Genomic DNA, 143,548 nt, shown 5'->3' on the forward strand with positions numbered 1-143,548 from the left:
AACTCTTAAAAAAAAAAAAAAAAACTTCCTCTGATAAATGGACCCCTTTCTTGTTTTTTTTATTCACTTATTTAATATACAGTATATCCATATTATCTCCTAGGTGTTTGGACAAACACAGTGTATGATGCAGAGTAAATCAAAAGAAATCATGTATGGCCTGTGTGTGACACTCCCAACATTTACAGATCAAAGCTGATTGTACAAAATAACAATGAAAATAAAAACATAAAATCATTTTTCACAGTGGGCACTGACACATTTATGGTGCATCTGCGCTAACCATGTTGGAATTTCAGCAGATGCCAAAAAGAAAAAGTGTAATTTTTTTACATTTTTATTTATTTATTTCCTGTGATACAGCCTTATATTTGTGGAGCAGAAATGATTTTGTAATGTATAGACACTTCCAACTAAGACCCAGTCATTCATTTTAGTCCCCTGTAGGTGACCTGCGTCTCTGGTCTTAACCCTTGTGCTGTCTTAAGGGTCAAAAATGACCCGGCACTATGTTTAACAGCAGAGAAAACCCCCTAAATTATATTTTTTCGACTTGAAATTTGATGATTTGTGACGAGTGACAGGTTGTTTCTTCATGCAAAAATTTAGCTGCTTTATTTTAGGGGTTTCGTGAAGCAAGGTAATTTTCTACCCTTAGGTAAGACTACACAAGAGTTAATCTCCAGACCAATGCATTCTAGTATGCTGAAGCTTACTCTACAAGGGACATTTGATAATAATACAAGAAATAATGATTACCTGCACACTGCTTATCAATAACAAAACATTTCGACAAATAGGTCTTCGTCAGGTATCAATAAACATAAAGTAAGTCCTATTTTTTTTTAAATATTTGTAATATATGTCATCCAAGACATTTTTTTAAATGCTTAAAAAAAAAGAAAAAATGCTTAAATGTTTTTTTATGCTCCATTTTGGCTCCAGTCCTTTCACACATTGGTGAGGAATGGGCAGGAATGAGAGGAATTTCTCCTGTTTATCTCTTCATCACTCTCTCCAAATACCCAATGTAAACTGTGAGCAGCCCACCCCCTACCAGCACACACTCACGTACACACACACACACACACACACACACACACACTGCAAACTCTGTATTTATATGGCAGTGTTGACGTCATCCAAAGACATCATCTGGCTTACAATAACTCATATTTTGTTATAGAGACATGGTGCATTTGTTTAGAAATGCCCAAATCCACTGATCGGTGACCATTTGTTACAGGAAGTTAGAAGGCTAAACATGAATTGAGGCTACACACTCTGAGGCTAAACATTAATTTTTGTTTTTTGTTTTTTTGGTGGAGGGGGGGTCTCTCAGCTCATGGTGAGAAGGCAAAATGCTGAACACCCACCCCTGCAGTGTGTCTGATGAGAACCTGCTACAGGTTGTGGTTCATTCTATAAGCACATAAAAAAGGTTAACAAGCACTAATGATCTCATTAGGCTTTGTGTACATGTTCCAAGAAATATACAGTAGTTCCTACATTGCAAAAAGTAAAATTAAAGAAATGTAAAATTTCAGTATATACAGTGAGAGCAATAATTATTTGATCCCTTGCTGATTTTGTAGGTTTGCCCACTTAAAAAGAATGGAACTGTGTAGAATTTTAATCATAGGTACATTTTAACATTGAGAGACAGAATATCACAAAATAATCCATAATAACAACATCATATAAATTTTATAAATGTATTATTGTATTTTTGCATGAAATAAGTATTTGATCCATAGAACAATAGGACTTAATACTTGGTGGAGAAACCTTTGTTGGCAAGCACAGAGGTCAGACGTTTGTTGTAGTTTTTCACCAGGTTTGCACAGATCTTGGGAGGGATTTTGGTCCACTCCTCTTTGCAGATCCTCTCCAAATCCTTAAGGTTCCGAGGCTGTCGCTTGGCAACTCGAAGCTTCAGCTCCCTCCAGAGATTTTCGATGGGATTTAGGCCTGGAGACTGGCTAGGCCACTCCAGGACCTTAATATGCTTCTTTTTGAGCCACTCCTTTGTTGCCTTGGCCGTATGTTTTGGGTCATTGTCATGTTGGAAGACCCATCCAGGACCCATTTTCAGTGCTCTCACAGAGGGAAAGAGGTTGTCGCTCAACATCCCCTCTGGCTCACAGTGGGGATGGTGTTCTTGGGGTTGTACTCAGCATTTCTCTTCCTCCAAACCCGGCAAGTCGAGTTTATGCCAAATAGCTCTATTTTGGTCTCATCTGACCACATCACCTTCTCCCAAGCCTCTTCTGGATCATCCAGGTGTTCTTTGGCAAACTTCAGATGGGCCAGTACATGTGCCTTCTTCAGCAGAGGAACCTTGCGCGTACAGCAGGATTTTAATTCTTTACAGTGTAGTGTGTTACTGATGGTTCTCTTTGTGACTGTGGTCCCAACTTCAGGTCATTAACAAGCTCCTCCTGTGTAGTACTGGGCTGATCCCTGACCTTTCTCATGATCAGTGATATCCCACGAGGCGAGATCTTGCGTGGAGCCCCAGACTGAGGGAGATTGGCGGTGACTTTGTGTTTCTCCCATTTTCTAATAATTGCTCCAACAGTTGTTAACTTCTCACCAAGCTGCTTGCTTATTTTCTTGTAGCCCATCCCAGCTTTGTGCAGGTCTACAATTTTGTCCCTGATGTCCTTAGACAGCTCTTTTGTCTTGCCCATGGTGGAAACGTTGGAATCTGATTGATTGTGTGGACAGGTGTCTTTTATACAGCTACATTACGATGTAACGAGTTGACACAGGTGTTTTGGGTAATGAGTTGAGATTAGGAATGCTTCTTAATGGAAAACTAACTGGTCTGTGGGAGCCAGAATTATTGCTGATTGGTAGGGGATCAAATACTTATTTCATGCAAAAATACAATAATACATTTATAAAATTTATATGATGTTGTTATTGTGGATTATTTTGTGATATTCTGTCTCTCAATGTTAAAATTCTATACAGTTCCATTCTTTGTAAGTGGGCAAACCTACAAAATCAGCAAGGGACCAAATAATTATTGCTCCCACTGTAGAACACAGATATTGGCCAAGATCAGGGGTGGCCAATCATGTTGGCCGAAAGTATGTAGGTTTTTATTCCAGCCTATCACTACAACTAGAATCCTGTTTGTGGATTTCAGCTCTGCCTTCAACACAATAATGCCAACTATGCTACAGGACAAGCTCTCCCAGCTGAACGTGCCTGATTCGACCTGCAGGTGGATCACAGACTTTCTGTCTGACAGGAGGCAGCACGTGAAGCTGGGAAAACATGTCTCTGACTCCCGGACCATTAGCACTGGTTCCCCTCTGCTCTTTTCCCTGTACACCAACAGCTGCACTTCCAGTCACCAGTCTGTCAAGCTCCTGAAGTTTGCGAACGACGCCACCCTTATTGGACTCATCTCTGGTGGGGATGAGTCTGCCTACAGGTGGGAGATTGACCATCTGGTGACCTGGTGCAGTCAGAACAACTTGGAGCTCAACGCTGTGAAGACAGTGGAGATGGTCGTAGACTTCAGAAAGAACCCAGCCCCACCCGCCCCCATCACCTTGAGAGACTCCCCTGTCAACATTGTGGAGTCATGCCGCTTTCTGGGAACCATCATCTCCCAGGACCTCAAGTGGGAGCATCAGCTCCCTCACCAAAAAAGCCCAGCAGAGCTGGGCTGCAGCAGTTGAAGAAGTTCAACCTGCCAAAGACAATGATGGTGCACTTCTACACCGCCATAATTGAGTCCATCCTCAGTGCAGGAAGGATTGTGGCCGACCCCTCTCACCCCGGACACAGACTGTTAGAAACACTTCCCTCTGGCAGGAGGCTGCGGTCCATCAGGACCAAAACCTCTCGCCACAGAAACAGTTTCTACCCATCTGCAGCTGGCCTCATCAACAAGGCCCGGGGGACCCCACACTGTCACAGAACTGTTACAACCGTTACAGACACGTTACATCAACGCACTGTCTCCCTGTGATTAATGTCAACTATCCCTCCATTGTCAGACTCTTATCCCGCCCCCATAGACTTTATATTTTATATTTTGCACTTTAATAATACTTCACATACCCCGCTTCAGCATCATGTTGTATTGTAAATATTTATTTTTATTTTTATTTTTTATTTATGTTCTACATTACATTCCACCTCATTTTATATCTATGTTTCTATTTTTGGTATTATTCTTTATGTTGTCTGCATGCACCCACATACCACAGCAAATTCCTTACGTAAAAACTACATGGCGAATAAAGTGATTTTGATTCTGATTCTGATTCTGATTCTGATTTCACTAATTAACACGCCTTCAACCAAAGAAGAGGGAACTAATTCGTGAAATCAGCCGGTGTAGTGATTGGTTGGAATGAAAACCGGCATACTCTCAGCCCTCCATGGCACATAACAGTCCTGGTCTGGAGATCTGGATATTTGGAACTCAGCCAGTACGTTTGATGCGCTAATATAAAACCTGTTTGCTAAATGGGGATTTTACTCTATTAGCCAATAAGAATCCAGTATTTGTCCAAGCCATGATACCAACCCATAAATGAGCATTTGCTAGGCGCACAAGTACAGTCAGAGTGTCAGCCAATAGGAATCAGAGCCTGGGCCAGAGAGATGAAGGACAAACAGTTGCATATGGAGAAACGTCTGCTCCAAAGGGGATTCAAATATTGAGCATTTCATCTTTGATTTCTAGTCCACTGAAATGTGGAATAGTGGCTTGTTAGCAGCTAAGAAGTTAGCTTAGCTTGGCCGTTCTCGCGGAATGCATGATTCCCACTACATTTCTGCTCTCTTTGCCAAAAGGTCTCCTGCCCTTTAGTTTGAGAAGTTTAACCCTTTAAGGTGCGAGATTGCCAAAAAATGAAATAATGATGACTGTATGTTTGGAACAGCACTTCATGTGTATTTTACTAGTTATGGATGTGATGCTTTAACTTGTAGAAGAACCTATGCACTTGTAAGTCGCTTTGGATTAAAAGTGTCTGCCAAATGACTAAAATGTAAAATGTAAAATGTGATTAGAATGTTCTGAATGGAACTTTCTATTGCTGATGTAACAATCACTGCCGGTGATGGAAAGGAATGGAGTTCTATAACTCCATTAAAATTTAAAAAATAAATGAACCCTCCTCTTCAATGGGTTAATAATGGGAACTAGCTGCTCTAGTTGGCAGGTCCAGGTTGTGGGTAAAGAGCGGCTCGCTGAGTGGAAGCACAAACAGAATCCCAGCCGGCTGTTTGGTCTGCAGGTTGTGGTTTGTGCCGTAGCTCTGGTTCTGTGCAGCTTTGGATGGGTTTAATGTGTACCCACTGTTCCCACTTCAACAGAGGGATTTTCCTGAAAGCTCAGCTAATATTTTTTTAACAACAAAATTTTATATTTCTATATATTTTAGATTAGAATATACCAACACCATGTCCTAGTGATAATATCAATACAAACAGGAGGATTTCTTTGAAAACTTTTAAATAAATTTAGTTCTCTTTGCTTTGTTGTAGCAGTGACAGCAGCAAACTAGAGGCACCTAGTGGCAGTTGTGGAACTACAGTTTCTCTGCATCACCATCCCCCCATCGAAGTTGCCCAACATGAAATACAGAAGTGAACTAGACATATCCAATGGAGAAATAAAGGAGGTCGCAGTATAAGACTTCCAGTGCATTCACAATGGCTGGAAGGAGTGAGGAAGGGATGTGAGGGAAAAGAGAGGGGAGGAAAGAGGAGAGAGGAAGAGGAAAGGAAAAGAGTGACAGTAAGAGGACTGATGAGAGAACGGGTGCAGGATGAAAAATGGGGGAAGGGAGGAGGGAAAATTGGAGGGAGGAATTGAGAGAAGTAACCTGAGAGCGGGAGAACAGCCTAAATTGCACGTTTGGAATGTAAAATGTCCAACTGCAATGCCAATGTCTTTACAGATTGATTGCACAACCTTACTGTATGTTGCTGATGCAAGTAATTTTTTATGACATGACAGATCAGATCAGAGAAACAGACAGAGGCACAGGTACAGACTTAGACAGACAGAGACACGGACAGAGACAGAGACACAGACTGAGACAGAGACAGAGACAGAGACAGAGACAGAGGCAGAGACAGACAGAGACAGAGACAGAGACAGAGACAGAGGCACAGACTTAGACAGATACAGATACAGAGACAGAGACAGAGACAGAGACACAGACTTAAACAGAGACAGACTGAGGCAGACAGAGACAGAGACAGAGGCACAGACTTAAACAGAGACAGACAGAGACAGAGACAGAGGCACAGACTTAAACAGAGACAGAATGAGGCAGAGACAGAGATAGAGGCAGAGACAGAGACAGACAGAGACAGAGACAGAGACACAGACAGAGACAGAGACAGAGACAGAGACAGAGACAGAGACAGAGACACAGACAGAGACAGACAGAGACAGACAGAGACAGACAGAGACAGAGACAGAGACAGAGACAGAGACACAGACAGAGACAGACAGAGACAGAGACAGAGACAGACAGAGACAGAGACAGAGACAGAGACAGAGACAGAGACACAGACACAGACACAGACAGAGACACAGACAGAGACAGACAGAGACAGACAGAGACAGAGACAGAGACACAGACAGAGACAGAGACAGAGACACAGACACAGACACAGACAGAGACAGAGACAGAGACACAGACAGAGACAGACAGAGGCAGAGACAGAGACAGAGGCAGAGGCAGAGACAGACAGAGACAGAGACAGAGGCAGAGACAGAGAGACAGAGACAGACAGAGACAGAGACAGAGACAGAGACAGAGACAGAGGCAGATAGATGGGGGACTGTGCATTGACCCTGTATCCTTTGAGTGTTTGCGGACAGTGAACAACAAGACGTTACCGGGTGCGAGTTGATTATTAGCAAGAGCAGTATGGTTAAACTTTGTGAAGCTTTTGGCTGTAGCAATAGGGTGCAGTACTTAGTACTTTGCTTGCCGGCTAGAAAACTCCTAGCCCAGTGATGGAGTCAGGATGTCTGTAAATTATATGCATCGTATGAACCAAATAAATTGCTAGCCTTGTTTGCCTCTACAAAATCACTACAGAGCTGTTGCATGTCAGACTCATTGTCCCTGCTGCTGACATGACCAAACCCTCTTTAATCTCCCCTAACCTAAAATCCTAGCTACACCTCTGCCTTTAAAGTTAGGGTGCATGTCAGGTAAGCAGGGTGGAAACTGACATTGTGCTAACATTGTGTTTCTTACCAAAAAAACATATCCGGCCATTCATAAACATGACGGCGTTATTTTGAACAAAGTCAAGTGTGACGTTCGGATTGAGAATACTGCCAAACAAGCCCGGTCCAGTTAGTTTGCAATCCATTTGAGCATGGCATTCACAAAACTCAAGGAAAATAGGTATAAAACACAATATTAAAAAGAAGAATTTGAACAAAAACAGGTATGATGGTAATTTCTGCAAGCTGTATGATACAAACTCCTTTATTAATTCGAAGACATACACTTTGACATAGAGAGAGAGAGCTCAATATAATTGTACTGTACACAGAAGTGAAAATAAAATCAGTTCACATGTACAAACACGTACAGAGGTGCCACTAATAGGGAAAACAACATTTCCGAAGGCCAGTCGGTGTAAATGTACAGTACATGAGCATGCGTGACAGTGTATTTCAGCAAATCTGTCTGAATTTGTCACCAACTTAGTCACTCCGTTTATTAGCTTGTGAGTCTGGCTTTGTAAGAATCTGATGGTTTTATTGGGAATTTCTTAAGGTGTGTTTGGACGTGTGTAGGTTCATGATGATCTTGGTGTATCGTGCATGTCTCTGTACCTACTGATTTTATTGAGCAATTTTTCAGTGTGTGAAAGTAAAAGTGTTAGTGTACATTTGTATCTTACTGTGCACTTCTCTGAGTGTGTGTGTGTGTGTGTGTGTGTGTGTGTGTGCCCGTATTTGTATCTCAGTGAGCACTTCTCTGAGTGCGTGCGTGCGTATGTTTGCATCTAAGGGCCCTAGTGTGTCATTGGGTCAGGGTTAGTGGGCATGACTCGGAGCATCCCGGATCAGGTTAAGAGGAAGGATAGACCATGTACCCAGAGAAGACGTTGACAATGTCCCGCTTCTCTCTGCAGATCTTGCGGCCCGGCAGGAGCTGCACGTAGACCAGGTCTCCGCGGCTGAGCTCCAGCAGGACGTTCTGGGTGGCGCTGTCCATGGCGTCGTCGCGGTTGTCCTCCCACACCGACACCACCGGCTCGCCGTTCTTAATCAGCTGCACGTGGTAGTACATGCGCTGGTTCTTCTCCACTTGGGAGGACGTAGTGAAGGTGAAGGAGTAGACACCAGCGAACGGCGTCATGAAGACTCCTGTCCCAGCAAGGAGAAGGAGAGAAAAATAATAATAATAATAATAATAATAATAATAATAATAATAATGAAAACTGTCTGTGCTCTTATTGCAGCCCTGAAAGGCCCGTACGCATTGACAATCTGTTCCCGGTTTTAGTACCTAAAACTCCCACAGAACATTTGCCATGAGCAGTGATGTAGGTTTTTTTTTTTTAAGTCCCAAACACCTCTCTCTTCTGCCTCCTGTGGTCAGATCTCTGACTTAACAGGTAGCAACGTCATTTGATAGTTATGCAAAAACATACGTTATGTCACGTGGGAAATTGTTTTCCAAAACAGCTCAGAAACGGTAAAATATGCAGATTTCCACCATAATTGCAATCGTTTTACTTGAATCGGTATGGAACACATATTGAAAACAAAACTCCAGGATAATATACAGAGCTGAAAAACAGGACAAATGTGCATGTGGGCCTTTAATGGGTTAAAAGCTATGCTGTATGATGTGTGGTGTATGGTCCGGGATTGAACCCTGACCCGGTTTGGGCCGCTGACTTGCCGAGGTGATGCCTGACTGCCAGTAGCGCCACCCAGGGCGAAGGAGGGTACAATGTGCTCGGATCCGCTTTTCATTTCACAGAACAGATATTTTTATTTCAGTCCACGTACCAGATTTGGGCAGGGCTGGATAACTAGCTAACTCAGTAATGCTACTCTGTGGAACTGGCCCCTGGTCACAATCCATATGTTTTGTCAGTGAATGCCTATTGTTGTCAGTGATGTCAGTGAATGCCGGTCTATTGTTGTTGTTTTACTAAATGAAGAGACTCTGGGAGGGTACCAGGATGGTACTGCTGCACCCCGTTGCTCAAATACTTTTTTTGTGTTTGACATTTCACCCATGTGATATTCTTTCATCTAAAAAGCTTTTCACAGCTGATCACTAATTGTATAACTAACTAGATGAGTGGAGCAATCCAATGCCCACAGTGGCCCCATGGGTAATTTAGATATCAATGCAAGTGGTATTAATTTGGGCCACAGATGAACTGGTGTCCAAATTTATGCAGTGCAGCTGGAGTACCATAGCTTGACAAAATAAATATTTTTAGGGAAATTCATGGCAACCACACCCAGTTTCTGAAATATCAGAAATAATAAAAGACTAAAAAATGTATTTCTGGAAAGACAGTGTCTTAAATGTTGTATGTGACAGGCTCATTCAGTGCCGCCTGATTTTGCACTTGGCCTTATCATCTGAAAATATACAGTCACTGAGCACTTTGCTAGGTATATATAACATTTATTTTACTTCTACTGCTGTAGCCTATCCACTTAGAGTTATGATGTGTTGTGTGTTGAGTAATGTGTGGTTATTTGCGTTACTGTCATCTTCCTGTGAGCTTTGACCTGTCTGGCCATTCTCCTCTGACCTCTCATTAACAAGGCGTCTGCAGAATTGCTGCTCACAGGATTTTTTTGGTTTTTTTGCCCCATTCTTTGTATACTCTAGAGGCTAGTGTGTGTGAAAATCCCAGGAGATCAGCCGTTTCTGAGCTACTCAAACCACGCTGTCTGCCACTAACAATCATTCCATGGTCAAAGTCACTTAGACCACATTCTTTCACCATTCAGATGGAACATTAACATGACCGGTATCTAGATGATTTCATGCATTGTACTGCTGCTACACAATTGGCTGATTAGATAATCGCATGAATAAGTAGGTGTAATAAACTAAAAATGTTCCTAATAAAGTGATGTATAATGTGTGATATGTTGAAATATACAGTATGCATGTAAATTGAGAACATATCCTAATTTCAACTGGGTAACATTTGTCTCTGACAGCTGCATTATTCATTTGCTTTCCTAGCGAAATGTTTGCTTTTCACCTGATCATTTAGATAATGTCAATCATTTGGTGGCTCAGGATTCAGTGACTGACTGTCGTCATGGTGACTGACATGTTTGAGTGACATACCCAGGCCTTTGTTGAACCCATTTCCCTCGTTGAGGAGGACAATATTGTAGGGGATGGGCATGCTGCTGGTGTGGGGGCCGTAGCAACCTTCCACGGTGAAATTTGCTGTGAACGCCACCTTCTGTCCTTCTGAGGAAGAACGTCAGGGAAAAATATTCAGACAAAACTCATGAAGAATGATCCACACTGAATGCTGCAAATAATGATGTTCTTGAAACTACAAAACTAGTACAGTCCCCCCCTCCCCCAACACACGACACACACGCACGCACACGCACACATGCATGCATCACACGCTCAGTACCTGTGAGTCGCTCAATCTCGCCCTCCAGTTGGGCCACATCATTCCAGAGATTGACTACTCTGTTGACGGTATTGTCAACCATCTGGGAGTAGTCATTTTGTGCACAGCAGCAGCTCCGCTCGTTCCTGAAAGCACACTCGCAATCCCAGTCCCCGCACGACTGGTAACCTGCCGGACAGGAGGCAAGAGTCACGGATTATCCACAACACGTATTTCACACAACAATTAACCATTCACAAACAAACGCAGGCTTCTCTAACTGAGTTCTCATATGATGCACGTTTAAGCAATGGGGGGAGTCACGACCATAACCGTACTGTGGGTCATTTTTCAATGCTTTCCCACATAAATTTAGTACATTAAGCACATTACCATACAGAAACACGGAAATGAGGTGTCAACAAATCAACGTTCCTCAATGCACTGCGCCGAGAGAGAGAGAGAGAGAGAGAGAGAGAGAGGGAGAGAGATAGAGAGGGAGAGAGGGAGAGGGAGAGAGAGATGTGAGGCCTTTTAATGAATAATTATGACACAATACAAGTGTTTTGGATGCAGGTGGCTTGTTGTGCAGGCTTCAGCATAGTAGATACATGATTCTTGAGATTAAAACCGATGACTTCAGTTGGGTCCCAGGAGGTTATATCACACTTTTTTAATGGTGAAGAACGATGTTCCCTTTCACCACCATGTCAGGTCCCTGTACCCACATCATTTCTGCCTACAAACTCCCTATTGCTCAATCCTAGTGAGGAAGTTCTCTCTCCATGGAGGTGGCAGGCTCCTGGCTACAGTTCAGATTCTCAGATGTCTGTGCTTGATTCAATGGGCTTTTTGGCAGTCACACCTGAGGACCGTCGAGGGTGTATGCGCCACCATTGGGTCATTGTCATTGTCTTTTTTTCCCCGTTTTTTTTTTTTTTTTTGGGGGGGGGGGGGTGTCTTTGATGCATTTTGGCAAACACAACTGAGTTTCGGGAGCTGCGTTAACTGTTTTGTAAACAGTTGAACAGAAATGTACTCAAGCCATCAAGAAAAACTGGTAACTTGTTTTGGCATTCATTGGGGGTGGGATTATTTTCATTTGCATTGTCTGCACAGTTACACTTGTTTCAGGTTTTACTATAGACAGAGCGGGTGGGAGTTTTTTTGTCATCAATAAAATACAAAGGTTCAGGAGAAATATACAGAAAAACAGAAAGTATGACCTTCTTCTGCCAAATGATTACTGGCCTCCACCCATCCAGAGGTGTACAGCAGCCCCAAGAGGCACAAAGACACTGCAACCGCATTCATCGTCTCTCCACCAGAGTCTCCACACCTAAGATACAGTCAAAGGACAGACGATTGATGGGTCTTTTCTCTCTCCTTCCAATAAAACAAATCGATTACCGAACAAACAATTGTTGAGTTTCGTTGAATGAATTTATCAAAAGAGTGTAAAAGCGGGCCTAAAATGTATGCCTCATTCATTTGTATCCAACTTTATTGAAGGACAAGGACAAGAGGTTTATTTACTTTTCTCAATTCCAAACAGCTCCAACTTTTATGTAACATTGCTTTGCTGTCAGTAAAAACATGCATACGTTGCATATACAAGCTGTACCAAATGCACCAATTGTTTGGATTTATTTTAGGAGTTATTACCAAAGTGTTCAGTTTTCTGTTACTGTTTTCATAGTCATTTTAGAGTATGTTATGTTATGTTAGGAATATCATGTAAGCTAGCCATTGAAAGCAAACATGGTCTTTGCTATCCCTATAAATTTAAGTTTTGATCTACATGAAAAAGAACATAGTAAGTATGAATCAGTATGCGTTATTTCCTGCCCAACACAATGGTTTAAACGCCAGTGATGGAGACCAAGGAGAAATAGACAGTCAATAGAAAAGCAGCAAGTTGTATAGCTTCACACATATTTAATCATTTGAACACTAAATATAATTTCTCAGTTCTTTACTATTTGCCTTTAAAAGCAATTTGGTAAGGGTCTCCATAAAAATGCACCCTTTTCTTTCTGAGTCTTGCATTAATAGTTTTTTAAATACAAGCTTATCCTAACTAACAATGACAGCACAAACAGTCCTATAGACGTGCCCCTTTGAAATGGCTATGGGTGCATTGCACATACATAAGAGTAAACGGAACAAGCCAATCAGCACATTAGCCCACATAGCCTCAGCATTGAGCTAATTGGTTAACATAGAAGCACGATTTTAGGAACACTTGTTCCCTATCATAATATAATATATTTACTATTAATTGTATGTTTCATGATGCAGCTATGTCTCAGACTTTACACAAGGAAAACTGCATGGTGAGAAATGCATTGTTTATTATTATTGTTATTATACTCACTGTTACACTGGCCGATGCCCACTTCTTCTTATTCCAGTCACAGAAATGTACAGTCGGATGGTGTGGAAAGAGCAGGCACTGTGAGCGCGTCTGTCCGTGGCACTGGGCTGATATCACATTTGACAGAATCCAATTTACAACAGGAGGTCCCACCCCCTACTTTTGGCCACAATCGGAGGGGCGTTGAGCTGTGTACACGTGTCACCTATGCCATCAAGGCAACTTGGACTCCCTCCCCCAACCCGTAACCAGAGTTGGGAAATTCAATATGGTCCCATGCGCGGATATCTGGCCTGGGTGTAAATTTGGTTTTCGCTTCTGCTAAAATCCAGTGTCTCAATTGTTGTTGTTCTCACCCGCTCTGACGCACAATACATTTTAATAGGCCACTGGTATCAAATTCTCAAAAATGACCCATCCTCTATTGTCTGTCGAATTCAATATGATTGTAACAATTTGCGGAATCATTATTATGTTTTGTGTGTTCCACACCCCGTGATATTACATTTCAGCGCGAGCACAGTCGTCAGGTGATATCATTGAATCAAAAGGAGGCCTAGTTTTTATGGTGTATCTGATCTCTTGATGTCTTTGTTGTGTTCTCAGACCAGGGCGTGTGTTGAGAGGTCAACCATGTCCAGCATCAGTACTTTTTCAGAGGCAATCTGTGTCACAGGATTTTTTGTTTTTGTTGTCCCAGAGGAAGTATCCAATTCTGTATTCTGTTCGATATTATCAATTGCTTTGTCTGTGTTTTTGAGGTGTGGGATAGAGGCACAATGGAGAGGAGTGTGTTCACGTGTGCATGTGTGTGTGGAAAAGGAGGAAAAGGGCTGGAGACGGTTGTAAAAATATTTAAGTTTATGAACATCCTACCAAACCGGACATCTGGCAGGGATGAGCTGTTGTCAGAGAAGTGAACACTGACTGAGCTCAAAAGAAGGGCACAAATATTATTTTCATCTCAGTATTTCTTGGCACTGTGAAGCCAAGGACATTGCTGGTACAGTTCTTCTCGATTGCTAACACACTAAAACTGCTTCTTTTAGCAAATACTCCCAAATGATTACTTCAGCTCTCAGAGGACCAACAAATATCTCAAAACTAAAAACACTTTTCACTTGTTTTAACACATGCTGCAAATTGTCAAACCTTTTCTGCAAATCTCTACAAACTCACTGGTTACACAGCATGCTCATGCAACAAATACAAGCAGCCAAAGCAGTTAACTCAAGTCATGACAACCAGCAGTTTCTGAGATACTCAAACCTTCCTGTCTGCCACCCACAATCATTCCATGGTCAAAGTCACTTAGATCACATTTTTTCCCTATTCTGATTTGTTGATGTGAGCAGTATCTACATGATTGTATGCATTGCTGCCACACAATTGGCTGATTAGATCATTGCAAGAATAAGTAGCTGTAATAAAGTAAAAGTATTCCTAATAAAGTGTGACATGGCTCAGGCAGTAAGAGCAGTCATCTCATTGACTCAGGCAGTAAGAGCAGTCGTCTGGCAGTCAGAGGGTTGCCGGTTCGATCCCCTGCCCGGGCTGTGTCAAAGTGTCCCTGAGCAAGACACCTAATCCCCAAATGCTCCTGACGAGCTGGTCAGCGCCTTGCATGGCAACCAATCACCATCGCTGTGTGAGTGTGTGTATGAATGAGTGAATGAGAAGCATCAATTGTACAGCACTTTGGATAAAGGCGCTATATAAATGCCAACCATTTAAAGTGCTCAGTGAGTGTACCTAAAATTGTGTATCATATTGGGCTTACCTGCACATAGTGAAACAGTCAGTTCTTCTCCCTGATTGCGTTTCTTTAGGTACTCTGTAAACATGGTTCACCCTCAGCGTATTACAGTGAAGTATGTGTTGTATGGTTGACATGGCAATATGATCAATCACTACAAATAAAACCCTGATCAATGGCCCTATTTGTTGATCTTGAGATTGTGACTGGTGACCTGCTTACTTCCCTCCACTGGCTGCCTGTCATGGCTCGCATCAAATTCAAAACATTGGTGCTAGCCTTCCAAGCAGTTAAAGGGTCTTCCCCAGCTTATCTACAAAAAATCATCAGACCCTACACCCCTGCCAGACCTCTTCGTTCAGCCTCCACAGGCCGCTTGGCACCTCCCCCTCTCAGAACCTCCACCTCACGCTCACGACTACTGTCTGTTCTGGCTCCACGGTGGTGGAACGAACTCCCCGTTGAGGTCAGAACTATAGAATCTCTCCCCACCTTCAAGCGCAAGCTGAAGACGCACCTCTTCAAGCAGCACCTCTCCCCATCCCTCCCTACCTCCCTGTGAACCTTAATTGTTGTCTCTGTGACTTGCTTTGTGTATCGGTATTTTTAGTTGGCTAGGTAAGCAGTGTTTGGATAGTTAACTTTGGTGACTTTTGCTCTGTTTGTTTGTGGTTTGTTCAAAAAAAAAAAAAAAGAAAAAAAAAAAGGCCCTTGTCCTTATCTTTGTTGTACAGGTAGCAGTTGAAATTGTACTTACCTCTAGGGTCTTTCAGCGAACTTATCCCTGGTTATGGGTAGGCACTTTGTTGTACGTTGCTCTGGATAAGAGCGTCTGCCAAATGCCAATAATGTAATGTAAATGTAATGTGTGTTAACAAGTGTTTGCACATGGAGAATGGTGTGTTACCTGAATTTTAGTTAAGTTAGCTGTTTTGACTGCTAGTGTTGTATGAGTAACCAATGATTCATGAGGACATTTGTTTGTAGAGATTTTCAGAATAGTTTTGACAATTTGCAGCATGTGTTAAAACAAGTGAAAAGTGTTTTTAGTTTTGAGGGATGTGTTGGAGTTGAAGTATTCATTTGGGAGTATTTGCTAAAAGAATTAGCAATCAAGAGAAACTGTACCAGCAATGTCCTTGGCTTCACACAGTGCCAAGAAATACTCATATGAAAATTATATACAGTGGTGTGAAAAAGTGTTTGCCCCCTTCCTGATTTCTTATTTTTTTTGCATGTTTGTCACACTTAAATGTTTCAGATCAAACAAATTTAAATATTCGTCAAAGACAACACAAAATGCAGTTTTTAAATGAAGGTTTTTATTATTAAGGGAGAAAAAAAATCCAAACCTGTGGCCCTGTGTGAAAAAGTGATTGCCCCCTAAACCTAATAACTGGTTGGGCCACCCTGCAACAACTGCAATCAAGCATTTGTGATAACTTACTCTTACAGTGCTGTGGAGGAATTTTGGCCCACTCATCTTTGCAGAATTGTTGTAATTCAGCCACATTGGAGGGTTTTCGAGCATGAACCGTCTTCCAGGTCCTGAAGCAGCAAAACAGCCCCAGACCATCACACTACCACCACCATATTTTACTGTTGGTATGATGTTCTTTTTCTGAAATGCGGTGTTACTTTTACGCCAGATGTAATGGGACACACACCTTCCAAAAAGTTCAACTTCTGTCTCGTCAGACCACAGAGTATTTTCCCAAAAGTCTTGGGGATCATCAAGATGTTTTCTGGCAAAATTGAGACGAGCCTTAATGTTCTTTTTGCTCAGCAGTGGTTTTCATCTTGGAACTCTGCCATGCAGGCCATTTTTGCCCAGTCTCTTTCTTATGGTGGAGTCATGAACACTGACCTTAACTGAGGCAAGTGAGGCCTGCAGTTCTTGGGATGTTGTTGTGGGGTCTTTTGTGACCTCTTGGATGAGTCGTCGCTGCGTTCTTGGGGTAATTCTGGTCGGATGGCCACTCCTGGGAAGGTTCACCACTGTTCCATGTTTTCGCTATTTGTGGATAACGGCTTTCACTATGGTTCGCTGGAGTCCCAAAGCTTTAGAAATGGCTTTATAACCTTTTCCAGACTGATATAAAGTAATTGAGATCTTTCTCATTTGTTCCTGAATTTCTTTAGATCTCGGCATGATGTTTAGCTTTTGAGGATCATTTGGTCTACTTCACTTTGTCAGGCAGGTCCTATTTAAGTGATTTCTTGATTGAGAATAGGTGTGGCAGTAATCAGGCCTGGGTGTGGCTAGATAAATTTAACTCAGGTTTGATAAACCACAGTTAAGTTATGTTTTAACAGGGGGGGGGCAATCACTTTTTCACACAGGGCCATGTAGGTTTGGATTTTTTTTCTCCCTTAATAATAAAAACTTCATTTAAAAAACTGCATTTTGTGTTTACTTGTGTTGTCTTTGACTAATATAAAAATTTGTTTGATGATCTGAAACATTTAAGTGTGACAAACATGCAAAAAAATAAGAAATCAGGAAGGGGGCAAACACTTTTTCACACCACTGTATGTGCCCTTCTTTTTAAAGTGCTGCTAGTAATTGAGCCCAGTCAGTGTTCACTTCTCTGACAACAACAGTTACGATGTTCAGTTTTATAAAGTTATTTTAAGAAAAGGCTAAACTCGGCTCTGACGAAAATTCAAAGCCAATATCTTTGTAACCTACTCAGCTATTCTGTCACATATTAGGCCAAACATACTCTGGCCAAATCACTTATCCCAGATAGCTGTGTTCTTACCCCATCCCATCCCCACCCTTACTCCCACAGGTGGGTGTATGTCTGTTTGTGAATGAGGCAGTTTTGGCAAATTCAAGGTTATCAACTTGTGCTGTATTCGTACTTGTGCCTTGTGCCTGCGTGACCTGTGTGCAGGGTCAGCTGTAAGCTGATTGGTCAGTAATGAGACATGCAGCCATTCGTTCGCTTCACAAAGGCAAATTTATTGATTGGTTAAAAAGAAAAAAAAAAACAGTGGATACAGAGACACAGACAAAGATACTTTTCATTCTGTGATCAAATGACTAAATTATTTTTACTTAAGGTCTGTCTTTACCATCTGCAAAACACATATACAGTATAGCCCCTCCTATAGAATTTAGATTCCTGTAATTTACCTAGGAAATTGACACCGAGGCTTGAAGTTTGTACACAGGGAAAAATTCAGTAATTATAAAAAATTCTGTGAGTCTGTGAGTCCAGTAGCAAACCCTTTGGCATGGCCTTCCTGCATCCGAGCTTCACAAAGATCAATGTGCCTGTGCACTTGGGTGACATACAAGAAGTGTGCAGAGCACAAACAAAGGGACAAGCCAGATCACATCACTGGTATTTATTTTCCATCTGCAGGTTGTACAGGGGGTTTACAGCGGAGACAGGACTGTGTGCAGGGTAATAAAAGAATTGCAGCGCAGTGGATCTGCGGACTGGACAGTTGGGGAGCGGTTAGCGGGAGATTAGGAGGGGACGATCGTGGACGCGGGAGAGGGAAGGAGACACTCAGTGGTGGTGCTGGAGGGTACCGTTTGGCCCCGGCTCCAGCTATCCCAGCATGCACAGAGAGATAATTAATCTGCTGTGATGGTCATCTGGAGTTTGAGATGGTCAGCTACGGGTGTGGCGACCCTTCAGGCCCAGGGCTGAGTGAACCCTAAATTACACCAAGGGTGGGGGGGGGGGGGGGGTGCAGGGGATAGAGGTCAGGGGGAGGGAGGCTCAGTTGGTGGGGTAGAGCAGGAAGCCACTGAAGGTGTTGTAGTGGTTCCCATTGTCACAGAGCTCGCAATTAACAGGCACTTTTACGAACACTCTGTTTCCGGTGGCCAGTTGGCGGGTCATCACCACAGTCGCGCTGTCCTCGTGGTCGTCGTTGTTTTGATCTCTGAGTGCTGCTACTATTTCATCGTCAACCCACAGCTCTGCGCAGGCCTTCAGTTGGCTATTCTGTGCCCCGCTATCACTGTACACAGTAAGCGCCAGGCTGTAGACACCCGCACGCTGGACGGTGAACACACCGTTGTGGTAGGCCGCACCCAGGTTGAGGAAGACTGTCTCATACACAACTAGAGTAACCACATTGTTCGATCCCGCACATTTCTTCTTGTCCGACAGAGCCACTGAGAAGGCAGTTCGGCTAGCTGCACATAGTGAGAGGGAAAGAGGGAGGACAGAGAGAAATGTAGAGATCAAAAGAGAGGGAGACAGAGAGAGTGCAACTAGTTTAGTACAGCACCGAGCAAACAAACATGCGAAGACATGCACACCCACACCCACAAGCAGACACGCGCACTCACACACGCACACGCACGCGCGCACACAAGCAGACACGCACACACAAACACACGCACTCACACACACATACACACACATGCACACACAAGCAGACACACACTCACGCACGCACTCACAGCGGAAGTTGTTGAGTGCTGCGTGCATCGTGTCCATTCTGTCGTTGAGCTTGTAAATGGCCTGGTCGAAGTACGTTTTTGTTTGTTCCACCTGCTTCTTCATGAGACAGCAGCCGCAGGTCGACGGGTCGCTGCACTTTTCTGCGGGAGGGAGGTGGTCAGATCGCAAACTCGGAGAACATACCCTCCCCTCTGCCCCCAGACGCCAGCCCGCCCCCACACCCGCACTCACCCACGTTCGGCGAGGGGGTGTTCTCCTCCTCACCCCCCCAGTTGTATGCAGGGTCCCCCAGCGCAGTCCCAATCAGGCAAAGAAACAGGAGTCCTGGGAGGGCATTGCACATGGCAAACAGTTAATGCACACACACACACACACACACACACACACACACACAAACACACAAGGACACAAACATTGTAAACACACACACAGTACAGGGAACATAATTACCCAAACAACAAATGCTCAGTCATGACATACTGGCATACTGCATTACTAGAGTGTAATACCAACACATTTTGCCACCATATGCAAACTTGCGTGCACGCTCTAATTCTGTTAATGCCTCTATAAGCCCTCTCTCTCTCACTCTCTCTCTCTCTCACATATTACTGCACATGTTGAACCCTGACAATCACCCTGCAACAAACAAGCTGACAAATTAACTTACACTTCAAAAAACACACCAAGACCACAATACAAGTCTCTTGCAATTTCATATTTTGCACACATGACAATAGAATCAAAAACACACTGTAGTCACATACCATTGCAGGATATCATTTGGAATGAGAATTCTGTCTTTGATATGAATGGGACAGAAAGGTAAAAATATGAAGGTGCGCATCGTTTGCACTGCCTGCACATAAGCGACACTGTCTCAAACCAAACTACCCCGGCACGACACCCAATGACACACAGTAGCAAATGGCAACAGTCTGGTTTTCTCACCTCTCATTTTGAAGAGCAAAGATGTCTCAGACAGCAGGATAGACTGGCTCGTGGCTCCAGGAGTTGCTATAAAGACTGTGGGGACCCCACCTACCACTGTGAGTGTGCAGGAAGGGGAGGGTGCTGGCTTTGTCGGAGCTGGGCTAAGTGGGACAGGTATTATATTCCTGTTATAAGGAACCCAAGATAATGACACTTTGTGTCATTCATCTGTTGTTCCCACATCATCTGTGTGTGTGTGTGTGTGTGTGTGTGTGTGTGTGTGTGTGTGTGTGTGTATGTGTGTGTGTGTTATTGTGTGCATGCGTGCATGTGTATGTTTGAAGAGGTCATTCAGGTTACGGTTTGGAGGGAATATCATTTATTGATAGCTCAATGGGTAGCAACAATATGAATTCACTTGTTGGCAGTTATGTAATGCAGGACCTCAAAAGGTGCTCATTGTGAGAAAAGGGCACACCAACCAAGACAAATTATTTTATGACACCCAGCAACTGTACAGAATATACACACAGGTAGACCTGTAAGCTGTACCAGCTTGTTAATCAGTGCTCCAGACAAACTTTATTCACCATCATCCCAAAATCATCCTGAAGTGAATATGAATCGTCTCAAATTTAAAACGTAGACTATCACCACAAAGTAAAGTCATTCATAGTGATTGTTGCACACATTAAACACTATTCAAAGAATACTTGTGGAGTATATTTATGTTAGCACAGGCGAGAGAGAGAGAGAGAGAGAGAACAGATCTCCCTACTAGAAGAGCACAGGGGCCAGAATGTCAGGGGTTATTCTTGCATTGGCATTAAACCTGGCATTAGTAGTGCTGCTGTGTGGCTCATTCTGTTAATGCCTCTGTTAATTATCTCTCTCTCTCTCTCCCTCTCTCTCTCTCTCTCTCTCCCTCTCTCTCTCTCTCACACACACTTTGGAGGACAACCCATGCCTGTCTGTGCTCTATTATACGCAAGTACCTCCATCCCGTTGTTTTCCATTGTCCCTCAAAATGTGCTGATTTTCAATGCCATACGAGACACTGTACCAGTTTTTGTCCCTTTTTTCTTTCTTTATTTATTTTATTTGCAAACGGAAAGTGGGAATTGCCCGTATTTAGGCCCAAATTTGTGCATTAGCGATAATAGTAAAGATAAGCGTAGCAATTTCATAGCACTTGCATATGCAACTTTGGTTTTTTTTTTCCTTGTTTGGTTGCCTGGTCAGTCCACAGTCACTGTGCCTGCTATACTTCAAATACATGTGCCTGAATAGCCAAGGATCAGAACCTTCCCCCAGATGCACCTTCATGACAAGGTGTTATAAACAACCCTTATATTTGCAGTTACAATTTAATAGACGTGCTTCTATATTTCAGGAGTGCATGGGGAATTGTCCTGTTCTCAAATGGGAGGTGTGTGAAACAAAATACCTTTCAAATCTCTTACATGCACTTGGGTCAGGCATATCATCTCATTTTTCGATAAAGATTGATAAATATGAGGAACAAGCGCAATTTCACATGCAGGCTGGATTACTGTAATGCTTTTATGTCTGGTCTCACAAAAGATTTTAGGTCAGTAACAATGAATTCATAATTCAACGTCTCGAATACTGACCCGAACTAGAAGGAGAGCTCATATCGTACCAATGTTAAAATCATTGTATTGGCAGCCTGTTGGTATTAGGGTTGATTTTAAGATCCTTTTATTGGTTTATAAATCTCTTTTAACAGCCTTGCACCCAGCAATTTGTCAGATTTGTTTGGTATGAACCAACTAGATCCCTCAGGTCCTCTGGGAGGGCCCTCTTAACTATTCCAAAAACTAGAACTAAAACACACGGTGAGGCTGCATTTCAACACGATGGTCCGAGCCCCTGGAATGGCCTCCCGGAGGATGGTAGCTGAGAATGTTGTTATTTTTAAACGCAAACTTAAAAACACACCCTTTTAGCCTGGCTTTTAACAACAGTGTTTTTCGTCTTTTTAACAATTTTTTCTTTGTCTATTTGATTCCAGTATCGCTTAGTTCTTCACTGCAATCTTTTTTATTCAAACATTCAATATTATTTTATTTGACTTTTATCTTTGTGTCTGTGCTTTTTCTGGCTGTGTTCGTGTTGTGCGTTGGTCTCTCTGAGTTTCCTAGTTGTCTTTGTGCCTGTGCTGTTTCTGGTTGTGTCTGTGCTGTTTCTGGCTATATTTGTGCTGTGCATTGGTCCTCATTGTCCTTGTTTTTGATTTCACTGTTTGATTTGTTTGTTTTGCTTGATTGGTTTGATTATTTTATATGAGTGCTACATAAATAAAGTTAGGCGGCACAGATGGTGCAGTGGGTAGCACTGCCGCCTCACAGCAAGGAGGTCCTGGGTTCGAATCCCCGTCGGCTGGGGCCTCTCTGTGTGGAGTTTGAATGTTCTGTGTGGGTTTCCTCCGGGTACTCCGGTTTCCTCCCACAGTCCAAAGACATGCAGGTTAGGCTGATTGGAGAGTCTAAATTTGCCCGTAGGTATGAGTGTGTGAGTGAATGGTGTGTGTGCCCTGCGATGGACTGGCGACCTGTCCAGGGTGTATTCCTGCCTTTTGCCCAATATATGGTGGGATAGGCTCCAGCGACCCTGTTCAGGATAAGTGGGTTAGGATAATAAATGAATAAATAAAGTTTTGATTGATTGATTGATTGATTGATTGATATTCCTATATTGGTATCTACCTCTCCTTAAGCCACTACAGTCATTCCACGTATTCTCTTAAATTACATCACTTGATCAGCAACACTTGATTCAGATTAATGAGGTATTGATTAGCTGAGCCAGGTGTGCAGCCTGTGCTGGTGGTTTTTCAGATATAAAATCAAAGCAAGGCAATTCTCATCAATAATAATATGGTGAGCAATAGCTTTCCAAAGCAGATTTTCAAGATTTAGGCTCAAAGATATCAGAAACAAATTTTCGAAAATTCTGAGCATGTCCAGAAAAGTGAATCGCTTCTGGACAGTACTGTACTTGTAGTGCTAGTGTAGTAGTGTAGTACGTCTGCTGTGTTGTGAAGTCTGCACAAGCAGACTAAATGAAACCATGGTTAATTTTTTTATTTTTATATAAACTTGCTTTAACAGATCATAATTGAGTTAACAAAAGTGCAGTATAAAATGTGTTTGAACATCAGCGCACAACACTTACAGTAACTAACTGCACGATCTCTGCTGCTCAGGCAACCCGGTAGTGAAAATGCCCTCTATTGTGTTGTCAACGGTGTTTTCACTGTCTTCCTCAGAAATATTCCCTTTGAAACATCTTGCTTCTTCTTTAAATCATTTTAATTGCAATTTTTTAATTTTACAAATATATGTTTCTGTATACATACTGTACTTCTACTGTATACGTATATTTGCAGGGGCCCTGTGTCATATCTTTTCTTGGGGTCCAAGATTCTTGGCAACAACGCTGGAGGTAAAAACAAAACTTTTATTTTCTGTTGGTTAAATCTACTAACATTACAGCCATGTTCATCACCACCAAACTGGTTAGTACAGCTTATATACAGTGGCTTTAGAAAGTAAAGAGACCCCATCACATTCTGCACACTTCATTGAGTAGTAAAAAAAAAGAAGCCATTTTGCCCATAAATCTACACTGAGTAACACATACAATGACAGTGAAAACATGTTTTTAGAAGTCTGTGCAAATGTATTAAAAATCAACAGCTCAATGGTTTTGGTTTGACCATTGTTATGTATCACTGCCTGATATATTTTCCAATAAAGTGATTTTAGCTCAATAGGACGCCTCTTCTTGCAGTGCAGACAGGCACAATACCTGTGCACTCCCCCCATTGAGCAGTGAACAGGTGAGGCAGAAACATGAACACCACCATTGTTTCCTCTTCAGGTACTTCCTGATTGTGGCTTCTGTCAAAAGTGTGTGCAAAGCCTTTCCACTTACACCACACCCCTCTGCTTTGTAGTTGCTGAATTAATGTAAGTGCTATTCAATGTATACAAATTCATTCAGATACATCTCCTAAAATGGTCGGCTTCCCTCAGATGATCTCTAACGCCATATTGGAGGGTTTCGACCTACTTCCATCGCACAGTAGCTTCATAACATGAAGAAATATGAATCGGTTGGCCTCCTTTTCGTCTGTGGTGTGGCCTGACAACCTCGTCCCCAGACGTTCATACAGACAACAGGGTTTGAAGATTCCTTGCGCTTTTGGGCGTTTGTGCCAATATTTTCCTTCCGAACGCATCGGTGTGACTTTCACGCGCCTTCACGCGCAACGTTGTTTTGGATCCAGAAATGGAACAACACAGAACAAAAAGAATGAGCTCATGTGAAGCATTGACAATGGAAACAGCATGAATGAAAGTCTGGTCAACTTTGTGGGAACATAAGACCTCAAGTTGCCAGTTTGGGGAAATTAAAATGAGATGAAAGGAGCTCACACTATGACAAAACAGAAGATTAAAAACATTCTTTCTCATGCGTAAGTGATTGCATAAGGACTGCAGAATTGAGGCAAGCTCAACAAACTCATGTGGTTCATATGTAGTTTGCAAACTCTCCGGGTACATTTTCATAGTAACTTCAAGGAAATGCAAGATTTTGTCAGGTATAATGAATCATTTGGAGGCAGCCAGTTGGGAATATGTGCAGAATAACTCAATCATACAAAGACCACAAAAACCTTATCACACTTAATTCAGATAGAAATTATATTGCCAATGTTAGGGAAAATGCCCTTTTTACATATCACAGGTGAGCCTCATCTGATGAAACAGATCCACAGTGAAACAACAATATACTTGAATTTAACTTTCTTATTGATTTGCAAATAAATAACAGAAAGTGAGAGAGCTGAGTGGCTCTCTGATTTGAATCAGACATAGTAAGACTTATATCGGCTTATAATTGCATCATTAATCTCACAGTCTGTCTGTTTCTTAGAGCATATTTAAAGCACTTAATTCAACATACATGGTCTAATTACTGACTTTTTTTTTTTTGATCATTGTTAATATCATATGCAGGAGTAGGGACCTCTTTATGAAAGTGTGGGTGAGGGGTGTATGGTTCTGGATAGCGCATGTAAGATATTTACTGTGTGACAGCCATATAGTCATGTTTTTGTCCACATATTTGAATTACAAATTACATTTGAGTGTTTTTTTATAATGACCATTTTGTGATTGAGATTTGTAGGTAAGGTTTGACATAAGATTTCAATCTGGATTTCAAGGAATTACACACAAATGTAGAAACTATATTATGTCATGTCTTACATCACTGGCAGAGTGCAATGTCTTTTGTTTGTTATTGGAAAATACCATGGATGACCTTCAATGAGATTTCACTTGATTTCTTTCTGACATAAAATGGATGGCAGACATCATTGTTTTATCTTTTTTGCATCATAATAATAGTAATAACATTGGTGGTGGCTGAGCAGAGTTTCCCCTTCACTGCAAAGTGTTTTAAGTGTGAGAAAACGCTTCATACATAACAATGGCAGGCCGTTCAAGGGCAGAATGGCCCATTCCCGTCATTATACATCCTTATGTTCTCAGTTACCAAGGTATTAGACTCTGGCGAGGGTGCCTCAGTGTGCATGCGTCTCACAATGATGACATCACTCCCCAGGCACCGGGGCAGTATGATGATGATGTGCTGAGCTTGAGGCAGCAGGCCTTCCTGTTGGAGGAGAATTTTGTGATGCCGAAGTTTAAGTGCAGGACTTCTTCGGAAGAGTTCCAAGGAATCTCTAGTCTGAGGGAATATTGCTGAGGAAGACAGTGAAAACACTGTTGACAACACAATACAGGGCATTTTCACTGATGTGACCCCATTTTTATATCAGTGAGCATCTAGATATTATATAACAAAATATTTTATTATTATTCAGTATGCTTATAAATAAGGAGCCAGCCTGCTTTTGAATAATAAATATTATGTGAAATTATGAAATGTGTTTGACTTGTTGATGGGGGTTGGGTATTTGACAAAAACTTCAACACAATATGGTATTATTGTATTTATTTTTTATGATCTTATCAACCTGTCTGAGGATAGCTGCAAGGAGAGGGAGTTTGGGACAGAGAGGTAGGGGAGGATCACAGGGGAGGGGAAGTGCAAACTCTTTTTTTCAGGATAAAAAGTGTTGTATAGTTTAGTAAGCAAAAGTAGTTTCCATGTGTCCTTTTGGAGTCTCCAAATGTCCTTTTTGAAAACTGATAATAGGTCCAAAATCACTTGGAGATCAATTCCTGCAGTTTTCTTAGAAATGATATGGTTTCTCTGTTTCTACCAAAGCAGTTGTTAAAAACCTTGGTGCAACAATTGATTCAGGACCGTCTTCCCAGGCCCATATTAATAACATCACCAGAGTGGCCTTCTCCCCCCTGAGGAACATTTCCAAATTAAGGAAGATGTTGCCCCTCCAGGATGCTGAACAAATTCATTACACATTACATTACATTAATGGCATTTGGCAGACGCTCTTATCCAGAGCGACTTACAACAAAGTGCATACCCATAACCAGGGCTAAGTGTGCTGAAAGACCCTAGAGGGAAGTACAATTTCAACTGATACCTGCACAACAAAAGATAAGGACCAGGGCCTATTTGATTTTATTTTTAAATGTAAAAATTTTTTTTTTTTTACAAACAACGCAAAAGTATGACCAAACCCCTTAACTAGCCAAACACTGCTTACCTAACCAAACTAAAATTACTGATACACAAAAAAGTAAATCACAGAAAGACAACAATTAAGGTTCACAGGGAGGGATGGGGAGAGGTGCTGATCGAAGAGGTGCGTCTTCAGTTTGCGCCTGAAAAGGGGATAATACACTCCATTATCTTTAAATGCAGGATTGTCTTTAGACAATCAATGGTTTCGGGCAAGGTTGGCAGGTCAGGCAACTAGTACCGTGCATGGGAACATTTTACTCTGTCCTGATACATTTTCTGGTGCCTATCAAGTACCTCAAATTTGACAAAACCTTAAGTTTTGAAAACACTCTGGCGCCCTCTAGCTGCCCTAGTGTGCGTCCCACTGCTGGGAGTAAGTGTCTCTCCTGCTCCATTGAGTTGTTCAGCTCTGTCAAACTGACACTCTGACCTTCTCATTGGTTTTTGGTACAACAACCACGCCCACACACCAATCAATCGGTCGGCTGTACCCCTTTGGAAATCCACGCTAGCTCTTGCTTCTCTTTGCTCATGAGTGGCAAGGAGATACGAATACAATATACACTTTATTGCAGGATCTATCAATTAATCACACTAGTTGTATGTAAAAATTGTATGCTACATACCAACCTGTGGGCAAGCTATGTTGAAAGAGTGATACAAGATATGCGGTCCTAAAGAGGACACATTGGACATGTTGGAAATAAAGCATGCTTTAGAAAAGTGCAAAATAAGTATATTGCCTCTTTTGTTCATATGCAAAATTGCCAATACACTTTACAGTGCACTACCCTAAGATTATGAATTCTTTGAGAGAATCTCCCCAGTGGGGATCACATGTTGGTTGATGTAGAGTTGACATTGTACATCACTGTAGCATGTTGTCAGATCTGCGCTGATAACTTGATGGTGAGCAGGCTGAGGGTCGCATTTGGGCTGATCAACTTAATTTCCTGTCTTTTGAGGCTTTCAGTAAAAGCAAACATGGTAAATGGTAAATGGTTGGCATTTATATAGCGCCTTTATCCAAAGCGCTGTACAATTGATGCTTCTCATTCACCCATTCATACACACACTCACTCACAAACATCTCACTTAAAATACATTTTGTGATTAATTTCTGCAGTTAATGCTTTTATTTTTATTTTATAACCAAAAACAAACAAAATTTACAATTAAAAAAAGTTTAATCTTGGTAATGTCATTGATGAACATGTGCAGTCTGAATACCTGATGGAAAAAACTTAGGGGGGTTAATGGGAAAGATGTACAAAAACAAGATCAAAACAGAATGTCTTTGGAAAAAGTGGATAGGACACGTCACCCAGTTTTACCCAGGATTACTGGTAATTCCATTTGAGATGTGCATCAGACCGAACCGTCAGTGGCTAATCTAGCTGGCACAGCGTAACGCTGGAGCCCACCCCGCTCCAGAACCTGAACCCTGGGTAGAGAGGCCCGGAGAAGTCCGCCCGGACCCGGTGGAGCAGCTCCGCCTGGCTGCGGGACACCCTGTAGAAGGCCAGGACCCCGGCCTGCTGGTCCAGGTACACCCCGACCCGCCGGGCCTTGGGCCCCGCCAGCGGCGTCTCCCGCCCGCCGTGCCACAGCGAGAAGGCGGCGCCGGACCAGTACAGGCCCCAGGACCGCTCGTTGTGGCCCAGCCGGGAGCCGCCGTCGTTGCCCTTCCTGCCCATGCTCCCGTGGGCCACGCCCAGGGTGACCTTGGTGCCGGTCCACTCCACCTCCCAGTAGTACGGGCTCCCGCCCAGCGCCTCGCGGCACAGGACCTGGCGCCAGAACAGGAAGCGGCCCGCGTGCTCCGGGTAGGGCTGGGCCTCGGCCCGCAGCGTGGCCTTGCGGTCCCCGTCGGAGAGGCGGAGGTGCCGGTGCGCCGTGTCGGGGTCCAGCGTTGGCTCGAAGCGGACTAGGAGGCAGAGAGATGACCGTGCGTTTTTAAGCCTCTGTTCAGCCACTTTTATGTTCGAGCGCTACGGTCCCGTTGACAATTATGGGTTTTGTCGCAGGGCTGCTGTGAAAATGTGTCTACTGAGACGATTTAGCCAGAGCCCATGGACTCATTCTGATCCCCTCCTTACAACACCCCTGTCAGTACCAGTATGCATTCCAATGTTTGATCTCTCAGAGAAATTGTACAGACACCTCCCATCCCATATAAGCTACACACCCGCACCCACACACTAGATGCATTAATATTAAAGAGGGCATTACTGTAAACACAAGCAGGCTGTGTAATAACTTTAAAATAGCCATTATTTTGACTTGCTGCAGTGAACTGGTTTTAATGTGTAGTTTCTCTAAGCCCCCCTCACCGCCTGCCCCGTTCATATTCTATATATGCATTGGTTTGATGCAGCGGGTGCTAAGGGCAAGATTCCATACTCACATTTTAAAAGTTCATCTCGAGTTTTGGGCTCCGGGTATTGAGTAGGTGGGCTCTGATTGGCTGTTCCATTGGTTGGATTCTGATTGGACGTTCCACTGGCTGGATTCTGATTGGACGTTCCACCGGCTGGATTCAAATGGGCCGTATTGCCGGCTGCCATTACATTGACTGAAAGAGAAAAGCATTCAGACTTTATTCTGTAGGACCACGGTACAGCGGAGCATTTCAATGTGCCACTTTGTCATGCAAATGTATTACTCCAGCAAAACAAATTGGAGAAAAGGCATTTTAACAGCTCAATCTCCAGTAGAATATCTGGGCTGTAGCATCTTGGATTCATGGTCGTCCAAATTTTAAGGAGTTGCCAGTTACCTGCGTGTTTAGGGTTCGATTCGTCCCCGAGCTTACAAGGTAGAGGAAGAGGAGGAGCTTCAGTTGTCGCTGTTTGAGCCATAGCAGATGCATCATTCACTGGACAAAACACAAAAACACAAAACACAAATGGATAATGAACCAAGCAGAATCTCAAATGCTTGGCTTAATCTAACAAAATAACTTCCTTAATAAAACTAATACTACCGAAGGGATAAAAGTACAAAAGAATTTTGCTCATGAAGAGGTTCCCCCTACATTTCCTATTGACACTCCTCAGACATGAACTTTCACACGCACATACAGGAACACACACATACACCTGCAAACGCACAGGAACACACACACACACACCTGCAAACACATAGGCACACACCCACATGCACACACAGGAACACCCACGCCTACAAACGCATAGGCATAGGCACCCACACCCACACCCACACCCACACCCACCCACACCCACACCCACACACACACCTGTGCGGAAGATCCGGGCCAGGCTGGCCTTGCTCAGCTCGTGGTGTTGGTCCCTGAGCTCCCTCAGCGCCGTCCGCACCCCAAACCTCACTGCCTCAGCATCGGCCCACGCCACCTCTCCCTCTCCACCCGGGACAGGGGTGTCCAGGGTCAGGAAGTTCTGCAGGAGGCAGGGGATGGTGTACAGAACGATGATTTCAATTAGTGAGCGGCTGTTAAACACAGACCTGTAACATTTTTATTCACAGACCACTTTAAGCAGAAGCCATATCAAGCAGTAATTTATATCATATAATAATTCATAGTCACCAATTTAATTGTAAGGAAATACAGATTGACCTGTGGAGAAAGGCTTGAGATGTTTGCTTTTACTGAAAGCCTCAAACAACAGGAAATTAAGATTTGATCAACCCAAATGCGACCATCAGCCTGCTCTCCATCAAGGTACCAGCACAGATCTCTGACAACATTCTACAGCGGTGTACAATGTCGACTCTACATCAACCAACATGTGCTCACCACGGGGCAGATTGTTTAACACTCAAACCTCTCAAATAATTCATAATCTTAGGGTAGTGCACTGTAAAGTGTATTGGCAACTTTGGATCCAGGCTGTACGTGAAACAGTGATTCAAGGTGTGAGCACCAGAAAACTCGCTTAATCTTTAAAACAAAGGGTGGCCGCTAGGAATCTGCCGGGACATATTGTAGAACAGCGCAATCGCACAACGCAGCCCGACGGCGAACCGGCGACGGCCTCAGCCAATCACGTGCCTTCAGGAAGCAGCAGTGGTCGTGCATTTGCGCCAGTCTGCGCAGCTCCTCGGCCCTCCCGCGCAGCTGCCCCAGGTCCTGCTCCAGCCTGTGGATCTGCCCCTCGGTCCGGCTGCCCTCCGCCATCTCATGAGCACCCAGCAGCTCCTGCACCTGGCTCCCCGCCAGCTCCACGCTGCGCGCCAGCTCAGCGAACAGCTCCCCGGCCTCACGCTGCAAGGCCTGCACTGCCCCCTGGTGGAGAGGAGGGGACAATGCGGAAAGCAAGGGAAAATTAGATCTTTGGCCAATGTCCTGGTACTGTAGGTGGTCATGTGTACAGTACATAAACCCCCATCGCCCCCCTTCTCCACCCTGACTCCAGTTACCCTTGTCCAAATCATCTCTATTACGTTATCCAAAAACACAAATAAATGATCTCTTCCTTCCCATTCACAGGTTAATTCTAGTGGCAAAGATTCAACTGCACTTGAGATGTGGATGAAAATAACATTACATTACTCTGTTATCCCAAAGTACAAAGTGCATACCCATAACCAGGAACAAGTTCGCTGAAAGGCCCTAGAGGGAGGTACAGTTTCAAGTGCTAAGAGTACAACAAAGATAAGGACTAGGGCCTATTTGATAAATGAAAATCTAGGCCTTTTCTCATTCACACTACATGTAAGACTATCTGGATAAGAAAATATTGAAAATGTTTTCTGCACATAAACAGGCTTCTTGCTGTTACCAGGATTACCAATAAATACAGCCAAATGGTGAAATGGTGACTGGGCTCGTTCAAATGGCCCATCTTCCGACCAGCCAGATACAGATGTGCTGCAAATGTGTTGGTTTGAGCACTACATGGGTATCTAGATATCTGGATATTGCAGTATTCCTGTACAGACTTATGTTGTGTACAGACTCTTTAAAAAGTTATCGTGCACCTTTTCTGCGCTGCAAATTAAGGTCAAATTAAAACCCATTTAAATTGGATTGCTCTGCTCCCCTGAAAGTAATTATAATGTCAAAATGAAAACTTATTTGTGCGCCTCAAAAAAACATACATACACGTACACAGTTATATGGTATTCACCCCATTTGTATTATCAACCAAAATTGGTCCATAGTGCATTCTGTTCAATTGTCTTCAGATTACACAAAAAAAGATCCACTTATGTTGATTTTGAAACCAGCTGTGTGCATCAGTATGATTGCAGAATAAATATCACTGGCTTTGTCAGGACTCAAATCAGATCAGAGTCAAAACTAATAATAAAAACATGGCTCAGCCCAGACACTACCAAGATCAGGTTGTCCTAATGAACTCAGCAACTGTTAGAGAAGAGCAATCAGAGCGGACTAAGAGACCAGCTACAACACTGACAACTGACAACAACACTGTTGCAAAGCTGATTGGCTGAAATGGGGACAAACTGTCCAAAGATCAAGTCTCTTCAGCACTTCAGATTTGGCCTCATTGGCCTTGTATGTGCCTAACAAGGTTTATCTAGGCCTGTGCAGAGAAATGTTTACATAATCAACCACAATCACAACTTCTCCTTCTTCCCGTCTGATATCCCCGGCGAAGAGAAACTGTGTGTGTAAGGGTGTCACATGGGATGGGTGATGGGCCAATGGCAGCAGCTGTGTGTGTAATGATGTCACATGGGACAGGTGATGGGCCAATGGGAGGCTCCTGACCTTGTGGGTGCGGGCACTCTGTAGAAGTAGCTGCAGGCTCTGTTCCCTCTCCTGGATCCTTCTTTGTGTGTCCACCTGCATCAGATCCAGATCCCCCTGCACACGTACATACATGGGTGTTATGTTCCTGTGTTAGTTTATCATTGTTCATTATCATTATTCTTGTAATTTATTATTTTTCATATGCATGTCTGGTGTTCTGTTTATATTCATTAGTCTTTGCACTAGTCTTCCCCTGTGATGTCTGAGTCTGAATGTTTACTAGCCCAGTCACTCCCCTGTCTGCGTGCCCCACAATTCGGGTGTTTACGGTAGTTCCGGGGTACAACCTTCCTTCCAATCTTGCATTCCTTACTTCCTGCTTTCTCTCCATTTCATGTTTGTAAATAGCACTAATATAGTAATCCCAACTAACATCGTATAATTAGTACTGTACAAATTCTAACACACTAATATGTTCGTCAAACTAACAAACTAACATTCACTAGTTTTGGGTATTAAATCATTTAACTAACTTACTAACACATCTTCAATTCTGTTCTGTAACTCCGCCTCCCTATTCTATCACTGATTACTTGCTTAGTTTTAGCGAAGTATTCGCACCTGTCTCTCCGTATCTCTGCATCTCCTGATTTTGTGCAATTGTCTACTCCCTAGCCCGGGCCATTTGTATTACATGTGTGTCCTTGTGAATCCAGTCCGGGTTTTTATTTCCCCCTCGTTATTGTGCTATTACCCTTTCATGTGTCTCACCTGATGTTAAGTTGTTCGACCGCCCTCACTACCTTCCTCCGCCTAGTTTGTCTCATCCCCCTGTGTATTTATACCTGTCCTTTTCAGTTGCACCTTGCTAGTTCCCAAGCCCTTTATTCCTTGCCCCTGTTCTAGTCCCCTTATTCCCGAGCCTTGTTTTCCCAAGCCTTGTTTATCTGGATTCCTGTTTATGACCCCTGCCTGCTTTTTGGACACTTCTGTTGGATCAACTTCTGTACTTCTGCCTTGTTGGACTGACCCCCTGGTTTTTGATCTAGGCCTGTTTTTTGACTCCGCTCTGCCTCTGCTTTTGCAATTAAACCTGCCATTTTTCTGCACCCGTCTGCACTCTGTCTGTCCCCCGCCCCCCCCCGGCCGTGACAATAGGTACACACACACACACACACACACACACAGATATATACACAGGTACACGTGTACACACACCCACCCAGGTATACACGAGTACACACATGCGCATGCGCATACACATGCATACATACACACACACACATACCCACACAAAAGCAGGTCACAAACACGCAGTTTAAGCCAGAGGAAATAGGATATCCCTCTCAAAACCATTTCAGAAGTTTGTGCGCCCTCTCTGCCATGAACAGTGAGAGAGAGAGAGAGAGAGAGAGAGAGAGAGAGAGAGTGCGAGAGAGAGCACGAGAGCGAAAGAGAGAGCGAGAGGTGTCTTTCTGGGACTCACCTGTCTCTCTGCCCTGGCCACCTCAGCGGGGACCACACGGTGTGTCCTGTGGTTGTGGTCCCTGCACACAGCGCACACAAACTCCCGGTCCTCCGGGCAGAACAGCTCCAGGGCCTGCTGGTGATCGGGGCAGAGGCGCCCGGCCGCGGGGAGCTGAGGGTAGAGCCCGGCACCATCCGGAGGAGCACTGGGGAAGGGCAGGGAGGGCGGTGCCGAGGAGACGGACGGGGGCGCACCCTCCGCCCCACACCTCAGCTTCAGCTGCTCCATAGCCTCCACCAGCAGGGTGCTCCTGGCCAGCACGGGGCGGGGGGTGAAGGTTTTGCGGCACTGGGGGCAGCTGTACTCCTGCTTGGCCTCCCCCTGGTCCCAGTGTCTCTGGATGCAGGGCAGGCAGTAGGTGTGCCCGCAGGGGAGGGTGGCTGGGTCGCGAAGGACCTCCAGGCAGACGGAGCAGGCGAACTCTTCCCCGGGGAACGCACCAGAAGCCATGGCGAGAGATGGAGAGCAGCGTGGCAAGAAGGAACGTCGACAGATAACTTGTGAGAGAAATTCCCCTGTGTGCGGGAAAAACCAAGGGCTCTAAACCAAGGCTGGAAAAACCAGTATGGGGAGGGACATTTTCCAGACCGTCAGGATTCCTTTTGGGCTTGTGTCACGGCCGTGATGTTTCTGGGCGGAGGCTCGCAAACATTATGTGAAGGTTCGGGATCGCACACAGAATGCCAACAGACCAACAACCTCATAACTTAGATTGTGACAACAGGTACACTGAGTCACGGTATGTGTGAACAGGATGAGTCATCCAGATTGAGAAATATTCTGCATTAAGTGGGTCTCAGCAGGTTGGAGGCTTTTCAAAGCTGCTTAAGGTAGAATATACTGGTGGCCAAACTGAGGGACAAGTGACCATAGGTTGGTCAGCTGGATGACCAGCTAAAACCAGTTAGAAGTGTCAAAAACACATCTTAAATTATCTTGACCATGACTGACTTTAGCTGGAATTTTCAGAATTTCCATCACTACCTCCAAAGGCCAGTTGATAGGCCAGCTGCAGAGCGTCCCTGCGACCGAACCACGTGCAATGGATTTGTTTTTTTATATAGGACAATGGCCACGGTCTACGTGGGGCGACAATAGTGAGTGACCGTTCTGTCAAGAGTCCAGGACACTAGGTGGCAGTACACGCTCAAAATGCTTCATCGCCCGTCAAACAAATCCACTAAAGAAAAGACCTGTAAGTTTCTGGTATTGATTCACTAATATGATGTACAATTCGCTAAGATTTCCAGGCGGTTTAAATTCATCTCCTACTTTATACGGGTTGTTGCTACACGTTTATACAGTGTTGCTATTGGCTTCGTTATTATGGGCAAAACACACACAGTCAGAAGTGAAGTAATGTTTACGCCATCTTGAGCAGTGGCAGCTGATAAGGCCACAGAAGAGTTGGCTAGCTAGATAGCCAGCCGGTCATCAATTTCCAAGGTAAGTCATTTTTTAACTTTTCCCTAATGTAGCTTACTGTTATCATGTGCACGCAGGTGTGTGTGTGTGTGGGGGTGTCCATCATCTTCCAATGGAATGATTGCGATTTGAATGTCGTGAATCATTTAATTTACTGGAGTTCATTCGAACTTGCTCATTCTGCTCTTTGAATGAAAGTCTCGAACTAAGTTACTTACTGTAGCCTACTGCTGTGACTGACGCTAGCTAGAGCTAGCTACTGACTGTAGCCTACCGCTAGCGACCAACCTTTAGCCCATATCAGACATAGCACGGCTAGTGATTTGAGTCAAGCAGGACACAAGGGTAACATTTGATCAAGTTAGCGAGCTCAAAAATCGCAGCAACTGTTAAGTAGTACCCAATTTAACCAATTTACATAATTGTTTGAAGGCTCATGAAATTCCTTTAAAACGTAATCTAGAACCGTCTCTGTTCTACAGTGAGTCCTGCACATGTGACCCTGACCCGGGATAGAATTGCTAGCCACCATTATCATTTGAAGCATATTCAAGTCCTAGCTAAGTAATATCGTACTATCAAAATAATTCCACTGAAACCATTTGGATTGCGAACTCAATGAAGCAAGTCAGGTTCGCTGCTATACTGTAGTTACTAATTTCCTTTAATCCTAGCTAGTTATTCGTTCATGACATTGGATCCTGCCGTTATGCTTACCCGATATTGCAACAACAACATACTCAGTTTTATGCCAGCATGATCCTGTGAGTTGTCTAGACTTCGATTGCAAAGTTACGCTGTTGTAAATTAAACAGGAGTTGTCACCTGTGAGTGCAGACATTTAATTGGCTCATGAGTCTTCAATTAGTGGAAAGATTTCAGGCTAACTTGCATTACCAGGTCACTTTACGAGGGCGTGTTTAATGGGGTGCAATCGTTGACTTTCTAAACTGGGGCTGCCAGACTGCAAAGACCCCTTAATTGGCAATAACCACTAGGCAGATTGGAATTGCTTAACTGGTAAGTCTTTAACATTGACTGTAAATACGTCCTAATATTATTGAGTCTTGGGGCACAATGGGTTACGTCTTGTATTGTTTTCCGGTTTTATGGTTGGTATAGGTGCAAGCTTTCTCCTAAACCAGTATTAAAACCCTGATTTGAGTAAAGGAGGACTAATTGAAGACCATAATTTGTTAATGAGTTAAATCAGATGCTTTAGCGCTAGGATGAAACCCACTGACCATTTTCAGATAAGCTTATACAGTTTACGAATATTGTTGTGGAAAAAAGTGACTTGTCTAATGCAATTCTGGCGGTGGTCACTTGGTGATTCATTATAATACTAATCTAAATCCTATTTTCTTCTTGCTTTTCAGGATGTTTCGATGTTCACGGCCGTTGGCTTCTTTGGGGTCTGTCTGGACCCAGCGATCCCAGCTGCTGTTTGCCACGGACCCACATCTACCTGTACAATCAAACTACCTGACACTGACAGACCCATATCTATTTGTCAAATCGGACTACCTGTCACTGAGGCAGATATGGGAGAGAAATTTGAGGACGTTATGTGAGGTCTCCCTCTGGGCACTGCCACGCCCTCACGCTGAGAGGAGGAACCACTGGAGGTGGAGCGACTCACCCCATGATCTGAGGATCTCACTGGACGGCCTTAACAGGCACAGCCTCAGGACGACTTTCTCCTCGCTCTCTGTGCCATTTCAGGTGTCCGTCGAAAGGGCCGTCCCCAGCCAAGCCGAAGCCACTTTATTGGAGCAGCTGAGCCGAATGAATCGGCAGAAGCCAGCGCACGGCAGTGACCTAAGCAAGTGCCTGTCAGAAAACCTGCTTCTGGGTGAAAGCCTCAGTTCAACCTCAAAATTAACCCGGGGTCACGCGTTGGCCGCTGGACGCGTGGGTGGAAATCCTCCCCTCTGCAGGGGTCTGTTTCACCGGGACCTCTCCTCCCGCTGTGCCGGGGCCGCCCTGAGGCCCCGGGGCGCGGCACCCCGTCAGGGCCTCTCGCTCGGCCAGAGCCGCCGCCTGCACCAGACGCTCGCCGGGGCCGTCCTGTCGGCGGAGAACGAGGCGCGGTGCCGGCGGGTCCTGCAGCCCAACGCGGCGGTGTACGAGCGGGAGCGGGAGAGGGCGGGGCGGGGCCAGCGCGGCTGGGCGGCGGTGCTGGTGTCCCTGTGCTCCGTGGAGGGGGAGCCGGCCTTCCTCTTCACTCTCAGGTCCAGCACCCTGAAGGGCCGGCACAAGGGGGACGTCAGGTAATGCCCCGGGTGCCCCATAGGTAGCACAGGTACCCCGTAGAACCCTCACATGCCCCAGGCAGTGGCTTATCGTTCTCTGGCTGCACTGAACTGATCTTAATTCAGGTATCTTCAGGGCTGCTGCTTTTTCTCCTATAAAACTATCAGTTTGTTTCTCCAGTGTCCAGGTCTGATTCTGCTCCTTTGCTTTTCACGAACAAAAAACACGAGGCCGTGCACTGCTCATATAAAGGAAAAGTGTGATTATATTTATTTAGCAGACACATAATTATCAGAGTTTTATGATGCATCGTGCAGTCATGCCTAGCTGTTTATGAATGGAGCATCGCCGCCAGCTGCAGCTCTTGAACGGGGTGCCGTTTCCGTTAGTTTTGCAGGCGGTAAGCAGGACCCCTCGGACCGGGACGTTGTAGACACAGCGCTGAGGGAGGCCCGCGAGGAGCTTGGCGTCGCCGTGGCAGCCAGCAGCGTTTGGGGCACTCTGAAGCCGCTGCGCGACATGGTGAGGGCAAATGTGGCCGATGACTTCCTCTCTCCACCCCCTTCTCTCTGTCTTCCCACCCCTCCCCTCTCTATCTGTTCTCTTCTGCCCCGTTTGCTCAGTGTGTGGTGTGTTCCTGTCATCTATACCTGTGACACTGTAAATACAAATATTGTAACAGTTGTGAAGCCAGCGATTGTCAGTGTACATTTAACCTTTTTATCTGTGGTAGTTTTCGGTGGAAATGTGCTAATCTAATTTTGCTACAGAAACAGACCCATTGCCCGAGTTGATTTCAGTTTTTTTTCAGTCCGGAATGCTGATCGCCCCGGTTTTGGCTAATCTTGGCCCCCTGGAGGCACTGTCGTTCCGTCCAAATCCTAGTGAGGTACGTTAAGCCATGCAGCTGTCCCCAAATACAGATGACACAACAAAATCAACAGTAATACATTACATTACATTACATTAATGGCATTTGGGAGACGCTCTTATCCAGAGTGACTTACAGTTGATTTTAGACTAAGCAGGAGACAATCCTCCCCTGGAGCAATGCAGGGTTAAGGGCCTTGCTCAAGGACCCAATGGCTGGGCGGATCTCATTGTGGCAACACCGGGGATCGAATCAGTGACCTTTAGGGTCCCAGTCATGCACCTTAACCACTACGCTACAGGCCGCCCTACATAATGTGACATCATTATTGGCCTCATCGTGTCCTGTGCCACTGTTTCTGACATAATGTGACATCAGTAATACCCTCATCGTTTCCTGTGCCCTGTGCCCATGTCTTGTTTGTGTCAAAACAAAAGGACACCGGGCAGGAGTTTCGGTGACCCCGGTCTAAGCCTCCTCCCTCTGTCCCTGCCCTCTCCAGGTGGAAGAGGTGTTCAGCGTGTCCCTAGCTCACGTGTGCAGCCCCAAAAACCGCGGCTACACCAACTACCGCGTCGGCGAGCGCTATGGCTACACCACGCCCGTGTTCCTCAACACCAAGCACCGCGTGTGGGGGCTGACCGCCGTGGCCCTGGACCACACCCTCAAAATAATCGTGCCTCCATAGCAACACGTGGCAGTATGAGCCTCGCCCGACCCCAGACGGCAGCCATGCAGGTCGTCGTCCAGTTCAGCCCAGCCCAAGTCCCAGCTCTCCCACCTTCCATGTATACCTTTAGCATTCAGTTACATGTCAACTGTTTCAGAGCAGAATTGCTGATGAAGACGGTGCTAATTTATATTTGTATTTATATTCGTATTGTCCTGCCATAACTGGGTAAAGAGACTTTGACTGGAACGGGGCAATTCCACAGTGACTGACATTACAACTGCTGGATATTTGGGTGGTGAAGCCCAATACAGCTACATAACAGAGACTGATAAGAGTTATTGAGATAAGAGGGATACAGTCTCTAATGTATTTGACATCAGTCACTGTGGAATTGCTCAACTGAATTCTGCAGGGAAGGGACCTGCCGTTGATGGAAAGCTGGTCGTATGGGTGTCGTACACCTTAACAGTACTTACCTCTATTTACTTCTATTTAATTTTTCAGAAACTGTTACAATAATAACATCTGAATCATGACGGAAAGTGATATTGTTACGTCTCAAAGACGATGCAATAAAACACTTAAAGATTTGACTGGTTTCAAGTGTGCTTTCTGGCTCCATGGAAGCATTAGTTTAATTAACATTAATGGAGTCACACAATCTGGTTTTTACTTTTCTGACCTTGATTGCATTACGTTATTGGCATTTGGCAGATGCTCTTTTCCAGAGTGACGTACAGTTGATTAGACTAAGCAGGAGACAGTCCTCCCCTGGAGCAATGCAGGGTTAAGGGCCTTGCTCAAGGGCCCAACGGCTGTGCGGATCTTATTGTGGCGCATGAAACGCATGCTGTTTTTTAATGCAAGAACAGATTAACTGGTGAATCCTGACATTAAAAACCGGATATTTGTTCTTGGTCGCACCAATATCAATTTGCAATATTTACTTGCATGGCACATACTGTATTGTACTGCCATTGAAGTAAATATTTGAAATTGTTATTTGTTCTTCGTAGCTCCAATATTTACTTTCATGGCACATACAGTAAGAGTACTAGTAAAATATTATATCATATTCCTTAAGGCGACAATATAACAAAATAATTATTTTAAACTATCAAAATAATACACTGTTCAAGAGATAAGATGTATCAGAAATGCGCTCAAATCGACTGAAGAGCACACATTTAATCGAAGTCATCATTCGAACGTCAATTTTATTCATATATTTACGCATATTTTTATGTGGTGAGGGCTGTGGAGTATTGTAAGTCTACTTTGATCAGTGGTCCCCCATCCAAATATTTGAAGGCTTTTTATTTTGTACACCTTTGTACAAACATTGACTGTCAAAAATGAAACAAAGCACCAATATATTAGGCAACAGTATATGCTGCCTTAGTTAAATGCACAAGTAAACATATTTGCAAATTATTCATAAACCACTCTTCCTGGATTGGTTTAGATGCCCCAGTCATACGCTTGTTGCCCAATCAGAGATGAGTGAATACAAAGACAGTGTCTATGATACGGGAGTGTGTCTGTGAGCGGTGTGTCTGGGAGGGGGTGCATTATCTTTGTTATTCTTGCAAATAAAAAATAATGAGCTTTTATTGTTTTGTGGGGAGCTTGGGGGCCTGTTCCACAAAGCAGGATTACCAAGTTAGCCGGATAACTGCACTGGGTGAAACCCGGAGCCTGGCTAAATCCAGAACAAGGACTGAAGTAAAAAGAGCTGTTCCGGGTTTTACTTTGTGTGCACTTATCTGGCAGACTCAATAATCCTGCTTCACGGAACAGGCCCCAGGTCATATGGTGGAGACGTATTTAGAAAATTAGTTGTGAAAATAATTCAGGGTTGACTAAAAGGGCTGGAGCCAGGCAAGTCCCCGGGGGACGGGGTTAGGGGAGAGAGCACTCCACAGGGTTGTGGGAGTCGGGGGAGAGGTGGCAGTTGAAGGGCCAGGCCAGGCTGAGCTGCTCCAGGGCATGGCTGCACTGCTGCTGGGCGGAGAGACACACGGACCTGCAGGGCTGCAGCACTCCTCCGTGCGGGCTGCACTGGGGCACGAACAGCCCACACGCTAGCCTGCGCAGGGACTGGAAACACGGCAGCTCCGTCAGCACCTGGCACGACCAACATCAGTCACACGGGCCGCATCTCACAGAGCCTGCATCTCACAGAGCCTGCATCTCACAGAGCCCACGTCTCACATTTCACCAGGAACTGCTTTTGTGATGCACGTGTGCCACTGTAAGGCACAACATGCACTCGGTCCCTAAAATCAGTACATTTTTCACTGAGTGAATGCTGAACACAATTAATATATTAATAATATTAACTTATAATACAGAAATACACGAATAAGGCCTATAAAGACTTGAATAAATGTTCATATCGGTAATATGATTCAGGAATATATGTTGGGCCTGACAGACACAGATTCAGCCTACTCCTAGACTAAATTCAAATTTGAATGGAGGACTAATCTGTGTCTTTCAAACCAGCCCATTACGTTTCTTTTTTTTTTACTTGTAGTGCTGAAGCCTATCCACTTGGGAGTTATGTGCTGTGTGTTCAGAGATGTTCTTCTGCATATCACTGTTGTAATGTGTGCTTATTTGCATTGCTGTCATTTTCCTGTCAGCTTTGACCAGTCTGGCCATTCTCCTCTGACATCTCTCATTAAGAGTTTCTGTTTGCAGAACTCATTTTGTAAAAGAATTTTTGCACAATTATTTGCAAACTGAAGAGACTAGTGTGTGTGAAAATCCCTGGGGATCAGCCATTTCTGAGATACTCAAACCGCCCTGTCTGCCACCAACAATCATTCCATGGTCAAAGTCACTTCGACCACATTTTTCCCCCATTCTGATGGTTGATGTGAACATTAACTGAAGCCCCTGACCCAGATGTACATGATTGTATTCATTGCACTGCTGCCACACAATTGGCTGCTTAGATAATTGCACAAATAAGTATGTGTAATAAAGTAAACATTTTCCTAATAAAGTGCTCGGTGAGTGTATATTATAATACATCACTCGGGGAAGAGACACAACAATAAAGATGGCTGAAGTGTTGGTGCCCACTAAGTGTTCTCCCTGTTGAAAGGCCGGCGGGCTCACCCGGTACTGCCGGAGAACCTCCGCTGCCTCCCGCTGGTCGGAGAGGGACAGCCAGATGTTGGGGAAGGAGGTGAGGTTGTAGCTGAGGTCCTGACACATCTCCACCTGGATGGGCTCGCAGGCAGAGGCTGGGGTGGGCATCAGGTACACATGGCAAAGCATATTTGAAGACGCAATAATGCTGAAGAACAGTGTCACAGAGGAATTTGGGAACTCAGTTGGGACCAGAAGGTTGTGGGTTCAATTACTGGGCTGGTTCCTATGATAAGGTGCATCATTTCATTCAATACAGTTGCTAGAATAGCCAGCTATGTAAGCAGCTTGTTCCAGTCTAGTTTGGAGAAAATGTCGCTATAGTGTTGTTATTCACCCCAATCTAACAAAGCCGCTGTAGCAACAGTAAATTAGAATGTTTTTGTGGCCCCAACGTGCTCAATCTCAGCCTGCAGCCTAGCGGTCAAGGTACGTGACTGGGACCATCAAGGTTGGCGGTTCAATCCCCAGTGTAGCCACGATAATATCTGTGCAGGTGTTAAGCCTTTGAGCAAGGCCCTTAACCCCACATAACTAAATAACATGTAATGTAAAACAAATTGTGTGGCCCAGGTAAGGTTGTGGCCCTAAATAACAGCACAGAGTGCTTCTGCCAGACAGATGTTTTAGAAAGTTTTAATTTAGCTTTAACAGCCCGGGGTGCTGTCATGGCAGCGATCCTAACCCTGCCAGGTCCCTCCCTCTGGAGCAGCGAGCCAATTATGCCGCTCCACAAGAGCCAGCCAAACTTGGCTTTCGGCAGGACCGGGAATCAAACCCCAGTCCTTGGTGCAACCACAAGTCCGCTGCCTCCTAGCCTGTTGTGCCAACACGGCCCCCAGATGTTTTAGAAGGTTGCAGGAATGTTGTGTACTGTATGAGAGAAACAGCATACGCTGAGGGGCGGATGTTGCTCACTGAAGGGGGGGTAGGTGGTGTTTTCACAGCGTTGCTCATCCGTGCCATCTGCGCAGTCGATCCAGCCGTCACACAGCCACTCCCGGTGCAGGCACTCGCCACTGCCACATGCAAACTGCGCGGGGCTGCACGTTCCTGACATGTGGAGCAGACGCCTCAGTGTTAGTGCGAGCACATCCACTAGCACATCTACACACATCAGCACACATCTACACACACACAGTCCAACATCTACAGTACACACATCTACACACATCCACTAGCACATACACACACATCCACTAGCACATATACACACATCCACTAGCACATCTACACACACCCACTAGCACATACACACACATCCACTAGCACATATACACACACCCACTAGTACATATACACACATCCACTAGCACATACACACACATCCACTAGCACATATACACACATCCACTAGCACATATACACACCTCCACTAGCACATATACACACACCCACTAGCACATATACACACATCCACTAGCACATATACACATATCTAACACATCTACATACATCCAGTCCCACATCTACAGTACACACATCCACTAGCACATATACACACATCTACACACATCCAGTCCCACATCTACAGTACACACATCCAATAGCACATCTATGCAAATCTACGCACATCTGATGTATCTACACATATCCCCTAACTCCGATCATCAAATCACGGTCCTCAATGTTGAAGAACTGCTGGTTTTCCACCCTCCCTTTACCTGGGAGTCAGGGGTGAAGACAGCCTAACCAATCAGTAGCACTAATTGTTCAGCTAACTACCTGGAAGAAAAGAGTTGGATTCAAGGTCCAGATTTGATGACTGCTGTCCTAGCACATTTATACGCATCTCCTAGCATGTGTGCGCACACCTCTTAGCACACTAATGAAACTGATGAAACACTAAATCACTGATTACTTACATGATACTATATGTAACTCCCAGCTTTGTCCAATCGTTTACTTATGGTTCTGATGAATAAAGGTTGATCATGAACCGCAACCGCAAAATCTGCAGTACTAAATTAATGAGCAATAGAAATTAAGAATGGCCACCGTGTCATTAACATTTGGGATGCCCCTCCAGAAGAACTTACTCTCAGACAGGGCGATGGCGCGGTAGGTGGCGTAGAAGCCGCTGTCCGCCACGCCCTCATCGGCCACAAACAGCACGGTCATAACAGGCCCGGAGGAAGTGAGATCAGGGGGCAGACTGGTCCCACAGAACCTGGGAAAGGAGAGACCAGCTTATGGGACTTTCATATGACCGAGCCCATCGCCCCTGCATTGTGGAGATCCTTGTGCTGAGACTGCAGACTTGACACAGTAGGGTAGGCTGCCCAACCCTGGTACTGGAGATGTACCGTCCTGTAGCCTTTCACTCAAAACTCTTAACAAGCACACCTCATTCAGCAGCTAGAGATTTTATTGGTAACACTTTATTTTACAGGCCTTATTTCACTGGGTAAATACCAGATACTTATTCTAACTCCTTTGATTTCAGAGGTAAGTACTATGAAACAGGCTGTAAAATTTACAGTATTTATATAGTTCTTACATATAGTACTTACTGACCTTGTTTCAAATTACTTACTACTGAAATGACATGACAGTACAGTATAGTTATTTAGTGGACCAATCAAAGTAGTTATAATAGCTAATAATTACACAATTAGTTAAAGTAATTAACAGGCTGTAAAGTGTTACCATTTTATTTATTAATTTAACCCTTATTTAACCAGGAAGTCCCTTGTGATTGAAAATCTGTTTTTCAAAGGACACATCATTAAATGGTTTATAGAGCGCCTTTATCCAAAGCGCTGTACAATTGATGCTTCTCATTCACCCATTCACACACACACACACCAACAGTGATTGGCTGCAATGCAAGGCACCAACCAGCTCGTTAGGAGCATTTGGGGGTTAGGTGTCTTGCTCATGGACATTTCAACACACCCAGGGCGGGAGATCGAACCGGCAACCCTCCGACTGCCAGACGACCGCTCTTACCGCCTGTGCCAATGTCGCCCCCGTCATTACAGGAGTAGGTGGGGTTCTGAAAGGTGGTGTGTGGAGCCGCGGGGGCGTCTGACCTGCCCAGGACGGTCCCGTCCCCCACGTCGCCGCCGTCGTGCACCTCCACGTAGTCGAACTCGCACACGTCCTGCGTCTCCAGGCTGAAGTTCCGGAAGGTCAGCCGGATCACGTGACCCTCGGCCGCCGAGATCCTCCACGTGCAGAGCTGAGTAAGAGAGAGAGAGAGGGGGGACGGTCCCAGGGGACACGCGGAGTGAAACGCAACTCAATGTGGACTCAGCTGTTTGAGACGGGACCTCCTGAGGAAGGCTGCTTTGTTGCAGTAGGGTGGCGTGGTGGCACAGTGGATCGCACTGTCGCCTCATAGCAAGAACGGTCCGGGGTTCTAATCCTGGCCTGGGCCTTTCGGTGTGGATTCTGCATGTTCTCCCTGTGTTTGTGTGCGTTTCCTCTGGGTACTCCGGTTTCCACCCACCATACAAAGACATGCACGTTAGGCTACTTGGGGGGGCATTAACAGGGCGTTGCTGCAAAAGAGCATGTGTGCTCAGTCAACTTATGCATAAATAAAAAACTGTGATATGGCTGAGCTGGTATACTTGAATAACTTAGTTGGTGTGTGTAAATTAAGACAGTTGATGAGGGTTTATCCGTTGGTGAGTGTATACAGCTGCTCTGGCTGTTTGCGATTTACCTGTTGGTGAGGATAAGGCTTGGGGTGGTTTGGACTGGACAGAGAGCCCTCAAGTCCGGTTTTCTGCCCACCACACTCTGCCCAAACAAAAATAGACTCAAACAACACCAATACCGCACTAATACAGCAGAACTACAACAGTAGCACAACAAAGACTGTAGCACAATTTAGTAGCAACAACAAAAATTTTGTAACAACATGAACAGAATGTCAGCCAATAACTGCTGGAACTCTGTTGCGTTTTGAAGGTTCAAAAGGTTTTTCTCTGCATTGGCTGCTAGTATTATTTCCTGGTATACCTGGTAAGTCTTGCCTCAGTTAAAATATAGCAGAGATTGTCCACCTGGCAGTGCTAGATATGCACATGATAAGAGTTTGACATTTGTGAGCCCTGCTCCCCACACCTGTTTGACCAAGAGTTGCAAAATGTGTACAAAACTGTCCTCTCTCTAAAACTAGTGTACACACATTTATATATGCCTATAATTCACAAACAGTGAAAAGTGAAACAGTGAGTAGAGAAACAGTGAGTCCAGCTCCTGACCTTTGTGCTTGTGGCTGCAGTTGGCCTCGTCACTGTGGTCCTGGCAGTTGGGGCGTCCGTCACACACCGAAATCGGCAGGAGACACCGACCACCGTCACACAAGAACTCATCCCGGGAGCAGCTCTCTTAAAACATAACATAAGAACATAAGAATATACCACACCTTTCAGCCCACCCAGGCTTGCCATCAGTAATTTGAATTGTCTGTTGGCCCTCCAGTTTTACGTTTTAGTGACATTTTTATTGTGACATTTTACAATCCCAGCATGCTCCTCTGTTCTCCTCGGGCCCACAGCCCGGGGCCTGGTTCAGCCCAGCCTGCCCCGGTGAGGTGGGGCTTCTCCCCCGGACAGCACTCACTCTGCCTGGGCAGGATGGCCTGGTACTGGGCAGAAAACCCGCTGCCTGCGATGCTGCTGTCCGAGCGGAAGGTCACCCACACGGTGCTGCTGTTGGTGTTCACCGTAGGGGGCGCTACATTCCCGCAGAACCTGCAGGACAAAGGGAGGAGAGGAGGAAAGACGCTAGCGCCTCCCGTCTCTATCACAGCCTCATAACTGCTATTAGAAATTAGATTGATTAAGTCAGGTGGTGGCATGATTGGGGCGCTGTTTCGAGGGTGGGGGGAGGCACTCGGTGGGGAGCTTTGCTGCATACAAGCAGGCCCTGATTGCCCTGCATTACAGTCCGGGGCTGGAGACGATGCAGCCCTTTAACTGACTGTGAGCAGCATTAATGAATACTGCTGCTTACGCTTTGTGCTCATAGTGTAGAAAAGGCTGAGTGGGAACGGGCTAATGTGGAGGCTAAGGGGTCGCTGGAGCACCAGGGACATGGGCTGTGCAGACCTGGTGATCGACGTGGTGTCCTCCTGTTCCTCGCGGAGCTCCAGCCAGTCGAAGAGGCAGGGAGAGGGCCCCTCCACACCCAGGGAGGTCACACGCAGCTGGACCAGGGCAGGGGGTCGCGCCTGGATCACCCACACACACAGGGAGTCCGCGGGGTACTGGCCCGGGTGGCCGGGGGAACTGAAGCTGCCGTCTGGCTGGTCCAGGACGCCCCCGCACTCTGAGACAGGCCCAAGATGGGAGGAGGAAGAGGGGAGAGCGGGATGGAAGAACCGCAGAGAAAAAGAGAAGGAGTGTGTGTGTGTGAGAGAGAGTGAGAGAGTGAGAGAGAGAGTGTGTGAGAGATTGGGAGAGAGTGAGTGTGTGTGAGAGAGATAGAGGGAGAGAGTGTTAGAATGAGAGAGATTGGGAGAGAGAGTAAGAGAGTGTGCGTGTGTGTGAAAGAGATTGGGAGAGAGTGAGAGTGTGAAAGAGATGGAGGGAGAGAGTTAGAATGAGAGATTGGGAGAGAGTGAGAGAGTGTGCGTGTGTGAGACAGAGATTGAGAGAGAGTGAGTGTGTGAGAGAGATGGAGAGAGTGACAATGAGAGAGTAAGAGAGAGTGAGTGTGAGAGAGAGATGGAGAGTTACAATGAGATAGATTGGGAGAGAGTGAGAGAGAATGTGAGGGAGAGATGGAGGGACAGAGTGAGAAGGAGGAGGGAATATCAGGGAAACAGAAAGGTCACTTACAGAACACTGCGTCACTGATGAAAATTCAGAAACAAATGTTTGTTCTGTGCCTTATGTTGGGTTAGAAATTAACAACAAGAAATGGGCCATTGACCAAAATGTGAAATTTAAACTCAATGAACAATGTTTGGTTGGACCCATCAGGACAGGGACTGTTCACAAAACCCTACTTTACTTGTGCTTTTAACCAAATGTCTAAAATATGCCATTTATAAACCCTTAAAATATTTTTCTGTTTTGTATTTAGACCCCTGTTTACCAAGCCCAGATATTATTTATGATATCATATGAGAGTAAATTTATTACAGTTTTTTTTATAACAAGTTTACATTTTCAGTTAGCAAACAGTTAGCACAACAGCAGTCTTTGTGGACCAAACTGTGAATATGTCTTAAAGATTGTCAAAAATAGTGCATCCCCTGTAATGCCACTAGTTGTTAGTGGGGTTTTTTTTTGCTCATTGTGCTATGACTGACAATGTATTCTTGTTGGAAGAAAAGTAGTGCTTGTGATTTGCCGAATCAATTTATTTTGAGACATTTTTGGTTTTGGTAGTTCGGGTACATTTTGAACATGAAATGAACTGTTGTGCCAAGCAGCGTGCTGGGAGTTGTATGAAGAGAAAGTTTTGAGAAAGTCAACTCAATATTTAAAAATACAATTGTAAAAAAAAAAAAAAACAGGTATTAAAAAATACTGATTAGAATGCTCCGACTGCTGTAGACTCACTGTTTGTAGAGTCAGCGCCCCCTGTTGGTTGAGAGTCTGCAGTGCTGTGAGGGGGACTGGTGTTTGTGGGATGAGGGGGTAATCCTGCTGGCAGACCACCGCTCCACAAATCTACGGGGGTCCCAAGCCCCCTTTCCTGAGACTGCTGTTCATCTAATTCTGCACGGTAAGAAAAACGGAAGGACAAGAAGTTTAAACAATAATGAACTTAACTCACTGTAAATAATGTTGCCGATTATTATTATTATTATTATTATTATTATTAAATGCAAACTGTATCCCAAATTACATTTTTGATCCATAATACGTGCATGTATGTGTGTGCATGCGAGCGTGTGCGCTATTGTGTGATGGAACTACACACACAGGACCGTGTGTATGTGCATGTGTGTGTGTGTGTGTGAGTGTGTGTGTGTGTGAAATTGTGTGATAGAGCGACATGCACAGTTCCTTGTTGTTGCTGGGAATATTATTATAGATGATGTCACCTCACTCACAGATCATGCACCAATCATGGCATGTGTTGATAATAGCCAACAGATCAACACCAACATTGATAGATGGACACTTGGCAATTCTGGTCTTTTCCACAGGGAAAGAGGAACAGCCAGAATGTATCCACCATTATGCATGATTGCCTCTGCATTGTGAGATCATGGCCACAGCATCACACTCCATTACACGTTATTTAGCTGATGATTTTATCCGAAGCAACTTACAGTTGGATCAGACCGAGGGGACTAAACCACCAACCTTGCGGGTCCCAGTCATGGACCTTAACCGCTACGCCCCGGCACATTCATATTGTGTTATCCCAGGTCCTTGTATGCCCTGTACTCACGTGTGAAGATGAGCCCCAGAGCCAAGCCCAGGGCCGCCACCAGCAGCAGCACAGACACCGAAACCACCACGGCCCCCCACCCAGACCAGGGGCCAGAGAGACGCATCGCACACACGCTGAGCGCACCGCGACCTGGGAATGACACATTGAGAGACAGAGGAGAGGAAGGGTCCGCTCAAAATGCTGTCTCTGTTTCTGTGGACAAACCAATGACATTTCTGGTCCCGGGACAATGTAGAGTGCATTGTCGCTATGGTTACAGGGACGGGCTATAAATGTGACCCAAAACACTAATCCAAAAAAACAACTCCACTCCACAATGTATACTCTAGGCAAGAGGCACCCACATCGAAAAAAGTACTGGTGTTTTCACCTTCTAGCTTTGGTAGCTCACGCAGCTTCATCATAAGTTCAAAAAATCAGAGGACAGCCATCCGTCAGGACTACGGTCATTTAAACACATGCCAACTTCTCAAACCTCTCCCAAATATCATAGAAACCGTAAATGCACGTAACATTCAGCCGCAATAAAGTGCGCAATAAAGACAAGCGACACTTACTGGTGCGATTTCTAGGGTCGATGAACTCAATGGCGGCAGGTCTCTGCTTTGGCTCGGCTGTGTTCAGGGTTTTTCCCACTTCCCTGACCTCTTCACACTCACGATCGCTCTCCGGTTCAAACGCAGGATTGCAGAACACTGTCTGGGATTCAGCAAGTAACTAGGGTTATGCGTAATGTAATTTCAAACGTGAAAAATGACTGATTATTTTATTTCATTACCATTTCTATCCTACCTCGTACATGTCCGCGGTTTCCGTTTCCACGGTGACTTCAGTGAGGTCCGTCATATTTGGCAGTGATAACAGGTCTTAGTTTTAAAACCTGACATTTAGCATACCAGTCCCCAGTGAGTTTTCCAACAGTATCGCAATACCAGTAAAATAATAATAACAAGAAGAAAAGATGGTACATTTGCACAAATCAGAAATCTGTGCTTTATGACATAACTGTCACGGAAAGCACAAATGTCCCAGTGAAGAAAATGTTTTCGGTCAGATTTATATTCACAATCTTGTCAAAAGCAGCATTTTGGTTGAATTTATATCCACAAATCAAGGACATGCATGTATCGCTGTTTCGCTTTCAGTGAGGTAGATGTGCCGTGTTTTATTTTTTGTTGAGGTTGAGTAGTTTGCAATAAAGGACCCCACTCTCCTCTCGTTTTCTGCAAAGCCGAGTCAGCTGAGAGGTATGAGCTAGTTTGGAGGGGGCCCACGGGGAGCCGTGGACCAAGTAAATTCTCTAAGACTCTTAATGATCTCATAATCCCCAAAACCGTTTTAGAACACACAAGAAAAAATATTACATTTACTACCCATCAGTGAGTTGATTTGTGTTTTTCACCGTCTGCATTTCCCGCGTAAATCATTACGTACACTTTTATTTCAGACTATTTTTTATTTCGTCGTCATTATTTATCCATAGAATGTTGCATCTCGATTTTTTATTATGTTTTTGACAGTTTGATGTTTTGTATGAAAATTAATTAGTTTTTGATTTGAAGAGGTGAATTTTTTGAATACCCCACATTATCAAAGCAAAACCAAAGGGCTTCACAGCATTACAAATCTGCTAAAATAAAAAAAACAAACTGCTGCATCTTGTTTGCAGTTGAGGGTTAATGAATAAACCTTCGGCAAATATGGGTGATATTTCAGAGCTACAGGTGCTCATTTACGGGAAACCAGCATGCAGGCCTTTACTCTGACTGCGCTGTGCGGAGCCTTCTTACTGATATCTGCAGGTAGGAATTTACGCCCATCTATCGTCTACTGACATTACTGCCACATTGAAATAATGCCTCAACTGTGAATATACACTCACGGAGCACTTTATTGGGTATTTATTAGACTTATTTGACTTATTTTTTTAGACTTTTATTGTTGCAGCCTATCCATTTGGAGTTATGAGGCATTGTGTGTTCAGAGATCGGCATTACTGTCACCTTCCTGTCAGCTTTGACCAGTCTGGCCATTATCCTCTGACGTCTCTCATTAACGAGGCGTTTCTGTCTGCAGAACTGCTGCTCAGTGGATTTTTTTGTTTAGTTTTTTTTTTTTTTGCACCATTCTTTGCCGACTCTAGAGACTAGTGTGCGTGAAAATCCCAGCAGATCACATTTATTCCCAATTCTGTTGGTTGATGTGAACATTAACTGAAGCTCCTCACCCGTATCTACATGATTGTATGCATTGCACTGCTGCCACACAATTGGCTGATTAGATAATTAATGAATGAATAAGCAGGTGTAATAAAGTAAAAATGTTCAGGCTACTTTATGTTTACCTAACAAAGTGCTTGGTGAGTGTAAATCGCATTGAATGGATGTAAACTGTCTTTCCGCTCCTTTCTCCTTATGCCACAGGCTGAGACAGAGACAGGGACATTTTGTTAAAATATCCTTTTCAAATGACTGCATGGTATTGATTGCTTATCTTAAAATGTTACATATAGGCCTATTCATTTAGAAGGTGCCCTTATCTGGAGTGCAATAGTGTATAAGGTTAGCTAAGTTGACCCTTTAATGTTCTGCTCGACCGTTTGGTTTTCCATGGCTCTTTACTTGGTTAAAGGGTTTAAGAGGAATGTGAATACATACATTCCCATGGTTGTAACATAAACAAATCTGTGGAATTGCATAAAGCAGTGTTATGATAGACAAACTGTCACACACAAGTGCCGTAGAAAAGGCCAAGAAAAAACTCGAGAAAAAATTCAAGAAAAAACATCCATTACTGCAAGATCACTTACACAATATGTCAGGGGTGCAGCATTTGAAAACAAGCTGCCCTTTACTAATATTATAAAAGGGCAGCTTGTTTTCAAATGCTGCACCCCTAACAAACCTTTAATGATGACAACAATATAAAATATTACTACTGCGATTTTGAGCTGAATCAGAGACTTGAGGTGGCAAGAAAATTTTAAAAAAGATGTATGTGGCCCCCACCACAAAATGATCATTTCTATTTTACACTCTATTTTACAGTGCAGACTCAAGAGGATGACACAGAATACTGCGATGACTGTGAAGACCTCCCCAAAAACTGCTCTCTGTCCGAGTCCATCACAGGAGGCTGGCTGTCCTACTCAGAGGGGGGTGTCGAGGGCAGCGTGCTGACCTATCACTGCGAGCCTGGACACTACGCCTACCCAACCAGCACCAGGGTCTGCAGTGCCTCGGGGGAGTGGTCTGTCATGAGACAGGCCAATGGGAGAATGGTCGCTAAGGCAACGTGCAAAGGTAAAGTCAGGGGGGCCACTCACGTTCCTCCTGGTCTGGCTGAGGAGGTCCAGCTGATGCCAATGTTTTTGGGCTGCAAATGGCCTGGGGATGGAGATGGAACTGATATGGTGTTATGGAGTTTATTTAAATTTTAATTTCAAATTTTTATCAGGGACATTTTTATTATTGTATCCCTAACTTGCATGTCGTTTCTAACCTATCATAAAGTTGTCATATAAAGTAAGTGCTATTATTAGGTCAGCTGTGACAGCAATCAGCAGTGATATTTCAAAGTGACGCTCTACTGGAAGGCTACCCACAAACACTGCCAAACGTAAAAGCCTCTGACAGGCTGTGAGGACTAGTAGTGTTGGTGAATCTTTCAGAGATGCAGTGCCCTGCCCAGCTCCAGCTGGATGACGGGGTCTTATGGCCGCGGCGCCAGTGGTTTCGGCCGGGGGAGGTGCAGGAGTTCTCCTGCCGCAATGGGTTCACCCTTCGGGGGTCAGCGGTGCGAAACTGCACCCTCTGGGGGGCGTGGACCGGCTCCGCCCCAGTGTGTGACGACCAAGGTGAGGGGAGACCCCCCCAGAACTCCCTGAACAGACCCCCAAAAACACTCTTCTCTCTGACACAGGCTTTTTAGGGGACAACGCGCTCTATACACCGAGCTTTAGACGGATAAATATACAGAGGTCAGCCGTATTTGTGCACACAAGCGTGCAGGCAGATTGGAATGGAATTAACAACTTACTACACAGAAATAGACAGGCTATCTGGTACAAAGTGGTACAAACACAAGCAATCCTGTTACAGCCATGGTCTATCCAATCGTATTATCATGTGTGGACATGCTGTTGCCACTATAGACTATAAGACCCTCCAATATTATCATTTATGTACATACTGTTAACACTACAGACTATACAACCCTGCGATATTACCATGGGCGTAAGGCATTATTTGTAAAACAGGGTTTTCATTTACCGGCTGGAATGCACACGTCTGTCTGTCTGCCTTCCTCACCAAGCGGACGACTGCTCAAACCCAGGCACCCCGCCGGGTGCCCTGCAAACCGGAGACCGTTTCCGGGTCGGTGAGAAGGTCCAGTACCGCTGCCAAGCCAGCCTGGTCCTACTGGGCTCCTCTGAGCGGGTCTGTCTGGAGTCCCGGGAGTGGAGTGGGTCCGAAGCTCGCTGCCTGGGTGAGTCTGCTGGCGGGGTGGGGCGGTCAGGGGGGTGTGGGGAACCTACCGAACCAACATAGCAGGACGCACCGGTCTAACAGAAATAAACATTATTCGCTCATGTCCAAACAGAAGCCTGCCTTAAATCAACCTCGGTCTCTCCCCAGCCCCGTTCACCTTTGACGTGCCCGAATCAGCGGCCCGGGCTATGGCGGGCTCTCTGTCAGGTGTAATGGACGTCACCTCTCCAGAATTCAAGAAGAGAGGTGAGACCGGGACACGGACGCTCAGACATGTGTAGCATTACATTATATTTTACAAATACATTCGCTACAATGTCTGGGGAGGCTACAGCCAGTTTCTTTTCATCATTAGAATGTCATATTTGTGTGTGTGTGTGTGTGTTTAGATATGTCTGTGTGCATGTGTCTATGTGTGGGGCTGCTTGTAGCATAGTGGTTAAGGTACATGACTGGGACCCACAGGGTCAGCGGTTCGATCGTCTCTTGCTTAGTCTAATCAACTATTCGTCGCTCTGGATAAGAGTCTGCCAAATGCCATTAATGCAACGTGTGTGTGCATATATGTTTGTGTTCACGTGTGTCCATGTACATGTCGTTGCGTGTTGTTGGGTGTGTGTACACACTCCTTTGTGTAGGTAAGAATAGGAGTGTTTCCTGTGTCATTTTTCGGTTGGCCTGCACACAGCGACCACAGCCAACTTCGGGCGGACCATCAACGTCGGGGGCGGCCCGAGCCGTCTGAACATCTACATCCTTCTTGACACGTCAGGGAGCATCAAGGAGGCAGAGTTCGAGAAGGCCAGAAAAGCCGTCATTGCTCTCATACACAAGGTCTGCATTTATGAGCCTTTATTTATACAGGGTAGGTTGACTGAGCATGCACGCTCTTTTGCAGCAACGCCCTGTTAACCCCCCCCCCCCCCCAAGTAGCCTAAAATGCATGTCTTTTGTGTTTATGCTCATTATGCATGTCACTGAGCAACTACAACGCAGTGTTACATTATCTCTTACAGTGTACATGGGGTCCTTTCTGGACTCGTATTAACACTGTCGGAGTGGAATTAACTCCATGTGAACCCTCGCACTCTCTCCCAGAGATGTACTGCTGACCCACACGGCCGTCTTTTTTTTACCTAATGGACACAGCAATGCAGTAAGAAAAGAGAAAGAGGTTGAAAGAGGAAATACTAAAAGAAGAAAACACAAAATAGAAAATTGGAAATAAATTAAACTTACCTGAAATAAATAAATTAAATAAAACGAAGAGAATATAAAAGAATAGATGATATTAGAATAGAATAGATTAACTTCATTTTCTCAGGGGGAACTAAAAGTGATGTACAATAAATTAAATAAGCTAGTTACATACATGACATTAATAAATACAATTCTGTCAATTGCATTCAGAGAAATTTCTAAATTATTACAAATGAGAACTTACTGTACTGTACTGTATAAGCATGATGTCCTGTGTTAATACACACAGCTCAACAGATGACAGTGACGCATCAGTGACCCATTCAGTCAGTATGCTAACCAAACCATCTGAACATGTGTTTGTGTTTCAGCTGGAAAGCTATCGGGTTAACATGAAGTTCGAGATCATCTCCTACGCCACTGAGCCCAAAGAGATTGTGCAAATAACAAGCCGCCTGAGCGGCGATGTGGACCACGTCCTACAGGAGCTTGAAGAATTTGACTACAAGGGTAAATCTGCACATGCATACCAGCCTCATTTCTTAATTCGTGTTGAGTTTACGTAATAATTGCTCTTGTGTTTAATTCATTTATTCTTAGTCTATTTGCGGTGTTCTAGCTGCCAACTGTGGTATTGCTACTTGGACTGATCTGATTATTCTGCAAAGGTTCAAGTATTTATCTATGTGATCGCTCTAAGACCGGGAACCCTACTTCCCTGGGCTTTTAGCATACTTGTCCCCGGTTATGATTTACGCATTATTGTACGTCGCTCTGGGTAAATAAGAGTGTCTGATAAATTACTATCATGTTATGTAATCCCATGTAGAGTAAACCGGTTGTGTGCTAATTGTAGCTGATGAGCAAACCCGCAGCCCCGCCCACAGGCATAGCTGTGGCTTCCTCCCCTCACGCACCTGGGTGTGCCACCCCCAGACCGTTTGAGGGCGCCTCAGTAACACCACTCACTGTCTGTCGCTAGCAGAGCATGGGACCAAGACCGGCACCAACACCCACGCCGCCCTGGAAATGGTGTACAAGAGAATGGGCTTCCTCCAGGTGGACAAGAAAAGCGGATTCAACGAGACGCAGCACGTCATGCTCATCGTTACGGATGGTAAGCCCAAGAAGATATAGGAGGAGGAGGAGGAGGAGGAGGAGGGGCAAACGTTCTCAGCAGCCCCTCAGCTGCTGATGATGTCAACGCAGCATTACATTGCATATCATTTTTATCCAAAGCGACTTGACAGTTGATTAGACTAAGCAGGGAACAATCGCTCCTGGAGAAATGTGGGGTTAAGCATCTTGCTCAAGGGCCCAGGAGCTGTGCGGATATTATGGTGGCTACCCCGGCTTTGCAAGTCCCAGTCATGTACCTTAGCCACAATGCTACAGGCTGCCCCCATATAGCAAAATAGCTAAAGCGCTAACGGGCCACATAGCATCTCCAAACCCTTTTGGTTTTACTATTGTCTATTGCTGGCAAGCCCTGACCCCACCATACCACAAAACTCTGAGGTATACTGATGATATACTTATTTCTGGGGGTTCTTATTTGAATGCAAACTTTTAAGGAAGTAAAGCAGAACTGTGTGAGAGGTCCCATAAATCAGAGAGGGTGGGATGTTTTATATTATTATTATTATCTATTTATTTATTTATTTATTTATTTATTTATTTATTTATACAGTACTGTGCAGAAGTCTTAGGCGTAAGAAGTCTTAGCATAACATTCTGTACAGATAAAATTATTTCAAAAATTATTCAATGAAAGGTCCTAAATAAACATACTATACATTTTACATTACATTTTAGTAATTTGGCAGAATAGTTAAAAACTGAATCAAATCAATATTTTTTGTGACCCCCCTTCAGCGTTAAAACTGCATCACTTCTCTGAGTTATAGAACTGCAGGTCAGCAGGGAGGTTGTTCCAAGCATGTTGGAGCAGGGGCAGCCTGTAGCGTAATGTAATGTAATGTAATGTAATGTAATGTTGGAGAACTTGAGACTTTGGTCGGCTGCTTGCTTCTGATCTCAGACAGCCTTGATCAAGTTTTTATGTAAAAAGTAGTCAATTGCTTACAGTAATATAGCAGTCGTCTGGCGGTCGGAGGGTTGCCGGTTCGGTCCCCCACCCGGGCTGTGTCGAAGTGTCCCTGAGCAAGACACCTAACCCCGAAATGCTCCTGACGAGCTGGTTGGCGCCTTGCATGGCAGCCAATCGCCGTCGGTACGTGAGTGTGTGTATGAATGGGCGAATGAGAAGCATCAATTGTACAGCGCTTTGGATAAAGGCGCTATATAAATGCCGACCATTTACCATTTAATATGTTACTTTTTAAAATTAAGTACAAAAATATTTTGGAAAATGAATATTTGTAAATCTCAAAAGTGTTATTTTATACTAACACACACAATAAAATAAACATATGTATAATATCTAGGGTGCCTAACACTTCTGCACAGTACTGTATGTGATGTAACCTATTTTTCACCCTTTCTCTTCCTGTTCAGGCCACTCCAACAGAGGGAATAGCCCCAAGCTTGTTCTAGTCAAGATCCGTGGCCTCCTGGGCTACCGCCCTAGCGCGCCGGACACTAAGAGGGACCTGGTGGACCACACAGCCGAGCATCTCCTCGGTGAGAAACACCACAGAGAGGACTCCAGGGCGTGTGCCTGTGCTATTAATGAGTCACAAACACCGTCTGAACCAAGAGGCCACAGAAACGCGTCACCGTGATCGAACACATTATTCGGTCACATTCAACTCAATACGGTGTTATCACCCAGGCAACCTTCTATTAGTGCCACTTGTGCCAGCAATTTGAAACAACAGAAGCGATTCCAACGCACCGTCTGGCATAGGAAGCCAAAGCCGTCAAAGCCGTCCGTCAAGCCTTCTTCTTACTGCAGGCTACACATTGTCGTTTGATTAATGTTACACTCATTCACTGCTCCCAGAATTCAATGTCATGGAATAACTTAATTTCTGTTTTCAGTGGAGGGCCTGACTCAGTCACATGAGTCAGTGATTTGGTGCACAGGGCAGGTAATCCTGTGAAGAAATACAGACGTGGTGTTTGCATGTGTACGAGCATGCCGCAGTGTCACACAGTCTGATTGCTATTGTATTAGATATTGTATTGTTGTATTCGGGGTATTCTAGCTGCCAACTGTGGTATGCTAGTTTGGAAGTTGATGTATTCTTCAAGGGTTCCATTTGTATCTGTATGGTCACACTAGGACTTGGAACAGTACGAGTGTCTGCTAAATGCCTTGTAATGTAATGTAATGTAATGATTGTGTGTGTTCACAGACATCTATGTGTTTGGAGTGGGGGATGGTGTGAATATGAAGGAGCTCAACGCCCTCACATCCAAGAAACGGGACGAGCAGCACATCTTCATTTTGAGAGATTACAATGACCTGGGGAAGGTGTTCGACAAAATGATCAGTGGGTTGCCCTTTTCAATACTGTGCACTTTCTCTCACATGTGAACCACCCCGCTGAAAAAAATAGCTCCAGCTAGGGTTTGAAACAGCTGGTAGCTGGTTGACCAGTTCAGACCAGCTCCCAGCTTGACATAGTCAGGTCCATAAATATTTGGACATTGACAAATGTGTTCTTATTTTAGCTGTCTACCACAGGATATTGGAGTTTGAGGTAAATTACTTTAATTTGAGGGTATTTACATCTAAATCGGGGGAATTATGTAGTAATTACCGCCCTTTTTATACAGTCCCCCGCAATCTTAGGGGCTCAAAAATAATTTGACAAATGAACAAAATCATAGATTACATTGTCATTTTTGAACACTTGGTTGCATAGCCTTTGCATGCCATGACTTCCTGATGTCCATGACCTATCAACATCATCAGAGTCTGGTTATCATATTTTCAGGTTGGTACAAGGTTGGTGCAGCCTGATTCTATTTTATCAAGTTCTTGATTGAAGACAGTGATTAGTTAGTTGAAGCAGGTGTAACAGTGCTGGGCTAAAACAAATACGTGTACCCACATGGGCCTTTTTTGAATAAGATTGGACACTTCTGGTTTAGAGCCTATTTCCCCCTGGTGATCAGGTGACTCAGCTGTAACCATGTGTGGCATCGCACAGGAAGCAGGCGACGACAATCCCAAAAAAGACTACACCAGACCATGGCATGTGGAGATCACGGTGAGAACATTCACCTTTCACCAGGGGCAACATGGCTCATGCAGTAAGAGCAGTCGTCTGGCAGTCGGAGGGTTGCCGGTTCGATCCCCTGCCCGGGCTGTGTCGAAGTGTCCCTGAGCAAGACACCTAATCCCCAAATGCTCCTGACGAGCTGGTCGGGGCCTTGCATGGCAGCCAATCACTGTCACTGTCGGTGTATGAGTGTGTGTATGAATGGGTGAATGGAGAAGCATCAATTGTACAGTGCTTTGGATAAAGGCGCTATATAAATGCCTGCCATTTACCATTTACCTAGCAAACACATTAACATGGACAAAGACCATGGTGAGAGCGTTCACCTAGCAACCACAGTAACTTGGACGGTAACTACAGTGAGAGCATTCACCTAGCAACCACACAAACATGGATAGAGTAACCATGGTGAAAGCAGCCATAACATAACAATGACGAGAACAGGTCATTCAGCCCAACAATGCTCCCCATTTTCCTACCACTAAAATGTACCTAGTGATTCGTTTACTTAAAAACTAGTATCGTATCTGGCACCGTATCAATCCTGGTCTTGAAAACCCCCAGAGTTTCTAACACTAACATGGACAGTGAGTACAGTGACAGCATTTACCTAGCAACTAGCAACCACACTAACATTGACAGAGATCACGGTGAGAACAATCACCTAGCAACAACACAAACATGCACAGAATTATGGGTAATGAAATGGTAACCATGTATTTTATTTTTATATTTCAAAGGCAATAATGGATAACATGCGATTCATAAAATGAAATCTCAGCTACTATAACATTGGCAGACATTCAGTAAAAACCTGGCTGTGTAAAATAGAGACTGGCTGACAAGCAAAAGTACACTAGAGGTGTCCCTGCATTGCATCATGGGTAAGAAGCAGGAGTGTACTTTTTAATGAAAAAAATATGTTTGATTCGCAGGGTCGCAGAATGTCAAAGCAAATGCAGACTAAACTGTAATATTTCTGTGTTCATTGACAATCTGTGTAGCCACCGCCCCCTCCCTTCCTAACATATGCGTGGGTGATGAAGCTGTCAATCGAGAGGCACAATTAGTTGTTTTTTTTTAAAGAATAAATACAATTATGTCAGACACAACTGAAGTAATTGGAGTAATTTCAACTTGTTGTTCAAGAAATGACTTCAGAAGTTTAATAAAATTACATCAGTCTTTTTATGCGAGTGTGTAAAAAAAATATGCTTCTTCCTTCGTAAAACCTGCAGTCACAGATGTTGCTGTGAGGCAGAGTCGCATGTCAGATATTTTTGTCATGGAGAATTAACACACTCATTCACTTTTTTGCTCTCTCCAACCCAAAGGAGCTGTTTGGCCAGGCATCGAAATGCAAGGGCTCCATTGTAACTGAGAACTGGATCCTGACCGCAGCCCACTGTTTTACCCCCAAAGCCGTGCAGAACCCAGGCACTGTGAAGATTATACATGGTCAGAGTACAGTCATCTTTCCTGCCATAAATTAAATGGATTATTTATTTCATGTTCTAATGCAGAAGTGGTCTATGGAGTGCCAGAGATGCTGCTAGTATTGGCTGCATCCAAAACTGAACTATTATAGCAGTATTATAGCAGGTGACCATGTGACGGATGTCAGTCAGTCTCTTGAGAACAGGATCTCAAAATAGCAAGGTTTTTGCTGATGCGTTCGTTTCATCATCTTGGGGGTATAAACAAGGTTGTGAGTGGAGAGGAGACTTTTTTTATTTTCATTGTGAACACAGGAATGAAGCAACAAAATCAGTCCTGCATAGTATGCCTTTTACGGACTGGAGATATTAATCAACGAAACGGTGCTCAGCTGGCACAAAAACCAGGCATGACTCTGGCACACCCGAATGAGGGTTCACTATCAGTTTTTTGGGGGGTTTTTTAAACATATAATACATTGACATTCCCCTTTACTGAGGATGGGCAGCCCATGTGTTGTTTATATCGAAACTAAGTTCTATATAAACAACACATTTTCCCCAAATTAATCTAAGAGCGAGTGTCTGAAACTTGTCCTGGAGGGCCACACACCATTTTCTTTATCCTCTGTGCTTTCCTGTCAGTTTGGCTCAGAAATAAGGTGTGCAGACTCTTTAGCCAATCTGGTACTTAATTAAGCACTCTGGTACTGAAGACACCCATTAAAAACCAGGAAGTATTCACAAAGTGTTTCAGAGAAGGAGTGCTGATCCAAAATGTATCCCTGATGAGCTAAGCTGATTTGAGATCACTGTATGAATATTGACTGAGCAGACACAGTAGTGCTCCAGGGTTTGAAATCATCTTCTTAGAGCAGGGATCATGAACTCTGATCCTCAGATCCAAATCCAGCCCTGGTTTTCTTGTCTCCTGGGTAATTCATGCTACTGATTAGCCAGACTGTAATGACCCCAGACTCCCAGGAACAGGAAGGGTGCACAGCCAGCATTTTGGCCCTCGAGGATCATGATTTGCCGATCCCGGTCTTAGAGGAAGAGCTCTGTGTACCAGGACAAATCATGTGGCTTTAGCTGTACCACTAGGGGGCATATATACAGTGCATCCGGAAAGTATTCACAGCGCTTCACTTTTCCCACATTTTCTTATGTTAAAGCCTTATTCCAAAATGGAATAAATTCATTTTTTTCCTCAAAATTCTACACACAACACCCCATAATGACAACATGAAATAAGTTTTTTTGAAATGTTTGCAAATTTATTAAAAATAAAAAACTAAGAAATCACATGTACATAAGTATTCACAGCCTTTGCCATGAAGCTCAAAATTGAGCTCAGGTGGATCCTGTTTCCACTGATCAACCTTGAGATGTTTCTACAGCTTAATTGGAGTCCACCTGTGGTAAATTCAGATGATTGGACATGATTTGGAAAGGCACACACCTGTCTATATAAGGTCCCACAGTTGACAGTGCATGTCGGAGCACAAACCAAGCATGAAGTCAAAGGAATTGTCTGTAGGCACAAATCTGGGGAAGGGTACAGAAAAATTTCTGCTGCTTTGAAGGTCCCAATGAGCACAGTGGCCTCCATCATCCATAAATGGAAGAAGTTTGGAACCACCAGGACTCTTCCTAGAGCTGGCCGCCCGTCTAAACTGAGCAATCGGGGGAGAAGGGCCTTAGTCAGGGAGGTGACCAAGAACCCGATGGTCACTCCGTCAGAGCTCCAGCATTCCTCTGTGGAGAGAGGAGAACCTTCCAGAAGGACAACCATCTCTGCAGCAATCCACCAATCAGGCCTGTATGGTAGAGTGGCCAGACGAAAGCCATTCCTTAGTAAAAGGCACATGGCAGCCCGCCTGGAGTTTGCCAAAAGGCACCTGAAGGACTCTCAGACCATGAGAAACTAAATTCTCTGGTCTGATGAGACAAAGATTGAACTCTTTGGCGTGAATGCCAGGCGTCATGTTTGGAGGAAACCAGGCACCACTCATCACCTGGCCAATACCATCCCTACAGTGAAGCATGGTGGTGGCAGCATCATGCTGTGGGGATGTTTTTCAGTGGCAGGAACTGGGAGACTAGTCAGGATTGAGGGAAAGATGAATGCAGCAATGTACAGAGACATCCTGGATGAAAACCTGCTCCAGAGCGCTCTTGACCTCAGACTGGGGTGACGGTTCATCTTTCAGCAGGACAACGACCCTAGGCACACAGTCAAGATATCAAAGGAGTAGCTTCAGGACAACTCTGTGAATGTCCTTGAGTGGCCCAGCCAGAGCCCAGACTTGAATCAGATTGAACATCTCTGGAGAGATCTGAAAATGGCTGTGCACCAACACTCCCCATCCAACCTGATGGAGCTTGAGAGGTGCTGCAAAGAGGAATGGGCAAAACTGCCCAAAGATAGGTGTGCCATGCTTGTGGCATCATATTCAAAAAGACTTGAGGCTGTAATTGCTGCCAAAGGTGCATCAACAAAGTATTGAGCAAAGGCTGTGAATACTTATGTACATGTGATTTCTTAGTTTTTTTATTTTAAATAAATTTGCCAAATTTATTCCATTTTGGAATAAGGCTGTACCATAACAAAATGTTGGAAAAGTGAAGCGCTGTGAATACTTTCCGGATGCACTGTAGAATGAAAGTGAAAGCAGGGGCATGGCATGTAATGAATCTCTCTCCTCTCTCTCTGACTACAGGCAAGGAGAAAGAAACGTCAGCCAGTTCTGTGATCTTGCACCCGCAGTACAACGTTAGAGGTTTGCAGCACAAGAAAGTGAAGGAGTTTTATGACTACGACATCGCGCTGATCAAGCTAAAGGAAAGCATCAAGCTGTCAGCCGAAGCCAGGTGGGCTAAGCATGGGAGACACAATATCTTCTTCCATTTTCTTTTCTTTTCTTAAATATCGGGACTTAATCGGAGAGGAGCGTAGGGCTTTAGCCAGTTGAACATGATTCCTCTGGATGCCTGCATACCTGCAGTCTGCCTGCATCTCGATCTGTCTATAGCACTTCTGATAAAACAATGCTTCCAGTGGCTGCATGGTCGCACTTCACCAGGCGTGTATGCTTCCATGCAATCAGGGATGCACAACTCCAGGCCTGGAGGGTCAGTCTGCTTGTTGGTTTTCGTTTTAGTTTAACTCCATAAACTAGGTTCACTACTGTACTTGAGCACATTGAGGTCTCAGTTTGCAAGCTGGTACAAATGTCAGATCAAGACATGAATGAACATATGAAATTATTAAGAGCAGAAATTGGCGCAAAATGCTGAAATGAATCTGCCGGTCTACACTATGCAAAGGTTCTGCACTGAAGTATAACGCATTGTGCTCTAGGCCCATCTGTCTGCCGTGCACAAAGCCAGCTAGCAGTGCTCTCAAAATGGACCCCAACTCAACCTGTGATCAGCACGGTACGTACAGCCAACTGTTCTCCCTTCATTTAGCATCTCACCATCTAATCTTTTACCAAAGTAGAATACACCTGAAATTATTGCAATGTAAAATAATATAAATGATAATGGTTGTCATTTATACAGCGGCTTTATCCAAAGCGCTGTACAATTGCTGCTTCTCATTCACCCATTCATACGCACACTCACACACCAACGGCGATTGGCTGCCATGCAAGGCACCGACCAGCTCGTTGGGAGCATTTGGGGTTTAGGTGTCTTGCTCAGGGACACTTCGACACAGCCCGGGCGGGGGATCGAACCGGAAACCCTCCCACTGCCAGACAACTGCTCTTACTGCCTGAGCCATGTAATAGTATTAAAATAAAATATATTATCATGATCACAGAATATGTACATTGCAACACATATACAGTATAAGGGCAAATACACAAATGATTGTAGCTTATAGACCTCAAAAACACACTGCTGAAAGGTTCATAATTTCTAGATTACAATATATTTCAGGTGGGATATCCGGTTGTAACTCAAGCTGGAATTATATTTGATTGTGTATGCTCCCGTCTTTAAAAAATGGCATGATGACCAATATAGATCATTTGTGAGTTCCAGAATTAAGTTTACTCATTAATGACACATTTTTGCGTGGTGCAATTCTTATTTTACTGTTGCTTCATTGACTGGTGCTGGTTCAAAAGCTAGTCACTTGGGTAATAGTACTGTTCAGTTTTCCATGCTAATAGTTGCAGTTATTGCATGTGTTCATGATACTGCATCTGTTTGGTGAGTGTAGAGAAGGCCCTGCTCCCCTTAGAAGAGACCTTAGCACACTTCTTGAAAGAGGGATTCACCCGAAGAACGACCTACATTAAGACAGGATCCAAGGTGAGGCCTCTTTCTCCACGTAACAATCAGCATAACATGCAAAGTTTTGTAGCATCCATGTTGCAAAAACCTTAAGGGAGTAAAACGTTCAGCCTACCATAATATGACTATTCGTACATGTCCCATACACCCATCCCAACCATGGCTTCTCCATTGCTGATTGGCTGCTTGCAGAGCCACAGGCCATTAATAGTGAGCTATGACCTGCGGGGGGGGGGGGGGGGGAGGTTTCAGTTCCAAGTGATTTTCTTTACTTTTCTCAAGGGGTTAAGGAGAGTGAGACACAGTATGTGTTTTAATGATCATTAATTACAGCCAATTTATGTGACTGACAGAGAGCGGACTGCATCAAACATGCAGCGACTATCTTCAATTCGAACACCACTGCATCAGTGAAGGATGTTATCACAGACAGGTTTCTCTGTACCGGGGGCTCCCAGCAGTACGAAGACTCGCTCACGTGCAAAGGTGAGTATGAGATTCAGCTCACTCAACACAAGCCTCAAACACCGTCAGGTAGCCTGCCTGACTCACTAGGACAGGGGGCGGCAACCTTGGTCTTGGAGAGCCTGGGTCGAAGGTTTTGTGGTTACTCAGGCTTTTAATTGAGTTGATTAAACAGCTCACCTCAGCTGGCTTCTTGGATTTGATTTTAAGGTAGAAACCTTGCTGTTGCTGACCCCTGCACTAGGATATAAACAGGTTTACGGTTTTAAAAAAAAGTATAACTACAATGATTATGGTTTTGATTTAATATTTTTTTAGGTGATTCAGGGGGGTCTCTGTTCCTTCGGAAGAAGCATCGTTATTTCCAAGTAAGATTGGATTTCTTTTGCTATTTTAATGAATAATGTTCTCCTGGTTCACTGATCATTTCTCTGATCTGATCATCATCTTATTCAATACACAGTAGTAACTGAGAGAAGTGTAATCTGACACGCTTGAGGACAGATGGGCACACTTATAGTTATAAGTTTCTCCCACCTGCACGTTTATCCAATCAAGGCCACTTTTCCCACCACAATTCAATCTATTATTTGATTGGTTTAAATGAACTATTTTCAAATGCCTGTGTCATACTGTTCATTTACAGCATGGTTCCTTAGGTTGCAAGATATTTATATTTCAACAAGATATTTATCTAGCAACCAAAGACTCCCCTAGCGGACAATTAGCGTAACGTATGTGCAGGAACACGGGCCGAGTCCGAATCAGCACACTTGCCTACCATTGAGTACACAAGCTGTAACGCAAGTTGTATGCAACTTCTATACTGAATAGCAAACAAGTGTGCCGATTTGGACAAGGCCAAGGTTGAAAAACATGTACTCATGAATAGACTTACAAGAATTACTATCCTTGTGGTGTTGCTCCTCCTATCCCGCAGGTGGCAGTGGTGAGCTGGGGCAACAAGATCGTGTGCCCTGCCGGCGACCCAGTCCCCGCTGACGCACGGGACTTCCACATCAGCGTCTTCTCCGTGTTGCCGTGGTTGAAACAACACCTCAACGAAGAACTCGAGTTCCTGCCCATCGCCAGCTGAGACGGCACGATGTAGCATCCCAGACAAAATGTGATCAAAATTTTATTATTAAAATCCTACTATAATGAAATTCAATTATTAAAATCGTACTATAAATGGGACACTCTAAAACCTGGGATTCTGCTCAAGCTGCCAGCTTACCTCTGCTAAACAATGCTGGATTTCAAGGTTATTTAGTAATACCTGAAAATGACAGCTAAACATATCTTGCATTGTACCCATGTCTATGGGTTGGCATTTTATGTATGATGCATTATAAATGTATTTTAATGTCTTCGGGTTGTCTAAGAAATTGGGGGTTGCCCAACATAGGTGAAATGTCATCCCATTCCCCATCCATACATATGATGCGTAAATAGAAATTCACAACCTCATCAACCCAATTGCAACATTTACAAAACACAACATCTGTAGACCTTAAGTCAGGGAACTGAATTAACTAGACAGTTCAGTGTTGTTGTGCAGTTAGATTTATCCGATGTCAGTTTGGCAGCAGTCTTGGGTTTGCAGCACAAAAGGTTTAAAATTATATGTAAGGACTACTGACATACTGAACCAAGGAGAGCATCAGAGTTAAAAATATAAGGTTATCACACTTAAATTACAAACTGATTTAATGTAAATATCAATGGGAATTCTTAATATGAATAAAATCTTGAATCTTTTTAACTAAAAGTGTATTCAGGTATAAACCAATTATAAATAAATAAAAAATGATATATTAATTTGAGTGGTGGCACGGATGGTGCAGTGGGTAGCACTGCTGCCTCACAGCAAGGAGGTCCTGGGTTTGAATCCCCGTCGGTCGGGGCCTCTCTGTGTAGAGTTTGCATGTTCTCCCCGTGTTTGCGTGGGTTTCCTCCGGGTACTCCGGTTTCCTCCCACAGTCCAAAGACATGCAGGTTAGGCTGATTGGAGAGTCTAAATTGCCCATAGGTATGAGTGTGTGAGTGAATGGTGTGTGTGCCCTGTGATGGACTGGTGACCTTTCCAGGGTGTATTCCTGCCTTTTGCCCAATGCATGCTGGGATAGCCTCCAGCCCCCCTGCGACCCTGTTCAGGATAAGTGGGTTAAGATAATGGATGGATGGATATTAATTTGAAATGATTTTTGGTAATTTACGACATAACCATGACTTTTACTTAATCTTAACTTTAGTAAGCAGCCAGGCATGAAAAAATCAAAATAATTCACTAGAAATCTGAAGTGGTAAATATAAATCATCTGCCATTCAAAAGATTCTGGGAAACAAAGGTCCTAACATTGGAACTGTATAGAGCAGTATGGCATATTGCCATAACAATATAGACAATAACTTTCTGTTGACTTTATATTCACATAATGAATATGGATGTGTACTGTGATTAGGGAGTGGTTTTTCTCCACACTTGAATGGCAAACCAGAGGAATCTAGGTTTGGGAAACTTACTCTAGCCAGATTCTCAATAAGCGGGCTGATCACATCAGATCATTCACAAAAATGAAAACGCCGCACAATCGTCCTGTTAGTCTTATTTATTATCACATTCACAAATTTCTAAAGACAAAAAAAAAAAGAAAGAAAGAATTATGACAAAACTAAAATTAGTCTATATGGCTCCGCTACAAAATGGACCGATTGAAATGCATACACTTCCAGTCAAACAGTTATTTTTATTTTATCATCGTTTGCAGTTATCAAAACTTAAAATTATACATTTCTCCCTTTTCCCTAAACAAGCCACTATGAAGACTTTTCCAATTAAAAGTCTCATCTCTCATCTAAAATGAACAATTAATAGCATGTTAGCTGGACCCAATCGTTGGCAAAAGCTATGAAGCCAATTCGCTATGTTAACAAATCTTCTTGTTTGTACGCATGTATATTGGTACTCTTCTGATTGGTTGCGACGGGCCATTTGACATCCGTCTAAGCAGTGCATCGCTCTGTCAGCGTCTCATGCGATTAGCTGGTTAGGATAAGGTTTTGAAAATCCACCAATCAGCCCTCAAGAGAACTGCCTAAAGAGAGCCTCTGATTGGCTATCTGCAAAGCTGGGGACAAAGTGTATCTTCAAGATCTCAGAAAAGCCTTCTGAGACACTGGGTGTGACAAACTTGTTCCTGTGAAGAGAAAGATCAGAAATGTTGGGTGAGCTTGCCCAAAGAAAGGAGCCTACCAGTGCAGATTTGAAATGGGTGGACACAACAATGCAACGCTTCCACAGGATCGCGGAATGGCGAATCAGGTTAAAATATGAAATGCTTTCCATTCCAAATTGGCAGTGAAAAAATATATTTTTAAATGTAAGGTTCACGGTATTCAGCAAAAGTGATGACTCAAATTTAGTGATGCTTCAAGAGCATTAAAGTGCTTCCATACCAATTCCAGGGCTGGGCATTGGCCAATCGTTATGTATGTGGATAACACAGAAGGGCAAGAGATTGGCTACCTACTGACTGAGAGGGATTAGCCAATCACAGCCCTGTAACAGGAATAGTGACACTACAGGTCCAGTGTTGTAACAATGGTGAAAGGCCTGTGCCAGAGATACATACTTGTAGCTGTAGAAGACCATGTCATTCACTGGGGCATGCTTGTTCTGTGAGGGCATCATCTCCCGAAACTGCAAGAACAAGAGGGTAAACACACAGGGATAAAACGAGTGCTTCAGAGTTGGTAATTGCACTTCCGTATATATCGCAGTTTGGGCCACTGTCTACCAAAGGCAGAGTGTAGAGTGAAAACCACCAGCAGGCGGAGCCCACACAGAATACTCGCTTGCATCTAGAACAGAGGAGCCCAATCATGGGCCACGGAGGGCTGAGAGTATGCAGGTTCATTCCAGCCAATCACTACACCGGCTGATTTTACTAATTAGTTCCCTCCTCTTTGGCTGAAGGTGTGATAATTAGTGAAATCAACAGGTGTAGTGATTGGTTGGAATTAAAATGTGCATACTCTCAGACCTTGGGCACCACTGCGTGCGTGCGTGCGTGTTTAATGCGTTTAATTTGATTTGTGTTTGCAACTAATGAAGCCTTTAATCACATGTATCAGGTGTCCTTGACACATCAAATACCTGGACCAGCTGGGGGTGCTTGAGGACAGGTTTGGGAACAACTGCTCTAGAAAAAGGTGGAATGACCTAAACTGCTATTCACTGGCTGTGTTCTTCCCAGCCCTGCCGATTTGTGGCTAGGCCAACTGGTCCAGTAGGTACTGACCCTCTGTGGGTACAAACGCCGTCTGTAGGTACTGACCGTGTTGTTATGCTTGGCCTGTTCCAGGGTGGCTGTGAAGAGGAAACAGCGACAGGAAACCCCCGCCTTCTGACACACATCCAGATACCTGCAGAGAGAGGTCTGCCAGTGAGGCAGGCAGACAGAGAGAGAGCCAGACAGAGAGAGACACACACACACACACACACACACACACACACACACACACACACACACACACACACACACACACACACACACACACACACACACACACACACACACACACACACACACACACACACGTTGGCGCACGCATGCACACACGAGCAGAAGGCTACCGTTTGCGAGAGTCCAGGTCAGGGTTGGTGTTGTCTATGACAACACTCCGTCCCTCCTTCAGAGCGCGCTCACACGCTGAGACACAGTGCTGCCAGGTACCCATCGTGTCCTACAAGAGAACGCAAAAGATACCGTCCTACATGAGGCCTACAGCTCGTCCATAGAAGGCCTTCTGCAATTTAGATCAATGGTGGTAGTTTGAGATGGAGAGAGAGGCCTGTCTGTCTTTCCGTGTTTTGTACAGGGAAGAAGTGGGAGGTGGTAGCACTCACCCTGTTCACATACACGTAGCCCTTTGGGACAAGGTGCTTCTGGAAGAAGGTACTTTTCCCAGCTGCGTGTGTAGGGGGAGAAAGAGATAGCAGTTTCATGGAGAATGAGCAGGTAAACAAGCAGGTAAACAGCAGTCATGCTAGTGATTCAGAAAATGGCTGCCTTTGCAATTTCAGCAAAGCTGTGCCATGTCAAGGCAAGCACTTGATTAAACTACAGGATCGTTTAAAAAAAAAAAAAAAAATTTCTTAAAAGCAATGGGAGTACATTAAAACTTACCAGCTGGGAAACCCACGGCAACCACGACCTCCTGTTGTGAGGATGTGAGAGAGGCCTCAGGGGGGTCGTACAGACGGGCGGTGGGGTCACAGGCTCTCTGAGGAGGAGAGCGAGGGATACGATGGGGTCAACGAAGACTAATTCTGCTGCATTTATCATACAGGCAGGGGTTGAAGCAAGTGGTACAAAAGCATGCATGCACTCTTGCCGGAGAAAAAAACCCCCCTAAAAATAGATACATTCTAAAAAAAAATAGAAAAAATAAAATTGTTGTGCATTATCTTTTTGCTGTGTGTGCGTATTTGCATATCATTCATGTCGACCTCTGTATCAAGGGCTGCGTCTGGAGCGGCTCACTCATTCCCTACATCCTCATACACTACATAGGGAAATGTACAGAGAGAACTGGATAGGGATTCAGTGGTGCAACGCGCAAAGCTTGTGTGACAGTTGTCAGTGGCGTGGTGAGCAAGCAAGAAACTTTTTTTTAACGTTTCAAACAACGGTGTTCCTGGCTTGTTGTGTACGTGTACCAATTATTTATCCATGATTAATAACAATAAAAAAGATGCGGTTGCTCTTTTTGTTTGTGTGAGCATATTCAACCAGCCTTACATTTGTAGACGAGTACAGTAGGATCAACCACCACCACCTTGACAAGAATCCCTCCGGTGATTAAAATGATAAATGGTAAATGGTTGGAATTCATATAGCGCCTTTATCCAAAGCGCCATGCAAGGCGCCAACCAGTTCGTCAGGAGCATTTAGGGGTTAGGTGTCTTGCTCAGGGACACTTCGACACAGCCCGGGCGGGGGATGGAACCGGCAACCCTCCGACTGCCAGACAACTGCTCTGACTGCCTGAGCCATGTCGCCCCCAAGTAGTGTACATCGTTTGTACCCCACATTTTGCGGTGCATTGTGGGGAATATTAAGTGAACTACTCAGGGTGTCAAATTTCATACCGTAAATTGGGACACCCGACAAATTGGCTGAAGCACTAAATAGTGGACTATATCGTGCACAAGGAGCCATACCAAACACAGCCATGATCTGCACTGCTACTCACAGGGTCAAACTCAGGCAAACTGTAGGGGGCGCTCTTCCAGCCCAGGAAAAACTCCTCCGGAGTGTGGAAGGTCAGCCCGATGTTCAGAGCAAACTGACAAAGAGAAGTAAGAGAGAAGGAAGGTTCAATTATTCCTGTTCATCCTACACAGGCAAAATAAACAACAAAGGTGCTTAATGACCTCATCATTCACCACAAGAGAGAAGAACCACCCAACACCTCTTAAGGTTCTGTAACTAGGCAACCACAATATAGTAACTACCTGCCCACTACACTGGCACCAACAACACAGAGAAGCAGAAAATCAAGACCGCTCAATATAAGCAGCTAACAATGACCAACTTCTATTCAGTCAAAACACAAATTTCACCTCTAGGCACAACGTCCTACAACAAAGCATTTCCAAGCAATGTCACTGCTTCCACTAAGAACTGAATATCAGGGCATGTAAATACAAGCACAAAACAGAGTATTAAATGAGATACACAAGACATGATCTGCTGTACGGCAAGATCACATCATGCAAGATCATGCAATACGTGACATGAATATGAACCCACACTTACAATGAACAGGCTTAAAGTCATGAGACGTGACACGAAGAGAGGGTAAATTAAATGCATTGTTATATCTAGACCGTTACATGAAACCACCGTGAATCATTCACAGCCAGTGTTTTGTAATATTAGCTAATATCACCCTTCGGATGATGAGTTCGCTGTGCCGTTTTTCCATCTTACTAGTCTGTCACTGCAGGAGAAATCCTTCTTCTTCTTGCCTGGAGCCCAGTTTGCCGGACGTCCTGCTGCATCTGAAAGACACAAGGGGGCGCCAGAGAGCTGTGGGCACAGGTACCTATGTACACAAGACATTACTGGGGTTCGACACCCGAGTAGAAGATCCACAGACAGGCTATAGGCTACATTTATCAAAGGATACAGGTCATCCACAGCAATACTTCCACTTCCAATTCAGACAACATTTTAGTTTATTTGTTATTTCATTACAATGCTCTCTGACTTTATCGCTAAACATGTATTAAGGTAATGTAAAAACACCTTGTACAAGGGTACAGCAAACACTAACCCGATGAAAACCTGATCACATACTCAGTCCCACAGATCCATTCACCCAACTGCATGTTCCCCAGCCCTGATGGGCAGTGGGAGTTCATCCAATTGTGAGAACCAAATAAATGAGGACTAGACTGTTGTTAATGTATGGTAGGATGGTGACAAATATATTTAGGGCGGCCTGTAGCGTAGTGGTTAAGGTACATGACTGGGACCCGCAAGGTCGGTGGTTCGATCCTCGGTCTAGCCACAATAAGACCCGCACAGCCGGGTCTTATTGAGCAAGGCCCTTAACCCTGCATTGCTCCAGGGGAGGATTGTCTCCTGCATAGTCTCCTACATAGAGGATTGTCTCCTGCGTACATCAACTGTACGTCGCTCTGGATAAGAGCGTCGGCCAAATGCCATTAATTTAATGTCATTTAGGGAGATAGAAAGGAAATGACGCTATGTGGATCAGGACCAAAAACCCTACGCACATACACACTGCACATGACTCACCTCCCACAAAGAAACTCTGGGATTTATCCACAGTCACACCATCATTGGCCTGACAGTGAGAGAGAAAGAAAAAATAAAACCACTGAACTGACTGGTACGCTATAAACTCCATTTTATAGCAGTAAAAAGGCGCACTTGCTAATGTATCCACTCAGTGTGATAAAACTACAGCATAGCACGGCATCTGGGCATGTAACTCCAGCTGTATAAACTGTTCATAATGAATGTGAGCTGTCATTTACTCTGGATGAGAGCATCTCCTAAGTATCGAAGGCACCGTGTACTTGTGACTAGAATAAAAAATAAAGAAATAAATCAAATGTCCATCACCTTCTCACAGAGATGTTCCCACATCCCCATCACAGGTTTTCTGTAAACTCCAGGTCCAGTTGCCACAAACACCTGAAATATTCACAAAGAGGAAAATTAACCCATCCCACGAGAACGTGTGCGCATCTGTGTTTGGGTGACCAGCTCATTTAGGCAGTTTCAGTGTGTTGGAACTTAAGTCATGTGTGTGTCTCTCTGATCAGCAAAGGGAGTTTTATAGTGTCCAAAAAATGTTAGTGAGTGTGTGTGCGTGTGCCTGTTTGGGGGCTGCTGACCTGCACAGCCAGTTTCAGTGTGCTCAGAATATCCTCCACCTTGGACTTGAAGACCTCCGGTCTCAGTTTACCCCGAGCGATGCCCATTTGGTTGGTAAAGAACACCACCTAAGAGACAGAGGAGCAGGAAAAGGGCATCATCCATTTTCACCATAAACACCATTTAACCATGCAGCCATGAGGATTACCAACATCAAGAGTCCCACCTTGTATCCTTCTCTTAACAGACGTGTCAGTTTGGGCTGAATCTCTGGATAAAGAATCCTGCAAGAGGTAAAGGAAATGACAGGATACTACTGATTCAACTGAAGACTTAGGTCATTTTTAAGCCCTTGTGATACCGTGCACCCATGCAATAGGACAACAAACACAGAGAAAATTGCACTGAATGACAGAAAGGAGAACCAAGGGAGAAAGAGGTTGGAAAGAATGCTGAGAAAATGAAATGTCTCAAAATGGCTGACCTCCAGTCATCCGGGCTAGTGGGAAACACTTTGCCTGACTTTGTGGTGATGATGCACCCGTCAATGTCGAATCCGGCGACCTGGACAAATGGCAGCGGTGGGGGGTGGGGGGGATGAAGCACAGTCATGCCAGTGATTCACGAAATGGCTGCCTTTACGATTTCAGCAAAGCTGTGCCGGGTCAAGGCCGAAGGCTTGATGAACTACAAGAACCTTGTTATGTTCGTTCTCACCTTTGTGCTGGCAGTGACGCCGGCCGCTGTGAAGAGCAGCAGCTTGCCCACCTGCTCCCAGCGATCCATGGGGCAAGGGGAGGACCCAGGGGCTGGCCCCTTCCCTGCCTGCTGGACGTCAGCTTCTGCTGCGACCTCCTGTAGTCGTCTGAGCTTCTGCTCTATCAGGCTCTCTGCATCATCGTCCCCACTGGAGGACCCCTCTGTCCGTGCGCGTTTCCCAGAGGAGTCCTCTTCTTGGCTGTGTGGCCTCTTCGCTGCCTGAGAGAGAGAAAAACGGAGTTCACAGAAGTTGTGCAGCTAAAATAGCATGGCTAAGTCTTCCTCACAAACTCACTGAACACAACATAGTTTCTCTAAATAATTACTCAATTATTTTATGTAGAATGTAAACACCTAAAATTTCCCTCGGGATGAATAAAGTATCTATCTATCTATCTATCTAACACTAAAGCCATAAAAGGAACGAGAATTTTGACTGGGCACTTGGGCAGGTAAAAAAAACAAAAAAAAAAACAAGGTCTAATGTCACAAAAACATTTTATGACGACGTCATAGATAAGTACAAAAATTAGCAGTTGGTCACACTTGTCCTCAATACCTGTTTGGGAGAAGCTGTGAAGAACTCCTGGATGCTGCGCTTGGGGGCAGCCTTCTGAGAATCCCTCTGCCTCTCCTTGCCCTTCGCCTTCCCCATCTCAGTCTCCCCTCCCCTCAGAGTGGTGGGTGAGCGAGTCCCGTTTGAACACCCAGAGAACTGCACTGTGAAGGGGTGACTCTGGTTCACCAGGTACAATGTGTCCTGCTGGGTCAGATGGCAGGTCTGGCCTCTTCCCAGAATTTGGCTCCCAATAGCAGAAGGGTTTGGGCCCAGCTGGGGGACGGAGAGGAACACTAAGTTACCAACCAAATGTGATAGGTGACTGAGATGTACAGAACACACCAAAAATCTGGTTAACCAGATTGTAGGTATTCCAAGTATCCAAAGCTTGGTGTGCCAAAAACAAAAGTAATGGTCGTTGTGCTGTGGGCACAAAATTGCATATATCCCCTTTACATTTCAAGTTTGAGGTTACATGCCAGAAAGAAAAAAAAATGAACCTGGTACCTGCGTCACAAGCACCGTGCGCTCTTCATAACACGCCACCAGTTTAACTACATAAGGAGACAGTAAACAACGTGAGCGGTCAGATGTTTAATAGGACAAAGTAATCAGCTCGCAGATGGTGGCAGCCAGGATTATGTGCTCACCCTGGTGTCTGGAGCATTTCTTGTCCGAGACTCCTGACTCTGGTCCCCGGCCTATGATCACTGCTCGGCCGTCTGCAAGAGGCACGCTAGCTCCCGACGCACTGGCCAGCACACACTGCATCTCTGCAGGGAAGGCAGCGATAGGCTCACACGTCATCTTCCATTGCACTCAGACAACCTGCTACACCCTGAGTATATATGAAGACACAGTTGGCTGTAAAGTAACGTTTCATGATCACAAAGCAAAGGGCATCAGGAATAGTAGACACAAACTCGCGAAACGCGTTTGGGTGTGATGCACGAACTCAAAACTAGAAGCGAAAAGCGAATCGAGTCGTAATGGCGTCGTCGTCCTCCTCGCCACACGACCGCAGCAGACCGAGCGAGGATGAGGAGGACCCGGTCGACCAGATGATCTCCAGGACGGGATGCGCGGAGCTCCATTACGCTGTGCAGGAGTGTATGGCAGAGCGCCAGGGCTGGCGGAAGTGCCAGCCCCAGGTGCAGGCCTTTAAGGAGTGCATGTTGACATTCCAGAGAGCAAGGAAGGAGCAACTCGCCAAGCAGAAACCAGCACAGGTCAATTAGTAGACCTGACTTCATGTCTGAAACTACCGTTTTTCTTTCTTGTGACTTTGCTCAGTGGTGTGAAAGTTTTTGGCATGCCATATACCAATAGTTTTCATATGGCCTTTTCTTCTGCGTGGCGTAGTGGTTAAGGTAAATGACTGGGACATGTAAGGTCGCTGGTTCTAATCCCGGACAGCCGTTGGGCCCTTGAGCAAGGCCCTTAACCCTACACTGCTCCAGGGGAGGATTGTCTCCTGCTTAGTCTAATCAACTGTACGTCGCTCTGGATAAGAGCGTCTGCCAAATGCCAAAAATGTAATGTAAATGTAATGTAATGGGTGTATCCAGCCTATACAAAATGGTAAAGTAAACTAACCGTGTTCCGACCACTAACTTAGCTCACCGTGTTCTGAGCAGTGCAACTTTCAGGACGAATAAAAACATTCCTTTCGTTTTTGTATGTGTGTGTAAAAGTGTAACTCCTTCCGTTTTCATAAAAACACGAGTCACATACGCGATCCATTTCAGCATAAACTGAAGCTGTTGCTAACGAGAGACTACGAACCGGGCAGGCTTATTCGGCGGCGGACAACGGTGAGCGAACACGGTCATGCGACGTCGTTTTCTCGGTCTAATTCACACCAATCAAAGTGCATTCGTGTCTGAGAGAGTCAACAAGCAACCATATTCATAAACCACTTTCCTTAGGAAAACTACCATTGGACAGACGTTAACTTCTGTTCTTGTGGAAGCGGCCGCTTCCCCGTGTTCTGTCGGGGCTTGTTAACGTTAAAATAAAGGCTTGATTATCTATTGTTGATCTCTGCTATAGCAAAGTACAATAGATAGCAATCTTCACATTTATTGGAATTAATAGTTTTCTTCCTTTTATTAACTCAAGACGGTAATCATGCCGCCAAATATGCCATGTCTTATATCGCAAACTAATGTTGAGGAAATTAGATTATCGATGCAATTTAGCGAAGCTTGCCTTCAGGTAGCGAAGTCGCTGCATAGCTGGCGTTTGCCAAGACTTCTCTAGCGTCTTCGATGATGATTAACCCTCATGCAAATGTACTGGCTAAATTACAAATTACAGTATCACTGCAAACTAAAAGTTTGGAATTGAATTCTAGCTAATACGTTTAGACTGAAAACTTTGAAGTGGAAAGCTTTGGAAATTGCTAACTCACCCGGTCCGCCACGGAAACATGTCCCTCACATCTTGAAGCGGAATTCGTCTGGTTCCGAGATGATTTTTTGTGTCCAAACTGTGCCTTTGTAACATCCCAGAGATGACAACCCAAGAACAGAGTTTAGTAAAAATGGTACGCAGTAATAACTTAAAGAGTACAAAAGCACTTGTTCTCATATTAAGGCCTACTTACACATTATATAACTTAATTTAAGTCGATGGAGTTGATTAAAAAAAAAAATGAAACACTTGATAGTTACCCTGACATTTACCCTGCTCTGGGACACAGAGGACACACTAACAGGGCAACAATCTATGATTGTCAGACTTTTTTCTATTTAGTGTACTTTTCACTTTGTGATCATAAATTTAAACATGGTCACGCTGTACTCCTCCTAGCACTCTTATTTTTGTTCTTCCATACTACCACTAGAAACTAGGAACCGATTGCACCTATGGCCACTCTCACGCATGAAAACAATTGACAGAACGCCTATAAGATCATCTGTGAGAAACATAACTAATTACTGTATGGATGATAAGTAATTAAGGTGTCTAGCTATACTTATATGAAGCAGAAGTGTGAGAACATCCAAACTAAGATAAGCATGTCAAGTTGTTCTGTTCTTTGCAATGTCACAATGGCATCAGTGCAACATTTTTGCTGCATATATTTAAATAGGGGCGGCACGGATATTTCAGTGAGTCATGAAAACGTGTGTTCCAGAGGCTGCCCATCCAGCTGCATATTCACGCCGACGTGTGGCCTGTGAGCTTTACGTAATTATGCTAGCTGGACCAAACAAAATACAATTCCTTTTTAACTTAACATTTTTGGTACTGGCTGGTGCAGTGGGTAGCACTGCCACCTCACAGCAATGAGGTCCTGGGTTCGAATCCCGGTCGGCTGGGGCCTCTCTGTGTGGAGTTTGCATGTTCTCCCTGTGTTTGTGTGGGTTTCTTCCGGGTACTCCGGTTTCCTCCCACAGTCCAAAGACAGGCAGGTTAGGCTGATTGGAGAGTCTAAATTGCCCATAGGTATGAGTGTGTGAGTGAATGGCGTGTGTATGCTGTGATGGACTGGCGACCTGTCCAGGGTGTATTCCTGCCTTCATGAAACCAGGAATAAGAAACAAAGTTAAATCAGTGGAGTATCACTGGCAGCTACATGTGATAATGTAGATGTGTCAGCCACCCTGCAGCCTTCTCTTGTCTAAGCCCCAAAGAAACTGAAGAGTGCAGTGGGTTTACATGAAGACTGAGTTGTTGTGGCTAAGATGGGAAAAATCTTATTAAATCTTATTAAAATTAAGGGTTAAAGTAAGTACATTATAAAATGGCCAGCGCCTGAAATTGTACATTGTAAATGACACCAAATTGTAACATTGGGGTTTTTCCTTAATTTTCATAATTAAAGGGTTCCCACCGGCGGTTATTGCATCGCTAGAAATATATAGCAAATAACAGGTGTATTGAGATTGCCAGGTATGGAGTAAATTGCTATCGCGTACTGTTTGCAAACATTGGGCTACACGAGCTACTTCGGTGATTGCTACAAAGTATAGTCTAACTCATCGCAGGATAAAAATGGTGAATGAACTTCATATATTTCTTAGCTAGCTAACGTTGGCTAATATATTAGTTAAATTTACTGTTAGTCTAGCGAATTACGTAATTTGGCTAATCTTTGGCTACGGTCACTTTACTGGCAGCGCGTAGCCTACTTGGCTATTGGAATTTGGAATGGGTTAATTTTTAAAAGAAATCACATCTAGCGTACTATTTCCACAATATTTAACTTCTCTTCGTCGCCTAGGCTGGTTCAGTCTACGTTGGTAACGTTACTCACTTCCTAGCTAGGAAGTGCTAGCTAGCTAATATTTAATTGATTGCCAGATAAGCAATTTGCTATCAGGAAAAATATCGGGCTTTTGTCAGCTACTTGGGAATGCAGTGTTTTTGTTTGAAATTATTTTTTTATTGACTGGTCACGAATTACCGAGTACTGTCAAAATAATCGACAAAAAGTAAAATCTTGCTGAAATCTTGCTGTTTTAAGCTCCATTTGTCTTCTGCTAAGTGTGTAGCATCAATAATCTGATTAGTTGCAGTAGGTGGGCTAATTAAACCAGTGGAAGCAGCAAAGATCAGTACAGTATCTAGGCCAGTGAAATATGGAGGCTGGTAGTCCAGAAGACCTCAGCCATTTCTTTGCAGCTATGCTGGGAGTTCAGAGACACCTGCTGAGCATTCTCAAGGCAAAGGGCCCAGAGGAGGCCACCACCTATGCTAGCTACCTGACGGGACTGTCTAATGGGAAAAGCCAGGCCACCGCCCAGCTGGCCCTGCCTTGCCTGACAGATGAGGACGACCCAGCAGTCTTCATTTCCCTGTTTGAGCGGGCCGCCGTCTCGGCCAAGCTCCCCGAAGTGCAGTGGGTGTCCGCCCTGGCTTCCCTGCTGACGGGTGAGACTTTAGGCTACATTGGCAGAGGGGGTGGAGACGGCCACCATACCTTCCAGGACCTGAAAGCCGCATTGCTGGATATGGGACCGTTGGCGGAGGAAGGCTGTCGCGTCCGATTCCGCATGCATCAGGGCGATGGACAGGGGCCCAGGGCGCTGGCTCAGGACCTGCTCCAGCAGGCCACCGGATGGCTGAAGCCGCACAGTCGCTCGGGGTGGGAGGTGACGCAGTGTGTGGTGATGGAGCAGTTCACCGCCTTATTGCCGGAGCCTGTCGCCATACTGGTCCGAGCTGCGAGACCCATCGGTCTGGACGAGGCCGTCCAAGTGGCTGAGGCTCACTTCCTGCGGTCCGCCCAGTGGAACGAAGCCAGTTGCGAGATGCCTGCCACTGATGTCTCCGAGATGCTCTATTCATCACCTGAAAGAAACCGTCCCACCTCACCACAAAGGTATGTAGACAAACAACTTATGTCATCCCCATTTGTGCATTAGACCTGAAATGTATGTCGAGTTGAAGTTGAATAGAAACCACCCAACAAGTTGGAAGCATAGTGGTTAAGGTACATGACTGGGACACGCAAGGTCGGTGGTTCGATCCCCGGTGTCCCCACAATAAGACCGTGTTCTTTTCTACAGGATTCCAGATCAGCCATCCAGTCCCACCCAACTCCAGTCAAACATTATGAGGATTGAAGCCATGGAGACTTTCACTGTGATTGAACAGCCAGAGATTAGTGCAGAGGGCTCAAAGCCGCACGGCACTGTTCCAGACATTGTCCAGGCCTCACCATCCACAGAACCTCTGCCCTTGTCCCCTTTCCTTTCCCTCAGGCCCCCTCTCCCTCCCTGCCCGCTGAGAGAAGACTCGCAGCACAGCCACAGCATCCGTAATCCTGGCTCCGACACCTCTGCCGAAGGAGACGAGTCAGAGCTGTCCCTGGGAGACCCTGGCTGCAATATCTTGCAATACCCTGTCAGTACCCTGTCTGGCCAGTGGGGGCAGCAGAGGCCAGAGCAGAACCCGTCGGGGGCGGCGGAGGAGGGAAAGGGAGGCTATGTGTGCGGCAAGTGCGGGAAGAGTTTCCTCTTCTTCAAGAGCCTGCACCAGCATCAGCGGGTCCACAGCGCCCAGGGCCCCTTCCTGTGTTCGGACTGCGGCTTCCCCTGCCGCACGGCCACGGGCCTGAAGAGACACCGCGTGGTTCACAGCGACAACAAGCTGTTCCCCTGCCCCGACTGCAGCGAGAGCTTCACCTATGCCGAGCGCCTGGTCCACCACCGCACGGCGCACGCCGCCCTCCGACTGCACCACTGCTCCGTGTGCCAGAAGAGCTTCCGCCTCAAGAAGGTGCTGAAGAAGCACGAGCAGATTCACCGGTGAAACGGACACCATCGCCCCCAGGGAGCAGGGCAGCCAGCGATCAGAATCGAGCGTCCAGATCACCGCGGCTCTTATTGTTAGGATTATTTTGTGGGAATGCCTGTTTGCTGTTGGTATTTATTTATTTGACATCTTATTTGAGAAATGTTTTGATTTTGTTTTGTTAACTTGATGTTTTGTTAAAGAAAATATGTCATGCATTTGCAAGCTGTGCATTCTTGTGATTGCATTTGCATATGTGTGTTTTTGTGCCAGTGTGAACACCATTTTGTTTTAAGGAGATTTCTGCATAATTAGATTTGTCAATGTGTAAGTAGGCCTTTATGTGAGAACAAGTGCTTTTGTACTTTAAGTTATTACTGGGTACCATTTTTACTAAACTCTGTTCTTGGGTTGTCATCTCTGGGATGTTACAAAGGCACAGTTTGGACCCAAAATAAATGGAAACCTTTTATTCACTATTCGCTGTAGTACAACATTTCAGCAGAAGGGTTATTCACACAAGAATGGCAGTGAGTCGTACGTTATTTCAGTGACTCTGGACCTGAAGAAGGGAACCGTACCGACAGCTCTGCATTCCCAGTTCTTCTTTGTCTGTATTTGGTCCTGTTCTTGGGTGTGCGAGTACAGTGAGTGTGTACACAGAGTCGTAAAAATGATTTACCTACATCGGGTTAGTTCCCCTCACATTTGCAAACTGCTGTTCAGAAAACCTTAGTATTGGGACAGCACAGAATGCACAATTCGGGGTGTGGCACTTAAGAAATCGCAAAGCAATCAGACCGGTTTTGCACTTTTGTACATTAAAGGCTTTAATTAATTTAGTAGGCTTTGGATGGCCTCAGATCCAGCTAACGGCATTAAGGTGGAGCGCACACAGGTCTGCTGCAGTCGCTTTCACTGCGGGTGTGCACCTGACATAAACCTATCCTAAACAGGTCTAACCGCTTTGGGTTGGCAGCCCTGACAGGCTGACAGATGCCAGATGTTAAGACAGAAATAAGTCCAGCACAGACTATCAACACTTCGAGCAGACTGCCTGCATTTAAGGTAAGGCTTTCAGGTGAGACTGAATTATCTTGTACATTGTTTTGTCAGCTAACCTAAAAGGCAGCATGGCATCTTCCCAGATATTTCCCAGGGAAAAGTTTTTTTCCGCTATTATAGACATTGGTAGTGATGTGGTTGTTTGACAGGCTTTTGGTTCAGTCATAACACAGAGAACACTGACTTTAGTCTGCTAAATGAATGAATATACTGGGCTTCTTTGTGGCACTGGCTTAATATTACACAAACGTAGATAAGCATGTTCACACATTGGTAGGGCAATATATTACTGCAATTAATATATTCAGAAGGTAGAAAGTTGAGCGTGCAGAATATAGATATTCAACAACAATATATAATAGTTGTACTTATGGTAACTTCTACTTGCTCTTGGATTTCAATATTTTTGCTGCTACATACAGTAGTACTTCCTATAGTAATTCCAGCCTCTTTCAGTCCTTTATTAATATTGTAAAACGTAAACATAATTGTTAGCTATATATACAGTGGGTCCACAGTTATTAGCACCCCTGACTGGCAATGCATAAAAATGCATTAAAAAGAATAATTATGCACCAGAAAATCCAAAAACTAGTGTACAGTAAAACAGATGGTGAAACCGGGTCGGAAAATACGGGCTTGAACCGGGATAGGGAACAGACAGCAGGTAAGATGAACTAGCAAAGGAATAAATACAAAGCGTATAATCAGACGACGAGAAACAGGTGAGCGACGTGACATAATGACAGTTAGGAAATTCGTATAAAGAGAGGGAGGTGGCGACCCTAAATAGAGAACAGGTGAAACAAACGATGAACAGAAAACGGATGCAAGGAAAGCAAAGTGGGACAGTAATTCTGGACAATAATTCTGGAGCCCACTGTATATCTACGTGTAATATAGTGCTGGTGTGGTCCTGTACCTGAAGAGGAACATGTTCATATATGACATCGATAGATTACACAAGTGGGCATTACAAATTCCTATGTCTATTCCATTTTAGCAAATTGCGTGAGTGACAGCGTTCAAACTTTGACATTGTGGCTTCCCACACATTATGGGTGTAGCAGTAACCACTGCAATATGCTGGGGCTTGCCTGTGTCTGCGCTGACGGTTTCTGTGTTGAGGGTGGGTCACAGAAGCAGTTTCGCACTGCACCCTTTGTGTATACAGTATACGGACACTTCATGTACACATGGAGGTTTGTCCTTTATGTTAAAGATTTACAAACATCGGTAAGCCTGCTTTATGTTTAACATCCTTTTTTGCTGGAAGCTCATTCCTGTTGTCAGCAGCAGTAAGACAGCAGCAGAGGTGGACTCCTAACTAGACCCTTAAAGACACAAACGCAGATGAAGACCAGACCCTGAAAAACACATACCCAGACCAAGACTAGACCCCTTCTAGACTTTGATCAAGACCATATTCTGACCAGAGTGTTCTTGTAGGGAGCATTTCAAGTTTTGGGAGTTAAATACAGCTCCTGGGTACACTTAATGTACACTTTAGAATACATCCCCCCAGCATATGCACTCAGCTATGCAACCGCTGGCTCAGTCTAGCCTCTTAAGATGGAATTATTACCTCATTGTTATTTTTGTCATGACTCCTGTTGTTTGTTTTGTTCTTACTTTCCCGTCTCCTGAAACAACGCTGAATTTTCCCACCGCACAGCTCTTGAAGTGCCTAAAAATTTGCCTGACAACCCGAGACATCGGCAGCCATCGTCGTCTTCGCTGAGTCAGAGTCTGCAGCACCATGTCTCGTGAGGAAGTTTACTATGCCCTAATGCAGGGCGTGGGGCAGCTGGACTTCAACGGGCCAGCCATACCCAGCGACCTGGCGCTGATTGGTGACAACACCATCCCTCTAGCCATGAATCCCCGGGGGCAAGTCCTCATGGCAGCCTCCACCTATGGCAAGGGCCGGTTGGTGGCACTGGGCCACGAGTCGATGCTCACCACCTTCCCTGTCATGGTGGAGAACGCTCTCAAGTGGCTGAATCCCACCGCCGAGTCCACGGTGGGCATCCACGAGAGCTGCAAGGCCACGCTGGCCAACATCTCCTCCAGCGGCACCAGGGCGGAGGTGACCGCCTTCCGCAAGGAGCTGGGCGCCTACATCATCACCGCCTACGACGTGGGCCCGCACGTCAAGGAGCTGGTGGCCTTCCTGAAGGCTGGGGGCGGTCTGCTGGTGGCTGGGCAGGCCTGGAACTGGGCGAAGGAACACCCCAAAGACAACGCCCTGCTGGGCTTCCCCGGCAATAAGGTCTGCAGTGTGGCGGGGATTTACTTCACCGAGCTCATGGGGGAGAGGGGCGTGTGCAACGTGCCCCCGCGGATCCCCGCCAGCTGGCTGGGGGTGGCGTAAGTGCTGGGAATTGACCGGGTGGGATTTCTATATATTGTCTATTGTATATACTCAGTGACCAATTTATCAGGTAGACCTGTACACCGGCTTATTAATGCAAATATTTAATCAGCCAATCATGGGGCAGCAATTAAATGCAGAAAAGCATGCAGACGTAGTCAAGAGGTTCAGCTGTTTTTCAGACAAAAATATCAGAATGCGGAATAAATGTAATTTAGGTGAGTGTTGGTGCCAGACAGAGTGGCTTGAGAGTCTCAGAAACTACTGCTGATCTCCTGGGATTTACATGCACAACAGTCTTTTTGTTGCGAAAAACAAAAAACATTCTGTGAGTAACAGTTCTGCAGGCAAAAATGCATTGTTAATGAGAGAGATCAGAGGAGAAGGGCCAAACTGGTTGAACCTGACAGGAAGGTGACAGTACTGCAAATAACCACACATCCTGTCAAAACTCTTAAGTGGATAGACTACAGCAACAGAAGACCAATAAGTGCTCACTGAGTGTAGATTTTGAATTAGTCCCTGATGAGTTAGCCTGTCATGTGAAGGTCTGTAGAAGGCTCCTCCTGCTGTCACTGAGAGGTGTGTTATGAACGTTTGAAATGTCCCTGGAACTGGATCTTGATGGGACTTGGTGGCCTGTCTCCAGTCCATTATTTGTGATAGCAGAACTGGGCCTATGGATGAACGCCATGGACAGCAACAAAAAAACATAACACAATATTTCTGGGCTCTTTTCTGGAACAATAGAAATACGCCTCCCAATATTGTTTGATTTTCCGCTTTAACAGGGTGGGGTGAGTCAACATGACATGGCATAAGCTCATTTTATCTTATGTATTGTATTTTCAGTTCCAGATTCCAGGTGTCTATACAGCACACTCCACCTTCACTTTATTAATTTGGAAGTAGGTTTAATAGTACTTTAATGTATTGATCCATAATTTTTCACATTCAAAATTATATATTTGATACCTTTATGTGATGGCATTTTGGAAGCAATTTCAATTAAATGTGTTTGTGTTTTTAAATTGCTATTCTGTTTTCCACTGCAATGTCTAACATTCCTGCCACATAATAAAATTTAATGACGTTTAACGAGTTAGAGGGCTTGAGGTTCAATGCATGCTGTTGCATGATGAATGCAGATGCTTCTAAAATCCAGAAAGCATCTTTATAATTAGGTTTGATATGTTGCTCAATATTACCATGTCAGACGACATTGTTGGTAGTCTCTAGGCGAATATGGTAGTCTTTCTCCAAATCTACTCTGGATTATGCACTTGGAAGTGCTTTTAGCATATGGCTTTCATTTTCAATGGAACATTCAAACAGTGTATTTTCACTATGTTTGGGTTTAAACGATGTCTTCGTTGCATGTAAACTACCTCTATGCAGGCCCTGCTGTTCTGTTCTGGTCTGGTCTGTGAGAGTTGTGTCTCTCTTAATCGTTGCCCTCTCTACTCGTCCCGTCGCAGGATAGACAAAGACTTTGAGGACGACATGGAGTTCCTGCTGCAGGGCGTGTCCGAGTTCGACATCCAGGGCGGGGCGGTCCCGTCGGTGATCCTGGTGCACGGGCCGCTGGCGTTCCCCATCGCCGCCGACGGCGCCGGCAAGGTGTTCTTCGCCGGCTCGTACTACGGGCAGGGCCGCGTCATCGTCACCACGCACGAGTCCTACCTGGGCCGCAAGGAGCTGGCCCCGTTCCTGCTCAACGCCATACGCTGGCTGGACGAGGGCCGCGGCGGGGAGGTGGGCGTCCTGCCCAAGCTCTCCGGAGCGCACACCCTGCTCAGCGAGTCGGGCCTGACCTGCACCAAGACGGGCTTCCGGGACGACCTGAGCGTGTACGTGTGCACCGCGTACAGCGACGCCCAAGCCGCAGAGATCCAGGACTTCGTAGCGGAGGGCGGGGGGCTGCTCATGGGCGGCCACTCCTGGAACTGGGCCCACAAGAACAAGGGTCTCAACGTCATGACCCACTTCCCGGGCAACCGCATCCTCACCAAGCTGGGCTTCAGCATCATGCCCAGCTACGCGGGCCGGGGCAAGCACAAGGCCCGCGAGCCCGGTCAAGGGTGCGCGGAGGAGTACCGTTTCCGCCGCGCGCTGAGGCAGTTCGCCAGTCACGTGACCTCCGGCCAGGAGCTGCGGCCGCACGAGCAGAGCAGCCTCCGCCGGCTGGGCACGGACTGCGCGGACTACCTGCGCATGCAAGCGCACGACCAGGGCTCCTACACCGCCATCCTGGAGCTGCTGGCTAACGTCTTCACCACGGCCGACATGCCCCAGGTCTGCTCCGAGTGCCCCGTCAAGCACCCCAAGGACCACATGCTCCTCAACCTTGGCACCGAGGTCTACAAGGCCTTTCCCTACCGGGACCAGCTCCTGCCCTACCTCATCAAGAACAGGCCCGACCTGCCCGTGGTCCACAACACCTGCGTTAAGATCAACACCAAAGCCGCAGGTGGGGACCCGGACCCTGGTTCTCCAGCTCACAGCCGCAGCCATTTCCAGGGGCCCTATGGCCTTAGGCACCAACATTTCAAAAATTAGTTTCTCAATCTGTAAAAAATGTTGTTTGATTCATTAAAGGAGTAGGTATTTAGTTCAGCAGCGTTTCATTTTAAACTTTGTCCAAAATAAAAGACCCAGAGGATTCCTAGTCCATGCATGTAATACTCATTTGTACTCATATGAATGGTTTTTGGGGCGAAAACACCACAGATAGTGATAACAGCATTCATTTGGATACTGTCTGACTCTGCACAGATACAACTGTGATACACAGGATCTGATTATAAAAATACAAAAAACCTGTCTTCCAGGCGAAAAAGAAATTTCATGGTGTCATTTTTTTATGCATGTCCTTCATTTTAAATCTGCTTTTTAGTGATTAATCTGTGGTCCTGTTCCTTGTTTTCCAGGCGGGGATGAGTGGAAAAGCACAGGCCTGTATCTCTCTCCTGGAATGAAGACATACTTATCTATCCCCCCCCAAATCGTCAACAAAGGCTGGAAGGTAAGAGCACTTTAGCATAATCTTCTTTGTCTCAACATGCATCGGTTGGATTAGATCCAGAGGATTGTGCACAGATTGTGTATAGATATGGTATGTCATTCACCAGCGATGACAGAGAGTTCACAGTGGGGTGATGCAAATGGCTTTGTCCCACCAGGGTAGGGTTTCTTTGGCCAGGGTAACTCAACTACCACTGCTTTAGTTCTCTCTGTGGTAGTTGAGTTACCCTGGCGAAAGAAACCCTACCCTGGTGGGACAAAGCCATTTGCATCAACCCACATTTTTGAGGGTGGAACTGCGATGAGTTGATGTTCGGCTTTAACGTGTCATCTCCGGCAGACACCAGGGTTAACATGACAATGACTCAGCCGGTAGGCTGGCAGTCGGAGGGTTGCTGGTTCGATTCCCGCCCTGGGTGTGTCGAAGTGTCCTTGAGCAAGACATCTAACTCCTAAAATGCTCCTGACAAGCTGGTTGGTGCCTTGCATGGCGGCCAATCGCTGTTGGTGTGTGTGTGTATGAATGGATGTGTGAGAAGCATCAATTGTGCAGCGATTTGGATAAAGACGCTATATAACTACCAGCCATTTACCATTTGCCATTTTCCATTTACATGCAGGTGCAGATCGGCTGCCAGACGGACAATATCGGCAAAGCGGATGTACTGAGGAGGGCTGCAGTGGTGTATGAACGATTCGACATCAAGTCGGAAATGATCGAGGTTTTCAATCTATGGGGTGGCCTCATCTACCTGGTGGCCCCGGCCAAGAGTGACGAGGGAGAGCTGCAGATCATTGTGCAGAAAGCCATCCCTGCTCCCTACTACAAATCCGGTGAGTCCCAGACCCTGGGATACAGCTTGGGGACAGGAATCTGTTTACTGAGGTACATTCTGATCTCCTTTGCTGCCCAAAACAGCTCCTGGAGATCTACCATTGCATAATTTCTCATTCCTACCCATGGTATGAACAGTGTTGGGCAGCCCTGTTTTAGCTCAATATCTAAACCTTGATTAAAGCTACATGGCAGCCTAATATGCCCAGTTAAAAAAAATTCAAAGGCAATTCTGAAAAAACGTGTATTGGTAAAATAAAATAAAGTATTGGGAAATAAAATGGCAACTGAAACCCTCACTCTCTGGCCAACAATGGCTTGTTAAGTGAAAACCTGTGAGCCTGCCAGCCACAGTTAGCACTGATGTGGTCTGTTTCAATGCTAAACACACACCACAGCTTGCTCTTCTGCATAACACTGTTATAATGTGTGGTTATAATATGGAAAATCCATATTCAGTCAGTAAAAGTCTCCCGAATATTTTGTTTTAATCACCTGGCTTTGCTAATTAGCACAAATCTTTAGCCAGGGGTAGAAGCAATGAGTGAAATCTACTGGCTGAGTTTAAGAAACACATGCCAGGACTTTCTGACCCCTGGACTTTCCACCTCTGCAAAACAAATGCAGGACAAACATCCCAAAGTTAAGGAAATGCAGCATTTTCTATAAACAACTATATTTCAATTGTGACCAAAAAAAATGTATTGAGTGAGCCTCTTTACAAACGGATTTTAAAAATGCAATGCTGCGTTCTCATGGAACACGGTAGAGCGTGGATGGCAGAACGGCACGTTTGGCACGGTACGGGGAAAAAGGGCAGGACAGCAGGCCAGCAAATAAGATATATGTTGCTATGGTGATGTTGCTCGGTAATTGTCCTGTAATACAGGCAGTTTCCAACATGGATAGGAAAAGGTGGATTGCATCTGATGTAGCTCTTCATCTACAATATGTCCAGGGGAAAAAAAAGCTAAACAAAACACTATAATTTAGTTTTCCATGTCCAATTTTGTGTTGTTTTGTTGTGTCGCATCCGGTTTGGAATTCTGTTGAATATAACGGTAAAAGTTAAATAAAGTAAACTTCAACAGCAAGTGCCTTATGCCATAGCCATCGATGGAGTTCTTTGCCATCATATTTTGCTGTTGTGCTCTCATCCAGTATAATGACATCCGGTTTGGCGTCTACCTTGATGCATATGAATAATTTGCAGCATAATTCGGACTATACAAAAAATAAAATAATTGGCATCCAACTCTAGTATTCAATTGTAATTACACCCAGCTTTCATTATTCCATTAGCAATTCTCCGAGTGAATGACACCCCCAGTGCCCCAGAGTTTCAAACGTCTCTCTGATTTGATTGGGATCCCCCTCCACTGAGAGCACAGCGTGAGACCCCTCTTTCCCCCCCCCCGTGGCTCCAGGGGAGACCAGCGTGGAGGCCTGGGTGGGGGGCATCCGGGACGCCCCCGCCCCGTGGGCGGAGATGGAGTTCGAGAACATCATCATCACGCTGCCCTCCTCGGAGGTGCGGGCGGTGGACCGGCCGGACGAGGTGGCGAAGATGTGGGACAGCATCATGGGGGCGGTGAGCGACCTGGCGGGCACGCCCGCCCAGTTCCCGCGCAAGGAGCGCTACGTGGGCGACGTGCAGATCTCGCACGGTGAGTCGCCGCGGTAACCGGCATCATAGCCGCGCGCGGGGCTGTGTTTTTTCGAAACCGCACGCCAGCGTACTCGACGCTGTAAATTTCAGGCCGATTTTCATTGAAATCATTTCTTGAACGCTTAGCGTGCGGTTTGGAACACAGCCACGGTCACTAGTGCAGCTCCACCTTTGTCAGTGTGGGAACCCACGCGGTTCAGGGCCTGACGATGGGCTCTAAAGATGGGTCGGGACCTTATTACGGCTCATGAGAAGCGCTGAGGGCTGTGGCAAACATCAGTCTGATTGATGTGTTTTCCTAGGGTTAAACATGAGGAGAGAAAGGCTGTGTTTCGTAACCGCGCACTGGCATACTACTCGTGCAAAATGTCAGGCTGATTTTCATTGAGATGCAGTACGAGTACTATGCTTAGTATGCCGTTTTTGTACCCAGCCGAAGTGATTACAAAAGGTATTTAAACCCCGCCCCTCCCCCCCCCCGCAGGGTGGATGCACGCTGGGTATCCCGTCATGATGCACTCCTCCTCGGCCGCCGGCCTGCTGAAGCACAAGGATGCCCGGGAGAACGGGATCTGGGGGGCCATCCACGAGCTGGGCCACAACCAGCAGCGTGGGTGCTGGGAGTTCCCCCCCAACACCACCGAGTGCACCTGCAACCTGTGGTCCGTCTACGTGCACGAGAAGGTGTTCGGCCTGGAGCGAGAGAGCATGCACAGCGCCCTGCTGTCCGGCAACCGCAGCAAACGCAGGGAGACCTTCCAGAAGGAGAAGGACCTGTCCAAATGGACGGTCTGGACCGCGCTGGAGACCTACCTGCAGGTGAGGAGGGGTACAAGTGTGTTGTGGGAGGCAGGTGAGGAGGGGTATAGGTGTGTTGTGGGAGGCAGGTGAGGAGGTGTACAGGTGCATTGTGGGAGGCGGGTGTACAGGTGCATTGTGGGAGGCAGGTGAGGAGGTGTACAGGTGTGTTGTGGGAGGCAGGTGAGGAGGGGTACAAGTGTGTTGTGGGAGGCAGGTGAGGAGGGGTACAGGTATGTTCTGGGAGGCAGGTGAGGAGGTGTACAGATGCATTGTGGGAGGCAGGTGAGGAGGTGTACAGGTGTGTTGTGGGAGGCAGGTGAGGAGGGGTACAGGTGTGATCTGTGTATAAGTGGTAAGATGGAAAAGATGGCCTTTTTAATGCTAAAATTGTGGAAAATATAATTTAAAACAAAAATTATTTGCAACATTTAACAAAAGGAAAATTAAAGTCAGTCAAATCTGCCTCCCTATTATCTTTTGGTTTCCCTCTCTCTCTTTAACCCTCTCTCTCCCCATCTCTCAGCTCCAGGAGAAGTTCGGCTGGGACGCCTTCAAGAAGGTGTTTGCTGTCTACCACACCATGACAGGTGTCCCCAAGGATAGAGATGCCAAGATGAGTCTGTATGCTGAGACCTTCTCTCGCACAGTCAACATGAACCTGGCCCCCTTCTTTAAGGCGTGGGCCTGGCCCATTCTCCCTGACACGGAGAAGAAGCTGGAAGATCTTCCAGCATGGAGCGACCACCCCATGACATAGTATGAGCCAATCCAGCATGCAAATACGGGCTGGGGGTGAGACTGTTGTTATTATACTTTATGTTATTGTGTATTGTGTATAATATGCTATTACACTGAATGGTGATGGAGTCATGTGTAATCAAAGAAATTATTTAGAACATTGATTCTGATTCTAATTTGAGCGTTGATTCTTCACTAATATACAGTAGAAATAATTATATGTCTAAACGGTCACTCCACTGATGTATTTACGCATATTTGGACACATACTCTTCCAGGGGTGGAATCGCATAACAGATCATTCTTTACAGGAAGCAGGATTCCCTTAAAGTGCACTGAAGGCAAGAGAGTTTTGTGGCTGCCTGAGAATGATGAATTGCAATGGCTATCTTCTTTGTTTAGGTCACCTTCCGTAAGAGATATGGAGGAGATTGTTTGCAGAAGAGGTCAACACCCACAGCATTACACCAGTTTCGGAGTGTTGTGGACGGATAAAACTTCATTGTACATGTACCTGTACGTTTAGACACAGGTCTCTTTTTCCTTCAGTAGACTGCTGGACTTTAAGACTTCGTAAGAACTGCCCTGTCTCAGAATATTGGCATTGTGATACTTATTCCAGGTTTCTGGGATCTGCACTTTAATGCAATGTATACATCAATTGACAATTAGCCATTTTATTCTTAAGCCTGTTTTAGATATTAAACATTTTAAGATGCTGTATGACTGCTTGTTTTTATTCATCATTGTATATGTTGTTTTTTTTTTTTTTTCAAGCCAGAGATACATGTCCATTTACTTAATTACGCATATCAGAGAATAAAACAAATGTCGACCCAAGTAGTTTTTCTCCCACAGGAAGCCAGATTGCAGAGCTGATCACCTTAATTACATTTCAATAGATCTGTGGCTTTTTAAAAGTAGCGTTAGTAGGCACCATTTTTATTCAAAAGAAACATTTCTTTGTTTTTAATTTAATCTCTCCACTAAACCATGTGTGTGTGGGTGGGTGTGCATCTGTGTGTGTGTGTGTTTATACATGTGTCCCAAGGATAACTGCACAGTACCAAAAATTCATTCATTCATTCATCATCCTAACCCACTTATCCTGAACAGGATCGCAGGGGGGCTGGAGCCTATCCCAGCACACATTGGGCGAAAGGCAGGAATACACCCTGGACAGGTCGCCAGTCCATCGCAGGGCACACACACTATTCACTCACACCTATGGGCAATTTAGACTCTCCAATCAGCCTAACCTGCATGTCTTTGGACTGTGGGAGCGAACCGGAGTACCCGGAAGAAACCCACACGAACACGGGGAGAACATGCAAACTCCACACAGAGAGGCCCTTGCCGACTGGGATTTGAACCCAGGACCTCCTTGCTGTGAGGCGGCAGTGCTACCCACTGCACCATCCATGCCGCCAGTACCAAAAATGAAGAAGTTAAAAAGGTATGGCATTTTGTTTGGTCTAGCTAGCGTAATTACGTAAAGCTCACAGGCCACAGGCGTGAATATGCAGCTGGATGGGCAGCCTCGGGAACACACGTTTTCATGACTCACTGAAATATCAGACTCGCTTCTCAGGCAGAACAAATGAAATGCCATGCTCTCACACCCACGGACAGTAAAGTTACTCTGCTGTGTAATTAGTCTTGCTTCTCCTCCGGGGAGGGGTTCACTTACGAATTGTTCGCTTCCTATTTATGGCCACAAACACCCGAAGGAGAAGCAGCACGGGCGGGGGTTCACCAGCCCGTCTCTAAACTCCCCACGTCGTGCTACTTCTCACCCCCTGCTGATTGTCTTTGATCACCTTTTTTCCCCCTTTTACGCGGCCTCACTCCCCCGCCGGAAGCGAATCCCGGTCCTCGGTGTGCTGCTGCTTCTAACCGTCTGCATCAAGGTCCGGTGCCTTAGCCGTGCGCCAACACGGTGCAACATTTGCAGTTCTGTCTCGTTGAATTCGTCGCTGGTAAAAATGGAGGGTCTTCTGTCTGCACTGTGTCTTCTGCTCTATCCTCTCCGAACACACCCGTGATGCTTTCTTATAAACTCATAGGGATTGTCTCTTGACCTAATAATTTTGGGTATAATTCAGCAGATTTGTTGTAGTACTCCACAGCAGAGAGCCACTATGGTCAGTTCAGCCTCTTACTCACTTAAAGGTACAATAGATTTTTTGTGTTAAAACATTGTTATAAGACCTTTTTAAATCCCTTCCTATCATTGCAAAAGCCTCTCTTGACATGTTGACTCACCCTCTGCCTATGTTTTCATCCTGGGTTTCAAAATATACAGTTGACGACCCGACACTATACCGAAACATTGTATTACTGTACAATAATTGAAGCTCATTGGTTGAAAATTGGTTCTAATTGCCACAGCCAATGGCATTTCAATGTCAGCGCGTTTACAGGGAAGGGGGAGGGATTAACAGTGTTGTGGTTTGAAGGTGGTTGTTGCTGCTATTCCTCTCTTGACTGTTAGTAGTTCAAAATTACCTATTGTACCTCTAAGTCTCTGCAGGCCAGAAGCTAGCAAAGGGCTGTTAACCAGGCTAAACCAAGAATGATTTTCAGTCCATCAGACATACTGTATGTTAACTGATCCAGGGATGCTGCTTGGTGGCTGTATGTGTCCAGATAGTGTAATACTCTCAGTTGTCTGCATTGATTACCAGTACAGTAGCTGTTCCCAAATCAATATTAAAGACCCATGATTAAGGGTTGAATGGGGAAGAACTGGTGAAACTGCAATATTACCTTTTTCTAGCTCTAATGGGGCTTTCTTGCACCTTCTAAAAGTCACTGACTATAAGCGTCTGCCAACTGGCTGAATTTTATTTTTTAATGAGCTGTACCCAAATCGATTAATAGTTTCATGATGAAATGGCGATTACAGGGAAGTGAAATGGCTACTATAACTAGAGCAGAAACACGAAGAGAGAAATATGCCCTGCACGTCTGTGGGGTGTGTTGGACTTCCCCTTAATGTACAGTAAGCCTCTGTGCTCCACAGTTTTTGTTAGAACCCATTGGACAGGCCTGCACAGAAAACTCACTGTTCCTCCTAATTTCTGAATGTCATTATCCACCGTGTGTGTGTGTCATAGTTTATTAAAGGGCTAAACTATCAGTCGCAATTTCAAAACCCAAAGACAACTTCACACAGAAGCAACAAAAGTAATGGAGATATCACAATAACATCCGGCACAAAATGGCTGGTGTGTGTGGAAGGTCCTTATATCAGCTGGGCCTCCTACTGCAATTCTGAACACCAGACCTGGTCCACGCGCTGCTAAAAAGCACTGGCATTAGTGTGTGCATGCATGCATGCCTGTGAGTGTGTGTGTGTGTGTGTTTGTGTGTGTGTGCATATGTGTGTATTTGCATGTGCGAGATGGTTTGTGGAAATCTGAGAAAGACTGAGCTCGTTTCTAAAGATAAGTGTGCATGTTGCTGGTGTTGCATCCACCATCTGTGCCTTGCGTCACTGTGCATCTGCATATGCATGAAGAAAATCCTCATTAAAAGAATCATTTCACAAGTTGATTTTTTTAAAATGTGAGAGACACATTGTCCCTAAGCATAATTTCAAGGGAAGATGAAATTAACGCTGTACAGTAATGGCCTTTTTTGAATAATTTAAATTGTCTAGCTTGGTTTCCCTCTTTTCACAAACGTATGGCTACTCTTTTAACACGTGTATACTCTCTCTCTCTCTCTCTCCCCTCTCTCTTTCCTTTGAACCCCTTTCGTAACCCTCTGTCAGTCTCTCTATACCTTTCAATATTAAGTCATTATATAAATTAAATGATTAATTTGATCACTAAATATTAAAGTGCATTAACTTAATTTAAGTACTTCAACTCAAAAACTTCCCCTAAAGGACTAACATAATATAAAGAGAATTTTTTATTGCTTTTAATGTGTCATCTGAAGACAATTCATGGGTTTTGAAAAGCTTTTTTTTACCCACTGAAGCTGTCGACATGGTTTTATCAGTAAATGTGTTATTGGGAGTTTCAGACGCTGGCATGATGAAGCCTCGTAAAGCTGAGCTGTTGCAGTAAGCGAGAAGGAGGAAGGTGCTTCGGAGTCTTCCTTGGTACTCACCTGTGGCTCCAGAAACCAGCGCTTCTCCCGGCCGCGCCCGCTGTTTGGCTTCAAAGCAGTAACGGAGTAGCCATTTTGGAAGTCCAGGCACACACAGGACATGGCCATGCCTCACTCAGCACCGTGCCATTGATTGGCCGGGCCCTTTTTGTCACCTCTGCCCTAAGAGAGGACAGGTGTGTCAAGGCAAGGAAGTGTAAAACTGCACTAGTGTAAAATCCAGCTGCGACCAGCTTGAAATACCAGCTGCCAGCTGTTTCAATACATAGCTTGAGCTGTTTTTTTCAGCTGAGTGCCAAGGCCTACACACCAGTCAGTGGAATTCAGACAAGCCTTTAAAACAAAGCTCCACTGTCAGAGGTGTGTGTGTGTGTGTGTGTGTGTGTGTGTGTGTGTGTGTGTGTGTGTATGTGAGCTACACAGTCAGTCGGGATTTTCTCTAGGCTGCTCCTGTTCTCCTAGGGCTTCATTCTTTACCTTTGTATTTCTGTGTTAGCCTAAATAGCAGACCTGTTTTTATCACATTAAGTGATGCGAATGTGATGAGCAACAACTATAACTTGAGTGTTAGTGCTGTGCAAACATGCACCAGAACGGTAACTCTTTTTACCTGAGCGAGTATAGCTGACCCAGGATCCACTGTTTCTTGAAAGCCAGCTGCATCTCAACCATTTTGTGCAAACAGCTGGGATTCCAGAAAAGTCAGTGCTCAGATGGGAGTTATCTGTCTACTACATCTCAGCCCCATCTTCTATAGAAACGAGTGCAACGATTAGTATCATTCCAGCGAAGTACTTCATTAACATGCTCCACGGGGTACCACCGAAAGGCTGTGCACATATAGCTCCATGGGATCTAGTGCAGGAACCCGTTTCGGTGGGAAGAGATTTTTTTTTTTTTGGCATTGATTGTGACCTTTAATGTTTTCCAATATTTGCCTACAATGTTTCATATTTACAGAAATAGATCTCGTGAGGTTAACTGCAGGATTTTTACCCTCTGTTGGCTTGTATTTGCTTTTCATTTTCCGCTTCAGAAACCATTTTACATCTGAAATAAATGCGTGGCCACTAGGTGGCGGTGTTGGCTCAGTGGTTGTAAAGGCAAACCCATATCAAGAGACTGGTGCTGTCGTTCTCTCTCTCTCTCTCTCTCTCTCTCTCTCTCTCTCTCTCTCTCTCTCGCTCGCTCGCGGTGTAACTATCAGCTGTAAGCACCTGGGACTGTTCTGTCGCTCAGGTGACAGACGAGCTGTCAGTCTCCGTACTATTAACTTTTCCTTTCCGTGAAAGGATCCATGCCCGGTAGGTGACATATTGATGCGTCCACAGGGCTCATAACCTGCAAACAACCGTGCGTTTCTAGGTAAAGTGAATACGCAATCCCCTATGATAAAAATGCCCTGCCTTTTTCTGCGTCGCCATTGGTCAGTTTGTTTGGAGGCTCTGCCCTCGCAATGGGTGACAGACGATCCGGAGGACGGCGGGTTCGAGAAGCTCCTTCCTAAAACGAGGGAACGTGGAATATCTTATCATACACGATGGCGCTAATGACGGCGTGTGAATGAGAGGCGGCTTCACGCTTACTGACAGAGACCAGCTGTCAACTGAGACTCGGCTATCGGAGGAACAAACGAAAAACACACACAATAAAAAAACAAAAAAAAACACATAAGTGCCCTGCACTGGTGGCGATGCAAGATTACAGCTGACCATTTTTCTGGTCTTACAATACAGGAAATTACAAACATGGCAATATTTTTAAAATTGAGGTCATATTTCAAGAGGGTTATATTTTATACATTAGTTGATCCCGTTAGACCACATCTGAAACCTCTGAGCCCCACTTCTAGGTGTCAGAACCAGAGAACGGGTCTGTAACCAAGGCTGTGTTTCTGTAGTCCGCCCAAGATGGAGTGTTCATGGCGAACTGCAGTCTGCCATCTTGTTAGCAGTAAATAAAATGTGACAGTTGTGCTCTGTGATTCATCCCTGCAAATTCTACAGCAATTCATTTCATTTCTCCCAACATAGCGGAGAGGAGGGGGGATTTGAAAAATTGGTCTTGGTGTCAAGTGCCCCAGGGGGGTTGTGGGGGATTGCGGGAGCGTTGTGGTCACTCTGGCCAAACGGACTCAGGAACCCTGTGCTTGTGAGACCTGCCTGGATCACGGAGGTTACGACTCTCGTGTTTTTACACAGCAGCAGGAGGAGCGGGGGAATGAAAACCTTGCGGCTGCTGTTAAAAATCAAAGCGCTACCCTTGCCAGAAATGCCTTTTCCAGGCTTCAGAAGGCCTGTATGGTCACCTCTGCATCAAAGGACAGCAGTCACCCTGCCAGCTCCTGGACAATTCTCACCTCTGCTGGGCTACCACCCTGTGCCCCTGTATTGCATGGGGGTTTCACACTCCAATCTCTGCATTTCATATTTATTCTTATATTTCCAAATATATTTATGATTCCGCAACCCCCCCCCCCCCCCCCCACACCACCACCACCACCACAACCCCCTCCCAAAATCCATTACTGTAATCCATCATGCCGGCATCCTCCGCTACACAAACAGCACAGTCGCCATGGCAACCGACTCCAGCCCGGCTATGCGCATCTCTATCTCCTCACGGATTGGCTGGCAGCCGGGTAGTCTGAGTCTGTCTGGGAGATGTGGTAATTGGCTTGGATTCTCCAATTATCCAACCCCCCCCTTTCCCCTCCCATATCTACAGTAGGAAAGAGGGGGCAGCTGGGGTCAGGTTAATGAACTCGGGGGGGAGGGGGGAGGGGGGGCTATATGTGTTTTGGAGAAGGGGGAGTCAGCACATGTGGATCTCAGGGGACAGAATTGGTGTGGGTAAGGAGGAGGTATACGCCCAGTGCACTACTAAAAAATTCGTTCTACAAAAAAGGAGTGAAAAAATACAATTGCAAGCATCTGTGCTATTGCATTGTTAAAACAACTGAAAAAGGGTGGGTCCCACAAGCTATTATAGTACTGAATATATTTCCATTTCTAAATATATACAGTACCATTCTAAAGTTTGGACATACCTTGCCTTTTTCTGGATTTTTTGATTAATGTTTTATTTCCACTGTTTGTAATCAGACAATTCACCTGTGGTTAAAATGCAGATTCTCAGATTTTATTAAACCATGTTTTTATACATTTTGGTTGCACCATGTAGTAATTACAGCATTTTCTTTTACATAGCCCCCCGTTTCAATGTTTGAGACAAATTAACATAATATCAAATAAAATAGTCATGTTTTGTATATGGTTTTGTATTTGGTTGCATATCCATTGCATACCATGACTTCCTGATGTCTGTGACCTCCAGAGTCTGGATATCTTATTCTCAGGTTGTCCTACAAGTGACACTATAACTCTTTGCATGTGAATGGCTCTCTATGGGAATTGGGGGGTGGGACTAGATTCAACTGTGAATGATGCTGACACAGTATTGAACACATTTGTTGGCTGAATGGCTTTAAGTCATCAAGGGTCCAAGGTATCAAACCAGCCTCAAACAACTACTGCTACTAGATATACAGTAGATACTTCAAGGGTTGTTTCTCCTGAATAATTTGTCCATTGAGTTCAACAGGAAAATGAGTCAGGAGAAATGTCCCTTGTTTTATCTACAGCATATCTGGCAGCAGCAGGATGGTTTGAGGCTCATCAGATACCTTGGACCCTTCATGACATAAAGCCATTTAGCCAACAAATGTATTCCCTACTGTTTTGGCGTAATTTACAGCTGAATCTAGTCCCACCCCCAGTTCCCACTGAGATCCATTCAAATGCAAAGATTGTTGCATCACTTGTACAACAACCTTAAAATATGATATCCAGGTGATATCCTCGGTGATGTTGACTTCAAGAAGTCATGGCATGCAAACAATATGCAACAAAATACAAAACATGACTATTTTATTTGACATTATGTTAATTTGTCTCAAACATTGGAATGTGGAGCTATGTATAAAAAAGTACTGTAGTACCCTCTAATAAAAGCTGAGAATCTGCATGTATGAATTGTTTGATTACAAACAGAGGAAATAAAACATTAATAGGAAAAAGCAGAAAGAGGCCAGGTGTGTCCAAACTTTTGACTGGAACTGTATGTGCAAATATTGTACATACAGTATATAGTATATATGTATATATATTAGCTTATTAGCATCGATAAGGAAGGATTTCGCAGGTTTGCAATTACACACACACACGCACATACACACGCATACATACATATATATATGTATATATGTGTATATATATATATACATATATATACATATATATGTATGTATACGTGTGTACGTGCGTGTGAGTGTATGTAATTGCAAACCTGCAAATTCCTTCCTTAACGATGCTAATCGCTAACTCCCACATTCGCTACATTCCTGTCTCCATGTGTCCTGCTGGAAGGGGACCCACAATCCAAGCTTTTTCGTCGCCCATATGTTCTACCATCGGTCCCCATTCTACTGCCTCCCCACAGAGACAGGCCCTGGGACAGCCCACACAGCCTTAATACTGGACCCTGAATGCTCAGAGAGAGAGCCAGACACTGATCCAGGGTCAGTGCTTAGGGGGGTAGCATCCACAGCAGCTGGCAGCAGGCTTTCCTTGGCAGTTAGCAGCGGCCCCATGGCTGCTGGCACTGACTCTCATTATCACAGTGTGGATCTGAACCCTGAAGGCTACACCAAATGTGTGTGTAAAATCCAACCGATTTCACAAACAGGCACACACACAGTTATTTTATTGTGTTAGTTCTACCATTCAATCACGCTGGAAAGTTGTGCCTACCTTTTCCAAATAATATAAAGTGGCTTCATAAAGTTTTCAGACCCCTTCACCCTTTGCACAATTTATTGTGTTGTAGATTTATTGAATACTTATGCAAATGAGAGATTTCAGTTTTTGATTTTTAATACATTTGCAAAAGTTTCCAAAAACATGCCTCCACTTCGTCATTATGGGTTATTGAGTAGAAATTGATGGGAGAAATGGCGATTGTACCTATTTCAAATTAACTCAATAATTATTTGAAGTTCTACAACATAATAAAGTGTGTAAAAAGGCATGTGAGTACTTTCTAAAGCCACTCATAAAATAGAGGTATGATAAAATATAGCTTGTTTATGAGAACCATGGACAAAAGAAATAAGCATCTAGGATATGTTTTCTCTGCTCTCAGATAGAAACAACATTCTACACAGGGAACAGGAGTAACAACTTTTATTTCTAATTTTTTGGAATGGAAGGGCCGCAGAAAGAAAAGACGGAGAAAGAGTTAGCTTAAAAATGGAGCGTTTTACCTTGGGTAAAAAAGGAGATGGATTTACATTTGATCATCCGATGGTGATAATGATGGTGACAGTTACTCATTTGCAGTTGTAATTTCAAAGCATTCCCAGACAGGAGGAAATAATAAAAGTCCAACCAAAAAGAGAAGTGAAAGTTCGGAGAGAGATCTCATCCCTCGGGCGGAAAAACAAGTTCACTTTTTCCAATTTTCCAACGAACAGTTTACAAGAAAGGAAAATGCACACACGCTCACACACGGGAATTTACTCTTTTTTTTTTTTCTTTAAAAAGTGCAAGCAAGATCACGGCACAATAATATACAAGAAGATCAACTCCACTTTTGCTGAAGACTGGGCATATGTACCTGGCAGGACCTCCCCCAAATGCTTGAACCGTTGAGACAAAGAGGGGGGTCCTGATCAAAGAAAGAGAAAGAGACTGAGACAAAATGAGGCAGGAGAAGAACTGAAATTTAACTTAAGTGACCATGTGACTGATCCTCCCCTGAAACTCGAGCTCGGAGGCCAGCTCGCGTCTGTCTGCCTCTACAACAGCGTTTCCTCCTCGCCCCGCCCCCTCACAATCCAACCAATAACATTCCGGTTTAGAGGTCTATCAATCAGCTCTCCTCCACCAATACACTTTTGCGCATGCAAAACAGACACCAGCCCTCAAACAGATGGACAGCTTCAGCCTCTCCAGAAAACGCCTCGGCCAAAAAATTGCCAAGGGAACCGAAAAGTGAGAGGATCCCCTGGGGAACGAGCTAAAGACGCTCTGCCTCTCCGGGCCTCTCGGAGACGGATCTGAGGCGGCGAGAACGGACTCTGAAAGAGGAGTCGTTTCCGCCACCTCGTCCGGTCTCGGTTTTCCTGGAGTTGCGAAAGCGTTCCGACATATTCCGAGAGGTCCTGGGCTTGGCCCTCGGCAGTATGCACCCGGGACGATGTCGAGAGCAGTGGACACAGGAGGATGATGGGATTGACATGCCGGTCACTGCCGCCCTGCTCTGAGACGGCGCTCGATAGCCCCCCTCAGTGCCCGCTGAGCCAGTGATGACACATGACCCTTAACATAACCCGCCCACCCACCCACCCACGCGTACACACTGAGGCGCACAAGGCCAATGCATTACACAGTAAAATGTCAGAGTCTAACAGAAACAGAATCATTTTACTGTGTACGCGGCGGTCAGTGCAGCTCTCCTGCACGCTGCAGATAGAAGCAGGGAAGACTTCGGCCTCTAGGCTGGGGCACAGCCAATCAGCAGGGCAGAAAGGCTGGAGGACCGGGAGCCATTGCAATCACATTTCAAATCAGCAGTAATGTATCAAAGTCTTAATGTTCCCTTTTCCTTTTTTTTTTGTTGGGGAATGTGTGTCCGTTTGGGTCATCCGTAGTTCGTGCTCTGAGGTTGGCCTGCTTGGTAAACTGACCAAGCTACTCAAGCTGTCCTTGTGCAGATTGTTCATGTGACCTTACTTAGCTTGGGAGGTCTCCGGTACCCCAGAATGCAGTGCTTACATCTTTTTTCTTTTTCAGGAGATGAGCTCCCTGTACATTTCTTGTTTCTTTCCATCATCTCCTAAAAAAAAAGAACGAAATAAAATCTATTTGCTACAAAAATGTTTACAGCGCATTTAGTGTCACATTCTTCCTGTGCAAAATGTTCAAAGTACAAAACAACATACGTTTGGGAGGGGAAAGATAGTGAGTGGGGATCAGCAGGGAAAACTGGAAGTGCTGAGAGAGAGAGAGACAGAGAGAGAGTGAGAGAGAGAGAGAGACAGTGAAGGAAGGAGAGAGTGAGAGAGACAGAGAGAGTGAAGGAGGGAGAGAGTGAGAGAGAGACAGAGAGAGTGAAGGAGGGAGAGAGAGACAAAGAGAAACAGAGAGACAGAGAGAGAGGGAGGGAGAGAGAGACAGAGAGAGCGAGGGAGGAAGAGAGAGAGAGACAGAACAATAGGAAGCAGAGACTGGTGGATGGAGCGACTCCATCACCTTCACATCTGCAGCTCTGCCCCTTCCCCAGACCAATCAATTCACTTTAAATGAACATCATATTTGTTCTCAAGTCCAATTCCAGGTCCAATTCCAGGCCATTTACAGCTAGACATGCGCACACACACACACACACACACACGCACACACAAATGCAAACACACGTGCGCACACACAAACACACACAGACAGACACACACACACATGCACACACACACACGGGCACACACGCACACATACACACACATGCACACAAACACACACGCGGGCACACACACGCGCACACAGACAGACACACATGGGCACACACACACACACGCACACACATACACACTCACACAGACAAATACACACACACACACACTTTTGACAGTAAGGAAGGAACTGAACTTCAGCCTAAATCTGGTTGCATTTTAAAGGTATTTAGTTTCTACATTATTAAACTAAATATATAAGGAACTTGGAAAAGTTGTGATAAAAAACAGTATCAAAATATCAAATCAACACCAATGTCAAAACTGTGTCTGCTGTCATGTATGTGATTGCATGCTCATACTGAAGGCCATACTGTAAAATTACAATATACTATACAATATATATATATGCAATCACACGCATGAAACTAGCAAACACTGCCGATGTTTTCATTTGTGACACATGTAGTCTAATGTATATCAGATTATCCAGATGTTCCTTATATACTGTATTTGGTGGCTGTGGGCATGCAGAATATTGAAACAAAATGGAGCCTACTGTGACTACTCCAATCCTCACCCCACTCACTTCTAAATTAGGAGAAAGACGCAAAGAAGGATCGACCAATTCAATCTGATTAATCTCTTTGGATGGAACAAATGCACATGGTTCAGGATAGTCCTTTCAGGCGGGTCAAAAACAATCAGACTTTGGGTTAAAAACAGACTTGTTTCAGTGCAAGCTCGCAAACACACATGCTGGCTTCCCGATAATACTCTTCTGGCTTTAGTTGACTTTTTAATAGCGCATTTAAATTACATGTCCTAGCACGCAAAGCAGTCTGGCACACATTAACGATCTCATTCTACTATTATTAACTTTTTTCCTTTTTTTTCTTCTTTTTTCTTTTTTTTCTTTTTTTTTACAAAAATGGATATTCCCTCAAAATGTCCTGGAAGAAATACTGCACAAGCTAGCATTAACTTTGTCATTGTGGCAAACCAATCAAACTATGTGACCATAGTGGTATCGTCTGTAGAAAAAATAAATGAATGGAAATAATGGAATTATTTCTGTTGTTAAAGTTCCGGTTCTTGCAGAGTACTCCGCCCACCCCGTGCCCAAACTCCCCAGCTCCCAGACCCCCCAATACTGGCTCAGCACCTGGTCAGCTACAATTCTTTTTTTTCAAAAGCATTTAAAGAACACACGCGGAGACCCAAACGTCTCCGCCGTGGGTTACGAACTCCTTATTGCGAATTAAGTGTGCTTTTTTTCTATTTTCATCTTCAAAATATCTTTACAAAAAATTAAAACAATGACACATAACACCATGCAGAGAAAACCCTAAAATTAAAAAGAAAATTGGAAAAAAAAGAAAGAAAATAATTAAGAACCGCTGTTTTTCAAACAGGGTCCACACAGATAAAAATCTGCATTGTTCACATACGTATATACATCCACACCCTCGCATCCACACGCACAAATTAAAAGCATATCCAAGCCCCGTCCGAGTCACAGCAAGTCCGATATTGGCTTCTTCTTTTTTTTTTCTTTTTTTTTTCAACAAGGTGGTTTATAATACAGTCTGGCGTTAACTGCGACACTTTTCTCGCTCACGTCATCCCACTTTCCATTGAGGCATTCAAGCTCAATCGCCTTTGGGTCCCAGCATACAAAAGCCGGGCCATCGCTTGCGAGTTTGACAAAAACACGGCCTCATTTCATCCGAGGCGGGTGACGGACAGCATCAAAGGGAAACGTGGCCCGGGCTTTTAGCCCACGCCGGCATCTGCCCCCACCCGTCCGCTCCACTACTGTGGCAAACATTTTTGGGGTACACTTTTGGTTGGGGGCATGAAACCCCACCCCCCGCCCGCACACGCTTCCTCCCTCCCGAGAGCTTCCCGGCGCTGTAGACGGTAGCGCGAGGCGCGCGCACGCCCAGTCAGCGGAACAGGCCCCCCTGACCTCCACGCAGAGGAGCGCGTGCCCTCCGTCGGGGCTGCTCCAGGTACGGCGCCGGCGAATGACGGCCCCTTCAGAGCCCAGCTGGAGGGCCCTCGGGCTCTCCCCTGGAGTGCCCTCCCGCGCCGCGCGCTAAACGGCTAATGGAGAGCGGAGGGCGGGAGCGTCACGTGTGCGGGCGCCTCGTCTTCAGCGCTCGCCTCTCCATGCTCTTTGGACGGACGAGAGGGCCGAGGGGGGGTGTGGGGGGCGGCGGGGGGGGGGGAAGGGGGAGAGGATGAAAAGCACCGCTCTACACGGCCGCGAACTGGAGCCGGGGGGGGGGGGGGGGGGGGGCTGTGTCACCTTAAAAGCGATCTCTTCCGGCTCAGAGAGGGGGCACCGGCAGGTTTCTGGAATTTTCCGTCTCTGACTGTACAGGATGGAGGCGAGGGAGCCGGAGCTGGGGGTAGTATGAGGAAGGGGGAGGGGGGGCGGACCTTGGGGGGAAGGGGGCTAGGGCAGAGGGGCAGGATGTTGGGCTGAACTTAGGTCAGGGTGATGTAGGCCGAAGCCTTCTCCTTCAGCTGCCGCAGACAGAGATGGCAGCTCCAGCTCCCTGCAAGAACAGAAACGCAGAGGCAACTCAGCTTTGTACAAAGCACAAGGCTCATAACTACAACCCACATAACATTCCTACATACGTGTGTATCATTCTTTCATGTTGTGTTGTATAAAAACGGTTTCATAGATACAGTCCATTGTCAGATTAATCTAGAAGGCCAAGTCCTTATCTTTGCTGTATATTTAGCACTGCAAACCATACTCCCTCTTGGGTCTTTCAGCACACTTGTCCTTGGTTATGGAAATTCACTTTGTTGTACATCACTCTGGATAAGAGCATCTGCCAAACCTTAACCTTATCCTTGGGTAGCTTAACTAGAGTTGGGGGTCATTCCCCATTTAAATTCAGGAATGTATTTGTATTTAAATGTATTTAATTTCACATTACATTCATGTACTAATTTAATGTGCTTCGGCTAGCACTTACAACAAACTGCGGACATCATTTACAGTCCAAAGATAAGTCAAAGATAAGTAAGAGTTTTTGGCAGCTTTCTGTATGTAAATAATGTTCATAGCTAGCTAGTCACTAGTAGCTGAAATAGCCAGCTGGCCAGAGTTTCGTTAGCAGATAACGTGTTTAGATACCTTATTACTGCCTAGATACCTAGACAGCAAGCACACAAGTAGTCTAGCCAGTTATCAACCAATATTTAATACTACATTTGAAATGATTTGCACAGGTCTCCAACAGCTAGCTTTTAGCGTAATTGGACCAGTGTCTAATTATGCAAAATAAATCTAGCAACGGTAGCAAACTAGCCGGTGTTACCTCATAAAACTATATTAGTTTAATCGTAAGTTTAATTATTGAATGTTATCCTTTTTCCTTCAAGGAAATGATCAATCGCTTTCATGAAACAATCTAATAGCACTCTTCAATCTAATAGTTCTCTGCAGGCCTGCTACAAAGCTATCCATCATTAGAGAAATGCATTATGGGAAATGCTGAGGCTGCATTCATAAGGTTGATGCAAAGCTACCTCATTTACATGCCCGTTCATGCCACAAGTACCTTACACAGACTCCAATCCATAGCAAACAAAACTAAAAAGCTCCTAAGGAATTGTGGGAATTGTAGTCAAAACACATCACATCAAGGAGGGTGCTACAAGTGAAAAAATCTTGACAACTATCGAGACAACCTATGTTGGAAGAAAAATGAAAATCTCCTTCAGACAGAGGAGGGATCAATAAAAACCAACACTAATCAAATGTTTAAAGTTCCCCTTTAAAAAAAACATACACCCTCCAAAGATCTAAGGACTAGAGGACTAAGGTCAGTTTACTAGAATATTTGACCGATTTGCATTAAACATTTACAGTATACAGTTAACTGAGTTCTACTATAGCAGATTATTGTACCTCAGTCATGTCTAGGCTACAGATAGGCCAGGGGCAGCCTGTAGCCTAGAGGCTTATTTTGGATAAAATAACAAATTATATACTTTTTATTAATGTTATTATAAATATATATTCATTAATTCCCTCATTCCGCAATGCTGACCTTCTGGGGGCTCCGCCATGGGGGGGCTGAGGCAGTACATGTGGTATCCTCTGTCACAATCATCGCAGAACAGCAGCTGATCCTGCAGACAGACACGCGGAGAAAAACGCTCACTTTCACATCCCGAAAAAAAAAGGGAGACGCGTAAAAAAAAAAAAAAAAAAAAAAAACCTCAATGGGACGTGCCTGGTGCTGAATGTGGCTATTGAGCGACCGTGCGTGTGCGAAGACGAGCGCTCGCGTGGGGAGGAACTGGCGGAAGGGGCTCATTCGCCGCGGCGCAGCGTGAGTCCTGGTGTGTGTGGGGAAGAGGCATTATGTGCTCGCGTGCGCTTCGCGACGCGCTTTCCGTGGTTAATAATGAGCCGCGCTTTCGGCTCCTCCAACCGGCGCAAAAATAGCCCGGCTCTATTCAGGCGGCTGCCCGCACACCGTTTTTTTTTTTTTTTTTACAGCTTTTCATTCCAGCTTCTTCCTTGCAGCTGAATTTGGAAGGGGCTGTTGCTGCAAACGTGCTCTACCCGCGCAGGAGGCCAAGAGGGAGCGTGCCAGAAACGTGAGCGGGCGGCCGCCGCTCCTGCAGTCCGCCGGCTGAGGGGCGTATTTCGTGACTGGCTTAAGGACAGCGCAAAAGTCACTGGCCTGTCCCAGAACTAGCTATTGGGTTAAATCCCATCTGTTGCCCCTGATAACCGGAGGACCGGCGGTGGGAAGGAGGTAGAACTAAGTAGTGAAATAAGCTGGCTGTGTTCATGGGTGGAAGAAACTCATGACAGGACCTTTACTCTCTGACCCCTGAACTTTCAGCCTCTGTGGAGGACTGCACCAGGAACAAACTGTAAAAAAATAAAATAATTTGCAGATCAATGGATTCCATGTCAGTTTTCAAACAGCGGAAAGGTAGAAGATGGGGAACAGGTAAATAAGGCGTGGGCGCAGACGTGAGGAGAGGCCTGGTTATATGGGGCTGTGGTACCGGGGGGGGGTTTGGAGATAGTAGAAGCAGGACTGATGGATGAGTGTTGTGGAGGGGGGGGTGTGGCGATAAGGTGTGTGAGGGAGCCAATGGCACGCCGGATAGGGGCTCTGCAGGTGGCCGTGCACCAATGGCGGGGCGGGGCGGGCTCTCACGTCGTTCTCAGACGTGCCGCAGAGGCTGCAGGACTTGCACTCGATGCACTGCCAGCGGTAAGTGCGCACGGCTGCCGTCATGTTCACCGTGAACTGCAGGCAGGACGGGTGGCCTGCAGACACGGGGGGGGGGGGGGGGGGCACGGTCACTCAAAGCAGGAACATACTAAACACAACCACACAATTATTATTATTATTAGTGTTATTATTGTATTATTATTACCGGGAAGCCATTTAAAAAAAATAATTTTCATCTGTTTCTCGGACGAGTTGGTCTAGATAGCAGCAGCAAAATACAATACAAAATTTCCCGTGCAAAAGCAAACACACAACACACTGATATACAGAACAAGCCCAAACGCACATAACCTATTGAAATACAGCCATATAGCCTTGTCCAGGTAGACCGATAACCAAATGGGTACATTAGAGGTGGCTTTATGCTCACTATGAAACACTTCTCAGACCCATAAAAGGTGCATTTCATTTATTAGTGCACTCATTCAGCATTGTCGTCATCATCACCCCTAGTAGCTCCCATTCTGATTTTGCACCTCTGCTTAAGCATCATCACTTCCGTTCCTCCATCATTAGAGTCATCATCATCATTGTTATCTTCATCATTATTCACTACCTTCATCATCACTGCTGTCACTCTACTCATAGTCGTTGTTCTCAAACGTGGTCCTTCCATTTAGGTTTGCCATATAGCACACTGCAGAAATCATACAATAATATAATGATCTTCAGAGGGTAATTCAACCCACATACTATATACACATGATTCCCCCAAGACTACCCTTCAACACTCATTACCTTCATCATCACCATTACCATCATCATCATTTTCACCAGCTTCATCATCATAATCATCACCATCTTCATCATCATCATCATCCTCATAAACATCATCACCATCTTCATTACCTCCATCATCATCACCATCATCATCATCTTCACTATCACCATCATCATCACCAACTTCAACATCACCATCATCATCATCATAATCATCATCATCACCATCTTCATTACCTCCATCATCATCACCACCATCATCATCATCATCATCATCATCATCATCACCAACTTCATTACCTCCATCATCATCACCGTCATCATCATCATCATCATCATCACCATCTTCATTACCTCCATCATCATGAACATCTTCATCATCATCCTCATCATCATCACCACCTTCATTACCGTTATCCTCATCATCATTACATTACATTACATTACATTATTGGCATTTGGCAGACAGGGTTAAGGGCCTTGCTCAAGGGCCCAACGGCTGTGCTACATATTGTGGCTACACCGGGATTAGAACCACCGACCTTGCGTGTCCCAGTCATTTACCTTAACCACTACGCTACAGGCCTCCCCTATGATCATCACCATCACCATCATCATCATCATAACTGTCTTCATACCTATCATCATCCCTAGCTTTAATGAAAGTCCTGATCGGGAATCCGCACCTGACCGCCCGCAGTCCGCACAGGAAATGAGGTCCTCGGGACAGCCGGTCTTCTTGGAGCCCCCCAGGCAGAAGTCACAGTAACCGTTGGGAATGACGGACCCGTCGGGAGCTTTTTTGGCTGAAAGAAAAGCAGAGGTGCATTATGGCACTGTGTATGAGCGTTGTATGTGTGTGTGTGTGCTGCTTACAAACATCAGCTTTGCAGTTAAGTGAGAAAAAAGTGCATCCCAAACGCACACACGAAAAAGGTGGAAAAGTGGAATTTCAGGCCAGAAACACATTACGGAATCTCCTCCAGTGGGCCTTGAAATGGATGTGACACTAGTCTGGGTACTGCAGGAGAGAGAGGGGCAATAAGGAATGCATCCTTGGTATAAAATACAGCTATGACCAGCTTGAAATACCAGCTACCAGCTGTTTCAAAACATAGCTTGAGCTGGTCAAACCTTGGTGAGAATAGAGCTGGTCTAACTGGTCAACCAGCCGTTTCAAAACCTAGCTTGACACTTGTTTTTTTCATCAGGGATGTGTGTGAGACAGAGAAAGGAAAGGACTAAAGCAGAGGAAGAGAAAGGGGGAAAAAAAAGGAAAAGGGAGATCTGAAGCCAGATTGGCGTGTGGTTGGAGATAAAGTGACTCCCAGCTGGATAGGGGAACCCCATCCCCCCCAATATGTTTGTTTTGGAAGAGTGAGCAGGCCCCCGTTGCAGCCTGGGATTTTCCTGCCTGCGTGGAGCCAGGGAAGCGTTGGGGAAGATGGGACCGGGAGCTCCACTGGGAGGCCTTAAGGTCTGTTCAATATTGTCACAGGAGCACGGTAAGCCTGAGGGGAGATGGCAGAACTGCGGCGTTCTGGGACAGACACCTGTGATTCAGGACTCAGCTGTTCATCTATCCTCTGGAGGCTCAGCGGGGAAGTGTTTTAATTTCTTTGACATGCTGTGATACAAGCGTTCCGGATGACAAAGCATGTCGCGGTGAAAATGCATTTCAGACATATTGTTTCTTCGATGTGCTATTGACTGTCCCGTGTAGCGTAGGTTTCAGCATAGTAGAATATGTCCCCTACAGGAAAGGAAATGAATTGTCTCAGGAGGCTTAATTCGTTCACTTCTCATATCTATACTGGAAACTTGGTTAATAGTTATTTGTGTCATAGATATAATACACACGGTTTGCTCCCACAGTCCTACGGCATGCAGGTTACGTTCATTGGAGATTGCCCCTACTGTCAAGGGTGTATTCCTGCCTCTCGTCCAATGCATGCTGGGATAGGCTCCAGCAACCCTAGCCGAATAAGCGGGTTAGATAATGGATGGATGAAATAATAGTCATTGGCTTTGTCAAACTCAAGATTACTCAAGCTAACATTTGGCACAAATGCAAGCACACACATTCGCGCACCTATCCTCTAAACTAATTCACATCCTTGTAATAATAATACAAGTATATTTTATTCATGAAAAATATGCAACTTTTATAATGATTCATTGGGCTCAGCCACAATAACACTTCTCTCTCAAATTACGTGTTTTTTTTCCCCAAAGACTAAATGTAACATCTATTCACACCCCGTTTTCAGTGCTTTGTGTGCCTTTCATCTGCAGGATAGCACTACTGACTCATTTTCTCAAGGTTTCAGGAGATTGGTGAAGATGTACACCGTACAGAATGTTTTCAAGATCCTTCAGATCCTTTCATCTCAATTTGTGGACCATCCTCTTTACTTCAAACCACGCATTTCCAGTCCAGACACAGACATGATCACTGAAGAACCGTAAGCTTGAGGTCAATTAACCATTTCCTGGATGATTTTGAGGCATGCTTGGCATAACTGTCTTGCTGAAAGATTTGTCCATAACTAATGATGAGGCCTCTCGACAGAGAGGTGTGTGGGTACATGCTGATGTTCATGATTTCATGAACAGGAGCCCCACGAACAGTGCATGCAAAACGACCCCCAACAAGCAACACCTTATATCACCAAGTAATGTTCATTTTAATATAAGGGTCTTGGATCGACTCGATTTTAGTGAAAAAGGTGACTGTGACGCAAATAACCACACATTACAACAGTGGTATGGAGAAGAGCATCTCTGAACACAATGCGTCAAACCTCTAAGTGGATAAGCTACAGCAGCAGAAGACCAATAAGTCAAAAGAAAAAGTCTAATAAATACCTAATAAGTGCTCACTGAGTGTAAGTATAGTCTCTGTCTCTCTGTGGCTCTGCATTGCAGTCATGAGCACACATGCTTACGCATGCATGAACACATACACACATACACACAGACACACACGCATACAGTACACCCACACTCACACACACACACGCATGCACGCACACATACAGTACACCCACACACACAGACATACACAGTATACCCACTCACACACACACACATACATACACCCACCCACACACTCACATACACACAAACACACATTCATGCATAAGCACACACACACACACACACACATACACAATGCCGTAGTGTAATCAGTGCTGCTGTCCTGGTGTGTAATTTGGAGCTCTATGGTCCACTCTGTTGTGCTTATTAATCCAGCACTGCCTGGATTGTGGTGGGGGAGGGGAAGGGCGAAGGGGCAGGGGGAGATTGTTTTTTCTCCAGAGGGCAGATATACGTTTAATCCCCGGAGGACATTTTAAAAAATGTCATTCTCTGAAGCTGAGAGCTGCTGCTCAATGTACAGTCATCTTGGAGGACCACAGCCGACACGCTAAACAGTAAACATCCACGATTCATGCCATAAATACACAGGCTTTGCTCAGACAGATAATTAACAGTTTTGGGCTATTCTCAGCCACATACAGTAGATACTAAAGACATGCTGTGTCTAAATATATAGTCGGTGGCAAAACAGCCAAAATAAAGAAAAGTACAATTTAGAAAGCACATAAAAAACATTTCAGTGTTGCGGTAAGCACAAATATATTAAAAGCAGTGTAAAAGCATAATGTTTCATTTCACTTAGAAGGAGATTTTTTTTAAATTAATCTGTATACCTCCTCGGGACATGCTTCAGGTGCTAGCCCATATTTGCTTATGGGTTAGTGGGGGCAATTTCTATCAGCTAATCCTTAAAACGAAAATGATCACTAAATGAAGGTCAACATGCAAAGGCAGGTAATGGCATTTCAATAATATCACAGTGCTGCACAAAGGAGGTACAATATGATCCAGAGAAATGAAGGCTAATGGACCATCAGCTTTGCTGCATCCAATTAAATTAAATTACATTTAAAACAACCACGCAATGTTAATGTAACATGTTCCTCCTTTGGACCACATAACTGAAGTTTATATTTATTTTTTAAATTTAACATTTTCTGCAAAAAATTGTCTCCTGTTTTCTAATATAAATTTGACTTCTTTTCCCATTCAGGGTGAGATGTTTTGTAAAGGCATTTAAATCCCATTTTGAAGAATGTTCTGCTATAGTACATGATTATTTTGCATTTTGCTGATGGTCTTGTTACAATTGCTCCATTATCTGGTAAAAGACACGTTCATAGTCCATACTGCATGATGTGTTGCATGGGTCTGTTGGATGTGTCTGTTTGTCAGCCAATCTGTCGCACACACACACACACGCATGCACGCACACACACACGCACACACACACACACCCACACACACACAAATGGCCCGGATCACATTCTAGTAGGCTGAGCCAAGAATACAGAAAAATGCTGAAAGTCAAGCGCTGGGAAACACAAACAGATTCCTGGTGTTTCACCTGAAGGGGCATGGCTCCATGCTGTCCTTGTCTATACCACAGCTCAGAGGCTGGACTGATGCCTGCCAGATTATGGGAGTGGCTAATACATACCAGCTGACCTGGGAATCACAGCACAGAAAACTAATGGAAATGGTGGAAAAATGCAGAACGTGTTTTTTTGTACGGTAATTTATCTCAGCCCGGTAAGTGTATGCGAAATACATTACTCTCTCTCTCTCTCTCTCTCTCTCCCTCTCTCTCTCCCTCTCTCTCTCTCTCTCTCTCTCTCTCGCTTTCTCTCTTGCACACACAAACATGCATGCATAGGCACGCACACGCATGCATGCACACACGCTCGCACACACACAAATGTGCATGGATACCCACACACACATGCACATATACACATGCAAACGGATACACACAAACGTGCATGCATAGGCACACCCACGCATCAACGCGCACACACACACACGCTTGCATACGCGCACACCCAACCACGCAAAAACGTGCATGTATACCCACACACACACATGCACAGACACACGCGCACACACAAAAGGACACAAACACACGCACACACACAAACGTGCATTCATAGGCACACACACGCATGCACACACACGCACACACACAAACATGCATGTATACCCGCACACACACACACATGCACGCACACACACACACACACACACACACACACAGCTGTATGGCCACAGTACAGTAAATCAGACGCCCATTGGCCTCAGAGGCCAGAGGGAAAGGACATTAATGATTGAGCAGTATGGTGAAACCTGCCAGGGATTTGTCTGTCTGAAGCTAACGGCAGTGTTCTCTTACCCCCCTCCAACCCCCCCCCCCCCCACACTCCCATGACCCTCCCCACACCCTTACAGGGACCCCTCCAGACACTTGACCTTCCAGGGGTAAGAAATGGAGCCACACAGAAAAAGAGAAGAACAGAAGGAGGTACGAGGTCCCGCAGGGTCAGACAGGATACACCCCCCCCCCGTTCCCTCCCGCTCTTCCCCTCCCCCATCCCCCACCCCCCACCGCCATCGAAACACCCCCCCCCCCCCAATTACTGAGAGAATACAGTCAGAAAGCTACACTTCACTGCTTTCAAGTACGTCTTGGGTCCACGGGGAATTTTGGAGACGGCACATTCTGAAACACGCCCTCCCCAGCCCCCCCCGCGAACCCCTCCCTCCCCACCGCTCACACGCCCACACACGACCCCCCCCCCCCCCAGGACCGCGCCCAAACCGGACGCCTTCCTGACTCTCGGCAGCGATGCTCTCGGTTTGGAGTCCTCTCGATCAAACGCGGACGCGGCCACTAAATCAATTGGCGGTAATGCGATAAATAAAGTGGCCCGACCGCGCACGCCGCACACACACCTCACACAATTTACCGCTACACCTGTCGCCACAGACCTCAGGTCAGTCAACACCACAGCCGCTGTGCACCGCGTGACTGACATCCCACCCCCCCTTTCAAAAACAACATTAATAAATAAAGGGCCTTTTCTGAACTAATCAAGTGCCTTTTCTGAAAGCTGAGCAAGTTCCTTCCTCAACATTGGTACCCATGATGCTATGCACGCCTGAAGAAGATGCAGACAGACCACACCACTGTTGCTATGGAGAGAGAGAAAGAATACAAGAATAAAAAAAGAGAGCGCTATATTTTAATCTCTATATTCTTGTCATTACGTTTATTGTTTTTGTTAATATTATGATTGATTATAAGGCTTTGGCAATATGTATTGCGAAATATGTCATGCCAATAACGCATTTTGAAATTTAAATAGAGAGAGCAATAACGCGAAGGAGAGAGAGAGAGAGAGAGAGAGACAGAACAATAGACTGGTTGGTAAATGTGGAGGTGCCTGGCAGTGTGTCATGGCGTTAAAGTGTAAAAACACGCTCTCAGCTCCCGCACCCAGCTGCTTAATGAAGGTACGGGAAGCTTGGCGCAAAAACACCTCTGTTCAGAGCACGCGTCTTCGCACAATACCCTCAGAAGCCTGAACACGCCCCCTCTCCTAAACCTGACAAATAGGGTGCCTGCCTGTAATATTGCAGGCGCTGTCTGTCCATAGGCACAGAAACACACGCAGACTGACAGGCAGACAGACAGACAGACAGACAGACAGACAGACAGAGACAGACAGACATATTGCGCAACACAGACACATACTGTGCAACACACAATCAGACAGAAAAGGCTGAAGCTTTAAAGATTGAAGAGGTGAAAGATTTTCTGCCTCTCTCTGCCGCACGATTCAATTCAATAATGCTTCATTGGCATGACAGTATATGAACAATATTGACAAAGCAATTCACAATGAAACAATAAGCTATATAATTAATACAGTGGAATAAAATAAATAATATATTTCTATCTCCCTCTGTCTCTCAGCAAGTCTCTCTCTCTCTCTCTCTCTCTCACACACACACTCAGTCCTTCACACACAACATACATCGAAGAAGATCAAAAGGACTCCACCTTATAGAAAACACAAAACAGATAGCAACGTCTGGTTCTCTCCCATGCCATTAAATAAAGTTCACATGCGCCTGTGCAACGTTAGCCTGCTTTTCGGGATGCGTCCCAGGCCCCGCCCTCCCCAGGCCACCAACAACCCCCCTGTCCCCCTGGTCAGTCCGACCCCTGGTCACCCTGTCCTCCTGGTCACCCCCATCCCCCTGCTCACCCTGTCCTCCTGGTCACCCCCATCCCCCTGGTCATCCTGTCCTCCTGGTCACCCCCATCCCCCTGCTCACCCTGTCCTCCTGGTCACCCCCATCCCCCTGCTCACCCTGTCCTCCTGGTCACCCTGTCCCCCCATCACCCTCATTACATTACACTACATTACATTACATTACATTAATGGCATTTGGCAGACACTCTCATCCAGAGCGAATTACAGTTGATTAGACTAAGCAGGAGACAATCCTCCCCTGGAGCAATGCAGGGTTAAGGGCCTTGCTCAAGGGCCCAGCAGCTGTGCGGATCTTATTGTGGCTACACCGGGGATCACACCACCGACCTTGCAGGTCCCGGTCATGTACCTTAACCACTACGCAACTACCCTCATCCCCTTGGCCACCCCGTCCGTCCCGGCTGCCCTTAAACAGGACGCAGAACAGGACTCGATCTATGTCTGCGATGGCTCGGTGCTGGCCTGCACACCAGCGTGCCGTGTTTGAGGAACAAACATTCCAGCAACAGCCTCAGGTCCTGCTCACACACCTATTACCCAGAGGCACACGCGGACAAACACACTGTACGTCCGAACGGCCTTAAAGCATGTGAGCGGCATACTGTCGGAAGCGTCCGGAAATAAATGTATTCCATCTCTGCTGGCGAATGCGTAGGTACACAAATACACAATAAACATGTGTGTTGCTTCCTCGTGTGACTTAAAAATCCAATTTATGTAGTCCCAACCCCAACCCCAACCCCAACCCCCCTCTTCCAAACGCTCATCACCAAGTTGCAATTATTTCCTTTGTTTGGCCTGCTCGGTCCTTACGTATTTCACTGTCCGCTTTAAGTAGGAAACAGCATCGCTGACATGCAGTGGAGGTCATTAAAAAGACATTACAGTAATGTGCGTGTTTGTGTCTGAGTTTCAGAGAGGCACGGCTTGCATCCTATGCTTGGGGTAGAGGTGGGGTGGGGGCAGGGGTGCTTGAGATCCAGAGACTGCGAAAATTACATCCAGGAGCCAATCCTAGCAAGTCTCCCCGTCTGCTTTTTTAATACAGGATATCAAAGAACGAAGGGCTGAAATATTATTTGGTTGGCCCTCTCACTGTCTGGGGTAATTTAAATGGTAAATCATAAAGAGAATTTTTAAGTCTCACTCTCTCCTTTCCCTAGCCTTTAATAAACCCTTGGCACATGCACGTACGCGCACACACACACACACTTGCACACAGGCATGCGTGCACGCACACACACACGCACACATGCACGTACACACGCACATGCATGCACACACACATGCACGCACGCATGTACGCACACACACACACACGTGCACGCACACACATACATGCATGCATGCTCACACACTCTCATATGTACACGTATACACACACACGTACATACACAGACACACACACATACACCACACCCCCACACATATGCACACTCCCACCCACTATCACCCCCACCCCCCCGCCTCCCCTCCTCACCAATGCCAAACTCCACTTCCCCATGCCTGTTCAATGTACATAACAACATATTCTTTAGGAAGGAGCTCTCTGGTCACCATGACAACGGCATTGCTAGGCAACAGCCATTTCTCTTCCTGCTTTGTTGCTGAACGGTGGCGGGTAGAGGCAGCGACTTCACACGCCTGTCAGAGGCCTAGTTCTGGAGCCGACCAGCTCTGGGGGGGGGGGGGGGGGCGAGGGGAAATTTACAATGTGGGGGTGTCACAAGAGAAAAAGCCAGGGGGGGGAGGGCGGGGGGTTCCTATAAATATCCACAAGCTCCACTTTTTCCAACTGAAAGTCCCTGTCCAAAAAACCCCATAATGGTCTGCTGGTACCCAGAAGTGAACTAGTGCAAAATATTTTCATTAGAAAATATTATTTTATATCGGGTCTGGGCTCTCTTTGAATATAGTGACTGTAACACAAACACAAAGTAATTTCTGTTTATTACATTACTTTATATTACATTGATATTGCAGATTCTCTTATCCAGAGAAGATGCAATAGAAAAGAACCTGATTGCATCCAACAGTCATGTGTGAATCTTTATCTTACCAGCATCTACGTGAAACATCATTAAATTACTACATGTAAGTGAAATAATGCCAACCTAGACCCATACAACAAATACAAAACATACACATAATAATAATAATAATAAATTATTAATCAAATCAAATACATAATAATAATGTGCAAAAGAACGAATCATAGAGCCTTACAGCTAGCATAGATTTAAACCATAAGCATGCTATACGATTCCTTCAGAGCTCCAGCTGGCTTCCATTCAGAATCATTTTCTTTTGAGTCGTTTTGTCCTCTTCTTTAGTTCCTACCGTCTACAATAATAAAGATGACTGATTGCAGATGGGAAAATTGACGGCTATCATCTACACAAAACAAGGAGGTGAAACCCCAGACAGCTCAGGGGATTGCTCAGACAGGACAGACCAGGTGCATTAAATGTCCATCAGTCAGTACAGTCTCAGTGAATCACTCACTCTGTGAATCAATCAGTGCAGTCTCGGTGAATAACTCCCTCAGTTAATCGTTCAGTACAGTCTCTGTGAATCGCTAACTCACTGAATCACCCGGTACAGCCTCAGCGAATCACTCCCTGAGTAAATCACCCACGCACACGCCGCGGGGCTCAAGAATCGGATCCTGATCAGCATCTTGCGTTTCCTCTTTGTGGAAAGACGCCCAGCTCTCCTTAAAAAAACATGACCTTCAGAGAACCAGACCTGGCACCCGCCGCCTTCTCCCCCCTCAGACCGCCCTGTCCATCCAGATAAAGGAACGTCTGAACCTCAGTCCTGAAGGTGGGGTGGACCTTAACCCCCACCCCCTCTCCCCCCTCTCACCCCCCACCCCCAGTCTCAACAGACAACCCACAAAACCAATTTTCAGGTGCACATCAGAAGAGTAACCTCTAAAGCAAACATGCCCCCCCCACCCATCCACCATATGAAAAAACAAGAAAGACAGCCATGAATTTTAATGCACCTGCTTATTTCCACTGCCCGCCATTTTCAGCCCCACGGAAATAAATAAATAAACAAAAAGAGCAGAGGTAGATAAATAATAAAACAAAAACAGAGAGAAAGAGAATCTCATCTCCTTGTGGAATAATCTGTCATTTTTCAAACTGATTGAAAGAGAGAGAGGGATAGAGAGAGAGAGAGAGAGAGAGAGAGACGGTGAGGGAGAGATAGAGAAAGAAAGAAAAATGGGGGGTTGCAAAAATGAAATAACGACACAAAAAAAAAAAATCTGGATTGCGCCAAAGCTCCGTACTTCAGACAGTTAGGGTGGTGGGTGCGAGAGTGGAGTCTGTCTAGACGCCGGAAACGGTCTTTCTGGCTGTTTAATAACGCATGAATAATGTATGGCAGAGATTCCATTATTACCAATATCATTAATATTATTATCCGTGCTGTGATATATATGCGGTGTGCCTCAGTCCTCTCCAATCTTTAGCTTAGTCTCTGCCGATCGAGGGTGGGGTGGGGGCGGGGGGGACTATTTTCTCTCACATGCACCCCCCACCCGACAAATACACACTCAACTCTTCTTCTTTTTTTTTTCATTTCGCTGGAGAAGATTGAGAATCGTTTGTGTATTGGGCACAATCACACAGAAACAAGAACACACATACACACATACACACAGAGACACACAAACACCCACGCATAGCATACACACACGTACTCATCAAAATGCAGAATCACACCAATAGACACACACACTAAAAAAATGCCCACACATTGCACATGCACACACACACATACACACTCTCTTACACAAGCACACATGCATACAAGCATGAAAATGCATATGCACACTAATAGGCACACATATACTTTCACATACACATTCACGCACAAAAGCATAGACCTAAAAATATGCATGCATATATTCACACGCAGACAGAGACAGACACATAGACTCACGTGCACACACATACGCTTACACACACATATAAATGCATATACTAACAGGAACACACGCACACGCACACACACACACCCTTCAGATCGCACCATCTCGTGTTTGCGAAAGCCTGAAAACATCCAAGGTCAGAAACACAGAGCTTCAGCTCAGACGATGGGAAAAAAAAAAGAAAAAGAAAAACTCACAGTCGTTCCTAACAAAGCCTGCAGACAGCACTGAAAACTCCAACGCTCTCGCACTGGGGAACACCAGCACAGGACTGCCAAATTTTACATAAGATGTGGCCACTTTACTCTGGCATCTTGGAGCAAACAGCCATTTTGTAAAGGGCAGATTTGTTCCCATCGCTAATGGTAAATTACCAGTCCAGTTCAGTTCCAGCACAGGTTTAAATCTATGAAAGACTATGACACTGCTGCTAGTGCAAATGACCCCCCCCCTTCTCTGTCTAGCCCAACACTACCCCCCCCCCCCCCCCCCCCCACACACACACACACACACACACACCTATACCCCCTCACCCCCCCCATGGCTGAATGCCGTAGCATCTTCTACTAGAGCACCAGCTCAGTTTCAGCTAGGGCACAGATATCAGAGGAATTCAGATCATATTCAAATAAACTAAATGAATCACATGACCTTTTTTAAATGATTTTTTATATAGGACTGACTGCACGCACTGGACTGTCCAGAGGAGCCCCGCTGTTCTACTCTGAGATGGGGAAGGTGCAGCCAATCTTGGAGCAAACAGCCATTTTGTAAAGGGCAGTTTCATTCCCATTGCCAGTCCTGTTTAGTTCCAGTACATGTTTAAATCCAGCCAATCAAAATCCTCCCCCTCTGCACAAGGTCCAATAAGGAGCTTCCATGCAGGGCTTTCAGTCAAAGCCGCTATTGGCACATTTTGGTACCAGCGAATAGCCAATAATCAAATTTTAATTATAAGGCATGTGGAAAAGAAAAATAGTTGCACAAAAATATGCAAATTAATATGATATATGCCATAAATTTGAAAATGCTAGGCCAAAGAGGTGTGTTTTGAGCCTAGATTTAAAGAGAGAGATTGAAGGGGCAGACCTGATGTTCCACAGCCTCAGGGCAAATACTGCAAACACACTGTCAGCCTTTAACTTTAACCGAGAGCGTGGAGGAGCAGGGAGTAGCTGATGTGAGGACCTCAGAGACCAGGAGTCAAATAGGGGCAGTGTAGTTTGGTAATATATGAGGGAGCCAACCCATTAAGCGCTTTAAGAACAAAAAGGTAAAACCTTAAAATGGACTGGAAGCCAATGCAAGGACGCTAAATTAGGGGTGATGTGGCCCCTCTACTTAGTGCAACTAAGAAGTCTACCAGCGGCATTTTGAACTAACTACTGCATAAACATGACAAGAGTGACTGATTGACAGTCATACAGGGAACTGCAATAATCTAAACAAGAACTGATTCTTTCTCGATCTTTGACAGAGATAAATTATTTTATTTCTGCTATCGTTCTCTGTTGTCAAAGGGAAGAAGTTCCCTTTGACAACAGAGTTTACCAACCTGTCAAATCAGAGATCACAGTGAAAGAAAACCCCTCGCTGGAGATTTAACTAACAGGGAGAGTTGACCTAAATTTTTAAGGATGCTGTAAATAGATTTGGGCGGGTCCAAACAAAATGATATTGGTTTTGGAGTCATTCGGTTGGAGGAAGTTTTTGGCCATCTCTGACACTTAATCTCAGTCAAGCAATCATTTAGATTCTACAGGGGGAACAGATGTTTTAGGGGGAAGTATCAACCTCATAGCAACGGAAAGAAGTATTATACCTGCGGATAATATGGCCCAGAGGGAGCATACATGAAAAAAGGATGGGCCCAAGAACGGATGCTTGAGGGACCCCACATGTAATGGAGGTGGTGGAGGAGAAGTGATTACTAATGTTTACTGAGCTAGTAAGTCCTATACCTGAGCTAAAGCAATGTAACATTGTACCCTGATGCCCAATCATATGCTCAATCACCAGTGAGTATTTTGTGGTCAACAGTGTCAGAAGTGGCACTTATGTCTAAAAGTACCAGGTACCAGGACCCAGGGCATATCACAATGAGAATTCATTCTTTCAAAGTGAACAGCACTGCAAAAACTCTCAAATTAGTCTTGAATCAGGCAAATAACTCAAGGATATTGAATCATTTCCGGTTATATTTTTGGTGACAATTAATATATAGAAAGCATGACCTATGTACACACACTTGGAGAAATTATTTTCTTACAGTGAAACTAAAAAACATTGATGCTCAGAGAGATGATGAGTTGATCCAGGAAACTTCCAACGCACACGTATGTACCAACAAGCACAAGGATAAAATGTATGTGTAGTACTTTAAGGTTTACTTTGCATTGTATGGCAATATTGCACTGTGTATTTATCAACCAATTATTATTTCCACTATAAACTTGTGTCTAATGATGTACAATACTGTACACACAAACAATCCAAGAAAATACTTATTCGGTAATACATTAATTTCTTGTTATACTCTATATAAATAGAATAACATAGTGGTCCCAAGAAAGTAATCCTCACACAAGTCAGGGACTTGTATACAGTATATATGCAATGCAATAAACTATTTACATCAATATATTTACTAAATATTTTACATCATCTTAACATATTGAGCATTCCACACTATGCAATTGGTGTACAAAGTCTAATACTGTAGGTGTTTATTATTCATTGAGATTTTAATGTAAACTACAGATTAAGTGTGCAGTAAGGGTACTGTGTGTATTATGGTTACAGGAGAACCAGTAAGTTAGCTTTATTTATTTCTTGTTTACAAGTTTTAAAAGGACTGTTAAAAGGGGACAAAATGCAGCGAAACCATTAGAACGCATGAAATGCACTGACAGCACAGATACTGGAGGGTGTGTTTCAGCAGGTGAAATAAACTCACGCTTGTGGTTGTTCTTGCGCTGAAAGGGCAGGGTGTGGCGCTCCGAGTCCTCCTCGCCCTCCTCGTCTGCCAGGTGCGTGTGTGTGTAGTGGTAGCTCAGGCCTGGACGGTTCTTATAGCGCTTCCCACAGACTGAAATGCACAAAACACACACACACACACACACATACACACACACACACATACACACACACACACACAAACACACACACGCACACACACATATACACACACACGCACACACACATACACACACACACACATACACACACACACACACACATACACGTACACACACACACACACATACACACATACACACACACGCACACACGCACACATACATACACACACACATGCACACACACACACATACACACACACACACCCGCACACACGCACACATACATACACACACACACACATATACACACATACACACACGCACACACACATACACACACATACACACACACGCACACACGCACACATACACACACACACACACGCACACACAGTTGACAGCTCAGTGATTGTAAGCAAATAAATCATCTTTGCAAATAAATATTTTTTTACACGTCGTAAACAGCATCCAAACATGGCAAAACAAATGGGCAAAACAAACAGAAAGCTTTGCATTGTTAAAGTTTAAAGCCACTTTAGAAAATGGGTAGGGTTCTGAAATTTGGCCCTCAGAAGTGATCACACACAGTGATTTGTCCGCAGCACTGATTCTGGTGCAAACACGCCAGGCATTACAAAAAGTTGGACCGTACACCCTGGGTCCCCAACCCCAGTCACTACACAGTCTGCTGGACGCCTGTGTTTCAGCAACCAACCCACACCCATGAAACCAGACCTAACTGCCATAACGGACAGCAGTGCTCCAGTGCAGAGGAAGCGCAGCTCTTCAGACCCCTGCCCAACAGGACGCAGTGGTATCGATGTGCTGCTGTACACACAGAGCAGAGCATGTGGGTTCCACAGAGACAGTACTCACTGTCACACACATAGGGTTTGTCTCTGTCCTCCAGGGAGGCTGGCTCCTGCCTCTTCCTCATCCCTCCCACACCGTAGGCCTGCGAAAGGAACATACACGCACACACACACACACACACGCATATACAAACACACATGCACACACACACACACACACACATACACACACGCACGCACACACACATACATAGACGCACACACCCACACGCACACACAAGCATATACACAAACACATACACACACACACGCACAAACATACAGAAATCAAGTACATATACTGCAGTCCAACATAGAGTAAATCCTACACAAACCTCTGCATATGCAGAATACACCACATACACATCGGAATACAAGTGCATACATGTACATACACATACATATTTATGCACACATCCATACATGTACACACACTCTCAGAAATAAAGGTAAGAAAAGTGCCTAAAATTTGTACCTTTTTTTGCATGGATAACTTACTCATTTGTACCGAAATAGAACATTACTGTACTTTCAGGGTACATTTTGGAAAGGTGATCCTTGGAGAACAAAAATGTACCTCCACCGTCACTTTATTTCTGAGAGTGTACATGAGCTTGTGTGCTACACACACACACTCACACACACGCGCATACACGCACACACACACACACACACACACACACGCACACGCACACACAAACACAAGCTTCAATTGTGTGAGTATGTGAGTGGGTAGGGCCGGTCACTCAGTCAAAGTGAAACAGTCACATTGAAGCTTGACCCTGCGTATCGATTGAAGGTGATTCAAACTCTCTTGTCCCTGGCAACCCGATCTTTCTGCAATGCAGGTTCATCTCAAGGGCTTTTCCCTGTGGTGGAGAAACCCCAGAATACCTACACCTCCAAGACAACGAGAAGAGGCAGCCAACCGTGTGAAACTCTCGCAACCTCACACAACTCCATGAGTGTGGATACATGAAGACAGCGCGTCTGGTCTTTGTTAAGTGTTTAATGACTGCCGTGTAGGCCTAAGCTGGAGGCAGAAGTGTAAGTAGCAGGAGCAATGCTACCTGCCAGAGAAGTGCTATTTAATTAACAGCACAAGAGGTGAGAGAGAATTTCATATGCAGCGTGACTCACGAGGCGTAGGCCAGTAGAGTGACAGCTGCTTGGCCACACCCATTTTTCCCACCTTCATCTCTGGAGACCAATCAGAGAGTAACACTTTTCCCCTGTACATGGAACCCCATCTGAGTGGAGAAGCAGCAGGAACAGTCCCTAAAAAAAAATGCTTTCTGCGTTATGACAGTGACAGCTACATTACCGTTACTGTTGATTAGGGTGTTAACTTCGGAGGCAATAATTTAGTTCAGACAAAGAAAGTCAGCAGTCTATTTAGAGACGTGGAGGAATACGCGTACGAGCAGAGGGGGATGCGGTGCACCGCAGTGTGTGGGTGTAGCACTGCTCCGGAAAACAGCAAGACTGAAACGAAGGAGTGCCAGCCAATCAAATCAGCAATCAGCCAAATGCGTGCTGTGGCCATAAAGCAAACAACGGAATAGTCTTCAAGGAAAAATCAAGGAAAAACCCACTCACAACCCTGTCACCATGTCCCCCTGGAGCAAAGGATGCGATGTGAATGAACCACTGTTGTTCATTAGTATTGTTGGCTTGCTTTTCACAGTTCAGCTCCCAGAGCACTACTAGCTGCAGGTGAGGGCAGCAAATGTTGGGTTGAATTAGCATTCCTCTCTCTCTCTCTCACGCTCTCTCTCTCTCACTCTCTCTCATTCACTGTCTCACTCTCTCTCTCTCTCTCACCCTTCCTCTCTCTTTCGCTCTCTCTCTCACCCACTCACCCGGCCCTTGGTCCGGTTTTTGCGTTTGGGCATGTCATCCTCCATCTCCTCCACCTCCAGCTCATGAGGGAAGTCTCCCACCAGCAGCTTCTGCAAGAGTGCAAAAGGACCTCCCAGTCAGCAGGGGCACCAGAGAGCCCCCCCAGTCAGAACTGGCAGCTGAAAACGTTATTAGGTATTTATTACACTTTTATTATTTATTTATTTATTAGACTTAGTTTTTATTTTGACCAGTCTGGCCATTCTCCTCTGACATCTCTCATTAACAAGGCGTTAACAAAACTTTCATTGTGATGCACACAGTGACAATACGCCTTTTACGTATTTCTTTTTAGACCAACCCAAATACAGTATATCATAAGGAGAGGAGCCGTGTGTCCTGGCTGTATCTTACTGGGGTGAAAGGCCAAAAGCCTTGGATGTAAACAAAGTTAAATTGCTACGAACACCCAACAGTTAAAGACGTTAAAGTCTTTGCAAGGATTCAGAGAATTCTGTCATGCATGGGGCGGTACAAATCCCCAGCCCAGGCCCCCCAGGCTCCTGCTCAGGTATCCAGTGAAGCAAGCCCCTGGATTTGAGGCCTAATCCCAGAGGAAGTTTGCGCCGGCTGTGCCAGTCCCGTAATTGGTGATAATTGGCTAAGTGTTGACCTTCGGGATTATGCTCATGTCTTGAGCAGGTGGAGCTGGCATACATGATCGCTCAGTGGAGAGGCTGGCAACTCATCCGGAAGGAGAGACCAGCGGGCTCGCAGACACATGCGCGATCACACGTACTGTACACACACACACACACACACACACACGCACGCACACACACACACCCACACACACAGGTATACCCACAGACACACACACGCAGGTATACACACACAAATACACACACGGGTATACCCACAGACATACACATACCCACACACACACACACACACACATACACACATGCACACATTTACACACGCATGCACACACACACCAAGGTATATACACACACGCACATGCACACACACCCTTTCTTTTAAGAGGGTACCCACTCTTCTCAGCAGCACTGACCCCAGACCTGAGAATGTGCTCATAGGGAGACATCACCTGGGACACCTGGTGTCACTTCCTAAACACTGATCTGAAATCAATATGTTCCTGAGGTGAGCTAAGTTGCTTGACTGGGACCAAGAAGGTTGGTGGTTCAAACCCCAGTGTAACCACAATAACACCCGTGCAGCTGTCGAGCAAGGCCCTTAACCCCACATTGCTCCAGGGAAGATTGGCCCCTGCTTAGTCAAATCAACTGTAAGTTGCTTTGTATACAAGCACCAGCTAAATAAGAGGTTGTGAGATTTCTGGTCACGTATGCAAGTGATGGGTTTGACATCAGAAGAGTGATGCCAAGATTGTAAAGGATATCAGTGAAATATGGTCTTTGCTGTCATGGAGTTGTATTGCATCTATGGGTCCAGGGGTCCTTGTTTAGGTACAGGCAATCATAAACTTCAACAATCATCAAGGCATTTTGCTGAAAATCATAGTAACCCCATAAACCTACTATTATTTACTATTGATCATTTTCTTTCCTACAAGGTCTTGATTTTCCGCAATCTGCTTTTGATGTTGATGCTTTCCTGTTTAATAACTCGAGACAGAGAGTTGTTTTCAAATCTTTCTTTTTTTTCATTTTAACTTCACAAGGAGAAACAATTACCGAGCATCAAATTACAAGTATTCGGGTATCTTAATCGATCGGCATTCATCTTTAAAATCTCACATCGAAAATCTTATCTCGAAGTTTAGCTGAAGTTTTTAGAAGCTTTTTATTGGAGGAATAAATCCGGCTTCTACTCTCCAGCAGGGAAATGTGGTGTCAGCAGTATCCTTGCCCCTGCTTGATTATGGTGATCTGCTTTATATGAATGCGTCAGCCCGGTGCTCTCGGATGATAGAGTCAGTGTATCAGCGGGCCTTAAAGTTTATTATTACTTCTCATGCGCCACTGTATCCCAGATCTCAGTTTACTTACGTAGGCCCACCCTACGTTTCATTCATGCCCATCCGGGGGCGGCCTGTAGCGTAGTGGTTAAGGTACACGACTGGGACACGCAAGGTCGGTGGTTCTAATCCCGGTGTAGCCGCGATAAGATCCGCACAGCCGTTGGGCCCTTGAGCGAGGCCCTTAACCCTGCATTGCTCCACGGGAGGATTGTCTCCTGCTTAGTCTAATCAACTGTACGTCGCTCTGGATAAGAGCGTCTGACAAATGCCAGTAATGTAATGTAATGCAATGTAATGCAATGTAATGGATGCTTCCATCTTGTCTGTGTACATATCTGTCCAGAAGCCATTTTCACGACGGCCTATGCTCATAGGATGTTTAGTTGCCCATGTTCGGACAGGGCCAGCAAAAAAAAACAACCTTTAAGAGCTCAGCCCCCTCAACACTACCGAGTGTCTTCAAACAGACTGATCTGACGTGATTTGAGTTTGTTTGAGTATCTGTTTCAGTCAATTCTAATCGATGTTGAAGGATCAATAAAGTAACTTTATCGGTAAATGTTTCTGCAGTGTTTATCTTTGATACTACGTATTTGATTAGTTATTTATTTATTATTTGATCGAATATATGGATGAAGATTGTATTTTTGATATTATTTAACTATGTGTCTTGTGTTTTATGTTCTCTGCAACTTTAATGCATGCATTTTTATGCTGCCACTTGGACTAGGTCTCTCTGGTAAAAGAGATTTTTAAACACAATGAGATTTGACCTGGTTAAAGAACAGTTTAAATAAAAAATAAATAAACCAGTAACCCTAGTCGACCCCAGAAACAGCCTTACCCACAAACATATTTTTCAATAAGCTGATGATCCCAAGCACACTTCAAAATCCACCATGAAGTACTTATAGGAGAGAAGGATGAAGGTTTGGGAATGGCCACCACAGTCCCCACAATTGGTATTATTGAAATTCTGCAGGGAGATTTCAAACACGCAGTGCATGTAAGGACACCTACGTTCTGCCAGGAAGTGTGGGGAAATTCTTAAAAATCAGGAACAGAAAAACCTAGCCGCTTACAGGAAATGTTTGGAGAATGTTTTGGAGAATGTTTTTGGTCTGCCAGTGGAGGTGTTACTCAGCACTGACTGACAGGGTGTCAAAACTCCTATTTAATTTTATTCTATTATTTTAAATCTGTAATAACTGCAAATAAAATTCTAATGTGCATATATTGTACATATACAAAGTGTACTATGTAGACATTGGCCCAACTTCTGTTCGCTTTATAGATTCATTGGAACATACACTTTAATTGTGTAGCAATTAAGATCTTAGAAAACCAACAGATCTTTTCAGGACTAAGAGGTTTAGGCAATGCACTTGGTGCAGCCAGCAAAGACCACGGCTAGAAATCTGTATCAAACCAACTGACATAACATGCATTCCTGCATGGACACACTTTGTGAATATGAATGATCCTGTGCTGATTCTCCTTGTCTGTGTGTGTGCTTCTGTGTCTGTGTGTGTCTGTGTGACTATGTTTGGTATGCTTCTGTGTCTGTGTGTGTCTGTGTGAATGTCTGTGTGTGTCTGTGTGACTATGTCTGTGTGTCTGTGTCTGTGTGAATGTCTGTGTGTGTCTGTCTGTGTCTTTGTGAATGTCTGTGTGTGTCTGTGTGACTATGATTGGGCTGCTCTGTGTCTGTGTGTGTCCGTGTGAATGTATGTGTGTGTCTGTGTGTGTCTTTGTGAGTGTCTGTGTGCGTCTGTCTGTGTCTGTGTCTGTGTCTGTCTGTCTGTGTCTGTCTGTGTGAATGTCTGTGTGTGTCTGTCTGTGTCTGTCCGTGTGAATGTCTATGTGTGTGTCGGTGTGTGTCTCTGTGTTGTCCGCCCCTCAGCCAGGTCTCCGGTTTCTCTCCGTGTAGAGTGCCTTACCTGGCACTCGCTCATGGGCTCCTCCTCCTTGGTCTCCACCTTCTTGTCCAGCGTCTCGGCGCTGAGGAGGGACTCCAGCACCGGCCCCTCTGGCACCCCACCCTCCTTCTTCAGAGAGGCCTCGTAGTCTGCTAAACACAGGCCAGGCCACAACTCAACACCCCAATGCTAAACACAGGCCAGGCCACAACTCAACACCCCAACGCTAAACACAGGCCAGGCCACAACTCAACACCCCAACGCTAAACACAGGCCAGGCCACAACTCAACACACAGGCCAGGCCACAACTCAACACACAGGCCAGGCCACAACTCAACACCCCAACGCTAAACACAAGCCAGGCCAAAACTCAACACCCCAACGCTAAACACAGGCCCAGCCATGACTCAACACCCCAACACTAAACACAAGCCAGGCCACAACTCAACACCCCAACACTAAACACAGGCCAGGCCACAACTCAACACCCCAACACTAAACACAGGCCAGGCCACAACTCAACACCCCAACACTAAACACAGGCCCAGCCATGACTCAACACCCCAATGCTAAACACAGGCCAGGCCACAACTCAACACCCCAATGCGAAAGACAGGCCAGGCCCAGCCACAACTCAACACCCCAACGCTAAAGACAGGCCCAAATTCATATTATTATTGCTATTAGCTCTCACGAGTGAGCACCTGCTGAAATTTTAGAGCTTGTGATTAAACTTATTGCAAGCTCATTAACAAACGGTGTCGTAAACAGAGCTCGTTATTGTTTTATTAAGAAGCAGCCCACGGAAAGTGCTCTCACCGATCTTGAACTCGATGGGTCCTAGGCGGGGGTCCTCTAGGATGTTTAGCCGTCTCTTCTTGCGCCAGCAGCGGGCGGGGTAAGTGTAGAGCTGTCCTGGGGCCAACCCTGCAACAACCAATCCGAAGCCAGAAAAACGTAACTGACAATAGCACTTGCCAATCACAAGTGACCTTGACTCAGCTGTCATTAATGCCACTTCAAACTGAAACGCTCTGAAATCCAGCGTTGGTTGAGCAGCATGGAGCACACATGTGTGAAAAACTCAATAGCGTGAGCTATGCAAGGATATTTATGCATCCAATCTACAAACCACGAGAGAGAGATGGAAAAATCATATCAATAAAACATAGTCCTATATTTATGTGTCTGTAGCATCCTGGCTAATAAAGTGTTTTGCATAACTCAAGGCTTATATTTCCCATGGAAAAGGGAGTGGAGGCCCAGTCAAACAAGGACTCAATCACAAATCAAAAAACAGCAGCCATGCTGCTGATGACAACAGACACATAACCAAGCATCAAAATTAGGAGGGTCATTTATGATTAGCGGATGAGTCAAAGTTTTGAATCCCACAGAGACCCGGGGAAACAATCAAATCAAATCATAGGTCCAAAGAACCTGCGGATGACTGACTGACAAGTCAAACACAAGGACACATGCATGTACAGAAACACACACACAAACTCACACATCTGGCCCCTGGTCCTATCGATCTAAAAACTTACATACATGCACACACACACACACACACACACACACACAAACACATGCACACACACACACACACGCACATGTGCACACACAAACACACACACAAACACACACTCACTCACACACACTCACACACACACTCTGACGTGCACACAAACACACACACATACCCACTCATACACACTCATGCACAGACAAACACACACACACACCTGGCCCACGGTGATTCTTCTCCATCCAGATGTAGCAGTTGCTTTGGGCCACGCCCGTCTGGGAGTCCAGGAAGGGCAGCCGCATGGATCGCTCGGCGCACAGACGGGCATTATAGCTGCGGCAGTGCTCTATTGCCTCTCTGTAGAACTCCTCCCCCAGGCTGGGGGGGGGGGGGGGGTAGAGAAATTCCCCCATTAATCACCCAGGCAAAACTATCTCCAACCTTTTATCAGTTACAGCAAACGGATAGCTGGCACACTCTATACTGCATGCAGCATAGAGGCTATACATCTGAAATGAAAAAGTACATCTGGGAAAATATTTGAAATATATGTTTTAAATACTCCAGATGATACAGCCGGAACACCATTATTATGATCATTATTATTATTAGTAGTTGTAGTAGTAGTAGTAGTAGTAGTAGTTGTTGTAGTAGTAGCAGTGCAGCAGTAGCAGCAGAAGCGGCAGTAGTAGCAGCAGTAGTAGTTGTGTAGCAGTAGTAGTTGTAGCAGCAGCAGTAGTAGTAGTAGTAGCTGTTGTAGTAGTAGCAGCAGTATTATTATTATTATTATTATTATTATTATTATTCTTATATGACTATGAAAAGAAATCTGTAGGCTGACCACTGATTCATACTGCATTTGTAATAAAGACTTTGGAATGTGCATGATACCAATACCACTGATCAATGCCATTACCAACACCAATAGCAATAGCATTACCAGCATTAGTAATTAAAAAAGGGCCCCTGTGAGAACCCAGAAAGGGCCCCTATGAGAACCCAGGGAAGGCCCCTGTCGTCCTGGCATCCTCGTGGCCCCCGGCCTCATCGCTGGCCCCGCTGCATGGCCGCCGGTCTGGGCACACCACCATCCTCCTCCGCAAACCCTCGCATTTCAGCGCTTCTACTGCACGTCTTCCCCCCGCTCCCACCGCAAGAAACACAAGATGGCTTACCTGTTTTTAATAACGGTCCCACTGGATTGCCTGAGAGGACAGAAAGAGTGAGAGAGACACACACGCAATCAGTCTTTCCGAAAGTCCCATTCATCTCCCCGGCCCACTGTGTCAGCGTTGCTATTTTACAATCCATAAACGGAATACAACACCATATTGAGCCTCGAGACAACACAACAACAACAAAGCAATGAAATCGTAATAACTCAATGGAGTGTCGCGGTCCTCCAACTCGGTCCATTAGCTGTCCTCACTATCTGGACGATGACCCCATTTCTAATAAGAGAGTTTAAGCAGTTATGGCGATAAGGAGACATAACGACGAAAGCACCCCGAACATTCTCTGTGGGTAGTGATATTTGGTCATCTTTTGGTGTTTTATCTCAGAAGAAACAATGCATGACAACATACAGTACATCACTATATATTCTGCCCTCCAAAAGTGTTCAAACACAAAAATACCGCATTAAATGGATAATACAAGTACTGAGCTAAGTTATCATTCTTAAATGTGGAGAGTGTTGTACAATAATACAATAATATCCACACTGCTTTGGTCACATTCTCTTCGCAAGGATAACACTTGGGTCTTCCTCCACAGTGTTTTATGAGATCGGTAAATACATTGAGTGAACTTTGACCATTCCTCTAGAATTTCTACAGATCCACCAGATCCTTTAGTCAATGTTCTTTGAGGACTGACACCTTCAATTCAAACTATGAATTCATATGAAGTTTAAGACTGTGATGGCCATCGGAAAATATCAATTTTGAAGACAGTTCACCATTACTTGGTTGATTCTGAGTGTTTGGTCACGTTTTTCTTGCCGAAAGATCCAGTCGCAGCCGATATTGACCCTCCAGGCAGAGGGAAACAGGTTTTTAGCCAAAATGGCTAAAATGGAGTTTGTGTTTTGTGATTCTAGTGACCTGAACAAGGGCCCCAGGACAGACAAATGAAGATAAACCCCTTGACATCAAATATCCACCACCATATTTCACCATAGATATGTTGTTCTTTTCAATATAATCGCATCTTTGTCCCGATCACTCCCACTGCCAGTGTGCACACCGATAGGCTTGATTTTAAAAAGTCAGGCCATAGCACCCATTTCCAGTCAAAACTCCATTTCCAGTCATCTTCCATATACCATAGGTATATAGAAATTGTAATGGTGCTATTTCAGTACCATCCAAACAAGAGTGCTTGAGCATATATTCCAGTGGTTTTATACTGTGGGCCTTTTTATTTACTTGATTTAACTATCTCCTGAAGTCATTGACTACTTGTTTAACAAAGTCTTTTGAGCATACAACATACCTTATTACCTGTATTAGTTTATTCAGCTCTCTTTGTTCATCTCTATTAAAGGTATGAATCATTTTGGAGGGCACTGTAAGTTATGATAAAAAAAATGAAAATATTTGTGTCATTTTTAATTCATAAAATCAATATAAAATACACACACTGGTTATATTAAAGCAATTGGTCGCGGTATAGGCTACAGCAAAGGCTATTGTATTTTAAGAAAGACAAAAAAATATATTATTTTCATCGTCCAGTTAATATTTTAACATACATTACTTCTTCATGAGGGGTCTCCTGTCACTCAAATCAGAAACCAGACATCAAAAAGACAGAGAAGCTGGGCGGGAGGATTTCCACAGATACAGCCTGGTCAAAAAAAAAAAAAAAAAAAAAAACTACAGACCAGAGCTACTTAAAAGATAAAAATGTGAAAGGTTCCTCGCAGACAGGGAATTGTGGGACTGTTGTAACCACAGGCTCCCATAAGGCCTACGCTGTATATAGCTATAGTCTGCGTGGCTATATAGAGCGGACTATCCACGGAAGCTATTACGTAAACGCATCTTGTGGGCTTTCTCGCGGCTTTGTCGGTGCGCACTGAAAGGACACTGGTGTGCCACTGTTCCCTGGGCCCGGAGGAAACGCCGCCCCTGGCATCTCCAGCCAGCCGCGGCGGGACCGGAAACCCATCTTCAGGAGCGGGGCGGCCGCACGCGTGTGCACAATGTCCCCTCTATCCGGGAGGTGGAGGGGCCGCCCTGGTAAGAGCGGCCTGACACGGGCGACAGCCCAAACGTAGCTGTGCGTGAAATCCAGGGGGGGGGGGGGGGGGTGAAAATAAGGGGGGTAAAGATAATATTTTGGAGTCTCTGGTGCAGGGCAGCATAGCAGCGTTCTAACTGCATTGCTGCAACGTTGCTGAAATGTTGTCTGTTTATCGCCATCTTCACACGCAAGCACTGAGATTGGGAAGCAGTTTAATAGCATGAGGATTAATTCCCTCCATAAATTGCACAGACACACAGGCACACACACGCACTAGCACAGATATACACAGTACACAAAGTCCGTATATACATGTACACGCCTAAATGAAGACACACACGCTCTCAAACACACTCAAATGTATACATGCACACACATACACACACAGGGACACACAATACAAGCTCTCACAATTAAATGGACACACACTCCAATGTACACACAAGTAAATGCACACATAAGCATACACAAAAATGAACTCATGCTCTCTCGCTCTCTCTCTCTCTTACAAACACACACACACACACAGCTTTTAAAGTATTAAATGTATGATGTGGAAATATTCCTGAGCTTAAAAGCTGTATAGGTCCTGGAAGCTGCAAGTAGGGGAGGTGGTGGGGTAAAGAGAAAAAAACGTTCAAAATGCAAAGCAGCTAGCCCCTGAGGTCCCCCCCCTTCATTCCCCCCCTCCTCCCTTCTTCCACCCCCCCAACCCCACCCCCACACACACACATATATCTACCCCCCCCCCCTCCACACCCATCCCCTTTTCCACCCCTCCCCCACTCCCTCACCCAAGCCTGCAATTGGAGCTATCGGAATAAGTCAACCTCTCAATAATAAGTTGACAGCTGTAGAAAATGGCTGCTTTCAATTCGGCCCCTTCTCCTACAATCTCATTACATTACTGCGCGTCTGCTTGCCCTTGAAAGCTTAAAAAAAGTGTTTTGGGTTAGGATACAGGGGAGCTGGAAGAGTGGCAGTGGCTCTGAAAACTAGGCCGAGACGGAGGGAACCAAGCCGCTGCGGTCTCAGCGTAGCTCTCATTTCCAGGAGGAAGGACACCTTTCGAGCAGGAAAAAAGGGCCGTTCGTGTGTGTGTGTGTGTGTGTGTGTGTGTGCGTGTGTGCCGTTCGCCTGTGCTCCTGGTGCGGGAGTGCTGCGGCGCGCGGCGTGGGGTGTGTGGGACGACGCTGAGGGAGGGAGGCACGGTGTTCAGGCCAGGGCATGCGTCATCCAGCGAGGACGCGTTTGTCAACTTTATGGCCATCAGCTTGGAGTGGAGGCTGATTTTAACAGCAATATTTTGAAGCCTGTCTAAGTCTATACAAGGATTTGAGAATGAAGTAGAGAGAGGGGGTGGGACGGGGGTGGGACAGGGGGATGGGTTGCGATAGCAGAGAGGCCTACAATTACACAAGCAGAGACATTAAATCACAAACACTAAAGAGGGAAACATACAGAAGGAGGGACGAAGGGGGACAGAGCAATGTCAGATTCAGCTGAAAAAGCCCTAAACACACATACATATACACACACATACACAGAGACGCACATACATACACACATACACACACACACACACACATACGTACACACACACACACACATACGCACACACCCATACACACACACACACATACATACATACACACACACACTTACACATACACACACTCACACACATACAAACACACACACATGCACACTGACACACACCCACAGACACACACAAACACTCAAATACACACTCACACACACATTCACGCACACACTGACACAAACAAAGTCTCACACACACACGCACACACACGTGCACACTGACACACACAAACACACATACATATGCGCACACATACACACACTCACTCACACGCGCACACTGACACACACAAGCACACACATGCACTCACACTGACACACATAAGCACACACACAAACACACATGCACACTGACACACACAGACACTCACACACACATACAAACACGCACACACACAGACAAACACAAACAAACACATACACACACGCGCACACGGACACACACAAACACACATACACACGCATACTGACACACACAAGCACACACACACACACACCCATGCACACTGACACACAGACACACACACAAACACCCACATACATATACACAAATATACAGACACATGCACAGACAAACACACACATACAAAGACACATGCACAGATACAACCACACATACAGACACATACACACTATAGTTATTTCGCAATTCTCGGCACAGGGCAATAGGATTGCCTGGAGGGCTGGCTGCCTTGTTACCAGTCTTAATCCACAGAGTGTCTCAACACCAGGCAAGAGCGATTGGCCCAAAACAAAGCACAGCACAAACGGAACACAAACCTGGGAGCCCCGAAAACGTGCAGCATGAAAGCAGGGACATGGCCCTTCGACCGAGCCCCTGCAAACCACCATACCAGGCAGCGATAGGTGGACACAGGAAAGTGGAGGGGACCGTAGTCCAAACCGTGGACTTCTCGCTAATAACACAGCCTTAGGCAGGGACTAAATAAACTACAGCTCCCTACACTCCACCCCTTCACATCAATTAGCCACAATTAATACAGCTTCTGCTGTTAAAGAAACAGAGAGCTCCCTCTAGAGGCAAAATAAACTCACTAAGAGAATAATGATGAATATTGTCTGCAATAATATCTACAGAGACAGGGATTTTTTTTAAGTGTATGAGCATACAAAGAGCTACTTATCTCTACAAATATTTTCTGTGTTGTGTTTGGTGAAAATTAAATTTTAGTTCAGTCAATGCAGGAAATTAGACACTTAAAAAACTATGAGAACATTGTTTTCCTTTTTTAAATTTACATTTTCATGGGAAACCTAGGTTGTGCTTGACCCAAAAAAGTCTCACACAAACAGGGAGAGAGAGACAGAGAGAGAGAGAGGGAGAGAGAGAGGGGAGGAGAGGAAATGTCTTTAAGACACTGTAGGTTAAAAAACAGCATATTAGTTGGCAGAGAGAGAGAGCCCTATCGAGTCTAATTTATTTGCTTGGTAGAGGCCCCTGTTCAAGGTGACTTACGAATTCTTTATTTTGCACATCCACCATTATATATAGCTGAATACACACTATGGCCAATCAGGGTTTCGGTGCAGGAGCGCATCAGAAATTTAAACCGACAGTCTTCTGCGGTCAGACCCTACGCAATACGCCGTGATAACTCGGGCGGCGTGACTGCTCGGGAAGGTGTAGCCGGGACAGGTGGATGCACAGGCGGCCATTTAAAAGATGGCGGGCTGTGGCCAGAAGCCTGTGCTGATGCTAACGGCCCGGTCCTGTCGGAAACGCAATCTGCACACCCATCCCCCACGTCTGCAGATTAGACTATGCAATATCAACCCTCCAACCCCCTCACTACACACCCCTCCCCTCTCCATCCCTCTCTCCGTACCCGGTGAAATGATTTCTCTTTCTCCTTTCTTCCCCCCTCCCTCCCTCCCTCCCTCCCTCCCTCCCTCTGCATATGAGCCTCTCCTCTCTGTACTCTAAAGATAGCTGCTGTACGGTGGGGAGCCGATCTGGAGCTATCCTGGATCCATCCACCAGAGCGCTGACCCAAACTCATCCCAACACCACTCACTGCAGCACCAGGGGGGTGGGGGACGTTACTGTAACGTTCTTGTAACGTTTCCAAGGAACACATTCCATCACAGCTCTTAGAGCGGCAGATTGTGGTGCGCAATGTTATTGCAACGTTTGTGTACAATTTCTAGGAACAGGCGCCATCACAACTCTTACAGTAGCAGCTTGGGGTGTGTAACGTTATTGCAACGTTTGTGTAGAATGTCCAGGAACACATCCCATCACAAGTCTGACAGTAGCAAGTTGGGGTATAATAATAATAATAATTACACTACACTTTACATTCATTCCTGCAACGTTCACATAATGTTTGCTCCAGAACTTTAAGGATGTTACAGGTGTGTCAGACCCATGTCAGTTACATTCTGTTTGTTGTGGGGGTTCTGAAGGACAAAAGACAAAAAAAACCCAGCCCTGGTGTCGCTGAAGCAGGAATAGCAGGAATACGTTCCTGGCTGCTGCCCCGGTTAGATTTACTCCAAACTCAATATGGAATTTCACTGGATCATTCCGAGCAGTGATATAGAATGATGAACATCACATTTCGGCATCCTTTGATTGCACATCTCCAGCCTACAGGAGAGAGTTTGAAGCTCTCTGCGAGCGCTTCTTAAACACAAGTATGCGTTCCTGACCCGTTTTTTGGTTAATTATTCCCCAAACGCTATAGGAAATCAGGTAGATGTGAATCTGAATCCTCATTCCAAGACCGGTGAAATTCCCTGCCTGTCCAGTACCCGAGGCTCAGTATTCTTCGCGTTGTTTTGGTGTGGTGGTGTGGTAGGCGTTCCCATGCCAACAACAGGAAACGCTGCTGCCTGGCTCCACAAGCACGGCGGCCGCATGTGCGTCCCGAAAAACGCAAACAAACAAACGCAGCTTTCGCCCGCCGTTCCCCTGCCCGAGCGCACCCAACACAGCTACAGCACACGCTGTGGCACACGGAACAGAGGCAGGAAACATACACACACATGCACACACACACACACACACACACACACACGCATGTGTACACACACATGCACACACACACACACACACACAAACACACACGCATGTGTACACACACATGCACACACACACACAGACACACACACACGCATGTGTACACACACATGCACACACACACACACACACACACGCATGTGTACACACACATGCACACACACACACACACACAAACACACACGCATGTGTACACACACATGCACACACACACACAAACAAACACGCATGTGTACACACACATGCACACGCATGTGTACACACACATGCACACGCACACACAAACACACATGCATGCACACGCATGCACGCGCACATACAGACACACCTGCATGCATGCATACACACACGCGCACACACACAAACATATATGCATGCACACGCACACACACACATGCACACACAAACACATACGCATGCACACACACACACACACACGCACACACGCATGCATACACACTCACGCACGCACACAAACACACGCATGCACACATACACCGCATACACATATGCACAGGCACACACACACGCATACACACAGACATGCATACCTGCACAACCACACACACGCATAAACACTGACATAAACCGACCCCCACACGCGTACACATGCACACGCACACATACACACACACACACACAGGAGAGGATGCCCCAATTGTTTCAACTTTGCAATACTCTTTCTGCAGGTTGAATGGATTTTCAGGAGAAAATGGAAGACAGGCTGGTGGGCCCAGCAAAATGAATATTCCCCCCCTCTCCAACCTCCCCCCATCCCCCAACCCCCACTCCTTAATAATGTTCCGGAATCTTGTGAGAGGATCCTTCCACGTAATTGGAACGGTAGAGGGGCCATAAATCTCAGCTGAAGGATCCGCATTCTGCTCTGGCCTGCCATTCACTGAACAACTGACTGCACAGCACCACACACACACACACACACACAGCCCAACACACACCCACAAACACACACACATACACACACACACACATCCACATGCACACACACACACACAACCCAACATACACCCACATACACACACACACAGCCCAACACACACCCACATGCACACACACACACACACACAGCCCAACACACACCCACATGCACACACACACACACACACAGCCCAACACACACCCACATGCACACACACACACACACACACACACACAAACAGCCCAACACACACCCACATACACACACACACACACACACAGCCCAACACACACCCACATGCACACACACACAGTTAAACACACACATGCATGCACACACATAGACACACACACATACAGACATATGCACGCACGTACACACACACACACACACACACGTGCACACACATACAAATGCACACACACACCGCCCAACACACATACGCATACTTCATACACACAGGAACATACATACACACACACATAGACCCCAACACGCACCCTCTCATATGTACACACACACACACACACACACACACACAAACATCCAAATACACACAGAGCCACACAAAACACTACCTCACAGAAAGGATATCTCCTGCTACCCCTCCCCCTCCTCGCCTCTCGCTCTCTCTCTCTCTCTCTCACACACACACACACACACACACACTCTCGCTCTTTCATTATTTAATAACGCCTTAAAATTATGGGTATGTGGGGAGATTGGATACAAATTCTCTGTCCACTGCAGTGGAAAGTGTCCTTTCTGCTGCCATATACAGGAATGGCACACAGTGATGCACTCAGATGAAATTCAGTCCAGGTAAGGTTACAGCTGCAGGCTGCCTGGAGCACCGCTGTCCACTGCAGCATCTTCACCGCGTTAAAAGTTGACAAAACCAACGCTGATTAACATCCGGCCCCGTAAATGAAATTAATTCTTCATAATTACGCATTCCTACAAAAATAAAAGTGTACGGCACGGGATAAATTGGCGCAGAAAGCCTAATATTATCCGATGCATTTCACGCACTAAGGAAAATAATGAGGGGATAACGACTCTCCACTCCACTTTCTCTTCCACTCTCTCGTACTTTCGCAATCTGTTTTCCTATTCTGTCACTCTCCCTCTCCCTCTCGTTTCTGTAGGAGCTCATTTGCATGTAACACTGGAACATTTTCAGCTGTTGCTAATTGCTGCACACTGTCCTGCTTCGCCATTCCAGCCTCTGCCTCGTTCTCACCGCCACCCCTCTGTCACCCCGCTCCACAAAGACCCTTTTCAACCAACCGCTGTGCGTCCTGGATAAAGTCCAGGCTCTTCCTGTGTCAGTACCTATAATAATAATAATAATAATAATAATTTGTTACTTAGCTGACACTTTTATCAGAAGCAAATTACAGTTGACTAGACTACGCAGGGGACAATCCCCCCCGGAGCAATGTGGGGTTAAGGGCCTTACTCAAGGGCCCAACAGCTGTGCAGATCTTATCGTGGCTACACCAGAGCTTGATCCACCGACCTTCCGGGTCCCAGTGATGTACATTGGCCACTAGGCTACAGGCTGGCCCACTTCCACTTCCTCTCTGTCAAGATCCCCTTTTTCCCACCACCATTCCCGGCCCATCCATCCATCGTCCGTCCATCCAAAGTCCGTCTGTCTTTCCCAGCCTTTGCGCTCCGACCTCTCAGCCACCCCTCCACCTCTCCCTCTCCCCTGCCTGTCTTGTGGAAAGGCACACAGTGCCGTGCGCACCCACTCCTCAGTAGAAGTGCCGGCAGCCTGAGGCCATTCAACATGGAGACACTTCAGAATGCGCTGTGAAGGATCTACTGATCAACCGCCCCCCCCCCCCCCCCTACACAGCCACACAGCCACAACCACACAGCCACCACCAGCACCACCCAGCCACAGTCACAGCCACAACCACACAACCAGAGCCACACAACCACAAATCCACCGCCAGCACCACACAGTCACACAACCACAGCCACAGCCACAACCACACAGCCACAACCACACAACCACCGCCAGCACCACACAGCCACACAACCACACAACCACACAGCCACACAACCATACAACTGCACAGCCACACAACCACACAACACCAACTGCACAGCCACACAACCACACAACACCCCCGACACCCACACAGCGACACAACCACACACCCACCACCAGCACCACACAACCACACAACCACACAATGACATAACCCCAGCCAGCACCACACTGATGGGAGAGGGACAGGACGGTAGAGATGCAGAGATTGGGATCGCGGTCTATGGTAGGGGGGGGGATTGCAATCATGGACCGGGGTGGGGGGTGTG

At 45.3% G+C, this 143,548-nt stretch overlaps 9 protein-coding genes across 19 annotated transcripts in view; 4 read left to right on the forward strand and 5 right to left on the reverse strand.

Annotated features, from left to right (window-relative positions):
- Positions 1-8,084: 8,084 nt before the first annotated feature.
- Positions 8,085-10,980, reverse strand: cbln18 (cerebellin 18). The gene is made up of 4 exons (XM_061216343.1): positions 10,971-10,980; positions 10,654-10,821; positions 10,350-10,478; positions 8,085-8,383 (listed from the first exon to the last, which is right to left on the reverse strand). The coding sequence occupies exons 1-4, from the start codon at positions 10,978-10,980 to the stop codon at positions 8,085-8,087; spliced, it is 606 nt and encodes a 201-aa protein (XP_061072327.1).
- Positions 10,981-27,041: 16,061 nt separating this feature from the next.
- Positions 27,042-36,342, reverse strand: ftr86 (finTRIM family, member 86). Of its 2 annotated transcripts, none has more exons than XM_061217829.1 (8): positions 36,211-36,342; positions 34,027-34,583; positions 32,559-32,654; positions 30,873-31,106; positions 30,099-30,258; positions 29,619-29,717; positions 29,247-29,414; positions 27,042-28,766 (listed from the first exon to the last, which is right to left on the reverse strand). In XM_061217829.1, exons 1-8 carry the CDS (start codon positions 36,332-36,334, stop codon positions 28,228-28,230), a joined length of 1,977 nt encoding a protein of 658 aa, XP_061073813.1. In that variant the 5' UTR covers positions 36,335-36,342; the 3' UTR covers positions 27,042-28,227. The 2 variants fall into 2 exon arrangements, with proteins under 2 accessions (XP_061073813.1, XP_061073814.1); XM_061217830.1 differs by having other exon boundaries at positions 36,234-36,296.
- Positions 35,148-39,884, forward strand: nudt8 (nudix (nucleoside diphosphate linked moiety X)-type motif 8). 3 transcript variants are annotated; one of them, XM_061217854.1, is made up of 5 exons: positions 35,148-35,514; positions 36,873-37,766; positions 38,139-38,271; positions 38,561-38,638; positions 39,123-39,884. In XM_061217854.1, exons 2-5 carry the CDS (start codon positions 36,874-36,876, stop codon positions 39,306-39,308), a joined length of 1,290 nt encoding a protein of 429 aa, XP_061073838.1. In that variant the 5' UTR covers positions 35,148-35,514; position 36,873; the 3' UTR covers positions 39,309-39,884. The 3 variants fall into 3 exon arrangements, with proteins under 3 accessions (XP_061073838.1, XP_061073839.1, XP_061073836.1); XM_061217855.1 differs by lacking the exon at positions 35,148-35,514 and adding an exon at positions 35,598-36,513; XM_061217852.1 differs by lacking the exon at positions 35,148-35,514 and adding an exon at positions 36,548-36,605.
- A 1,311-nt stretch (positions 39,885-41,195) lies between these two features.
- Positions 41,196-50,672, reverse strand: mfrp (membrane frizzled-related protein). The gene is made up of 13 exons (XM_061216344.1): positions 50,619-50,672; positions 50,384-50,525; positions 49,824-49,955; positions 48,983-49,141; positions 47,522-47,741; positions 47,034-47,164; positions 46,673-46,798; positions 46,129-46,205; positions 45,491-45,639; positions 44,495-44,625; positions 43,374-43,508; positions 42,423-42,550; positions 41,196-41,420 (listed from the first exon to the last, which is right to left on the reverse strand). Exons 1-13 carry the CDS (start codon positions 50,670-50,672, stop codon positions 41,196-41,198), a joined length of 1,809 nt encoding a protein of 602 aa, XP_061072328.1.
- An 862-nt stretch (positions 50,673-51,534) lies between these two features.
- Positions 51,535-67,084, forward strand: si:ch1073-280e3.1 (complement factor B). Of its 2 annotated transcripts, none has more exons than XM_061217827.1 (18): positions 51,535-51,628; positions 52,874-53,128; positions 53,497-53,682; positions 54,141-54,314; positions 54,464-54,562; positions 55,005-55,150; positions 55,888-56,026; positions 56,499-56,633; positions 58,034-58,159; positions 58,837-58,974; positions 59,603-59,697; positions 61,044-61,167; positions 63,869-64,019; positions 64,510-64,586; positions 65,380-65,471; positions 65,807-65,939; positions 66,237-66,286; positions 66,859-67,084. In XM_061217827.1, the coding sequence occupies exons 1-18, from the start codon at positions 51,574-51,576 to the stop codon at positions 67,012-67,014; spliced, it is 2,331 nt and encodes a 776-aa protein (XP_061073811.1). In that variant the 5' UTR covers positions 51,535-51,573; the 3' UTR covers positions 67,015-67,084. The 2 variants fall into 2 exon arrangements, with proteins under 2 accessions (XP_061073811.1, XP_061073812.1); XM_061217828.1 differs by having other exon boundaries at positions 56,502-56,633.
- A 1,431-nt stretch (positions 67,085-68,515) lies between these two features.
- Positions 68,516-78,169, reverse strand: pnkp (polynucleotide kinase 3'-phosphatase). 4 transcript variants are annotated; one of them, XM_061217849.1, is made up of 18 exons: positions 78,070-78,169; positions 76,307-76,429; positions 76,164-76,210; positions 75,657-75,929; positions 75,056-75,316; positions 74,823-74,902; positions 74,565-74,622; positions 74,359-74,466; positions 74,084-74,155; positions 73,754-73,802; positions 72,920-72,990; positions 72,180-72,272; positions 71,111-71,207; positions 70,831-70,892; positions 70,558-70,667; positions 70,259-70,346; positions 69,554-69,621; positions 68,516-69,118 (listed from the first exon to the last, which is right to left on the reverse strand). In XM_061217849.1, exons 2-18 carry the CDS (start codon positions 76,425-76,427, stop codon positions 69,004-69,006), a joined length of 1,773 nt encoding a protein of 590 aa, XP_061073833.1. In that variant the 5' UTR covers positions 76,428-76,429; positions 78,070-78,169; the 3' UTR covers positions 68,516-69,003. The 4 variants fall into 4 exon arrangements, with proteins under 4 accessions (XP_061073833.1, XP_061073831.1, XP_061073834.1 ...); XM_061217847.1 differs by having other exon boundaries at positions 76,307-76,494; positions 78,070-78,120; XM_061217850.1 differs by lacking the exon at positions 78,070-78,169 and adding an exon at positions 77,868-78,063.
- Positions 76,646-77,130, forward strand: LOC133108366 (cytochrome c oxidase assembly factor 4 homolog, mitochondrial-like). The gene has a single exon (XM_061217864.1). The coding sequence runs from the start codon at positions 76,646-76,648 to the stop codon at positions 76,892-76,894; it is 249 nt and encodes an 82-aa protein (XP_061073848.1). The 3' UTR covers positions 76,895-77,130.
- On the forward strand, positions 77,261-93,127 carry zgc:162193 (TRPM8 channel-associated factor homolog). Of its 4 annotated transcripts, none has more exons than XM_061217826.1 (10): positions 77,261-77,470; positions 82,859-82,970; positions 84,643-85,337; positions 86,820-87,811; positions 88,272-88,366; positions 88,986-89,199; positions 90,628-90,867; positions 91,354-91,688; positions 92,194-92,426; positions 92,811-93,127. In XM_061217826.1, coding segments are annotated over exons 3-10 (2,721 nt in total). In that variant the 5' UTR covers positions 77,261-77,470; positions 82,859-82,970; positions 84,643-84,726; the 3' UTR covers positions 92,812-93,127. The 4 variants fall into 4 exon arrangements, with proteins under 4 accessions (XP_061073810.1, XP_061073808.1, XP_061073807.1 ...); XM_061217824.1 differs by having other exon boundaries at positions 77,264-77,470; positions 84,617-85,337; positions 92,194-92,462; XM_061217823.1 differs by having other exon boundaries at positions 77,264-77,470; positions 92,194-92,462.
- Positions 93,128-106,474: 13,347 nt separating this feature from the next.
- dpf1 (double PHD fingers 1) overlaps positions 106,475-143,548 on the reverse strand; it is a 40,839-nt gene continuing 3,765 nt past the window's right edge. The window contains exons 2-12 of the mRNA XM_061217857.1: positions 133,556-133,585; positions 132,598-132,758; positions 131,672-131,779; positions 130,873-131,003; positions 126,945-127,034; positions 125,108-125,186; positions 124,108-124,239; positions 110,732-110,851; positions 109,248-109,360; positions 108,117-108,198; positions 106,475-106,604 (exon numbers count right to left, since the gene is read on the reverse strand). Coding sequence (XP_061073841.1) covers positions 106,534-106,604; positions 108,117-108,198; positions 109,248-109,360; positions 110,732-110,851; positions 124,108-124,239; positions 125,108-125,186; positions 126,945-127,034; positions 130,873-131,003; positions 131,672-131,779; positions 132,598-132,758; positions 133,556-133,585 — 1,117 coding nt within the window. The 3' untranslated portion in view covers positions 106,475-106,533. The remainder of the gene's footprint in view (positions 106,605-108,116; positions 108,199-109,247; positions 109,361-110,731; positions 110,852-124,107; positions 124,240-125,107; positions 125,187-126,944; positions 127,035-130,872; positions 131,004-131,671; positions 131,780-132,597; positions 132,759-133,555; positions 133,586-143,548) is intronic.

The sequence above is a fragment of the Conger conger genome, chromosome 13, assembly GCF_963514075.1.
Source record: "Conger conger chromosome 13, fConCon1.1, whole genome shotgun sequence".
Classification (NCBI taxonomy): Eukaryota; Metazoa; Chordata; class Actinopteri; order Anguilliformes; family Congridae; genus Conger; species Conger conger.

Excerpts from the sequence above, each read along its gene's own strand:
- cbln18 (XM_061216343.1), bottom strand. Across the intron at positions 10,479-10,653 it reads CGAGATTGAGCGACTCACAG|AAGGACAGAAGGTGGCGTTC; the intron begins GTACTGAGCGTG and ends GTTCTTCCTCAG. Across the intron at positions 8,384-10,349 it reads TGGGTTCAACAAAGGCCTGG|GAGTCTTCATGACGCCGTTC; the intron begins GTATGTCACTCA and ends TTGCTGGGACAG.
- ftr86 (XM_061217829.1), bottom strand. The coding sequence starts at position 36,334 with ATGTCTGCACTCACAGGTGACAACTCCTGTTTAATTTACAACAGCGTA. Across the intron at positions 30,259-30,872 it reads ACCACTGCTGCTTCCTGAAG|AACTTCCTGACCCTGGACAC; the intron begins GCACGTGATTGG and ends TGCCTCCTGCAG. Across the intron at positions 29,718-30,098 it reads GGCCCGGATCTTCCGCACAG|TGAATGATGCATCTGCTATG; the intron begins GTGTGTGTGTGG and ends TGTTTTGTCCAG.
- nudt8 (XM_061217852.1), top strand. The coding sequence starts at position 36,571 with ATGGGTTACGTCTTGTATTGTTTTCCGGTTTTATG. Across the intron at positions 36,606-36,872 it reads TATTGTTTTCCGGTTTTATG|GATGTTTCGATGTTCACGGC; the intron begins GTTGGTATAGGT and ends CTTGCTTTTCAG. Across the intron at positions 38,272-38,560 it reads TGAAGCCGCTGCGCGACATG|TCCGGAATGCTGATCGCCCC; the intron begins GTGAGGGCAAAT and ends GTTTTTTTTCAG.
- mfrp (XM_061216344.1), bottom strand. The coding sequence starts at position 50,672 with ATGACGGACCTCACTGAAGTCACCGTGGAAACGGAAACCGCGGACATG. Across the intron at positions 43,509-44,494 it reads CGCCATCGCCCTGTCTGAGA|GAACGTGCAGCCCCGCGCAG; the intron begins GTAAGTTCTTCT and ends TCCACATGTCAG. Across the intron at positions 42,551-43,373 it reads CACCACCTACCCCCCCTTCA|CCTCTGCCTGCGAGCCCATC; the intron begins GTGAGCAACATC and ends TGCCCACCCCAG.
- si:ch1073-280e3.1 (XM_061217827.1), top strand. The coding sequence starts at position 51,574 with ATGCAGGCCTTTACTCTGACTGCGCTGTGCGGAGCCTTCTTACTGATA. Across the intron at positions 65,940-66,236 it reads AGACTCGCTCACGTGCAAAG|GTGATTCAGGGGGGTCTCTG; the intron begins GTGAGTATGAGA and ends ATATTTTTTTAG. Across the intron at positions 66,287-66,858 it reads AGAAGCATCGTTATTTCCAA|GTGGCAGTGGTGAGCTGGGG; the intron begins GTAAGATTGGAT and ends CCTATCCCGCAG.
- pnkp (XM_061217847.1), bottom strand. The coding sequence starts at position 76,463 with ATGACGTGTGAGCCTATCGCTGCCTTCCCTGCAGAGATGCAGTGTGTG. Across the intron at positions 76,211-76,306 it reads GAAATGCTCCAGACACCAGG|TTAAACTGGTGGCGTGTTAT; the intron begins GTGAGCACATAA and ends CTCCTTATGTAG. Across the intron at positions 69,119-69,553 it reads ATGGTCTTCTACAGCTACAA|GAACAAGTTTGTCACACCCA; the intron begins GTATGTATCTCT and ends TTCTCTTCACAG.
- LOC133108366 (XM_061217864.1), top strand. The coding sequence starts at position 76,646 with ATGGCGTCGTCGTCCTCCTCGCCACACGACCGCAGCAGACCGAGCGAG.
- zgc:162193 (XM_061217826.1), top strand. The coding sequence starts at position 84,727 with ATGTCTCGTGAGGAAGTTTACTATGCCCTAATGCAGGGCGTGGGGCAG. Across the intron at positions 89,200-90,627 it reads TGCTCCCTACTACAAATCCG|GGGAGACCAGCGTGGAGGCC; the intron begins GTGAGTCCCAGA and ends CCGTGGCTCCAG. Across the intron at positions 90,868-91,353 it reads CGACGTGCAGATCTCGCACG|GGTGGATGCACGCTGGGTAT; the intron begins GTGAGTCGCCGC and ends CCCCCCCCGCAG.